The 144,179-nt window shown below is 43.5% G+C and overlaps 3 protein-coding genes across 3 annotated transcripts in view; all 3 read left to right on the top strand.

Annotated features, from left to right (window-relative positions):
• Window positions 1-5,569, top strand: part of LOC117509222 (extracellular calcium-sensing receptor-like) — a 7,026-nt gene extending 1,457 nt beyond the window's left edge. The window contains 6 exon segments of the mRNA XM_034168945.1: window positions 1-178; window positions 571-777; window positions 880-1,155; window positions 2,780-3,007; window positions 3,099-3,222; window positions 4,659-5,569. The exon segment at window positions 1-178 is cut by the window's left edge and continues 92 nt beyond it. Of these exon segments, the coding sequence (XP_034024836.1) occupies window positions 1-178; window positions 571-777; window positions 880-1,155; window positions 2,780-3,007; window positions 3,099-3,222; window positions 4,659-5,569 (1,924 nt within the window).
• Window positions 5,570-43,510: 37,941 nt separating this feature from the next.
• Window positions 43,511-103,553, top strand: LOC117509221 (extracellular calcium-sensing receptor-like). The gene is given in 11 exon segments (XM_034168943.1): window positions 43,511-43,743; window positions 44,009-44,303; window positions 44,482-44,568; window positions 44,768-45,037; window positions 47,444-47,635; window positions 47,718-47,993; window positions 87,132-87,253; window positions 87,255-87,357; window positions 87,446-87,469; window positions 87,471-87,570; window positions 102,658-103,553. Coding segments are annotated over 11 exon segments (2,598 nt in total).
• A 22,752-nt stretch (window positions 103,554-126,305) lies between these two features.
• On the top strand, window positions 126,306-127,662 carry LOC117508960 (extracellular calcium-sensing receptor-like). The gene is given in 3 exon segments (XM_034168792.1): window positions 126,306-126,378; window positions 126,753-127,271; window positions 127,274-127,662. Coding segments are annotated over 3 exon segments (981 nt in total).
• The last annotated feature ends 16,517 nt before the right edge of the window (window positions 127,663-144,179 follow it).

Here is a 144,179-nt window from a genome sequence, read left to right as displayed (position 1 = left end):
ATCTTTCCAGTCTGACTTGGTTGAATCTGGTGAAGGTTGTCTGGCTTACTTAGAAGTTTTGCCTTTAAACAAGAAGCCAACTGAATTTAAGAGGATTGTGAAAATAATGAAGCAATCTACAGCTCATGTGGTGATTGTATTTGCACATGAAAGTCATATGATTCAACTCACAGAAGAGGTTAGAATTAAAATACATGTCAATTTGGGAATCTGTATATACAGAAGTCAAAAAGTATGATTCACAGTAATAATTACATCTTTTGACCCAACACACACACACACACACACAAAAAGCTTTATGGAATAACGACAGAATGAGTGTTACTGAACTGTTGTATTTCTGCAGTTTGATGATTTTGAAGTTTGATGATTTTCTTTTTAACCTTACAAAGGGAGTTCACAGAATAAAGAGCCTTGCTAATATGTATTGTTTCTATCATAACAGAAAATGTTCTAATGAATTCTGCTCAAAACACGCACTTATTTTGTCAGTTGAGTACAGTTTTCACAACAACAGTGCATTATTGGCCCTGCAGTATGACATTTGTTCTGCTGTCACACAATGTACAGGTGGTAAAACAAAATGTGACAGGTGTGCAGTGGATGGCCAGTGAAGGGTGGACATCAGCTGCCATTCTCCACACCCCCGAACTCATGCCATACCTGGGTGGGACCCTGGGCATCGCCATCCGACGAGGAGAAATTCCAGGTCTAAAGGAGTTTCTGACAAAAATACATCCTGACCAACACCACAACAACAGCTATGGACGTAGCTTGGTGAAAAATTAACCTCATATTGAACAGAAATATACAGATGTTTTGTTGTTGTTATTTTCTCCCACTGCATTTCTGTTAACTGGGTTTTTCAATTTTTTTCAGGTAAAACAGTTTTGGGAATTCACATTTCAATGTAGATTTGCCCCACTTCCAGCAGGCTGGGTGGAATCTGGGGGAGCTCTATGCACTGGACAGGAAGATCTAAAAAACGTGAAGAGTGAGATTTTGGATGTTTCAAATCTGAGGTCAGAGTACAATGTCTACAAGGCTGTGTACGCACTGGCATATGCCCTTGATGACATGCTGCAGTGTGTGCCAGGGAGAGGACCTTTCAGAGGGAAAAGCTGTGCCAGTTTAAACAAGCTAGAGCTTTGGCAGGTGTGATGTCTGTTTGAATACATTACAGAATTTTGTGTGTAATTCAGACTGACATTGATTACGTCCAGAACAAGAAATTAAAATATGTAAATCAACCATTCTTAAATGGTATGGTGGGTCTCCATGTGCACATTATGTACACTGAATTAGGTGGAGACTTGGTAAGATCACGCTAATGTAATGCACCCATGCAGTGAAGCATTACGTTAGACATGAATCTGTCTCCAACACTGTTCCTGGAGTGTCCTGCCCTGCATGTTTCCATGTCCAGCTGCTCTGTTCACACCTGATTTGTTTTAAGTTGGTGTTTCCCAGCTCTTGTTTGGCTAAGCACACGTGAGTCAGTTCATTTACCTGTAAGTGTACCAGAGAGAGTTTGAAAATATGCATGGCAGGTGCTTTCTAAGGGTTAGAGATCCCTCATGTGATGTGTCTTCATGTACCAGGACGATGTAGCATGGGCTGACATTTTTTGATATGTGCAAACTTTGTCTGCCCTGTTGACCTATTAAAATATTTTATTATCCCCACATTTCTATATATTAGAGATATGGGGATGGACCGGTTGTTTGCCTGGCCAGTTGCCATCAAGGACCAAAGGCAATTCTGTGGTGTCTTGGATGTGGTGAAGTGCAGCACCATTATATTCTCCCAGACTTGACTTCACTGACATGTTGTGACATTGCATTGGTGCATTTGATGATACTCGTGGCAATTGATTGGTTTTGAGCCTGACCCAGAAGAGGAGGGCATGGTTCTCCATCTTTTGCATTCTGAGAAACCAGTATTTCTTGAGAATTCGTTTTGTTATGACTCACTGAATGCAATGTGGAGAAATGTTGGTTTCTCAGAATGCGATTTGAGGTTACAAATAAAAATGGTTGCTGTGGTGTGGTAATGGTGGTGAGGTAGTGTCATGACAGCGTGGTGGGAGATGCACTCCAGGGTAAATGGTCGTTATGATCTAGTTAGTTGAGGTTTGTCTTTTTTGTTTTTGTTGTTCCTGTTGTTTGCTTTCAACATGATGGATATGGTAGTGAACTGCATTGGGATTTGTCACAATTTTTACACTGGATGTGCTTCTTGACACAACTCCAGTTCGGCATGGAGAAATGTGTGCAGCTCCTGGTGTTCCTAAGTGATCATTCATCCAAATACTAATCAGGACTTACGTGGCTTTACTTCTGAGATCTAATAGGATCAGGTGTTTCCAGAGCAGCATAAATGCTTGGCATTCTGGGTTATATAGCTTGACATTTTGTGAAAGTGGAAACCCTGAAGTGTAATGATGAAAAGAGACACAGCAATGTATTGTATTTTTTATCAGTTTGGCTTCAGATCAGAGGATCCTCAGTTCAAAACACAGTCAGACCGGAATTCACTAAGGGCCTTTGGGCAAGGCCCTAAATCCCCTAGTTTCTCCCGGTGTGTAGTGAGTGCCTTGCATGGCAGCACTCTGACATTGGTGTGTGTGTGTGTCTGTGTGAATGGGAGGCATCACTGTAAAGTGCTTTGAGCTTCTGATGCAGATGGAAAAGTGCTATATGAATGCAGTCCATTTATCAATTGGCAGACTAACATTTTTAACCTCTTATTTTCTGTCCCTTAATTCTGATTTTGACAGCTTGTGCATTACTTGCAAAATGTCAATTTCAACACATCATCTGGTGACCAGGTGCTATTTGATGAGAATGGTGATGCCTTACCAATCTATGACATTGTTAACTGGCAGTGGCTCCCTGATGGAACAATAAAGATTGAGAATGTGGGTGTGTTTCAAAAGTCAGCCTGGAAAGGTGAAGAGGTTAAACTTGAAGAAAATAGAATCTTCTGGAATTTACAATTCAAAGAGGTCATGAGATATATTTACTGGCATTTATGAAACAGGCGATTGTAGCCATGTAAAATTATGTAGAATAAGATAATTACCTTTGTTTCTGCAGCCACCCCAATCAGTGTGTAGTGAAAGCTGTCCACCTGGCACCCGCAATGCAAGAAAGAAAGGGAAGCCTGTCTGTTGTTTTGAATGTGTGCCATGCTCTGAAGGAACGATCAGCAATAAAACCGGTTGGTGTTTTTAACACTTCAGCTTTCCTTTGAAAATATGCACTCAAAAAAACAAACAAACAAACAAACAAAAAACAGTCCAGCACTGTGGTTTCCACTCCCATTTTTCATGAGTTGACGACACACAGAAGTTTTATTTCTCTCCATCTTTGTTCACAAATTTGGAAAAAAAATCACTTTCTGCAGGATGAATACATATGGAACAGTTAATCATACACTCATCACACATAAGCCGATTGTGGCTGAATGGTGTCAGCATGACACATCCGGCCACAGTTGGGAAGTATTGAGGTGCGGTCTGAAGACTGACGGATGGCAGTCTCTGAGCAGTCTACATAGCTGGTACCATTCACTCGGCTGTCCCGAGTGTGTTGCACAGTTCAAAACACTCTTGGTGCTGTCGAGATGGGATGCATATGATGGTGTCATAACAGCACTTGAAATGATCTGATCACGGTTGATTTGAGTTCTGTGATGGATCGGTCACGGCAAAGCCTGCAGGCATGTTGTGCCATGTATGTCCACCTCCACTGGACCCTGGCCAGGGAGGGCAAAGGAAATGTTGATATGTAATAACACAAATGATGAATGTGTACCAACACATTCATCATGTCCAGTGAATGTGAATAGCATGCAATCAAACTGAAAACACTGTATGCCACTTCTGGTCAATGCGCCGCACAACGCGCACTGCAGCAGATGTGAACAGGCTGTTGTATCCATATTAGACCTTACAGTACAGATATATTTCCAGTCCTTCCCATGGGCGACATAAATAATGTAAAATATTGTACCCATCATATCTGTGATACTACAGGCAGGTCACCTCTCCATGATCTCATGTGCAGTAATGCATCATAGCACATGTCAGAGGCTCAGAGCTGAATGGATCTCACCGCTGTAATATACATATTATTACTTGATCACCATCAAAACTCTATAGGAGGTGTGATGTAGAAATGTATCGCCAGGCCCTGACAATATTATTAAACATTAATCTCACCTCCAGCACAGAACCAGGAGTGTTTCACAGTGCTGGGTGGACAGGACCCAGGACTACAGCCTGTGGTGAAAAGCCTCTCACCCAGCTGCTGTGTGCCGCAAACAAGCACATCATTAATAAATCCCATGTGATAATCCAACCATCACAGTGTACAGAGATCCACTGTGCTGAGTGATGCAGTGAGCAAAAAAAAAAAAAAAAAGAATAAAAAGAAATTAAAGTTCAGTGGAAAGGTTGTGTCTGACGACTGGTGGGAAAGCTTGGCCCACTGTCAGCAAACTTTCAGAAAGGTGTCCAGTGGCAAAAATGTTCTAGAGATGAGCATATTATGTGCACAAAATACATTTTAGATATTTTTTTTTACTTCAATTCATGAACAAAACAAAAGTGGCTGAGTGTAATTAAAATGCACATTCTCTGCTCTATTCATTAGACTCCATGGAATGCACCAGCTGCCCAGAAGACCTTTGGTCAAGTTCACGGCGTGACCAATGCATTCCTAAAGGAATAGAGTTCCTGTCCTATCATGAGCCTCTGGGTATCTGCTTGACAACTGCCTTGTTGCTGGGGACATTTATCTGTGCTGTTGTCCTCTGGATCTTCACATATTATCGCAGTACACCCATAGTGCGAGCCAACAATTCAGAACTGAGCTTCCAGCTCATACTTTCACTCAAACTGTGCTTCCTGTGCTCACTGCTGTTCATTGGCCGGCCTCTTCTATGGACATGTCAGCTGAGGCATGCAGTGTGTGGGATCAGCTTTGTGCTTTGTGTCTCATGTATCCTGGTAAAAACCATGGTGGTTCTGGCTGTGTTTAAGTCCTCCAAACCAGGAGATGGACCCAGGTTGAAATGGTTTGGTGTGAAGCAACAGAGAGGGACAGTTCTGGCTTTGGGTTCTGTCCAGGCAGTAATCTGCATTGCTTGGCTTACGTCTTCCTCTCCAGCTCCTCATAAAAACACTCAGTATCAGAATGACAAAATAGTTTATGAATGTGTTGTTGGTTCCACAGTTGGTTTTGCAGTGTTATTGGGTTATATTGGCTTTCTGGCTGTCCTCAGCTTCCTGCTTGCATTTCTGGCCAGGAATCTTCCTGATAGCTTTAATGAGGCTAAACACATCACTTTCAGCATGCTGATATTCTGTGCTGTGTGGGTGGCATTTGTTCCGACTTATATCAGCTCCCCTGGTAAATATGCAGATGCAGTGGAAGTATTCGCCATCCTGGCCTCCAGTTTTGGCCTCTTGGTTGCACTTTTTGGACCAAAATGTTACATTATCCTCCTAAGACCTGAGAGAAACACAAAGAAGGCAATCATGAGCCGAGGTATTGAAACTTAAAGGAGGGTTAGTCAGAATTATTATTATTTTTATTGTGTATCAAAATAAATAGCACAGTGTAGTTACAGTAAGTGAATGGGCTTTGCTAATAATGATAATTTTGGATTTTATATATATATTCATGCAATATCTATTACACTGTCTTAATAGAGTTAGTCAAGGGGACCTCAAACCTATGTGTTACGAGTTTTGGTGTTGACCTACTTTTGTGCAAAAATTCAAAACGGCCTCCACACCAACTGAAATGTATCTCCTTATTAACATGCATTGCAATTTACATATGAGAAATTATCATGTTTGACAAAATAATTTGAAAGATAATGAATTGCAAATGTGACAAAAATGAGAAACACTTCATTAAAGGCTGACAGTGCATTTAATTTCCAGTGAAACAATACTTTCATTGTTGTCGTTAAACTCACACATTAGCCTAGAAGGATGAACAAATACAATTTTACAATTTTAATACCAGTGGTGGGCACAGCTAATCAAAAATTTTGCTTCGATAACAGTTAAAACGCTAGCTGAAAAGTTATCTTTTATAAAAAACACCTAAAACATTTAGCAGAAGTTATAGATAAAAGCTAAATCGATAACTTTCAGTATTGACGTCAGTACACTAGCAACTACTGACACAACAACGAGCCAGTGCTTCTGTGTCAGATCAGCCTTCTCTCAACAAGAGACCTGGTGACCAGAGAGAAAGGGGAGGGGATGGGAGTCACACCATACAGACTTGCCAGCATATCACCCAAGTCATGCACACGCAGACAGTTTTAACTTATGGTTAAAATTTTAACCAAACTAATTCCAGACAAGTTATTTAAATTAACGTCATGTCTGTCGTTTTATAAAGTGAAAATATCAGCTATATGTTTTAGTTTTAAAGTAATGCACTAATTTTGAAGGTTTTAGCATTTTACACACATGCCCCACTGCATTATGAGTAAATTACTTTCCTGACAGACATGAGTGGTTGGTTGGTTGATATAACACACACAACTTACTGAAATGTGTGGTGCGTTTTAGAAATAAATCTGTATTTGTAAATATGTTTTTTTTTTTCATTTGTAAAAAAGGGCCATTTGAAAATTGAAAATTCTGTTTGTTAAGTGGATTGCAGATACAATGATTTATCTACAACCTTATTCTTTCTGTCATAATCCAGACTACATGACCATGAGTGTGGACAGGAGTGTAAATTGACTGATAAATTGAGAGCCTCATCTTCTGGCTCAGCTCTTTCTTTGCCATGACGGTTCAGTACAGCATCCATAAAACATCAGACACCACCCCAGTCTGTTTCTCAATCTCCCACTACAACTTACCCCCACTCATGAACAAGACCCCGAGATACTTAAACCCATCCACTTGGAGCAATAACTCAGATTTGGACATGGTGATTCTCATCCCAGTCACTTCACACTTGGCCTCAAACTTGCTCAGTGTGCATCAGAGGTCATTGCTTAATGAAGGCAACTGAATTACATTATCTGCAAAAAGCAGAGATATAAATCTGAGGTCAATAAACTGAATACTCAATAAACTGAATACTCTAATTGCACCTTTAAATCACATCTGTGAACATCATGAACAGGACTGCTGACAAGGCACAGCCCTGGCAGAGTCCAGCCCCCACTAGGAACAGGTCTGATGTCAAAAGTGCAATGACAGCTCCTACTTTGGTCATATAGAGACTAGATCACGCATTGCAGTGGTTCCAGTTCCCCATACTCCTGCAGTGCCCCCCACCATGGCACCTCAAGGGACCCAGGAATGTGCCTTTTCCAAGTCAGCAAAACACATATAGACGGGTTGGTTATACTCCCAAGACCATTCTAATATCCTTGATAGGGTAATTAGGTAATCCATCATTCCACAACCAGGACAGAACCAGCATTATTTGTCTTGAATCTGAGGTCTCCTCTCTAGTCACCTTGGGGTAGGTTTTTGCAGATAAGCTGAGCTGTGTGATTCCTCTATATGTGGAACATTCTCTCCAGTGCCCTTTAAAAATAATGGTGACCACGACCCCAGTTTTCTAATCCAGAGGTACTGTCCCTGGCCTCTATGCAACATTGTATACGCATGTCAGCCATAGAAGCAAACAAAATCCAGAGATTTCAGCATCTCGGGGCAAATCTCATCCACCCCTGGAGACGCCCACTTCCAGTTTAGGCCCCGCCCACTCCAAGTACAGATACAGATCATTTAGATGGTTGAACAGAAATAGAGAGATAGTGGTGTACTCGCTCATTCTTATTCTAGTCCATTATTTTCTTTTCCGCAGGGATACAGTTGCTATTTATTTTAATTTACTGAGATCTTATTGTTCTCTGTTCAATTTGTACTTATTTTATTTTACTGGTATCCCAGTGTAAATTGTGTGTGTGTGTGTGTGTGTGTGTGTTTATATATATATATATATATACAGATAGATAGATAGATAGATAGATAGATAGATAGATAGATAGATAGATAGATAGATAGATAGATAGATAGATAGATAGATAGATAGATAAACTATGCACTTATTTCTACTTACATTAATTGATGAGATTATAATGTCTTTGCAGTCTTTACTGCAAAGACATTATAATCTATTATAATCTATTATAATCATTAGAATCTTAATCTATTATTAGACTCTATTGGCTTTGCTCAAAAAGTAAATGAGTCCACCCACCACTTTAATCATATCTTAGATCTTGTTCTGACTTATGGTATGGAAATAGAAGACTTAACAGTATTCCCTGAAAACTCCCTTCTGTCTGATCATTTCTTAATAACATTTACATTTACTCTGATGGACTACCCAGCAGTGGGGAATAAGTTTCATTACACTAGAAGTCTTTCAGAAAGCGCTGTAACTAGGTTTAAGGATATGATTCCTTCTTTATGTTCTCTAATGCCATATACCAACACAGTGCAGAGTAGCTACCTAAACTCTGTAAGGGAGATAGAGTATCTCGTCAATAGTTTTACATCCTCATTGAAGACAACTTTGGATGCTGTAGCTCCTCTGAAAAAGAGAGCTTTAAATCAGAAGTGTCTGACTCCGTGGTATAACTCACAAACTCGTAGCTTAAAGCAGATAACCCGTAAGTTGGAGAGGAACTGGCGTCTCACTAATTTAGAAGATCTTCACTTAGCCTGGAAAAAGAGTCTGTTGCTCTATAAAAAAGCCCTCCGTAAAGCTAGGACATCTTTCTACTCATCACTAATTGAAGAAAATAAGAACAACCCCAGGTTTCTTTTCAGCACTGTAGCCAGGCTGACAAAGAGTCAGAGCTCTATTGAGCTGAGTATTCCATTAACTTTAACTAGTAATGACTTCATGACTTTCTTTGCTAACAAAATTTTAACTATTAGAGAAAAATACTCATAACCATCCCAAAGACGTATCGTTATCTTTGGCTGCTTTCAGTGATGCCGGTATTTGGTTAGACTCTTTCTCTCCGATTGTTCTGTCTGAGTTATTTTCATTAGTTACTTCATCCAAACCATCAACATGTTTATTAGACCCCATTCCTACCAGGCTGCTCAAGGAAGCCCTACCATTATTTAATGCTTCGATCTTAAATATGATCAATCTATCTTTGTTAGTTGGCTATGTACCACAGGCTTTTAAGGTGGCAGTAATTAAACCATTACTTAAAAAGCCATCACTTGACCCAGCTATCTTAGCTAATTATAGGCCAATCTCCAACCTTCCTTTTCTCTCAAAAATTCTTGAAAGGGTAGTTGTAAAACAGCTAACTGATCATCTGCAGAGGAATGGTCTATTTGAAGAGTTTCAGTCAGGTTTTAGAATTCATCATAGTACAGAAACAGCATTAGTGAAGGTTACAAATGATCTTCTTATGGCCTCAGACAGTGGACTCATCTCTGTGCTTGTTCTGTTAGACCTCAGTGCTGCTTTTGATACTGTTGACCATAAAATTTTATTACAGAGATTAGAGCATGCCATAGGTATTAAAGGCACTGCGCTGCGGTGGTTTGAATCATATTTGTCTAATAGATTACAATTTGTTCATGTAAATGGGGAATCTTCTTCACAGACTAAAGTTAATTATGGAGTTCCACAAGGTTCTGTGCTAGGACCAATTTTATTCACTTTATACATGCTTCCCTTAGGCAGTATTATTAGACGGTATTGCTTAAATTTTCATTGTTACGCAGATGATACCCAGCTTTATCTATCCATGAAGCCAGAGGACACACACCAATTAGCTAAACTGCAGGATTGTCTTACAGACATAAAGACATGGATGACCTCTAGTAATACTGTGAGAAATGTTGGAGTCATTTTTGATCAGGATATGTCATTCAAAGCGCATATTAAACAAATATGTAGGACTTCTTTTTTGCATTTATGCAATATCTCTAAAATCAGAAAGGTCTTGTCTCAGAGTGATGCTGAAAAACTAATTCATGCATTTATTTCCTCTAGGCTGGACTATTGTAATTCATTATTATCAGGTTGTCCTAAAAGTTCCCTAAAAAGCCTTCAGTTAATTCAAAATGCTGCAGCTAGAGTACTGACGGGGACTAGAAGAAGAGAGCATATCTCACCCATATTGGCCTCTCTTCATTGGCTTCCTGTTAATTCTAGAATAGAATTTAAAATTCTTCTTCTTACTTATAAGGTTTTGAATAATCAGGTCCCATCTTATCTTAGGGACCTCGTAGTACCATATCACCCCAATAGAGCGCTTCGCTCTCAGACTGCAGGCTTACTTGTAGTTCCTAGGGTTTGTAAGTGTAGAATGGGAGGCAGAGCCTTCAGCTTTCAGGCTCCTCTCCTGTGGAACCAGCTCCCAATTCAGATCAGGGAGACAGACACCCTCTCTACTTTTAAGATTAGGCTTAAAACTTTCCTTTTTGCTAAAGCTTATAGTTAGGGCTGGATCAGGTGACCCTGAACCATCCCTTAGTTATGCTGCTATAGACGTAGACTGCTGGGGGGTTCCCATGATGCACTGTTTCTTTCTCTTTTTGCTCTGTATGCACCACTCTGCATTTAATCATTAGTGATCGATCTCTGCTCCCCTCCACAGCATGTCTTTTTCCTGGTTCTCTCCCTCAGCCCCAACCAGTCCCAGCAGAAGACTGCCCCTCCCTGAGCCTGGTTCTGCTGGAGGTTTCTTCCTGTTAAAAGGGAGTTTTTCCTTCCCACTGTAGCCAAGTGCTTGCTCACAGGGGGTCGTTTTGACCGTTGGGGTTTTACATAATTATTGTATGGCCTTGCCTTACAATATAAAGCGCCTTGGGGCAACTGTTTGTTGTGATTTGGCGCTATATAAAAAAATTGATTGATTGATTGATTTACATGTTTAATCAAGCTCCTCAGTGTTGTCTGTTGTGCTGCTGCTTCACTCCCCCTCACTTCCTGTCTCTTTTCTGGCTGACTCATAGAGCTGATTGGACTCACCTGTCTGCAATCATCCACACCTGTATTTATACCTCTACTCTTCACTCACTCGGACGCCGGAAACTCAGTTACCTTTGGGATTTTGGACTCAATCAGCCTGGTCAGCCACCTGGTCCTGCTCTGGCTCAGCTCTTTTGGAAGTGAACCCTCTCTGCAGTACCCTGGCTCGTCTCTCCCTCCTTCAGTACTTGGTTCATCTGTGCATTTAATTTGGTTCTTTATTTACTCTCTAATAAATTGTTATATTTTTGCTCCTCCGGTCTTTTTCCTGCATCTTTTTCCCCATCTCCAGAACCATTTATCTGCCACCCCGAACCATATGCTGGAGCAGTAGACAAATGTGCTTCCTTTTTACTCCAGTGTTCTTTAGTATTTTCCCAGCGCCCGTCAATGTATTCATCTGATGCCGATAAAATAGCTTACCTGGTAAATCTGCTTAGGGGTGAAGCCCTGGATTGGGCCACAGCCTTATGGGAGCAGCAGTCTCCAGTTCTTGCCTCTTTTCAAACATTTAAACAGGAATTCCAGACGGTGTTCGATCACCCGATGCGGGAGCAAGCGACCTCCCAGCGGTTATTATCCATCAGACAGGATGCCCGTAGCGTGGCGACTTATTCCATTGAATTCCGTATTCTTGCTGTGGAGTCCAGCTGGAATGCTGCTGCGCTTCGGAGCGCGTTTGTAAACGGCCTGTCTGAGATGCTTAAGGATGAACTGGCGGTCCGTGATCCACCCACTTCCCTGGATCAACTTATTTCTCTAGCAATTAAGATCGACAATAGGTTGAGGGAAAGACAGCGGGAGAGAAGCCGAAGAAGCGAGCGTGCGTCTTCCTCTCGTTTCCTTCTGGGTGCGGACTCCATTCCTTCTTCTTCACGCCCCACTGGGAGCACACTCCCCGTGCCTGCAGCGCCCCCTGCCGAGGAGCCAATGCAGCTCGGCATGGTACCCGGGGGCACATAATTCATGAATGTCCGGTTCGGCCAAAAGACAATGCTCGCCAATAGACCCCGGGCTATTGGTGAGCCGTACTCAATTCATGGGTGAACGTTCCTCACGCCCTCAAGTCTCGGCCACTCTCTTTTCAGATAATATGTCCTTTCAACTCCAGGCTCTTGTTGATTCCGGCGCAGATGCTAATTTTTTAGATCCTAGTATTATAGCCCAGGCTCGCATTCCGGTGGTTGAACTTCACACTCTCATCCAGGTTTCCATGCTAGATGGCACTCCTCTTCCTTCGATCACTCACCAAACAGTACCTGTCATGCTCTTAGTTTCGGGGAATCACCAGGAGACTCTTCAGTTTTTTTGTTTACCGTTCCTCTCCTTCCGTGGTGTTAGGGCATCCTTAGCTAAACATTCACAACCCCGTGATAGACTGGCCGACCAGAACGATCTCCCGGTGGGGTGATGCTTGTTACCTCTGTTGTCTCCGTTCCTCCATTCCCCTCACCAAGGGGTCTAAGGACACCACTTCCACTACGATAGATCTCTCCAACGTTCCTGAGCAGTATCGTGATCTCAAAGACGCATTCAGTAAACATCATGCACTTTCCCTACCACCTCATCGACCGTATGACTGCTCCATCAATTTGCTTCCAGGCGCTTCTTTTCCCTCCAGCCGGCTTTATAATCTGTCACGCCCGGAGAGAGAATCAATGGAGCAGTATATTCAAGACTCCTTGGCAGCCAGTCTCATCCTTCCTTCCTTGTCGCCCTTAGGGGCAGGGGTTTTTTTCGTGGGGAAGAAGGATGGGTCTTTACGCCCCTGCATTGATTACCGCAGATTGAATGCCATTACTATCCGTAACAGGTATCCTCTTCCACTGCTTGATTCGTCATTTGATTCGCTGCAGGGGGTGTCCATTTTCACCAAACTAGACCTTAGAAATGCTTACCACCTCATCCGCATTAAGGAGGGAGACGAGTGGAAGACTGCGTTCAACACTCCCCTGGGCCATTTTGAATACCTTGTGATGCCGTTAGGTCTCACTAATGCTCCAGCCATCTTTCAAGCGCTCATTAATGATGTACTACATGACTTCCTCAGTCGGTTTGTATTCGTGTACTTAGATGATATCCTAATATTTTCCAGAAACTTCCAAGAACACACCCAACATGTCTGTTTGGTGCTTAATAGGCTACTTAAGAACCGTTTGTTTGTTAAGGTGGAGAAGTGCGCTTTCCACCAGCCCTCCGTCTCCTTCTTAAGTTTTGTTTTTGAACATAATCAAATCAAGCCCGACCCAGCTTGCGCTTTCCACCAGCCCTCCGTCTCCTTCTTAGGTTTTGTTTTTGAACATAATCAAATCAAGCCCGACCCAGCTAAGATCACCACAGTTTCCGAATGGCCCACTCCCTCCAATGTTAAACAGCTTCAGCAATTCCTTGGATTTGCCAATTTCTACCATAGATTTATCCATAATTTTAGTCAGATAGCTGCCCCCTCCATCAGCTCACATCCTCTAAAACTCATTTCCTCTGGTCCCCTGAAGCCAATCAGGCTTTTAACACTCTCAAACATCATTTTACCACCGCCCCCGTCCTGGTCCAGCCCTTCCGGATCGTCAGTTCATTGTGGAGGTCGATGCCTCCGACATCGGGATCGGGGCCGTCCTCTCCCAGCGGACTGAGGGCGATGGGTAGCTCCACCCTTGTGCCTTCTTTTCCTGGCGTCTGTCTCCCGCCGAGCGCAATTATGACGTGGGTAACCGGGAACTCCTGGCAATGAAGGAAGCACTGGAGGAGTGGAGACACTGGTTAGAAGGTACGTGCATTCCCTTCATTGTATGGACAGATCACAAGAACCTAGCTTACATACAAACTGCCAAAAGGTTAAATTCCAGGCAGGCCAGGTGGTCTTTGTTTTTTGGACGGTTTAATTTTTCTCTCACCTACAGACCCAGCTCTAAGAACACCAAACCTGATGTCCTCTCTTGGCAATACACCCCCATCGACAACAAAACCACCTTAGACCACATTCTCCCTGACCAGGTGGTAGTTGGGGCTCTGACGTGGGACATAGAAAGGGTTGTCAGGGAGGCACAGGTTCACCATCCGGATCCTGGGGGAGGTCCCCGTGGACGTCTTTTTGTTCCACCATCTGCACGTTCAGCTGTTCTCCAGTTCATTCACATGGCCAAATTTGCTTGCTACCTGGGCATCCAGCGGACCCTCCATCTCCTTCGGCAGCACTACTGGTGGCCCTCCATCCAGGCGGATGTGCGAGCGTATGTGAACGCCTGTCCCACCTGTGCCAGAAGCAAGGCTCTCCATTTGCCCCCCCTCAGGTCTCCTTTGTCCGCTCCCAATCCCTGGATGTCCTTGGTCACACATCTGCCTGGACTTTGTAACTGGCCTGCGGACCTCCCACAGACACACTGTCATCCTCACCATCCTTGACCGGTTTTCTAAGTCTGCTCATTTTGTGGCCCTGCCTAAGCTTCCCTCTGCCCAGGAGACTGCTGACCTCCTAGTCCACTATGTCTTCCAGCTGCATGGCATCCCTCAAGACATCATGTTGGACCGAGGTCCCCAGTTCACTTCAGAGGTGTAGAAGACCTTTTGTTCAACATTAGTGGCCTCGGTCAGCCTCTCATCTGGGTTCCATCCCCAGACCAATGGCCAAGCGGAACGGACCAACCAGGAGCTCGAGGCCACCCTCCGGTGCGTTACTTCCTCCCATCCATCCTCCTGGAGCACCCACCTACCCTGGATAGAATATGCTCATAACTCCCAAGTGAGCTCCGCCACTGGACTGTCCCCTTTTGAGTGTTCTCTGGGCTACCAGCCCCCATTGTTTCTGGACCAGGAATTGGATCTCGCTGTGCCATCTGTTCAGGCCCACCTCCAGCGCTGCCACCGGGTGTGGAGGACTGCCCGTTCCACTCTGCTCCGGATGAGAGGCAGGACTGTATGCCATGCAGATCGTCATCGAACCCCAGCTCCCCACTACAACCTGGACAGGTCTGACTCTCAGCGAAGGACGTGCCTCTCAGGGGTGAAGTCCGGAAGCTGGTGCCCCGGTTCCTGGGTCATTTCACGGTGGAACGGATTATTAATCCTGTGGCTGTCAGACTCAAGTTGCCACGGTCCCTCCGGATCCATCCGGTGTTTCATGTGTCTCGGCTCAAGCCCGTGCAGGTCAGTGCCTTGTGCCCTCCGGCCGATCCCCCTCCTCCCGCCCGGGTGGTGGGTGGTCTTCCAGCCTGGACCGTCCGTCGTATCCTGGATGTGCGTTGCCGGGGCCAGGGTTTCCAGTATCTGGTGGACTGGGAGGGCTATGGTCCTGAGGAGTGCTCCTGGGTGTTGCAGGACCTCATCCTGGACCCCTCCCTCATCCGTGCCTTCTATCGGGCCCACCCGGATCGGTCGCCGAGGGGCTCCCGTTGAGGGGGATGTACTGTTGTGCTGCTGCTTCACTCTCCCTCCCTTCCTGTCTCTTTTCTGGCTGACTCATAGAGCTGATTGGACTCACCTGTCTGCAATCATCCACACCTGTATTTATACCTCTACTCTTCACTCACTCGGACGCCAGAAACTCAGTGGCCTTTGGGATTTTGGACTCAATCAGCCTGGACAGCCACCTGGTCCTGCTCTGGCACAGCTCTTTTGGAAGTGAACCCTCTCTGGAATACCCTGGCTCGTCTCTCCCTCCTTCAGTGCTTGGTTCATCTGTGCATTTAATTCGGTTCTTTATTTACTCTCTAATAAATTGTTATATGTTTGCTACTCCGGTCTTTTTTCCTGCATACGAGTCCATCCTCTGCCTTTGGTGTTTTCACCATAACAGCTGTCAGTGATATATTCACCTTTCTGTGTTTATATTGAATTTACAAAATTAACTCAATCAGTTCTGTGAATACTGATGATTTCTGATTTACTCTAAATACTATTTTATCTGAGGGAACAAGGCTGTCCACATTGCCAGACTGAGAATTGCTCGACTCTGCATCCAAGAGTCAACTGGTGGTCTCCTGTCACCGGCATCATCCTGTCAGCTGCTGTCTGATAGAATACCGCCTGTGAGGCCTCATGGTTGAGCCAGGATATCTTGGATGTCTTCATGATGCAAGAACTCAGATGCTTATCCAGCAATGTGCACAGTTCTGAAAACTACAAAACTTTCATGTCAATTTAAAACATGTAATATCATACAAAACCACTGGGCTTGCTGGAGATTCTTCCACAGTTTTGGAAGCTTGACAGACAGTGAGTATTGTTATTCAGCAAAAGAACATGGTTCTTCTGGAACAATATCAGGATCTTCAACACTGATGTCAGCCAATATGTCTTTGAAATCCTGTGGAAAAACCAGAAATTGCTGCAGTGTGGCTGGCAACTGTCTGATATTGCACACATCTGTGCATGTTGCACTGACAAAAATCCACCCCATATATATATATATATATATATATATTAGGCCTTTTTTTTTACCAAAATATTTTATCTTTAGTTGTAGCTTTGTGGAAAAGCCTCCTTCATCATGTATTATTTTTACAGTGTTTGATTTATTTTTATGATTTTATTATGGTGTTTGATGACGTTTACTGTGTTATTTATGAGTTTTATATGGTTATATTTATATTTTATTTACATTTATATTTTTTATATGGTTTTACTATTATGCTATCAGACTGGATGGTCAGGAATGGTAGGACACAAATGCATGGTTCACACAGACAGCTCTGGTTTTCAGAAGACTTTATGATGGTGGTTAGCGGAAGTCGGTACAGAAGTAAGCAGTCCAGAAAAAACAACAGTACAAAAATCATCAGGCAAACAGGTATGGTCAAAGCAACAGGCTGGAGGTCAGGTACACACAAGGAGGCAGGCAGGAATATGGAACGCAGATACAGAGCCGGAATGAAGGCACAGAGTACGACAAACTGGCGAGAGACAAACAACCTCAGTGAGCTTATAAAACGCCAGGTGGCAATCAGCAAATCAGAAACAGGTGTACATGGAAAGGCCGTGGCCAGAGAGAGAGAGAGGAGTAACAGACAACCCTAAGCAGAAAAACCCAGCAAGAGAATAAACAAACCAGACCCAACGAAATACACAAAATAACAGAACAAAATATGCAGGCAACCAAAACCAAAAACTCAACTCCTGACAGATGCTTTTTTAAATGACAAATAATGTGTGCTTTTATTGTATACATTTATACGTTTTATGTTTTATGAATAATTAGTTATTATTGACCATGATTTTCCGCCACAGTTGCTGACAGTCTGCATGCTCTTATCAGTCTCTGCTCTAACACGGGCACTGAAATCACCAAGGATGAAGAGGTAGTCATCATCGGGGGTAAGGTCGATGGCTCATCACAGAATTTGGCTTTCTGGTCCATGTCCATGTTCAGGGTTGGAGCATAAGCACAGATGATGGTTGTGTTGTCATTGCATTGTGGGTGGTCAGCCTCATGGATATGACACATTCAGAGATGGCAGATGGGGTATTGGTCGAGTCTATTAGTTTGCTGTTCAGAGCAAAACCGACATCATAAAGGTGGGCTTCTTCAGAGCTCAGACTTTGCCAGAAGAAGGTGTAGTTTTCTTCTTTGACCTTGTCAGAGCCAGGCAGTTGTGTCTGTGTGTGGAGTATGTGGTCAACTATGGCAGTTGTTCTGATGTCAACAGGAGGGTCTTCTCCAAAGCCAGGCCATAGAGTCCTGACATTCCATGTTCCAAGTCGTAACTGGCTGGACTTCTTTTTGGCTTGGTTGTCTGTTGGGTACTTGGGTTGAGGCTGCTATTTGACTTTTAGTCTAGTTCTCTGCACCCAGGGTAACATACAGCCATGAAGGAAAGGCACCTTGCTGACTAGGGGTGCCTGGTTTGGTTCGGTAGCCAATCACTGCAACTGAATAGTCACTCCCACCGTCAAGGATGCCCCAGGCACTCTCTCTGACGCCAATTCAACAGCTTTTAACCGGTAACTGCATCCTCCACGTTTGTTCCTCATGGTCCTGGACCATGAGCAGGAAGTGTCCTCTCCCAACACCACACACACAACTTTGCCTGGGCCAAATTTGGCAGAGATACTGTGCACCCAGTTTCCATCTCCACCCTCTTGGTCATAACGGATGACTCAACAGAAGGTTGAAGTCAATACATGATGATGGCCAACACGACTGCAGGAGCTGCCATGGCCAGGATTTCAGGCTGGTCTGCCTATGGGGCTCCACTATGGATTTTCTGTCAAGGTGCTCTCCTTTAGACTTATGCTATCCCTAGCTAACCCACAAGACAGTGGGGCTATTCAAGCCATAGCTGGCACCATAAACAGGTACTATCCCTCCAGGTAAGAGGGAATCTGGGGGTAGTGGCGACTAAGGAGCAACCCCACATTCCCCAGAACCAGAGCTTTCCCAGGCAATGGCTTCGCCACTGGATGCAGTCATACCCAGGATGAGCAGCTTGTGCGATTACCACCACAATTCTCTGAATTCCACAAGCACAAATATAAGTGACATAAATGGCTAAAGTACACCAAAATCTCACAACCAGACCAACTGGTCCTCCTTCAGGGGACCATCACGGACACGCTGATCATGATCTTTCTTGCGGTGCTCTGCAGCAGCCTTCAGCTGATCCTAACCTCCATCAAATGCCATCTGCAAGCGGGTCTGGTGCTCCCAGACCCACTCATGAACAAAGCCACCCACAGGCTTCTTAAGAAAATTAAATGGGAGTCTCTGCTTCTGAGAAAACATCAGCAGCAAAGGAGACTCACCAGTTGCCTGATGCGGAGTAGTGTTTTAAGCATACAGAACCTGGGGCAAACAGGAACCCCAATTGTGCTCAAACTTCGGTGGTTGGTAAGGTTAGACCTTACTTGTGTGAAGCACCTTGAGGCAACTTTGTTGTGATTTGGTGCTATATAAATAACAATAAATTTAAATTTAATTGAAAAATTGCTTCTGAGACACAAGCAGCGTATGCAACAAATCATGAAGCATTCTATTAAAATGCTCACATTGCCCTTTCCCAGACAGATGGTATGGCGTAGTACGGGACTTCTCTATGCCATAAAAGCCACACAACTGCTGGATCAATACACCCTCAACACTCCGTCCCTGATCAGAATGTATCTGAGCTGGAACCCAAAACCTGAAGAACTACTCTGTAACCAAAACTTGGGCTACCGTAGCAGCTCACTAATCATGGGTAGGGACTGCCCACATGTACTTACTGAAGACATCATTCATCACAAGAAAGTCTTCTATTCCATCATGGCTATTGTAGCAGGAGGAAGAACATATGTGTTTTAGGATATTTGAAATTATCACTTGTGGATAATTTTACCTCGCATCCTGGGGGCACCACCTATGACTGAATGATATTATAACAAGGTTGTAATATCTATGATTTCGGGGTCAGTCAATAGGAAAGATTAAAATCAGTCTCTGAGCTTACATTCGCAAGTTCTACATGTCAAGTCTGACCCCTTCTGTAAAACCATACAAAATCACAGACAACTTCACACGTTTAAAATATTTATTTAACTCAGGCATTCATCGCTGTTTTATTCTTCAGAGGAGCGATTGGCAGAACCAGTGCCATGCGTGACTGCTGGTCAAAATGCTTCGGCATTATGGAAATCATGTCCACAATGTCCCGAGACCGATATGAAGAGTTGATGCACTATTTACGCTTCGATATCAAGGACACCTGCTTGGAACGCATGCAGACGGACAAATTTGCTGTCATTTCAGACATTTGGGGGCGGTTTGTTCAGAACTGTGTGCTGTCATTCAACCCAGGGCAACACATAACAGTTGATGAACAGTTATTTCCAACAAAGGTCCGATGTCCTTTTCTGCAATACATTGCATCTAAACCAGACAAGTTTGGAATAAAGTTTTGGATTGCAGCAGACTTGGACACTAAGTACATGTGCAATGCCATTCCTTACTTAGGAAAAGATCCCAGCCGTGCCATAGAAGAGCGACTTGCAGACAATGTTATGACAAGGCTCATGGAACCCTTTTTGGACAGAGGCAGAACTGTCACTATGGACAGTTTTTTAACATTGTCTCTGGCAAACAGGCTTCTACAATGCAACACAACTCTGCTTGGCACAATAAACAAAATTTGACGGGAAGTTCCAGAGCAGGTAAAAAACACCAGAGAATGTGAGGAGTTTTCAACACAGGTGTTCAGTTCTGGCAGTGCCCTGCTAACAGTTTATGCAGCTAAAAAGAAGAAAAATGTGTGTCTTCTCAGCACGCTGCATAAGAAAGTGGAGCTTGAAGAAGATTTGCGGTGAAAACCAAATGTAATCATAGACTTCAACCATTTGAAATGTGGTGTTGATGTGCTGGATCAAAAACTGCGTGCTTACACAGTGCGCACAGGAACATGGAGATGGCCTATAGCTGTCTTCTACAACATCCTGGACATTGCTGCTGCTAATGCACATGTACTGTACAAGGCATGTACAGGATCAAAGGAGTCGAGGTAAAAGTTCCAGCATAAGCTTGCAATTGAACTGAGAAATAGACACATGCAGGAACGCGCACTGGAAAGAGAGAGAGGAGGCACTAAGTGAAATGAGAAGAGTTTCTGAAGGGAAAACAACAACATGCCAAGTGCGTCAGAGTTGCAACAGAAATCGCAGTACAGAGAAATGTGCCTTTTGCCACAAGTACACCTGTCGGAAATGTAGGAAAGGATCTCCATTCGTGTGTAAAAATTGCTAAAAAAAAAACTAAACAAACAAACTAAACAAAAAACAGAACACTGTACATAGGAACTCACAATTTGTTGACTGTGCTCACAAATTGTTTATCAGTGCGATTTCTCTTGAATATTTTTATGTGTGAAATAAATGTTATTTTTTCACTGAAGTCCTTTGTTTGGTCTATCCTTCAATTTAGGCCAGGGATGCCCAACCCTGGTCCTCCAGACCTGTTTTCCTACATGTCTCCCTCTTTCAACACAGTCTGAGTGGTGCAAAGGCGTAGGTACTGATCTAATTTGCAACTCAAAGGAACCAGTCAATAGGGTGATCACCACAACATTAAATTGAGAGGGGGAGGAGGGCCTTGCAGCAGCAGCAGAAAGTTCCAGGCGATCTAGTGTTAAAGGGTTAAAAGCTCCACCCCCAAGAATTCTGGGTACTGTAGTTTTTTTCTGTTTCTTTGTCTAGTTTTATAATAAATCACTGTCCGCTCTTAGAGTCCCACTTTAAAACCAAACAAGTCCTGTAGGATAACTCTTGTAAAGGGTTTTCCATGGAAATACACACACAACACAATTATATGAAAAACACATTTGATAAACTTCCTACAATCTATAATCAGAACACAAGATACAATATATAAATCTCATGTGTGTTTGTTTCTTTCTTTTCTTTTCTGTTTTTTTTTTTTTTTTTTGCTACAACAGCAAAGTACACTTTTTAAAGGTGGTTGAACTTTATAATGCTGTACAAGTTAGTTACCTGCCCTTCTCCAATTTGTCCAACAGGGGTCACTCTTGGATCATGGACTGGAAGGGACTGGGTTTTGGATTTCATTGAAAAATATTACATTTGTCAATTCGGCATCGATTTGAACCAGACAAATTGAAGTGTGCTTCCCAAGTTGATGGTAGTTCATCTGTGGTATGACCTTTACTGGAATCTCGCGGTAAAACATAGTTCTGAAACTTTTGGGAGAAAGTATATTCTTCTGGTGTCTGTGTTTTTGATGAGAAAGGAGTGGTCAACATCTGGTCTGGGATCTGATAAAGGATTCACACTCTTGTGAGGAATGCCATCCTGTGTTGGCTCAGAGGGTCTCCCTTTGACACCTGGAGATACACCAGGCCTTGCTGTGTTGGGTTCTTCTTTTTGAAGAAATTTATGGCCTTTGCTTTATGCAAACTTAGGACGTTGAATGTTGGTACGTTTTCCGCTACACTATGTTCTAAAATGGTAAAGTCAATGGCAAGAATCTCATTAGGCTGGGATGCCAACAGGTGTCCCATAGGGCCAAGAGCTGCTGGTTGACCCCCCTTGGCCACCTGGCAACTCTCACATGCCTGACACCAATCTACCACCTCCACAGGCATCCTTGGCCAATAGCACAGCTAACGTAAGAGCTCTAAAGTCCTCTTAACCCCTTGATAACCATGCCCTTGATGAACCTCTGTCAACACATCAGCTTTTAAAGCTGCGGGCAACACCAACTGCAACACAGCCCCAGCAATATTAGGCCTAAACAGCTGACGATACAAAACACTGTCTCTCCACCAACTGGTCCCACTGCCAAAGCAACACCCAGGCTGACTGCGACACCTTTTTCCACTCCTCCTTAACAAGGCCCCTTTTACATTCTCAGAAGACCAAAGTCTCCTGAATAACTGGGTCAGCATGCTGACGTGAGCCCAAGTCAGATGCAAGACAGTGGGGAAGACCGCAACAACAGCTTGCGTTACATCCACCTTATCCACCTGGAAAACCTGCTGCAAAGACTCCGGAAGCTGTGCACCACCAACCATTGCCTGGAAGTCCTGCGCCTCAGGAGTGCGCTGACGGGAGAGGGCATTAGCATTCTTATTGCTGTGACCTGACCAATACTTAACCTCAAAATCATATGAGGCAAGCTGCACTGCCCAACGTTGCTCAGTGGCCCCCAGCTTTGCAGATGACAAATGACTCAATGGATTGTCATCAGTATACACACTGCACTTGTAGCCCAACAGATACTCGCTAAACTTCTCATCACTGCCCACCAGAGCACTAAAAACTCCAACTTCATGGAGCTGTAAATCATCATATTACACTCAGTGGGCCTTAACCCACAGCTCGCGTAAGTGATAGGCCAAACTTTACCATCCTGTTCCTGGGACCACACTGCTCTCAGCCCCCCATAGCGAGCATCCATCTGTTTCTGTGAAGGCTCTCAGTTGTCCAGGTAGTTTCCATAGTAGAGAAGCAGTCCAGTCGAGGATTCAAGCTTCTCTACTAGCATCCACCTCCAAAATAAATGGGAGAGTACAGTCAGTATATGCCAACATGGGTGCGGACATAAGTTTAGCTTTCAATGCCTCAAAGTTACAGTCACACTCCTCTGTCCAATGACCCAGAACTGGTTGATCTGCCCGACTGGGCTTCACCCCAGCCAACTCAGCTACCAACTTAATGCAGGGGTGCTGCCAACCTTGCAAAACCCTCTACAAACCAGCAGTAGTAGCTGTAAAAAAGCACAAAAAAGAGTGCAGTTCTGAAAGTGTGGCCGGAGCCGGCCAATGGGGAACTACATCCACTTTACCAGGGTCCGTGGTGACACCCTTATCGGAGATGACATGCCCCAAGTAACACACTTCCTGCTGGAAAAAGACACACTTTTTGAGTTTCACCTTTAACTCCTCATGCTGCAAACGCTCCAGCACCACCCTCAACCTGTCTAGATGTTGTTCAGTGGTATAGGAAAAAAATCACAACGTCATCCAAATACAACAATAAAGACAGACACTGCTGGTCACCAAAAATCCTCTGCATCAATCTCTGAGAGGTACCAGGAGCATTGCAAAGCCCAGAGGGCATACAATTCTACTCAAACAGACAAAGGCATGCAACAGGCCATCTTGGAATGATCAGCCTCCGCCACAGGAACCTGGTTATACATTCACCAGATCCATAGCAGAGAACCAAAGAGCCCCAGTGAGGGCATCCAAGAACTCGTCAATCCGAGGCAAAGGAAAGGCATCTTTCCTGTTTTGTTTTTTCCCATTCAGGAGCCTGTGGTCAACACACATATGGAAACTGCCATCCTTCTTCTTAACCAGCACAATAGGAGAGGCATAGGGACTGCTACTCTCCCTAATAACTTGTGCACCAAGCAACTAATTGATGTAATCTTAACCACCTCATACTTGGAGGTATTCTGTAGTACCGCTGTCGCACCAGAACATCATTCAGGAGCAGAATCGCATGCAATATTAGGTCAGTGCAACCCAGATCTCCATCTTGTGCTGAAAAGACAGAACAAAACTGACCGAACAATGCTCTCACCTTACCTCCAAAGGTAAGTGATCCAGCTCCAAGGATGCAATCTGATCCTGCACTGATGGAGAAACAGACTGTGAGGCTACTATAGAATGGGTTAAAGTTCTCCGCCACCACGATGGATTTTCATGATTTGGAAAATTTAACGACATACTCGTGCGCATGTGGTGTCATGCATGTTTTGGGGTCGAAATATGATACTCACATTGTCAAAGCAACATCCCATTCTGCGCTAATCAAAGTTAGCAGCAGTGTCGGCGTGGATGACGCCGCACTGCAGAGAAAGGGACTGTGTGAATTTTTTCTCTCGTCTCTACCCGGTTTATGGCTTGCCATGAGCCACGGTCCTTCTCCTCCCTGTCTTCGTAGAAACACTGGCAGACCTTATCCAAGTAGACCAGGTGACCCTTTTTACTGTTTGTGTTTTGGCGATGGTGAATCTGATTAAAACTAATCCACTAAGTCAGCGTGATGTCATTGTTTTATAATTGCCATGGCATGGACATTCGGAACCGAGCCGAAAGAACAGCAGGAGCGAGTCCAGTGGAGAGAGAGAGAGAGAGAGAGAGAGGTTTTTATTAGACCTGCAGCCTGGAGGACTGACTCCCAGCCGGTAACAGCCAGTGGCAGCAGCAGAGAATGAGTCACTTGGAAGAAAACCACATAATCAGTGAAGTTCTGCAAAAACCACACATGAAGGACATATTTTTTTCTTTCCTTTTTTAAATGAGGGGCCTTAACTTCAGGTTGTCAGTGAGCCGATGTGACACCGGTAACACCAGTAGCATTTGAAGGAATGAGTCACGTCGCACATAATATATACAATATATATTTACCTTTTTTATGTTAAACCGACCTGTTTTGGTCTTCTGAAACAGTTGATAGATGTATTGTATAACTTAAAAATGGGACAATGTTAACGCATTAGCATGTCTACGGCTTTTTCAATGTTAAAGTTAGCATTAAGCTGTTTGCATCTCAGCACGTTTGTGTGCATTTGTTTTTTTTTTTATGCCCAGAGCGGCAGGGCATATAGCATCCAGATTGTCCGTCCTTCCGTCAGTTTGTCTGTCCGTCCCTCTGTCCAGCTGCAATTCATTCACCACAACGTAGCTCGGCATCTATTGCTCGCAAAAACTTCATATTTGGTGGGTACATGCCTTGGAGGAGTACTTCGCATGGGTTCGAAGGCCGGTGACCTTGACCTACTTTTGAAGGTCACCAGTGGCATTTTGCATTAAGCAAAAGTAGGCCAGTGACCTTGACCTACTTTTCAAGGTCACCAATGTCACAACTGTCAAAACCTTCACCGCAACGTAGCTTTGCACCTATTGCTCACAGAAACTTCATATTTGGTGGATACATGCCTTGGAGGAGTACTTTGCATGGGTTCAAAGGCCAGTGACCTTGACCTACTTTTGAAGGTCACAACTGTCAAATCCTTCGCCGCAATGTAGCTTGGCACCTATTGCTGGCAGAAACTTCATATTTGGTGGGTACATGCCTTGGAGGAGTACTTCACATGGATTCGAAGACCGGTGTCCTTGACCTACTTTTCAAGGTCACAACTGTCAAAACCTTCGCCACAACGTAGCTACACACCTATTACTCGCAGAAACTTCATATTTGGTGGGTACATGCCTTGGAGGAGTACTTTGCATTGGTTTGAAGGCCAGTGACCTTGACCTGCTTTTCAAGTTCACCAATGGTCACAACTGTCAAATCCTTCGCTACAATGTAGCCCAGCACCTATTGCTCGCAGAAACGTCATATTTGGTGGGTACACGCCTTGGAGGAGTACTTCACATGTGTTTGAAGGCCAGTGACCTTGACCTACTTTTCAACGTCAGTAACGGTCACAACTGTCAAAACCTTTGCCGCACCGTAGCTTGGAACCTTTTGCTTGTAGAAACATCATACTTGGTGGGTACATGCCTTGGAGGAGTACTTCGCATGGGTTCAAAGGCCGGTGACCTTGACAGTGGTTGCATTTGTTTTGAAGGCTGGCGACCGTGACTGACTTTTTATGGTCGCTGTTTGTCACATCCTCAAAATAAATATTATGCCAATCTTCAATTTTTTTATTGTATATCCCAGTTTACATCAAACACATAAGGCTTCAACCAAATACCCACCCCATACAAGTACATATTACTGCACTTTGCATGCAAAATAACACTGTGCATGGGGCATTTCATGATGAATGTCTCTTGTTATAATAATTAATGGCTCAGCGTTTGTCATCGTAAAAGAGTCAAATGTATTACAAATTGTAATTTATTTTAAATTTATTTTTATTTATATATTAATAATAATAATAGCAACAACTATAATAGTAATAGGTAATAATACTACATACAATTTTAGAGAACAGACAAAAAGAACCTGATAAGTCAAAACACAACAGAAAAGATAAAACCAACTAACAATGAACATAAATCAATAAATATAAATAATTGTTTCCTGTGAACACCTAGTGACTCTTACACCTCCACTTCATCCCTATTTTATTTAAGTTTAATGACAATTTGTCAGGAATTTGGCCGGGTCAGGGCGCTGAGGCCTTGTTTTTCCCCTTTTTGTGGTTTTCCGTCTGCTTCGGCTTTGATTTATCAGTAATTATTTTCATCATGAGTTATTTTGTTATGTTTTTCTTATCACTTTGTTACTTTTCATACTTTAGCCATTGTTCTGTTCTAGTTCTGTTCAGCTGGTTTGTGTTTTCATTGTTCATCATTTATCTTTCATCTGTATATGTTGGCTGTTGTTTTCTGTTGTACTTTTATATTGGGTTTTGATTTCTGTTTATTAGTCTGTTCCTGTTTAATTTTGCTTTTGTATTGATTTCCTGATCAGTTCTAGTTGCTTTTGTACTCATGCTCATGTTTGATTTTGGTTCCCGTTGTTGTTGCATTATATTCTGACTATGATTTCCAGTTTAGCTCTGTTCTGTTTTTGCCATTTGTTTCCACTCCGCGCCTCCCATCATGTCTTCGTTCCTTGTCTCACGCCCAGTTACTTATGTTCACTCCACGCCCTGCACCTGCCATTATGTTTTTCCCCTCACTTTGATGCAGTCTGTTTTGTTTCCATTCACTCACGCTCTTGCACCTGTTCCAGTGTCTTTGTCTATTACATCATGCCACTTTGCTCACTCCCTTCCTCACACTCTTGCCCCTGTCTTATTCTTTAGCCAGAAGCCACACCCGTTCTAGATTGTTCCTCATGTGCACCTTGTTAACTCCTGCCTTATTTAAACACCTCCCAGCCACCACTTCCCTGCCAGTTTGTCGTTGTGTGTACACATCCTAGCTCTTGTTTTCAGTCCTGTTTTGCCTTGCCGTGTTTTTGAATTCTGGTCTGTTTTTTAACTACGCCTTCCACCTCATCCCTGATGTCAGTGTTTGCTTGTGCCTCTGAACCCTGCCTGAATATGACTGTGTTTTTGCCTGACCCTGTTTTTATCTCCGCTCCGCTGATTGATCACCTGTGTACCGAACCTCACCCTGAAATAAAGATGACTACTTCTTTTACACATAAACCTGACCTGGGAGTCTGCATTGCGGGTCCAGCTGCTTCGGGTGCCTGGCACCCACCTGTCATGACACAATTTGTTTTGGTCAAACCACATCTAAGGGTGATTCTTTAACTACGGGCACTATTGGACTTGTAAATGTAATTTCCACCACACCATTGCCTTACAATATAAAGCGCCTTGGGGCAACTGTTTGTTGTGATTTGGCGCTATATACATGTGCTCTGATGTCACTGTTTATCTCCATAGAAACTACCCAAACAATCTTTCATACAAACTGTTTAAAGGGACATTAGAGTGTTATGGTGGAAATTACGGCAATAGTGTGGGACAACTACATTTTGTTTAAAAAAATCACAACAGTTGTATGACATTGAATACCCCAATTACGTTTTGATTATTTTACTGATATTTTATAACATTAGAAAAAATGTTTTTTTACCATTCATTTTTATCATTGAAGATCAAAAGTCGGGGTGTGGGACAAGCACAAAACGGCAATATTTGCATATAATGATGCTGAAAAAAGGTGAAAAAGTCATCATAGACTACTAGAACAAATTTCTTAACACACTTTCATTGTAAAGATAACTATAAAAGTGTGAAATTTACCCTTTTTTCTGTTTTTCATACAATATGATCAAAGGACATAAGTGCCCATAGTCTAAGAATCACCCCTAAGCTGTGTGTTTACACAAGAAAAAACAAATGCAGTAAACTGCACATTTGTGTCTTTTTTCATGAAAATATCTTATTAAAGATTACATATTACACTTTAGTCAGGCCTTTAAAATACGTTTGTGAACTCTTGCTGTAATATGTTGTCAATCATTGAGATAGTTGCTGTAGGCAATGTTGGCATCTAAAAATGCTCATAATCGGATGAAACCTGATTGGAAGCTCTTTGTGGTGTGTAGGTAATGTATGTATGTGCAAAATAAAACAAAACACTCCTCCAGGTATTTTTGGGGCGAGAATATAACATCATAACTTTGTTACAAGCTCAAATGTTGATGTTGTGTGATAAAGGCCTTTTAATAATAATTCACTTAAAGAAATAATGGTAAAACTCAAATGTAAGTAAAAGCAAAAACAATTAATCGAAAAAATAATCGACCGATTAATCGATTACTATTCAATTGAATACACCACAAAGACAAGATATTTAATGTTTAAACTGATAAACTTTATTGTTTTTGTGCAAATATTTGAAATGAAATTTGAAATGGATGCCTGTAACACATTTCAAAAAAGCTGGGACAGTGCAATGTTTACCACTGTGTTACATCACCTTTCCTTCTAACAACACTCAATAGGCGTTTGGAAACTGAGGACACTAATTGTGAGTGTCATGATTGGGTATAAAAGGTGCATTCCGAAAAGGCTCAGCCATTCACAAGCAAAGATGGGGTGAGGATCACCACTTTCTGAATAACTGTAAAAAAAAAAAAGTCCAACAATTTAAGAACAATGTTTCTCAATGTTCAATTGCAAGGAATTTAGGGATTCCATCATCTACAGTCCATTAAATAATCAGATTCAGAGAATTTGGAAAACTTTGTACACGTAAGCTGCAAGGCAGAAAACCAACATTGAATGCCCGTGACCTTTGATCCCTCAGGCGGCACTGCATTAAAAACCAACATCATTGTGTAAAGGATCTTACCACATGGTCTCAGGAACACTTCAGAAAACCATTGTCAGTTAACACAGTTTGTTGCTACATCTACAAGTGCAAGTTAAACTCTACCATGCAAAGTGACAGCCATACATTAACAACATCCAGAAACGCCGCCGCCTTCTCTGGTCCTGAGCTCATTTGAAATGGACAGACGCAAAGTGGAAAAGTGTGCTGTGATCTGATGAGTCTACATTTCAAATTGTTTTTGGAAATCATGGAAGTCGTGTCCTCTGGACAAAAGAGGAAAAAGACCATCCTGACTGTTACCAGCGCAAAGTTCAAAAGCTGGCATGTGTGATGGTATGGGGTTGTGTTAGTGCCCATGGCATGGGCAACTTACACATCTGTGATGGCACGATCAATGCTGCATGCATCCCAGTTTTGGAACAACACATGCTGCCATCCAAGCAATGTCTTTTTCAGGGATGTCCCTGCTTATTTCAGGAAGACAATGCCAAGCCACATTCTGCACATGTTACAACAGCATGGCTTCGTAGTAAAAGAGTGCTGGTACAAGACTGGCCTGCCTGCAGTCCAGATCTGTCGCCCATTGAAAATGTGTGGCACATCATGAAGCACAAAATACGTCAACGGAGAACCCGGACTGTTGAACAACTGAAGTCACACATCAAGCAAGAATGGGAAAGAATTCCACCTACAAAGCTTCAACAATTAGTGTCCTCAGTTTCCAAACGCTTATTAAGTGTTGTTAGAAGGAAAGGTGATGGAACACAGTGGTAAACATACCACTGTCCCAGCTTTTTTGAAATGTGTTGCAGGCATCCATTTCAAAATGAGCAAATATTTGCACAAAAACAATAAAGTTTATCAGTTTGCACATGAAATATCTTGTCTTTGTGGTCTATGCAGTTGAATATAGATTGAAGAGGATTTATAAATCATCGTATTCTGTTTTTATTTACATTTTACACAATGTCCCTACTTCATTGGAATTGGCGTTGTAAAATAATCGCTAGTTGCAGCCCTAGTTTGTTTTACGAGTAAGAGCATTTTACTGATTAAATGTGAATAAGCCACTTTCAAGTTTCTCAGTGCACACGTGTTTTCAAAAAGGGTGACAGTGTTACTTTGTGCACAGCAGAACAATGCTGTCAATTGCTTTAGCCACTAATTTTGTATTTTATTGACTGTACAGCCAGCAACACACCACCCTTTTGGCGCATTGACTGGATTAGACTGATCAAAATATTACAGAAGGGAAATAATCTTTACTTGACAGTTTGAAGAGAGTTTTCTTTGTTTCAGAGGGTTGCTTCATACCCATTAAAATTCACCAGAATACACAAAATTTGACTTGCTCTTTTAAAAATGTTCTGGGGGAGCACCCCCAGACCCCCCAGAATCAAGACTACACCCCCCTACCCTTTTATGTACCTTTATGTTCAGTATTGCATTCTTTTTATGCTTTTTTTCCTCTCTCTCCTTAGAAGCTATTTAGAATAGATGTGTGTACTGTATAATGTGTTTATTGTATTTATTGAGGGAAAAAGAGTGTGTGGCCCCACTACGCCACATTTTAATGAATTGCTGGCATTGATTTTTGCCAGGAAAAAATTTCAGTCAGATGAAAATTTAACCCATGCACTACAGCCTCCACCGGGGGAACCTCAACAAACTCTGCAGGCAAACTCACAACCCGCACCTCCTCTAAAGTGCCAACAATAAACTGGGGACATAGCCACACATCCACGGACCCAACATTCACCACCAGAATGTAGACTACCCCGTTCCACCTACACCAAAGCAGGAGACGCCAACAGTCCAGCAGGCAAGCCAGACTCCACAGGCTCAAACAGGGCCGCCCCAGCAGAATACCGCTCTGAGCATGTGGCCTGAACAAACTTCATCACACCACCTGGGGAATCCTCCAATTAGAATAATTCCAACTCAAGACACAGGTTCATTGCAAAGAGAGAGACATAGTAGGTGATTCCAAAATCCAAAGAGTTTATTCACAATGAAATTATTTAAAATAATTTATTAATACTAATTTAAGAAGAGAAAGAAATAAGACCTCAGTGGACGGCACAAACATTCAGTTCCATAAAAGGTCCGCTTGGTGTTCAAGCACCGCACAGTCCATCCACGGGTAAACCTTCCCACTGAACATCAGGGCAAAGCAGCAGGGCTTCCTTCCGCAGCTTGGGCTATTACCGCAGCAATCCTATGAATTCCACAAGCACAAATATGAGATATGAGATGAGATAAATGGCTAAAGGAGGCAGCCAAGCCACCCCTCTACATACCAGTCCATCAGCCCCAAACGTCAAAGAAACCAGCCAAAGGATCACCACTGCAATGGAGCATTGCACAGTCTGCGGCTGCACGGCACCAAACACACACAGCAACGCATAACCAGTGATAATTCCCACAAAGGTATCTGTGCAGCAAAACCATTTACATAAGCACTTAGCAACACACACATCAACAAGTCCGCAGCTGTGGCCAGCACCTACCTGTCCTCACAGGAACATGGAACATGCCCAACAAATACTTGCAGTTGATCTCCAGTGAGTGAGAGAAAAAAAGAGCGCATTCCGCCTTCTTTTATGCAAGCATTCTCCTGCACCGATTGGCTGAACCCACCAGCTGAAGATCATTAATCTTGCTACACTGGCAAGGAATCTTAGCCTAAGAGTGAGCCAGCAGGTGTCTGAGAGCAAGTCTGAAGAAGGAGGGGACAGAAACTGCCATCTTTGTGAGGATGCAAGGTTGACCCTGTTGCTAGGTATGATGCTGTCCTCTAAGAGCTCTGATTGGTTGTCACAGAAAGGGGAGGAGAAATAAAAAACAAACGCACTCCACCGATCATATAACCTGAATTGCCTTAAGACATATAATCGTGAGGATAACTTTGTTATGATGATGAAACACAGCAAAATTAAATGAATTTTTACACAGCTTGGACATACCTCATTCACATGCCAAATATCTGAGTGAGTGCCTGCGTGAGTTTATTTAGTATGTTCATTGTGAGTACATAATATAATTGTCAGTACATTAAAAACACATGCATGACAAAAGAAAGTAAAAACACTTATTTCCATTGTGGTCCATTTAAAATCAAATGACAAAATAGATGTAATAATAAAAGAAAATAACAATATTAATATAATACTGATAATAATAATAATAATAATAATAATAATAATAATAATAATAATAATAATAGCAGTGTGTATATGATAACAAGAACATAAACAATTTATAAATACATTAAGACAGTAAATTAACATAAAATAATTACGTAGATCAAGCGGATAGTGTGTTGCTGACTCACTGTCATTCTACATATGGAGAATAGCTCTGCTTCCTCTGTCTTTTCTGCCATCTTCTCTGCTTAAGACACTCTTACATTTCATAAAATTCCTCTTCGCTACTCTTACAAGTTTGACACCTTATGAGCTCTTTAAGGCCTAAGGTGCTTTGCAGACAATTTTCATCTTACCAAGGGAAAATTCTATGAAATGTCTACAAATTTGAGGAATTCTAAAGGAATTCTTAACTATGTTGTCACACACATTGTTCTAAGATACTTTTGAATGAATATAACATAATATAATAATATAATTTAGACTCATTTCCCCTATAATGCATTTTGGTGCATGTGTCTGTTAATGCTCAAACCTTCAGAATTAGCACATTATTTTACCATACTATACCAACTTTATTTATAAAGCACCTTAAAACAGCCAACGCTGACACTTTGATTTTACTCAGAAGACTCGGCGGTGCCTAAACTCAAAACTGGCTTATCAGTAGCCAACAGTATACTGAGTATACTAAAAGCTCGTGGTTACCTGTAACTTCTGCTAATTTTTTTAGAGGTTTATCAGTTAAGCCAATTTTTTTAGTGGTTTATCGGTTTAGCATTATAAAAGCTAACTTTTCAGTTAGCAGATTAGCGGTTAGTGAAGCTAACTTTTTGGTTATCTGTGCCCACCACTAGTTACAGCCTTAATCCAAAATGGATGATATCCCCCCTCAAAATTCTACACACAACACCCCATAATAACAATATGAAAACGTTTTTTTTTTTATTTTTGCAAAATTATCGCAAAAATAATATATATATATATATATATATATATATATATATATATATATATATATATATATATATATATATATATATATGTGTGTGTGTGTGTGTGTAGAGAGAGAGAGATGTCAGAGTAGAGCCTGCGAATCCCAGTAGAGTCTCAGATGCTGTGATCACTTCAGCATGGTGTGGTACTGATGTAAAGTTGATTACACTTTTTTTATTTCACACTGAGCAAAGTGTCTGTGATGTAAAGTTGATTACAACTTTGATTACAATCACAATAGATTTGCCTCAAGGCGCTTCACACAGGTATGGTCTAAACATACCAACCCCCAGAGCAACAATGATAAGGAAATACTCCCTGTGAGGAAGAAACGTCAAGCAGACCAGACTCAAAGGGGTGACCTCTGCTTGGGCCATGCTATAAACATAAATTACAGAACAATTCACAGAACAATTCACAGATGAATATACAAGGAATGCTGTTGGTGCACAGGACAGGAGGGTCACCAACACAAATACAACTCCCATCTCTGGGTGGAGCTGTACCTTAAACAGAGAGAAGAAACAGAATCAGGCATCAGAAAGATAAAAAAAAATACTTTATAATTTGCCAGCATTAATCAACAAGAAAAACAGAAGAAATACTAAGGTGATCGCCAAACACTAGCCTTAAGCTTCACTAAAAGACCCAGAATTTAGGTAAAGTTGAGGCTTGACATGCTCTGTTTACTAATAAAATGAATTAAAAGAGTAAAAAGTGTAAAACAAAACTGTACCAGTATGCTAGCCATATGAAAGGGAAAAGAAGTGTGTCTTAAGTCTGGACTTGAAAGTCTCCACAGAATCTGACTGTTTTATTGACGCAGGAAGAACATTCCACAGAACAGGGGCACGATAAGAGAAAGCTCTGTGACAAGCAGACTTCTTATTCACCCTAGGGAAACAAAGTAGTCCTGCACCCTGAGAACATAAAGCCTGGGCCAGAATGTAAGGTTTAATTAGGTCAGCTAGGTAGGGAGGTGCCAGTCCATGAATAATTTTATAGGATAATAGCAGAACCTTAAAATCTGATCTCACTGGGACAGGAAGCCAGTGAAGGGATGCCAAAATGGGTGTAATGTGGTTGTACTTTCTGCTTCGTGTCAAAGCCTACACAGAAACTTCGTGTCAAAAGTCTGGCTGCAGCATTCTGAACCAATTGGAGAGCCCTAATGCTAGACTGTGGTAAACCAGGAAATAGAACATTGCAGTAGTCCAATCTAGAAGAGATAAACGCATGGATCAGGGTCTCAGCATCAGCCATAGACGGGATGGGACGAATCTTCACTATATTTCGCAGGTGGAAGAAAGCAGTCCTAGTAATATTTTTGTAATGTGGAGGCCAAAGGATCAAAAATTACCCCAAGGTTCTTCACTTTGTCAGTGTGATGTATGACACACGAGCCTAGGCTGAGCGTTAACTGGTCAAATTGATGCCGATGTCTCACTGGACCAAGAACCATCAATTCAGTTTTATCAGAGTTTAAAAGTAGGAAGTTTCTAACTTTCCAACTTTCCAGAACTTTCCAACTTCTCACTGCTGCAAGACAATCTTCGAAGGATTTTATATGAACGAGATTACCAGCAGTTATCGGCATGCATAACTGAGTATCATCTGCATAGCAGTGAAAGGTAATTCCAAAATGGCGCAATATATGCCCAAGGGGTGCTATATAAAGGGAGAAAAGCAGGGGCCCTAAGACAGACCCCTGTGGAACCCCAAATTTCATGTCACTAAGGTTAGAGGTAGTATTACTGTACAAAACACAGTGAGAACGACTGGTCAAGTATGACATCAGCCATGCAAGGGCACTCCCAGTAATCCCAAAATGATTTTCCAGCCTATCAAGTAGAATATGAAGATTACTGTATCAAATGCAGCACTGAGATTTAACAGCAACAGAACTATAGGCGGTGTCCGAATCCATTGTAAGCAGAAGATCATTCACCACTTTAGTGAGAACCGTCTCTGTGGAATGATATTTTCTAAAAGCAGACTGCAGTGGCTCAAAGAGATTATTCTCAGTAAGATAGTCCATGAGCTGCCGTGAAACCATTTTTCCAAAATTTTAGAGCAAAATGATAGATTTGATATCGGCCGATAGTTTTTCAATACACTAAAGTCAAGATTAGGTTTCTTAAGTAATGGTTTAATCACTGCAGATTTGGAACATTTAGGAACAGATCCAGAAGTTAAAGAAAGATTAATCATTTCCAGCACAGTCGGCCCAAGAGTGGGCCACAGGCCCTTAAACAGTTTTGTTGGCATAGGATTAAATAAACAGGTTGTGGTTTTTGTTGAAGTTACGAGTTTCGTCAGCATGCCTAGTGAGATACTATCAAATTCTGTAAATCTAGGTAATACCTCAGTAGTGGCACCCACCTCAATAGCAGGGTGTAGTGGCTGGGTTAAGGCATGCTGGGATATTTTTAACCTAATGTCTTCTGTTTTCTTCTCAAAGTAATCCAGGAAATCATGTGCTGTAAAAGGAGAGCGAACTACAGGTGCTTCTCCATGAATAAGTGTTGCCACCGTGTCGAACAAGAACTTTGAGTTATGCTTGTTTGTGTTGATCAAATCAGAGTAGTAGGTCCACTTTGTAGCCAATAATGCATGCTTATAGTCTAAGATAGCAACTGTGTGGTCCGAACTCTGTGACCCTCACAAGGAGGACATAAATGCCATGACAGAATGCATCATGGACTACATCAACTTTTGCTTTGAAAACACCATACCTACCTGAACAGCGCGGTGTTTTTCGAACAACAAACCATGGATTAACCCTGATATAAAGACTCTGCTGAAGGTGAAGAAGACAGCCTTTAAGTCAGGGAACCGAGAGGCCCTGAAGAATATACAGAGAGAACTGAGGAGGGAAATTTGCAAGGCTCAGACCGCCTACAAGAGGAAGGGGTGTGGAGTAGCTTGAAGACCATCTCTGGGTTCAAACCCCCTCCCAAACAGGCGGAAGGTGACCATCAATGGGCTAACGACCTCAACAAGCACTTCCTGAGGTTCGACACAACCCCTCCTCCTCCTCCCCCTGCTATGTCTTCTGTGCCTCTGCCCAGTACCCCCCGTCCCCCTCCTTACACTTCCGCTCACACTGCCGCCACAGACTGCTTCATTCCCAATATACATCCTGGCACCAGCCAGACCTCCTCCCCCTCCTCCACCCCTACCTCCCCCCACCTGCTCTCTACTCTTCATAGCAGATCAGGTCAGGGGTCAGCTGAAGAGAATAAAGAGCAAAAAGGCAGCAGGCCAAGACAAGATTAGCCCGAGGCTCCTCAAATCCTGTGCAGATGAGCTGTGTGGGGTCATGGAGCGGGTCTTCAACCTGAGACTGAATCTGAGGACGGTGCCACACATCTGGAAAATGTCATGTGTGGTCCCAGTGCCCAAAACACCGCATGCCAAGAATGTCAACAGCTTCAGGCCAGTGGCACTTACATCCCACCTGATGAACACCCTACAGCGCCTCGTCCTGTGTCACCTCCGCTCCACAGTGAGCTCTGCTATGGACCCACAGCAGTTTGCTTACCGGCCCAGCATCGGTGTGGAGGATGCCATCATCTCCCTGCTGCACCGCTCGCTGTCCCACCTGGAGAGGCCCGGCAGCGCTGTGAGGATTCTTTTCTTTGACTTCTCCAGCGCTTTCAACACCATCCAGCCATGGCTCCTGAGGGACAAGCTGGTGATTGCAGGAGTGGACAAGGATCTGGCTGAGTGGGTCCTGGACTACCTCACAAACCGGCCTCAGTTTGTGAGGACCAAGAACTGCGTGTCTGGCCTCCTGACCTGCAGTTTGGGGGGCCCCCCAGGGGATGGTCCTCGCGCCCTTCCTCTTCACTCTTTACACTGCAGACTTCAGACACAACATGGACAGCTGTGTCCTGCAGAAGTTCTCAGATGACTCCGCCCTCATTGGACTCATTATGGACGACGATGACGTGGAGTACAGAGGACTAACGCAGGACTTTGTGGACTGGTGTCAGAGGAACCACCTCCTCATCAACACGGGGAAGACCAAGGAGATGGTGGTGGACTTCAGACGCCGCCCCACTACACTCCCCACAGTGAACATCCAGGGAAGGGACATTGAGAGAGTGGACTCATATAAGTACCTGTGTGTTCATCTGAACAACAAACTGGACTGGACTCACAACATGGACACACTTTACAGGAAGGGTCAGAACTGCCTCTACCTCCTGAGGAGGCTGAGGTCTTTTGGAGTGAGGGGGCCACTCCTGAGGACCTTCTATGACTTTGTGGTGACTTCAGCCATCCTGTATGGTGTGGTCTGCTGGAGCAGCAGCATCACAGAGAGGGACAGGAAGAGACTGGATAAGATCATCAGGAAATCCTGCTCTGTCCTGGGCTGTCCTCTGGACTCTGTGCAGGAGGTGGGTGACAGGAGGGTCCTGGCTAAACTTACATCTATGCTGGACCACGAGTGTCACCCCCTGCAGGACATTCTGTCTGCTCTGGAGAGCAGTTTCAGTGACAGACTCATCCACCCTTGCTGTGTAAGGGAGAGATTCTGCAGATCGTTTCTCCCGGCTGCTGTCAGACTGTACAATGAACAATGCTAGTACTGTGGTAACCATAGCAACCAGGACAATAATCATGTCATTAACCTGTCCATATTGTAAATATCAGAGTAACTTATCATACATTTCATGCTGAAGTCACTTTATCTGATCACTTTTACATCCCGACAGTGCATATCATCCTGGCAGTGCAGCACTGAACTGAACAATGGTAGCCATAGCTTTACCCGGCACTCAGTGCTTTTTTAGTTCTTGTTTTTTAAGAGATACTTTTTTGTTTTATTGCATGCCCTTCTGTCTATTCCTACTGTTCTATGGTGTGATGTGACACTGAAATTTCCCCACTGAGGGATGAATAAAGGCTTTTCTTATCTTATCTTTCTGTTCTAGACCTCTTGCTTTATGCTTGAGGTCACACAGGTAATCATTGAACCAAGGTGACTGTGATTTGGGGGAGCGCGGTTTTAACACAGGTGGTGCAATCATGTCGCATGTAGTTTTGAGCACTGAGTTTAAACTATCCACAAGTCTGTCTACTGACTGGGTATTTGTCAAATGTGAAGCTAAGACATCAGGTAGTCTAGCTTCGAGTTCAGTCTGAGTTGAGGAGTTGATGCATCGCCGTAATGATATATAAGGTTGTTGTTCCACTAAACACGGCAGCGAAACTGTAAACTTAATAAGTGAGTGATCAGAGACCACTTATGTGAACAGGCATGATGTCAATATTCGTGACAGCAATACCACGTGCGAGAACCAGATCCAGGGTATTTCCACTAATGTGCGTCGAATCCCAAATGCATTGCCGAAATCCTAATGCATCCACAATTTCCATAAATGATTTGCAGAGGGGATCAGAAGGCTTATTTATATGAACGTTAAAGTTGCCAATAATCAGAATGTTATCTGCACTAGTTGGCAAGTTAGAGATGAACACACCAAATTCATCTAAGAATTCAGAATATGGGCCAGGAGGCCTATATACAGTGACAAAGTAATATGGCTGATTTTTAATCTGCTGACCTTGGCAATGCGTAATATCCTGAGCAGAGCAGAGAGTCAGATGCTCAAATGAGTTATATTTGTGACCCCCAACAGTTAATAAGCTAAACCTAGATTTATAAATAAGAGCAACTCCCCCACCTTGCTTTGCATCACGAGGGACGTGACTAAATGTATATGCTGGTGGGCAGGCCTCATTCAATGGGAGGACAGCTGCAGGTTTAAGCCAGTTTTCACATAACCCAATCATTTCTAAGTGATGATCAATAATTAGATCATTGATCAACAATGATTTTGAGGACAGTGATCTTATGATAATGAGACCCAAACTAAGGACCTCAGTGGGGTTGACAGTTGAACTGTTTGGGTTTAGGGGTGGTTCCAGAGTAGCATATATAACATGCCGAGAAGTAGGTTTAGGTTTGAGACATTCCATGCGCGTTGTAGGTAGCAGACACGAAATCTTTGCTATTGCTGGAACAACCACTGGGCCATCCTCAATTTCAACATCATCCAATATAGTAATGGGTATTAAGTTTGGAAAGTGGATTTTCTGCACTAATTTCCCTGCTAAGCTAATGGATTCCACATCCACATTTGTCATAAGCCTTGCAGGGTCTCTAATCACCTGCTCCGTGGCCTGCTGTCAATTCCTAATGTTACCCTCCCTGTAGAGCTCTATCTATGTTCGCAGACAAGATGACGGCGCCTTCCCCAGTAGGGTGGAGGCTATCCGGCATCAGCAAGCCACGCCGCCCCAGAACGAAGGCCAAGCCAGTTATCAATAAAGCTAAAGCCTTGCTGTGTACAAAACTGTGCCAGACACATTAGTAAATATAAATTCCTACCTGTTAGTTTCAGTGGGATTCATCTGAAGAAATTAAGTGTCCTTTTTAAAATCCAAAACAGTGTCTAAACGGTGAAGAAACCTGCCTCTGAACACACAGCTGCACCGTGAGAGCTCCTCTCCCCCATCGAGTCTTGGCGATTAAATTATCCCATCAGCCACAAAGAAATAAAATAAAATAATGTTAAAATTAGTCCATTTTGTTTGTGTAGAGCGGATGGTAACAGTGTAATGTACAAAGTGAACCTGAACTACACTGCCCACAATGCTCTCTGCGTTGACCGGCCAATCACGTCTTGTGCTTGATAATGACGTCATCAGCAAGTGACAGGCAGCCAGTCTGCCACAAATACACAACAGACAGACTAAAATTTTGATTTTAGGGTTTACAAACATTTTTAACTGTTAAACTTTGCTCACTTTACCAGCAAAAAAAAAAAAAAAAAAAAAAAAGGTGATCGGAGTGAAACTTATTGGAACTAAATTCATTGGAAGATAATTGGTTTGATGATGGTTTTAAATCTTATCTGAAAAGCTAATCCGCTAGCAAAAACATTAGCTTTGATAATTATCTGTCATCGAATTAGCTGATCTGTGCCCACCAATGTGCCAGTTTTATGAAGCATTTCCTTATTTTATTTTATTTAAAAAATAAAAATGAGGTGAAATAAAAATGAATCTCAATTCATAAATGTGATTTAACAAAGGTAAAAGGAACAAACCTAACTTATGTATTGTTTATATTACTTGCAATTGGATAAAGTAAACATCTGCTGAGTATTTTAACAAAATAAAGTGTGATTATGTTGAATTAAAAGCCCCAAAATTCAATGGGTCCACCACACCCAGCAGGACAACCTGTGTAACGAAAAAACCCTATAAAGGTTAATTGTCATGGGAGGCTGGAGCCCATCCCAGCAGTCATAGAGCGCAAGGTGGGGTACACCCTGAACAGGACGCCTGTCCGTCATTTTACAGTAGTGTTCAGAATAATAGTAATGCTATGTGAATAAAAAGATTAATCCAGGTTTTGAGTATATTTCTTATTGTTACATGGCAAACAAGGTACCAGTAAATTCAGTAGATTCTCACAAATCCAACAAGACCAAGCATTCATGATATGCACACTCTTAAGGCTATGAAATTGGGCTATTAGTAAAAAAAAGCAGAAAAGGGGGTGTTCACAATAATAGTAGCATCTGCTGTTGACGTTACAAACTCAAAACTATTATGTTCAAACTGCTTTTTTAACAATCCTGTGAATCACTAAACTAGTATTTAGTTGTATATCCACAGTTTTTCATGATTTCTTCACATCTTCAAGGCATTAATTTTGTTGGTTTGGAACCAAGATTTTGCTCTTTTACTAGTGTGCTTGGGGTCATTGTCTTGTTGAAACACCCATTTCAAGTGCATGTCCTCTTCAGCATAAGGCAACATGACCTCTTCAAGTATTCTGACATATCCAAACTGATCCATGATACCTGGTATGCAATATATAGGCCCAACACCATAGCAGGAGAAACATGCCCATATCATGATGCTTGCACCACCATGCTTCACTGTCTTCACTGTGAACTGTGGCTTGAATTCAGAGTTTTGGGGTCGTCTCACAAACTGTCTGCGGCCCTTGGACCCAAAAAGAACAATTTTACTCTCATCAGTCCACAAAATATTCCTCCATTTCTCTTTAGGCCAGTTGATATGTTCTTTGGCAAATTGTAACCTCTTCTGCACATGTCTTTTATTTAACAGAGGGACTTTGCGGGGGATTCTTGCAAATAAATTAGCTTCACACAGGCATCTTCTAACTGTCACAGCACTTACAGGTAACTCCAGACTGTCTTTGATCATCCTGGAGCTGATCAATGGGTGAACCTTTGCCATTCTGGTTATTCTTCTATCCATTTTGATGGGTGTTTTCCATTTTCTTCCATGCATCTCTGGTTTTTTTTTTTTTTTTTTTTGTCCATTTTAAAGCATCGGAGATCATTGTAGATGAACAGCCTATAATTTTTTGCACCTGCGTATACGTTTTCCCCTCCCCAATCAACTTTTTAATCAAACTACGCTGTTCTTCTGAACAATGTCTTGAATGTCCCATTTTCCTCAGGCTTTCAAAGAGAAAAGCATGTTCAACAGGTGCTGGCTTCATCCTTAAATAGGGGACACCTGATTCACACCTGTTTGTTCCACAAAATTGTCGAACTCACTGACTGAATTCCACACTACTATTATTGTGAACACCCCCTTTTCTACTTTTTTTTTTACTAATAGCCCAATTTCATAGCCTTAAGCATGTGCATATCATGAATGCTTGGTCTTGTTGGATTTGTGAGAATCTACTGAATCTACTGGTACCTTGTTTCCCATGTAACAATAATAAATATAATCAAAACCTGGATTAATATTTTAGTCACATAATACTACTATTATTCTGAACACTACTGTATATGCAGATAAAAATAAAAATGAATCCAAAGCTGTCTATTTTTGTATGTGTGGTCCTTGCATCACAGCTCTTCACAAGGACTACTTTCCAAATTTCACCCTGACAGTGTGTTGTATCTTTCTATCCTCCTCACAACCAGTGTAAGCAAGATCTCTGCACATCCTAGATAATGAAGACTGCATTGTCCTACTATACTTGTTGTGATGATTGGGTGGGTGGCGATTGGATGAGTTATATGTGGCAGTGGGTTCGGATAATGATAGAGCTGATCTGTGTATTGCTCATGGTATGGTTTATGATGGCTCACATTCTGACTGACTTGCAACTTGTGGGCAGTGTTGCTGCATTTATAAATTAGTGACTGTTTGCAAACTTCACTAGTCTGTCTGAGAGTGACTGCACTCAGTCCTAATTGGACTGTCCTTTGTGTACAGGGTGCCTCCCACCAGATGACCTGTGCAGTCACCTTACAGTCAAAAGTGGTCAGGCAGAGTTGAGGGTTCTGCATGCTGAACCAATGTGCAACCAGTTGGTTGTCACAATGCCTTCCAATTGATGGCTGGCAGCCATGTGATTCACTGCAATCATCAGACAACCATTATTTTTTCCTATTGTCAAGAACGTTGCCATCCTACTTTTACTTCACTGCAACTGAGGCATCAGGGAGATTCAGATGAGGGGTATCACTTGCATTGTGAAGGAACATCAGCTTCTATATTTTGGCAATATGGCAAATATCTTGATGCAAAATCAGACACATTGGTGCCTGAGTGTTTTTGGCCCCTGAGTGTTGAGGATCCACTGTCTGGAGAAGGCCATGGGAATGCCCACACCTGGCTGTGATGGATAGATGGTTACTTTTGAGAGGAGTAGATGGACTAGTTGTCAACCGGGGTGGTTGTCTTCCAGGACCCAAGGCGGTTGTGACACTAACACGACATGTGACATGTGGCACCAACACATGCTCCCAGACAATTGACTTGATGTGGGTATACTTATAAACCATACATTTATTTATTTATTTTTAAATTTGATCTTCCTCGACTTTGGTTACAAAAAGGTTTGGACTTGTAGCTTTCAGCACATCTCAAATATTTTGTATTATGATCTTGGTGAAATGTTATCTGATATGCATATATGACAACTGACTTACATGAATAGAAAATCAATGTGAAGTGAGCTGGATCTTAGGCCCTGCCCCTATTTCTGGTTCTGCCCATGTTGATGACGTACAAGATTTATCAATGATGCAAATCAATAAAACAGGGCGTGACACAGGAATAACACTTTGTCTCTTACTTGAGAAAAGCGGTAAAGAGAACTGAGGCGATGGTGTTTTTATCTGTCAGTGTGACATTGCTCATTAATGTTATGTTGTTCTCCAAGTTTTCCTCTGCTGGGTCTCCTTCTGTTTCCTCCTGTGGGTTCCAGGGACACTACCACCTGAATACAATGTACAAGTCTGGAGATGTAGTTTTAGGTGGATTGTTTCCATTTCACTTATTCTGGCATGTTCCTGATCTGTCGTACAAGTCAGAACCACAACAGCCAACCTGCTACAGGTGAGTGTGGAAAGGAAGTAAGCTGAGACACTAATATTTAAATAATATTATAATAGTTCAAAAATTTAAATGCATCGTGAATTATGTTTCAAATATGTTGTTTTTTAAATTATCTCAATGTCAGTGAGAGTTACATAAAAAGGAATAATTATAATGATAACACTGGATTAGATGAATGAACATTAAGGCTTTTGCTTTGTGGCTTTTGATTTTGATAAGTGTGGCTGTGTGACAGCAAAATTGATGATGATGTATTTTGTCTCAGTTTTAATGTTCAAGGATTCAGACAGGCTCAGACCATGGCTTTTGCTGTTGATGAGATCAACAGAAATTTCAACCTGCTTCCTAATGTGACTCTAGGATACAGTCTTTATGATACCTGTACCAAACTAGGAATTGGATTCCTTGCTGCCTTGTCTTTAGCTAATGGTCAGGAGAATGAGTTCAAATTTGATGAAACCTGTGTGGGAACCCCTCCTGTGTTGGGAATTGTGGGTGATTCTTCATCAACACGTTCTATTGCCATTTCATCTGTATTAGGTTTGTACAGAGTGCCAATGGTAAGTTTTCTGCATCAGCATCTAATCATCATTTTGCTGCATATATTATATATACATATACATATATATATTAACTCACAGTGTAAATACAGGAGGAAAGAAATTTAAAACTATTAATAGGTAGAATAATTTCTGAATGCTGTCAGCCTTTTTAGATTACAATCATAATCTTTTGCAGGTGAGTTACTTTTCAACATGTTCCTGCTTGAGTGACCGAAAAAAGTTTCCATCCTTCTTCCGGACTATCCCAAGTGATGCTTTCCAAGTAAATGTCAATCTAAAAGAGGAAAATGTTAAACATACAGTATGGCATGCTGATGAAATTAAACAGATCTCTCTGTGAATATAATGGAAACATTAATCCAAAACAAAATACATATACAGTACACCTTTATAGTAGATTTTTTTTTATTGAAAGAACACTGAGGTCTGCACACTAATCTGTAATTTCTCTGTGTAATTAGGTGCGTGCTATAATTAAGATTTTAAAACACTTTGGCTGGACCTGGGTTGGCCTGTTGGTCAGTGATGATGACTATGGACTCCATGCTGCCAGATCTTTCCAGTCTGACTTGGCTGAGTCTGGGGAAGGTTGTCTGGCTTACTTAGAAATTTTGCCTTCAAACAAGAAGCCAGTTGAATTTAAGAGGATCGTGGAAATTATAAAGAAATCAACAGCTCATGTGGTGATTGTATTTGCACATAGCACAGAAATGATTCAACTCATTGAAGAGGTTAGAATTAAACATTGGAGATATATATATATATATATATATATATATATATACACACACACACAGTGGTCCCTCGCTATAATGCGGTTCACCTTTCGCAGCCTCGCACTTTCACTGATTTTTTGTTGTGCAATTTTGCATGCTTTTTTTTAACAGCGCATTGTGTTCTGCGTCCTTATCAGGCGGGCCGGTCGGCATCACCGCGATTGCTCTCACTGCCTCCGATGCGCATACTGAGTCTGCGGGCTTGGTAAACGCAGCAGCGGGCCACTCATACCGCCCTCCTGTCTGCTGTGCGGAGCTGCGCCAAATCTGGCAACAGGTCCATAGACTATGCTCGCTGTTTTGATGCGGATGTTGACCGCAGCCACAGAGCTCCGTGGCTACTGAGAGAGGACTTGGATTCTTTGCGGGTCCCGCATCCATGCCTCCGGAGGCAGTGAGAGAAGGGAGAGTTCTGCGTGTGTCTGTTTATAATCTTCTCACCCAGAAGAAAAAGAGAGTGTTTACACAGGAGAGAAAAGTGAGAAAATGTTAATGCCTGTTTGAGGAAAGTGTATAAAGTGTGTAGTGAGGGGTTTTACAGCCTTAAAACATCTATAATAATTGCAAAAAATAGCGCTGACTACTTCGTGGATTTCGCTTATCGCGGGTTATTTTTAGAATGCAACTACCGCGATAAACAAGGGACCACTGTATATATATATATATATATATATATATATATATATATATATACACAAGGTCTATTAGAAAAGTATCCGACATTATATTTTTCAAAAACCATATGGATTTGAATCACGTGTGATTACATCAGACATGCTTGAACACTCGTGGGCATGCGAGAGTTTTTCACGCCTGTCGGTTACGTCATTCGCCTGTGGGCAGTCTTTGAGTGAGGAGTCGCCCACCCTCTCGTCGATTTTTTCATTGTTTAGGAATGGCTCAGAGACTGCTGCTTTATTTGATCAAATTTTTTTCAAAACTGTAAGGCACAACTGAGTGGACACCATTTGATAAATTCAGCTGGTTTTCGGTAAAAATTTTAACGGCTGATGAGAGATTTTAGTCTGGTAGTGTCGCTATAAGGACGGCGATCTGTGCTTCGAGACGGCAGCGTCTCGCCGTTTCAAGTTGAAAACTTCCACATTTCAGGCTCTGTTGACCCAGTAAGTCGTCAGAGAACAGAGAACTTTCAGAAGAAGTCGGCATGAGGAGTTTATTCGGACATTCCATTGTTAATGGACATTTTGTAATGAAAGAACGTGCGGGCAGAGTTGCATGTCGGGCCGGACCCGACCGCGTGGGGTCGCCACAGGAAAAACACCTCCGTTGGAAACCTTAACGGGCAAGTTGGAACATGCCCAAGCTGTTAAACAATTTCTCAGTTACTCACTTGTTGAAAGCCATCAAAAGCCGCCTGAATTTTACAAATGGTTTTCAACACGGAGGTGTTTTTCCTGTCGCGGCGAATTTGCACGCATGTCTTTCATTACAAAATGTCCTTAAACAGTGGAATGTCCGCATAAAGTCCTCATGCCGGCCTCTTCTGAATCTTCTCTGTTCTCTCACGACGTCCTGGGTGAATTAAGCCTTAAATTAGGATGTTTCCAGGTCGAAACAGGCCGACGACGGCGCCTGGAAGCGCTGCACGACGTCCCGCTGCATGGGAAGTCCTTACAGCAACAGAAACACCCCATAATCTCTCATCAGCCGTTAAACTTTTCACTGAAAACCAGCTTAATGTCTCGAATAGTGTCCACTCGGATATTCCTCACAGGTCCAGAAAAAATTTTGATACAGCAACGCGCGCCGTCTCGAGCAGCGTGTGAAACAATGGAATTCAGCCGAGAGGGCGGGACCACATCTCACTCAAGGCCTGCCCACAGGGAAATGACGTCACCGACGCGTGAAAAAACTCATGCATGCGCACGAGGGTTCAAGCATGATTGGTGTAATCGCACGTCATTCAAATCCATATAGTTAAAAAAAAAATAAAAGGGTCGGTTTATTATCTAATAGACCTCGTATATATATATATATATATATATATATATATATATATATATATATATATTTTTTTTTTTTTTTTTTTTTACAGAAGTGAAAAAAAATGTATGATTCACATTAAGAGTGATAGCTTAGTAAATTTTATGACATCAGTATAAGTTTTATTGAACTGTTCCCCAACAGGTTTGTTGTTAAATTTGATTTCTTAAGGGGTCAGTACAAAGTGTGTTCAGAGAACTAAATGTCATGCAGATATTGATTCTGTAACAACATCAAATGTTATTGTGAATTCTTTAGTGAACAAGCACTTATTGAGTCATGTTAGAACATATTCGACAGTGAATAGTTGACACTGTAGTGTGACCTTTTTTCATTTTTCATCAACACAATGTGCAGGTGATGAAACAGAATGTGACAGGTCTGCAGTGGATGGCCAGTGAGTCATGGGTTTCAGCTGCTGAGTTACAGACCCCCAATCTTATGCCATATCTGGGTGGAACTCTGGGCATCGCCATCCGACAAGGAGAAATTCCGGGTCTGAAGGAGTTCCTGTTAAAAATACATCCTGGCAGCTATGGACATAACATGGTGAGACATTAACCTCATAGATTAGAAATGAAAAAACATATACTTTCTGCATTTATTTTAACTGAGTTTTCAAACATTTCAGGTAAAGCGATTTTGGGAATTTGCATTTCAGTGTCGATTTGCTCCACTTCCAGCAGGTTGGGTGGAAACTGGTGGAGCACTATGCACTGGACAGGAAGATCTAAAGAAAGTGGAGAGTGAGATTTTGGATGTTTCAAATCTGAGGTCAGAGTACAATGTGTTCAAGGCTGTGTACGCACTGGCATATGCCCTTGATGACATGCTGCAGTGTGTTCCAGGGAAAGGACCTTTCACTGAGAAAAGCTGTGCCAATTTAAACAGCCTTGAGCCATGGCAGGTGTGATATTTACTTTGTTCATTTCTATTATTTTACTTATATGCACTATTGACAACAATTTTTCAGTTTGTCAATAAACAAAAATAAAATCCACAAATCAGCATTCTGCAATGCTGCAGGAGGGGTTTCCACCTTCAGGATGTATAAAGTTATTATTTAACCAGGTTAGTCCCATTGAGATCTTTTGCAAAGGAGACCTGGACAATTATAAAGTTTCCAGTCTGCCTAACCTGCATGTCTTTGGATGTGGGAGGAAACCGGAGCACCCGGAGTAAACCCACGCAAACAGACATGCGAACTCCACACAGAAAGGCACAGAAAGTGGACAAATGAGCTTTCATTTTTCCCATCACCAAATAGCCTGTGAATCAAGAGTGCAAAAGGACTGAAAGAGGAACAAAATGAAAACGAAGGTAACGTTGACCTTGATGCTTTAAACGAAACACACCTGAAGCCACTGCTGGAGCAGTGTGGACTGGCTATATACACCACTGTGGTGAGTATAAGGATGCAATGCAGCATTATTTACACCGCTGTGGTGTATATAAGGCCATAATGTGCAGTTATTTACACCCCTGTGGTGTAAATAAGAACACAGTAGGGCATTATTCACACCACCGTGGTGTATAGAGCCTTTACCGGAACAGTGTGTGTATGCATCCTGCTCTGCATTCCAGGACTCGGTGCTGGGATGTAGCCCTGTAGCACCTGAGTCCTGGAGAAGCTGTAAAGAGAAGCGCCCGATCCGGCAGACATCTTTATAAATCTCATTGGAACGGCACCAAACAAAAGTTCCAGCATCATCACCTTGCCCAATGCAGATTCGAGATTTATCGCTGAATATGACTTTCATCCAGTCATCCACAGTCCACGATTGCTTTTCCTTAGCCCATTGTAACCTTGTTTTTTTTTCTGTTTAGGTGTTAATGATGGCTTTCGTTTAGCTTTTCTGTATGTAAATCCCATTTCCTTTAGGCGGTTTCTTACAGTTCGGTCACAGACGTTGACTCCAGTTTCCTCCCATTCGTTCCTCATTTGTTTTGTTGTGCATTTTCGATTTTTGAGACATATTGCTTTAAGTTTTCTGTCTTGACGCTTTGATGTCTTCCTTGGTCTACCAGTATGTTTGCCTTTAACAACCTTCCCATGTTGTTTGTATTTGGTCCAGAGTTTAGACACAGCTGACTGTGAACAACCAACATATTTTGCAACATTGCGTGATGATTTACCCTCTTTTAAGAGTTTGATAATCCTCTCCTTTGTTTCAATTGACACCTCTCGTGTTGGAGCCATGATTCATATCAGTCCACTGGGTGCACCAGCTCTCCAAGGTGTGATCACTCCTTTTTAGATGCAGACTAACGAGCAGATCTGATTTGATGCAGGTGTTAGTTTTTGGGATGAAAATTTACAGGGTGATTCCATAATTTATTCCTCAGAATTGAGTGAGTCCATTTTTTTTTTTTTCCCTCTGCTTGGTCTAAAAAGTAACCGTTACTGACTGCCACAATTTTTTTTCCTGATTTCTTATAGTGTTTCTTAATGCCAGAAAGTTGCCATTTGAAATGACTTTAGTTTTATGTCATGTCTGTGATCTGCTTTTTTTCTACAAAATTAAACAACTGAATGAACATCCTCTGAGGCCGGTGATTCCATAATTATTGCCAGGGGTTGTAGTCATGAAATGACATGAATGAGAAGCAGGGTGCTCTTATGTCCACATCTGCTGGCGGCATGTCGAGCTGGCCCCGCGCGCATGTCCTGCATGATAGCCGTGTCTTGGTGATGGTGTGCCACAGGACAGATACTGCATCATGTGGAACAGAGCTCATGTGGGTGATGTGACATTCAGATTGGCCGCTGCATGTTATGATCTGATGGTCCATTTCACCTGGGGTAGCCTGTCAGTGCGCGCATGCTCGCTGCAGCCCATTGCAACAGCCATATATGTTTTTATGTATGTCCACGTGAGAACAGCAAGCAAACACATGCGCATGACAGTGGACAGTTGTTAGTTCATGTCCGTCCTAACACGGTATGTGTTCTCCAGCTGGGATGTCCAGAACCACAGATCTCCACAGTTGCTTCTGTCAGCGGACACACCCCGTCAGTTCAGCGCACACATTAACGTGTCACTATGTCTGTTTCCAAAGCCACACTTGTGCGGGCAAATTTCACATCCAGCTTGAAAGTGATTGTCTGCTGACTGTTGTCGTGCTAATAGTGCGAATGGCCACACATTTTCTAAGTGCCAAGTGAGTGGTGTTCGATATTCATGTGTGTCACCTGGAATTTGCCTGACACCTGCCGCGAGAGGGTTTGATGGGCTCTCACAGGGCACACTATGTCTTTTAGCCGCTGGTTGCGCAAGTAGTTGTTGCAAGAGGTCTTCAAGGCATTGGAGGCAGCTACGATTTTAGATGCATTGCATATGATTTCTGCTTCATGGGCACTTCTGCGCCATTTGAACACATTCGTACTATGTGTGAAGGCCCTGGGTTTTTACATAAAAATACAGCAATAAGTATCTTTTAACTTAAATAAAAGTAAAGATTTGCATGTACATGGTCTTAAAAGCAGACACACTGTTGATTTATGCCCTGGCAGTCTCTTCACTGTGCCTTCACTGCACATGCGTCATTTCGGTGCTTCAGCAGCAATTCACAGATTATTGTTTCTGCTTAAAACTGCACTCCAATAATCTATCTCAGCGATAGTTATCTGAAGCTTTTGAACAACAATCATTACCTCCACCAAGGAGGTTATGTTTTCGGTCATGTCCGTTTGTTTGTTGGTTGGTTGGATTGTTCACAGGATTAATCAAAAAATCCTCAATGGATTTCAATGAAATTTTTTACCGGGGTGTATCTTGGCCTAACTTAGAAGTCATTAAATTTTAGTAATGATCCGGAATACGTTCCAGATCCTGTAATTTTTTTATGGATTCTTTATCATTGCAGGATAGGGTCAATTTCAACATTTTTGCATCTAATTTCATGAAGATGGGTCACAAAGGCTGAACAAAAATTAAGTTACGATTACGACACAACAATAATTTAGCATTTGTTTCTCCTCATTGAATAAACTTGTCATTAGAAAAAATCTTGTGGAGTTCATGCAGTTTCTCTTAATAAATACATTTGCTGAAGATCTAAGGGTTTAACCCTCTGCGGCCGACGCCGTCCTATACGATGGCTGAGACCTTTACTAAATTCTAAATAACTTTTTAATATGAGATAGAAACTTACTTCTTTTGCTGAAAAGTTAACTCCGCAGACTATCAAGCCACCATCCACCATCTTTGTAGCTCATAGAAGCTGTGTGATGACATGAGCAATGTGAGTGTCCAATCAGAATTGGTTCACCATCACATAGTTTTCCAAAATCCAATTGTAGGGCAGATTTACCTCACGTGACACACCAAATATTGTTTTTAGGAGTGATGTGTTACGAGTTGGCCTGTTTGAATAGCCCCCTGGCTGCTCCAATGCGCCCTGCACCATTACGCACAGTGAAAGTGAAAGTGAGCAGACGGAGCAGATGGAGGGCCTCTCATACAATCTCATGTGCTCAAACAGTGTGTGAGTGTCAGGATTGCTCGACTAGTTTTCCTGTGAATGTTACTGGATAAGCCTATGGCAAGCTCTCTCACTCCAGTGTAAAGCACTGTTTACCATATCAAATTGAACGAGGGGGGAGGGGCCGCTCCTCAAACTGAATGAGCCTCTAAGTGTGAATGTTGCTTTCAGAGCAGGAGAGAACAAACACACATTCAGCTTCATAGTAGAAGTTTGTGATGTGACCTTTGTGTAATAGCAGACAGAAATTGCTTTGAGATGAAGACAAACAAAACGCATAGATCATTTTGTATATATTGTTCAAAATGTGCATTTGTGTTTATTGTTTGAACATATTTGTTGTACAGTCTTTTACACAAGGGCCAAAATTCAAAACAGTTGTTTATTATAGTTTGCTGTGTGTTTTGAATAAATGTCTGTAGAAAATTATATTCCGCTTTAGTTTTTCTTTTCTTATTTCTAATTGTAAACCTTTATTACACTTCTAAAACACAACTATAGCATATATATTTTGAAAGTACAGGTTGTCCTGAAGAAAAGAGATAGAATAAAAAAAAAATTTGATTGTGGGATGCAGCGAGAGCTGTTAACAGCAATAAAACATTTATGCCAGGCAAGTCAACTGTCCAAAAAATGCCCTCGGACCCCAGAGGGTTAACCACTGAATCTGAAACATGATGGTAGATGCGTGAAAAGACGTGGAATAAGTGTCTTTGCCAAAGGGTATTCAATCAATTAATCAATCAATTTTTTTATATAGCGCCAAATCACAACAAACAGTTGCCCCAAGGCGCAAGGCCATACAATAATTATGTAAAACCCCAACGGTCAAAACGACCCCCTGTGAGCAAGCACTTGGCTACAGTGGGAAGGAAAAACTCCCTTTTAACAGGAAGAAACCTCCAGCAGAACCAGGCTCAGGGAGGGGCAGTCTTCTGCTGGGACTGGTTGGGGCTGAGGGAGAGAACCAGGAAAAAGACATGCTGTGGAGGGGAGCAGAGATCGATCACTAATGATTAAATGCAGAGTGGTGCATACAGAGCAAAAAGAGAAAGAAACAGTGCATCATGGGAACCCCCCAGCAGTCTACGTCTATAGCAGCATAACTAAGGGATGGTTCAGGGTCACCTGATCCAGCCCTAACTATAAGCTTTAGCAAAAAGGAAGGTTTTAAGCCTAATCTTAAAAGTAGAGAGGGTGTCTGTCTCCCTGATCTGAATTGGGAGCTGGTTCCACAGGAGAGGAGCCTGAAAGCTGAAGGCTCTGCCTCCCATTCTACTCTTACAAACCCTAGGAACTACAAGTAAGCCTGCAGTCTGAGAGCGAAGTGCTCTATTGGGGTGATATGGTACTACGAGGTCCCTAAGATAAGATGGGACCTGATTATTCAAAACCTTATAAGTAAGAAGAAGAATTTTAAATTCTATTCTAGAATTAACAGGAAGCCAATGAAGAGAGGCCAATATGGGTGAGATATGCTCTCTCCTTCTAGTCCCCGTCAGTACTCTAGCTGCAGCATTTTGAATTAACTGAAGGCTTTTTAGGGAACTTTTAGGACAACCTGATAATAATGAATTACAATAGTCCAGCCTAGAGGAAATAAATGCATGAATTAGTTTTTCAGCATCACTCTGAGACAAGACCTTTCTGATTTTAGAGATATTGCGTAAATGCAAAAAAGCAGTCCTACATATTTGTTTAATATGCGCTTTGAATGACATATCCTGATCAAAAATGACTCCAAGATTTCTCACAGTATTACTAGAGGTCAGGGTAATGCCATCCAGAGTAAGGATCTGGTTACACACCATGTTTCTAAAATTTGTGGGGCCAAGTACAATAACTTCAGTTTTATCTGAGTTTAAAAGCAGGAAATTAGAGGTCATCCATGTCTTTATGTCTGTAAGACAATCCTGCAGTTTAGCTAATTGGTGTGTGTCCTCTGGCTTCATGGATAGATAAAGCTGGGTATCATCTGCGTAACAATGAAAATTTAAGCAATACCGTCTAATAATACTGCCTAAGGGAAGCATGTATAAAGTGAATAAAATTGGTCCTAGCACAGAACCTTGTGGAACTCCATAATTAACTTTAGTCTGTGAAGAAGATTCCCCATTTACATGAACAAATTGTAATCTATTAGACAAATATGATTCAAACCACCGCAGCGCAGTGCCTTTAATACCTACGGCATGCTCTAATCTCTGTAATAAAATGTTATGGTCAACAGTATCAAAAGCAGCACTGAGGTCTAACAGAACAAGCACAGAGATGAGTCCACTGTCCGAGGCCATAAGAAGATCATTTGTAACCTTCACTAATGCTGTTTCTGTACTATGATGAATTCTAAAACCTGACTGAAACTCTTCAAATAGACCATTCCTCTGCAGATGATCAGTTAGCTGTTTTACAACTACCCTTTCAAGAATTTTTGAGAGAAAAGGAAGGTTGGAGATTGGCCTATAATTAGCTAAGATAGCTGGGTCAAGTGATGGCTTTTTAAGTAATGGTTTAATTACTGCCACCTTAAGAGCCTGTGGTACATAGCCAACTAACAAAGATAGATTGATCATATTTAAGATCGAAGCATTAAATAATGGTAGGGCTTCCTTGAGCAGCCTGGTAGGAATGGGGTCTAATAAACATGTTGATGGTTTGGATGAAGTAACTAATGAAAATAACTCAGACAGAACAATCAGAGAGAAAGAGTCTAACCAAATACCGGCATCACTGAAAGCAGCCAAAGATAACGATACGTCTTTGGGATGGTTATGAGTAATTTTTTCTCTAATAGTTAAAATTTTGTTAGCAAAGAAAGTCATGAAGTCATTACTAGTTAAAGTTAATGGAATACTCAGCTCAATAGAGCTCTGACTCTTTGTCAGCCTGGCTACAGTGCTGAAAAGAAACCTGGGGTTGTTCTTATTTTCTTCAATTAGTGATGAGTAGAAAGATGTCCTAGCTTTATGGAGGGCTTTTTTATAGAGCAACAGACTCTTTTTCCAGGCTAAGTGAAGATCTTCTAAATTAGTGAGACGCCATTTCCTCTCCAACTTACGGGTTATCTGCTTTAAGCTACGAGTTTGTGAGTTATACCACGGAGTCAGACACTTCTGATTTAAAGCTCTCTTTTTCAGAGGAGCTACAGCATCCAAAGTTGTCTTCAATGAGGATGTAAAACTATTGACGAGATACTCTATCTCCCTTACAGAGTTTAGGTAGCTACTCTGCACTGTGTTGGTATATGGCATTAGAGAACATAAAGAAGGAATCATATCCTTAAACCTAGTTACAGCGCTTTCTGAAAGACTTCTAGTGTAATGAAACTTATTCCCCACTGCTGGGTAGTCCATCAGAGTAAATGTAAATGTTATTAAGAAATGATCAGACAGAAGGGAGTTTTCAGGGAATACTGTTAAGTCTTCTATTTCCATACCATAAGTCAGAACAAGATCTAAGATATGATTAAAGTGGTGGGTGGACTCATTTACTTTTTGAGCAAAGCCAATAGAGTCTAATAATAGATTAAATGCAGTGTTGAGGCTGTCATTCTCAGCATCTGTGTGGATGTTAAAATCGCCCACTATAATTATCTTATCTGAGCTAAGCACTAAGTCAGACAAAAGGTCTGAAAATTCACAGAGAAACTCACAGTAACGACCAGGTGGACGATAGATAATAACAAATAAAACTGGTTTTTGGGACTTCCAATTTGGATGGACAAGACTAAGAGACAAGCTTTCAAATGAATTAAAGCTCTGTCTGGGTTTTTGATTAATTAATAAGCTGGGATGGAAGATTGCTGCTAATCCTCCGCCCCGGCCCGTGCTACGAGCATTCTGACAGTTAGTGTGACTCGGGGGTGTTGACTCATTTAAACTAACATATTCATCCTGCTGTAACCAGGTTTCTGTTAGGCAGAATAAATCAATATGTTGATCAATTATTATATCATTTACCAACAGGGACTTAGAAGAGAGAGACCTAATGTTTAATAGACCACATTTAACTGTTTTAGTCTGTGGTGCAGTTGAAGGTGCTATATTATTTTTTCTTTTTGAATTTTTATGCTTAAATAGATTTTTGCTGGTTATTGGTAGTCTGGGAGCAGGCACCGTCTCTACGGGGATGGGGTAATGAGGGGATGGCAGGGGGAGAGAAGCTGCAGAGAGGTGTGTAAGACTACAACTCTGCTTCCTGGTCCCAACCCTGGATAGTCACGGTTTGGAGGATTTAAGAAAATTGGCCAGATTTCTAGAAATGAGAGCTGCTCCATCCAAAGTGGGATGGATGCCGTCTCTCCTAACAAGACCAGGTTTTCCCCAGAAGCTTTGCCAATTATCTATGAAGCCCACCTCATTTTTGGACACCACTCAGACAGCCAGCAATTCAAGGAGAACATGCGGCTAAACATGTCACTCCCGGTCCGATTGGGGAGGGGCCCAGAGAAAACTACAGAGTCCGACATTGTTTTTGCAAAGTTACACACCGATTTAATGTTAATTTTAGTGACCTCCGATTGGCGTAACCGGGTGTCATTACTGCCGACGTGAATTACAATCTTACCAAATTTACACTTAGCCTTAGCCAGCAGTTTCAAATTTCCTTCAATGTCGCCTGCTCTGGCCCCCGGAAGACAACTGACTATGGTTGCTGGTGTCGCTAACTTCACATTTCTCAAAACAGAGTCGCCAATAACCAGAGTTTGATCCTCGGCGGGTGTGTCGTCGAGTGGGGAAAAACGGTTAGAGATGTGAACGGGTTGGCGGTGTACATGTACAATACAGGGTATTCCATGTGACGTCAGTGACCCTATGGCCTTGGCGGAGGTTTGCGCTCTCCGAGTGCTTCTAGCTGTTGTGGTTCCTGTTGTTTTATCATTGTTGTGAGTGTTATAGATTTGTTGTGTTTTTCTAGTTCAATTAGTGTCATCCGTTTGATGAAGAATTATGCTGTCACCATGAGTGACAACATAATGCCTTGCTTTTGATGTCTTCTGCCACCATCTGTCACTGTTGCCAACTTTCTTGCTAAAAACTGGTTACTTTCCAAACCCTCTTGATGACGTACTGTCTCAAAAGCAACGAGTGACAAATCTAGCTACTTTTCCTGGTATCGCTGGAGACTTTTCTGGTGTTTGGTGACTCAAAAGTGAAAGCACATATTGATCTGGTATCTGGACTCACCGAGCTGCAGCGGGTCTCCCCACCTCTGCTGCAAAGCACTGAATGGAGGGATATCTACAGTCCTCAGTGTTCAAACACACACGGGATGCATCCTCATCTCAGACTCAGTCAGCCTATACCTTGTTTGCTGCACTGTGACTAATTAGTCACACAATTAGTCACAATAAATAGACATAGAAAGACATAGAAAAAAACTTAAATTGTACAATAACAAAAGTAAAGGTAGACTTTAACATTAATTCTCTTTTTAAAAAATTCTTTATAGAACATGGCAGTTTTATGACATTTGGGGAGTCTATAAACTTAATACTGCTTATATACTGTATTGTTCAAATTCACCCAGACGTCTGTGTAAATTCCTTTTCAGTACTCTGCATTTATTTACCAAACAATATTAAAAGATGTATTCAGTGGGCTCGGCCACAGTTTTTTTTTTCCCTACAGCATCTTTTACGATATCATACTATGCAAATAATATGCAAATTAGACTATGACATTATTTTGCAACTTTTAATGACTTTTAGGATAGCCAATAGCTCCAACCCCAATTCCAATGAAGTTAGGACGTTGTGTAAAATGTAAATAAAAACAGAATACAATGATTTGCAAATCCTCTTCAACCTATATTCAATTGAATACACCACAAAGACAAGATATTTAATGTTCAAACTGATAAACGTGATTGTTTTTGTGCAAATATTTGCTCATTTTGAAATGGATGCCTACAACACGTTTCAAAAAAGTTGGGACAGTGGTGACATCACCTTTCCTTCTAACAACACTCAGAAAGCATTTGTGAACTAAGGACACTAATTGTTTTAGCTTTGTGGGTGGAATTCTTTCCCATTCTTGCTTGATGTTCGACTTCAGTTCTTCCTCAGTCCGGGGTCTCCGTTGTCGTATTTTGCGCTTCATAATGCGCCACACACATTTTCAATGGGTGACAGGTCTGGACTGCAGGCAGGCCACTCTTGTACCTGCACTCTTTTACGACAAAGCCATGCTGGTGTAACACATGTAGAATGTGGCTTGGCATTGTCTTGCTGAAATAAGCAGGGACATCCCTGAAAAAGACATTGCTTGGATGGCAGCATGTGTTGCTCCAAAACCTGGATGTACCTTTCAACATTGATGGTGCCATCACAGATGTATAAGTTGCCCATGGGTACTAACACACCCCCATACAGATGCTGGCTTTTGAACTTAGCGTTGGTAACAATCTGGATGGTCTTTTTCCTCTTTTGATTTCCAAAAACAATTTAAAATGTGTACTCATCAGACAACACCACACTTTTCCACTTTGCATCTGTCCATTTCAAATGAGCTCAGGCCCAGAGAAGGAGGCGGCGCTTCTGGATGTTGTTGATGTATGCTTTCACTTTGCATGGTTTTAACCTGCACTTGTAGATGTAGCAACAAACTGTTAACTGACAGTGGTTTTCTGAAGTGTTCCTGATCCCATGCAGTAAAATCCTTTACACAATGATGTTAGTTTTTAATGCAGTGACGCCTGAGGGATCACGGCAGTCAATGTTGGTTTTCGGCCTTGCCGCTGACGTGTAGAAAGGTCATCAGATTCTCTGAATCTTCTGATAATATTATGGACTGTAGATGATGGAATCCCTAAATTCCTTGCAATTGAACACTGAGAAACATTGTTCTTAAACTGTTGGAGTATTTTTTCGTGCAGTTGTTCACAAAGTGGTGATCCTCACCCCATCTTTGCTTGTGAATGGCTGAGCCTTTTGGGGATGCTCCTTTTATACCTTCACCTGTTTCCAATTAGGTGTTCTTTGAGCATTCATCAACTTTCCCAGTCTTTTGTTGCCCCGTCCCAACTTTTTTGAAATGTTTTGCAGGCATCCATTTCAAAATGAGCAAATATTTGTACAAAAACAACATCAATCAATTTGAACATTAAATATCTTATCTTTGTGGTGTATTCAATTGAATACAGGATGAAGAGGATTTGCAAATCATCGTATTCTGTTTTTATTTACATTTTGCACCACATCCCAACTTCATTAGAATTGGGGTTGTACTTTTTTTACTGAGGAGTTGGCAACACTGATACAGTGGGGGAAAATAAGTATTTGACCCCCTGTCAGTTTTGCAGGTTTTCCCACTACAAAGATTGGAGAGGTCTGTAATTTTTATCATAGGTACACTTCAACTGTGAGAGACAGAATCTAAAAAAAAAAAAAAAACTGTTGTGAAAGTGTAGTGACACGGACCCACAACAGGGGGCGCAAATGAACGGTCAATAGATGAGCCAAAAATTAACAATTTAATGTTGTGAAGGAGCACAACGAACATACAGACAATCTCAGAATATGATTACAGTCAATCCACAAAGGTGACGTGTGGGCAGGCTCGAGGATAGAAGACGTCTGTCCTGAGAAGAGCCGGAACCACACGATTTCCGCCGCCACCGAACCTGGTGAATACTGAAGCCGCCAAGTCCCGAATTCCCAGGTGATCACCGTCCCCGACTGTCGGATCTGGTACTGCTGGCGAGAACAAAGACAGTCAAGTGTGGGTGTGTGTACACCCCGTAACAACAACGGTGGGAATGCCACCTCCACCTCTCACTCAATATGTAGCAGAGTACCGCAGTGATTCCTCAGGGGAAAAGAGTGCAGTCCAGCACTCAATCAGCTCCCGCAGACAGAGGATAACAGGTACTCCTGCAAAGACTCACAATATACAGATTGATGTGTAAAACACAAACGGCTGAGTATATTACCTCCAATGAAGTACGATATCTTGGCAACGAGGTGGAGATGACGTCTGGTCTTTATGGAGTGAGATGATGTTGAGTAGATGGGTGACAGCTGTCAAGAGATAATGAGTGACAGCTGTCACCCCCGGCTGTGTCCGTGGCGGCAGCGCCCTCTCGTGCCTGAAGCCCGCACTTCAGGCAGGGCGCCCACTGGTGGTGGGCCAGCAGTACCTCCTCTTCTGGCGACCATAAAACACAACAGGACCCCCCCCCCTCAACGGGCGCCTCCTGGCGCCCGACCAGGCTTGTTCGGGTGACGGTGGTAGAAGTCGGCCAGGAGGGCCGGATCCAGGATGAAGCTCCTCTTCACCCAGGAGCGTTCTTCGGGTCCATACCCCTCCCAGTCCACCAAGTACTGGAACCCCCGGCCCATCCGACGGACGTCCAGGAGCCGGCGCACTGTCCAAGCTGGCTCCCCGTCGATGATCTGAGCAGGAGGCAGCGCCGGTCCGGGAGCACATAGGGGTGAGGTGTGGTGAGGTTTGATTCGAGACACGTGAAAAACTGGATGGATCCGCAGTGAAGCCGGGAGTTGGAGCTTCACTGCGGCAGGACTGAGGACTTTGAGGATCTTGAATGGTCCGATATATCTGTCCTGAAGTTTCGGGGAGTCCACCTGGAGGGGGATGTCCTTCATGGAAAGCCACACCTCCTGCCCGGGCTGGTAAGCAGGGGCCGGGGATCGCCGGCGGTCTGCATGGGTCTTCGCCCTCGTCCGGGCCTTCAACAAGGCAGAACGGGCGGAGCGCCACACCCGACGGCACTTCCGCAGGTGGGCCTGGACCGAGGGCACACCGACCTCTCCCTCCACCACGGGAAACAACGGGGGCTGATACCCCAAACACACCTCAAATGGGGAGAGGCTGGTGGCAGAGGACACCTGGCTGTTATGTGCATACTCGATCCAGGCCAGATGTTTACTCCAGGCCGTCGGGTGCGCGGACATCACACAGCGTAGAGCTTGCTCCAGTTCCTGATTGGCCCGTTCTGCCTGTCCATTGGTCTGCGGATGATACCTGGACGAGAGGCTCACAGTAGCCCCCAGTTCCCGGCAGAAGCTCCTCCAGATGTGTGAGGAGAACTGGGGACCATGATCTGAGACGATGTCGGTGGGTATCCCATGCAGACGGACGACGTGGTGGACCAGGAGGTCTGCTGTCTCCTGGGCTGTTGGGAGCTTCGGGAGGGCCACGAAGTGGGCCGCCTTGGAGAATCGGTCCACTATCGTGAAGATGGTGGTGTTGCCCTGGGACGGCGGGAGGCCCGTGACGAAATCCAGGCCGATGTGGGACCAGGGGCGATGAGGCACAGGTAACGGCTGGAGAAGTCCTTGGGACCTTTTATGGTCTGCCTTGCCCCTGGCACAGGTGGTGCAGGCCTGGATGTACTCCCGGACGTCGGCCTCCATAGACGCCCACCAGAAGCGCTGCTGGACAACTGCCACGGTCCTTCGCACCCCTGGATGACAGGAGAGCTTGGAACCGTGACAGAAGTCCAAGACTGCAGCTCTGGCCTCTGGTGGGATGTACAACCGGTTTTTCGGACCTGTTCCTGGGTCCGGGCTCCCTGCCAGGGCCTCCCGGACGATCTTCTCCACGTCCCAGGTGAGGGTGGCCACGATAGTGGACTCAGGCAGGATGGGCTCCGGTGGATCCGACAGTGCAGTTTTGACCTCCTCTTCGTGTTCCCGGGACAAGGCATCCGACCTCTGGTTCTTGGTCCCGGGGCGATAGGTGATCCGGAAGTCAAAACGCCCAAAGAACAGTGACCAGCAGGCTTGCCTGGGGTTCAGCCGCTTGGCGGTCCTGATATACTCCAGGTTCCGATGGTCAGTGAAAACCGTGAACGGCACAGACGCTCCCTCCAACAGGTGTCTCCACTCCTCAAGAGCCTCTTTCACCGCAAGGAGTTCTTGATTGCCGACGTCATAGTTCCGTTCAGCCGGGGTCAACCTGCGTGAAAAGTAGGCACACGGGTGAAGAACCTTATCAGTCTCTCCGCTCTGGGATAGCACGGCTCCTATCCCTGAGTCAGAGGCGTCTACTTCAACCACGAACTGGCGGCTAGGGTTGGGCTGCACCAAAACTGGCGCAGTAGAAAACCGTCGTTTCAACTCCTTGAACGCGGCTTCGCACCGATCCGACCAGGTGAAGGGGACTTTTGGAGAGGTCAGGGCTGTCAGGGGGCTAACTACCTGACTGTAGCCCTTGATGAACCGCCTATAGAAATTAGCGAAGCCGAGGAACTGTTGCAGCTTCCTACGGCTTGTTGGTTGGGACCAATCTCTCACCGCCGTAACCTTGGCCGGATCAGGGGCGACGGAGTTAGAGGAGATGATAAACCCCAGGAAGGACAAAGACGTGCAGTGAAACTCGCACTTCTCGCCCTTCACAAACAGTCGGTTCTCTAACAACCGCTGCAGGACCTGACGTACATGCTGGACATGGGTCTCAGGATCCGGAGAAAAGATGAGAATATCGTCCAGATATACGAAGACGAATTGGTGCAGGAAGTCCCGCAAGATGTCATTAACCAAGGCTTGGAACGTCGCGGGGGCATTGGTGAGGCCGAACGGCATGACCAGGTACTCAAAGTGACCTAACGGGGTGTTAAATGCCGTCTTCCATTCGTCTCCCTTCCGGATCCGAACCAGGTGATACGCATTTCTAAGATCCAGCTTAGTAAAGATTTTGGCTCCATGCAGGGGGGTGAACACGGAATCCAACAATGGCAACGGGTATCGGTTGCGAACCGTAATCTCATTCAGCCCCCTGTAATCAATGCATGGACGGAGTCCGCCATCTTTCTTGCCCACAAAAAAGAAACCTGCCCCCATCGGGGAGGTGGAGTTCCGGATCAGCCCGGCAGCTAATGAGTCTCGGATGTAGGTCTCCATTGATTCGCGCTCAGGTCGTGAGAGGTTGTACAGCCTGCTGGATGGGAACTCAGCGCCTGGAACCAAATCAATGGCACAATCATACGGACGGTGCGGGGGAAGGGTGAGTGCCAGATCCTTGCTGAAGACGTCAGCAAGATCGTGGTACTCAACCGGCACTGCCGTCAGATTGGGAGGGACTTTGACCTCCTCCTTAGCCTGTAAACCGGGAGGAACCGAGGATCCTAAACACACCCGATGGCAGGTTTCGCTCCACTGAACCACCACCCCAGACGGCCAATCAATCTGGGGATTGTGCTTCAACATCCATGGGAAGCCCAAAATCACACGGGAGGTAGAAGGAGTTACAAAAAACTCAATCTCCTCCCGATGGTTTCCAGACACCACCAGAGTTACTGGTTGTGTCTTGTGTGTGATTAAAGGGAGGAGGGTGCCATCTAGTGCCTGCACCTGCAATGGCGAAGGAAGCGCCACCAGAGGGAGCCCTACCTCCCTTGCCCATCTGCTGTCTAGCAAATTCCCTTCTGACCCCGTGTCCACCAGTGCTGGGGCTTGAAGGGTTAAATCCCTGCTCAGGATTGTAACTGGGAGTCGTGTGGCAATCTGTGTGTGTCTCACGTGAATGTTTTGACCCCCCCTTAACCCAGTCTCTGAGGGCGGTTGTTGTTGTGGCCGTTTGGGGCAGTTTTTCTGTGTGTGCTCCTTTGAGCTGCAGAGAAAACACTCCCCGCGGATCAGCCTCCTCATTTTGGCCCTGTGCGTTTCCCTAACAACGCCAGCAGGGGGAGCTGTTGCCCCATGGAGCGCTGCGGCTGTGGAGCGTGGAAAGGGCGGCCCCTTTTCGAACCCGGAAGGGAGAGGGACGGCGCATATCCGGCCACGTCCTTTGCCTCGCTCCCGACGGCGTTCCTCCAACCGATTGTCTAACCGTATAACGAGATCGATAAGCCCATCTAAATCCAGCGGTTCCTCCTTAGCTACCAGATGCTCCTTCAGGACCATTGACAGTCCGTTTATGAAGGCGGCGCGGAGCGCAACGTTATTCCAGCCGGACCTCGCAGCCGCGATGTGGAAGTCGACTGCATATTCGGCTGCACACCGGCGCCCCTGTCGCATTGACAGCAGCATTGTTGAAGCGGCCTCTCCTCTGTTAGGGTGATCAAACACTGTTCTGAACTCCCCCACAAACCCAGTGTATACTGATAACAACCGTGAGTTCTGTTCCCAGAGCGCTGTAGCCCAGGCGCGTGCCTTACCCCGAAGCAGAGCAATCACATAAGCTATTTTACTAGCATCTGACGCGTGTCGCGGCTCGTCTTTAGTCTTCTCAGGATGTCGTCTTTTAGATAACACAAACTAATTGCAAGTGATATGCTAGAAAATGACACAACACTTTAGAATAATTCAGCCTTAAGCAAGATAAAATGCACAGAGTTTTTAAGTTTATTTAAGCCTTCGACACAAAGCTTAGACAAACTGAGTCCTCTAGAGAGACTGAATATGACAACCGCGCTCGTCTATTTATTGGAGACCCGCGGGCATCGCTCCTCCTTCGACTTTTTTATTTATTTCATTCCCAAGACATGGTTTTCTATTGGAAGCGTCCTCTAGTGAACCCTAAGCAGGTGTTAGGCCATTATTTCAATGCGACAAATGCTCCCATTAAAACATGAAGGATTTACAACTGATTTTTTTAAAAGACCTTCAGCCACAGGTGCAGCTGGCCTGAGGCCCCCTCCGCACGTGGCCTCAGCCACACGTGCAGCTGGCCTGAGGCCCCCGCACGTGGCCTGCGGGAAAGCACCTAAAAGGCCTTGGAAAGCCCCTGACAGACTAAATGACTAATAGAGCCCTTTTTTTGGGTTGAACACCTGCTAGTTCAACCAGAGGACATACAGTTCGGATCAGGACACTTGATAGTTCATCACAGTTCAAATATGGACCTAAAAATTCTTCTACACGCGTACATGACGGGACGTTGTGCGAAGACGAGCGAACACTGCATGAGAAAGTCCGCGCACGTCTCCACACAACCTCCGTACGGCTCAGGAGGGCTTATGTATGCTTCAGGGGATGGTGGGAGGGGTTGTTGAACCACCACTGGAACGTTCATATCCTGCACAGGGTCAGCAGGAGGAGGAGCTGCAGCAGCGCCCTGAGCGCTCGCCGCCACCTGCGCGGAGAGAACCTCCATCCTGCGGTTCAGGAGGATGTTTTGCTCGGTCATTTGATCCAACCGAGCCGTAAAGGTGGTGAGAATGTGCTGCAGCTCACCAATCACGCCTCCTGCAGACGCCTGCGCTCCCTGCTCTCCCATTGGTCATTCAACAACCGGGTGATGCCCCTCGGAGTCCATGACGCTGGCCGAGATATCCTGTTGTGAAAGTGTAGTGACACGGACCCACAACAGGGGGCGCAAATGAACGGTCAATAGATGAGCCAAAAATTAACAATTTAATGTTGTGAAGGAGCACAACGAACATACAGACAATCTCAGAATATGATTACAGTCAATCCACAAAGGTGACGTGTGGGCAGGCTCGAGGATAGAAGACGTCTGTCCTGAGAAGAGCCGGAACCACACGATTTCCGCCGCCACCGAACCTGGTGAATACTGGAGCCGCCAAGTCCCGAATTCCCAGGTGATCACCGTCCCCGACTGTCGGATCTGGTACTGCTGGCGAGAACAAAGACAGTCAAGTGTGAGTGTGTGTACACCCCGTAACAACAATGGTGGGAATGCCACCTCCACCTCTCAATATGTAGCAGAGTACCGCAGTGATTCCTCAGGGGAAAAGAGTGCAGTCCAGCACTCAATCAGCTCCCGCAGACAGAGGATAACAGGTACTCCTGCAAAGACTCACAATATACAGATTGATGTGTAAAACACAAACGGCTGAGTATATTACCTCCAATGAAGTACGATATCTCGGCAACGAGGTGGAGATGACGTCTGGTCTTTATGGAGTGAGATGATGTTGAGTAGATGGGTGACAGCTGTCAAGAGATAATGAGTGACAGCTGTCACCCCCGGCTGTGTCCGTGGCGGCAGCGCCCTCTTGTGCCTGAAGCCCGCACTTCAGGCAGGGCGCCCACTGGTGGTGGGCCAGCAGTACCTCCTCTTCTGGCGGCCCACACACAACAAAAACAGTAAATCACATTGTATGATTTTTAAATAATTAATTTGTATTTTATTGCATAAAATAAGTATTTGACCCCCTAGAAAAACAGAGCTTAACAATTGGTACAGAAACATCTGTCTGCCATTACAGAGGTCAGACGTTTCCTGTAGTCCTTGACCAAGTTTTTACACACTGCAACAGGGATTTTGGTCCACTCCTCCATACAGATCTTTTCCAAATCTTTCAGGTTTGGAGTTTCAGCTCCCTCCAAAGAATTTCTATTGAGTTCAGGTCTGGAGACTGGCCAGACCACTCCAGGACCTTGAAATGGTTCTTATGGAGCCCCTCCTTAGTTGCACTGGCTGTGTGTTTGTGGTCATTGTCATGCTGGAAGACCCAGCCATGACCCATCTTCAATGCTCTTACTGAGGGAAGGAGGTTGTTTGCCAAAATCTCGCAATACATGACCCCATTCATCCTCCCTTCAATACAGTGCAGTCATCCTGTCCCCTTTGCAGAAGAGCACCCCCAGAGTATGATGTTTCCACCCCCATGCTTCATGGTTGGGATGGTTTTCTTTGCGTTTTTCTCATCCTCTAAACATTGTAAGTGGAGTTAATTCCAACAAGCTCTATTTTGGTCTCATCTGACCATATGACCTTCTCCCATGCCTCCTCTGGATCATCCAGATGTTCACTGGTGAACTTCAAACGGGCCTGGACATGTGCTGGCTTGAGCAGGGGGACCTTGCTGCCCTGCAGGATTTTAAACCATGACAGCATCATGTGTTACTAATGTAATCTTTGTGACTGTGGTCTCAGCTCTCTTCAGGTCATTGACCAGGTTCTTCTGTGTAGTTCTGAGCTTTCTCAGAATCATCCTTACCCCTCAAAGTGAGATCTTGCATGGAATCCCAGACCGAGGGAGATTGCCAGTCATCTTGTGTTTCTTCCACTTTCTAATAAATAATCATAACAGTTGTGTTCTACCAAGCTGCTTGCCTGTTGTCCTGTAGTCCATCCCAGCCTTGTGCAGGTCTACAGTTTTGTCCCTGGTGTCCTTAGACAGCTCTTTGGTCTTAGCTATGGTGGACAGGTTGGAGTGTGATTGATTGAGTGTGTGAACAGGTGTCTTTTATACAGGTAACAAGTACAAACAGGTGCAATTAATACAGGTAAAGAGTGCAGAAAAAGAGGGCTTCTTAAAGAAAAATTAACAGGTCTGTGAGAGACAGAATTCTTGCTGGTTGGTAGGGGGTCAAATACTTATTTTATGCAATAAAATGCAAATTAATTATTTAAAAATCATACAATGTGATTTTCTGGATTATTTTTTTTTCGATTCTGTGTCTCACAGTTGAAGTGTACCTACGATAAAAAAAATTACAGACCTCTCCATTCTTTGTAGATGGGAAAACCTGCAAAACTGACAGGGGGTCAAATACTTATTTTCCCCACTATATCTGTGTTGTGTGTGAAAAGCAAATAACACTTCTTTGCAGCAACCAGTAGGGTGCATAAAGACAAAAGCTCTGGCTTTTTCTTCCATGCAGCTTGCCACAATGTATAATTTAGAGATAAATCGTGTCTTCTTTTGAGAGAGATCAATCAATCAATCAATCAACTTTTTTCTTGTATAGCGCCAAATCACAACAAACAGTTGCCCCAAGGCGCTCCACATTGCAAGGCAAGGCCATACAATAATTATGAAACACAGTCTACGTCTAAAGCAACATAACCAAGGGATGGTCCAGGGTCACCCGATCCAGCCCTAACTATAAGCCTTAGCGAAAAGGAAAGTTTTAAGCCTAATCTTAAAAGTAGAGAGGGTATCTGTCTCCCTGATCTGAATTGGGAGCTGGTTCCACAGGAGAGGAGCCTGAAAGCTGAAGGCTCTGCCTCCCATTCTACTCTTACAAACCCTAGGAACTACAAGTAAGCCCGCAGTCTGAGAGCGAAGCGCTCTAATGGGGTAATATGGTACTATGAGGTCCCTAAGATGGGACCTGATTATTCAAAACCTTATAAGTAAGAAGAAGAATTTTAAATTCTATTCTAGCATTAACAGGAAGCCAATGAAGGGAGGCCAACACGGGTGAGATATGCTCTCTCCTGCTAGTCCCCGTCAGTACTCTAGCTGCAGCATTCTGAACCAACTGAAGGCTTTTTAGGGAACTTTTAGGACAACCTGATAATAATGAATTACAATAGTCCAGCCTAGAGGAAACAAATGCATGAATTAGTTTTTCAGCATCACTCTGAGACAAGACCTTTCTGATTTTAGAGATATTGCGTAAATGCAAAAAGGCAGTCCTACATATTTGTTTAATATGCGCTTTGAATGACATATCCTGATCAAAAATAACTCCAAGATTTCTCACAGTATTACCAGAGATCAGGGAAATGCCATCCAGAGTAACGATCTGGTTAGACACCATGCTTCTAAGATTTGTGGGGCCAAGTACAATAACTTCAGTTTTATCTGAGTTTAAAAGCAGGAAATTAGAGGTCATCCATGTCTTTATGTCTGTAAGACAATCCTGCAGTTTAGCTAATTGGTGCGTATCCTCTGGCTTCATGGATAGATAAAGCTGGGTATCATCTGCGTAACAATGAAAATTTAAGCAATACCGTCTAATAATACTGCCCAAGGGAAGCATGTATAAAGTGAATAAAATTGGTCCTAGCACAGAACCTTGTGGAACTCCATAATTAACTTTAGTCTGTGAAGAAGATTCCCCATTTACATGAACAAACTGTAATCTATTAGACAAATATGATTCAAACCACCGCAGCGCAATGCCTTTAATACCTATGACATGCTCTAATCTCTGTAATAAAATTTTATGGTCAACAGTATCAAAAGCAGCACTGAGGTCCAACAGAACAAGCACAGAGATAAGTCCACTGTCCGAAGCCATAAGAAGATCATTTGTAACCTTCACTAATGCTGTTTCTGTACTATGATGAATTCTAAAACCTGACTGAAACTCTTCAAATAGACCATTCCTCTGCAGGTGATCAGTTAGCTGTTTTACAACTACCCTCTCAAGAATCTTTGAGAGAAAAGGAAGGTTGGAGATTGGCCTATAATTAGCTAAGATAGCTGGGTCAAGTGATGGCTTTTTAAGTAATGGTTTAATTACTGCCACCTTAAAGGCCTGTGGTACATAACCAACTAACAAAGATAGATTGATCATATTTAAGATTGAAGCATTAAATAATGGTAGAACTTCCTTGAGCAGCCTGGCAGGAATGGGGTCTAATAAGCATGTTGATGGTTTGGATGAAGTAACTAATGAAAATAACTCAGACAGAACAATCGGAGAGAAAGAGTCTAACCAAATACCGGCATCACTGAAAGCAGCCAAAGATAACGATACATCTTTGGGATGGTTATGAGTAATTTTTTCTCTAATAGTCAAAATTTTGTTAGCAAAGAAAGTCATGAAGTCATTACTAGTTAAAGTTAATGGAATACTCAGCTCAATAGAGCTCTGACTCTTTGTCAGCCTGGCTACAGTGCTGAAAAGAAACCTGGGGTTGTTCTTATTTTCTTCAATTAGTGATGAGTAGAAAGATGTCCTAGCTTCACGAAGGGCTTTCTTATAGAGCAACAAACTCTTTTTCCAGGCTAAGTGAAGATCTTCTAAATTAGTGAGACGCCATTTCCTCTCCAACTTACGGGTTATCTGCTTTAAGCTACGAGTTTGTGAGTTATACCACAGAGTCAGACACTTCTGATTTAAAGCTCTCTTTTTCAGAGGAGCTACAGCATCCAAAGTTGTCTTCAATGAGGATGTAAAACTATTGACAAGATACTCTAACTCCCTTACAGAGTTTAGGTAGCTACTCTGCTCTGTGTTGGTATATGACATTAGAGAACATAAAGAAGGAATCATATCCTTAAACCTAGTTACAGCGCTTTCTGAAAGACTTCTAGTGTAATGAAACTTATTCCCCACTGCAGGGTAGTCCATCAGGGTAAATGTAAATGTTATTAAAAATGATCAGACAAAAGGGAGTTTTCAGGGAATACTGTTAAGTCTTCTATTTCCATACCATAAGTCAGAACAAGATCTAAAATATGATTAAAGTGGTGGGTGGACTCATTTACTTTTTGAGCAAAGCCGATAGAGTCTAATAATAGATTAAATGCAGTGTTGAGGCTGTCATTCTCAGCATCTGTGTGGATGTTAAAGTCGCCCACTATAATTATCTTATCTGAGCTAAGCACTAAGTCAGACAAAAGGTCTGAAAATTCACAGAGAAACTCACAGTAACGACCAGGTGGACGATAGATAATAACAAATAAAACTGGTTTTTGGGACTTCCAATTTGGATGGACAAGACTAAGATACAAGCTTTCAAATGAATTAAAGCTCTGTCTAGGTTTTTGATTAATTAATAAGCTGGAATGGAAGATTGCTGCTAATCCTCCGCCCCGGCCCGTGCTACGAGCATTCTGACAGTTAGTGTGACTCGGGGGTGTTGACTCATTTAAACTAACATATTCATCCTGCTGTAACCAAGTTTCTGTTAGGCAGAATAAATCAATACGTTGATCAATTATTATATCATTTACCAACAGGGACTTAGAAGAAAGAGACCTAATGTTTAATAGACCACATTTAACTGTTTTAGTCTGTGGTGCAATTGAAGGTGCTATATTATTTTTTCTTTTTGAATTTTTATGCTTAAATAGATTTTTGCTAGTTATTGGTGGTCTGGGAGCAGGCACCGTCTCTATGGGGATGGGGCAACGAGGGGATGGCAGGGGGAGAGAAGCTGCAGAGAGGTGTATAAGACCACAGCTCTGCCTCCTGGTCCCAACGCTAGACAGTCACAGTTTGGAGGATCCCAAAAAATTGGCCAGATTTCTAGAAATGAGAGCTGCTCCCTCTAAAGTGGGATGGATGCCGTCTCTCCTAACAAGACCAGGTTTTCCCCAGAAGCTTTGCCAATTATCAATGAAGCCCACCTCATTTTTTGGACACCACTCAGACAGCCAGCAATTCAAGGAGAACATGCGGCTAAACATGTCACTCCCGGTCTGATTGGGGAGGGGCCCAGAGAAAACAACAGAGTCCGACATTGTTTTTGCAAAGTTACACACCGATTCAATGTTAATTTTAGTGACCTCCGATTGGCGTAACCGAGTGTCATTACTGCCGACGTGAATTACAATTTTACCAAATTTACGCTTAGCCTTAGCCAGCAATTTCAAATGTCCTTCGATGTCGCCTGCTCTGGCCCCCGGAAGACAATTGACAATGGTTGCTGGTGTCGCTAACTTCACATTTCTCAAAACAGAGTCGCCAATAACCAGAGTTTGATCCTCGGCGAGTGTATCGTCGAGTGGGGAAAAACGGTTTAGAGATGTGAACGGGTTGACGGTGTACACGGGGCTTCTGTTTAGGGCTACGCTTCCTCCTCACAGTCACCCAGTCAGCCTGCCTTCCCGACTGCACGGGGTCTGCCAGGGGGGAACTAACGGCGGCTAAGCTACCTTGGTCCGCACCGACTACAGGGGCCTGGCTAGCTGTAGAATTTTCCACGGTGCGGAGCCGAGCCTCCAATTCGCCCAGCCTGGCCTCCAAAGCTACGAATAAGCTGCACTTATTACAAGTACCGTTACTGCTAAAAGAGGCCGAGGAATAACTAAACATTTCACACCCAGAGCAGAAAAGTGCAGGAGAGACAGGAGAAGCCGCCATGCTAAAACGGCTAAGAGCTAGTAGCTATGCTAAGCTAGCGGATTCCCAAACAGGGAATCCGACACTAGACAGGCTGTGGAGCAGCACAGGTAACGCACAACAACAGTGCTAAAAATAAAATAAAAATAAAAATCCACTGGACAGGCTGTGGAGCAGCACAGGCAACGCACGACAACAGTGCTAAAACAAAATAAAAATCCACTAGACAGGCTGTGGAGCAGCACAGGTAACGCACGACAACAGTGCTAAAATAAAATAAAAATCCACTAGACAGGCTGTGGAGCAGCACAGGTAACGCACGACAACAGTGCTAAAATAAAATAAAAATCCACTAGACAGGCTGTGGAGCAGCACAGGTAACGCACAACAACAGTGCTAAAATAAAATAAAAATCAACTAGACAGGCTGTGGAGCAGCACAGGTAACGCACGACAACAGTGCTAAAATAAATAAAAATCCACTAGACAGGCTGTGGAGCAGCACAGGTAACGCACAACAACAGTGCTAAAAATAAAATAAAATAAAAATAAAAATCCACTGGACAGGCTGTGGAGCAGCACAGGTAACGCACAACAACAGTGCTAAAAAATAAAATAAAAATAAAAATCCACTAGACAGGCTGTGGATGAGATGATGACAGTGTTTGGGGTTGAATTAATTTTTTGTGTGTGTGTGTGTGTGTGTGTGTTTGTGTGTGTGTGTGTTCGTTTTGGGTTTGTTAACGTCTTTGAATTTACTCAGAAGCCCATGCGGTGCTTAAACTTGAGACAGGCTTATCAGTAGTCGACAGTGTACCGAGTCAATACTAATACAATAACATGCTTTTGTAGGGCGGTATGCATTTTCAGAGGCCCGACGTTCACGCCCAGCCGCCCAAAATGACAGCTATTCGCCCGAGTTAGATGAGGGCGAATAGCTGTCATTGCGGGCGACTGGCGCAGAAAATGCATGCCGCATGACAAAAGCATGTTATTTGCATTATTTTCACTTTTTACTGAGATACACAACACGTAACGCGTACATAAAAAGTTGGCTCACTTAACTTCTGCCGCCTGGCGCGCGCGCTGCTGTTGAAATTCAGCAGAAAATTCATGAGAAAATCATCCGGAATATCCATATTGGGACCAAAACACACTTCTCGCCTTTTAATCTTTTCCTCTGCAGACAGTTTTTTTTTTTCCCCTCTGCAGACACTTCTGGGCTGCGCGCGCGCTTTGACGTCATTTGTTTACGCACAGCGGGTGGGTATAGCCAGATACCGTCGACGTAAATCTACGATACTGGCCTAGCAACGCCCGAGTAAAGTGATAATAATAATACCATACCAGTTTGCTTACAGGGCCAGGCGGGGAACGAGGATGCTGTGGCATGCCTCCTCCACCCCTTGTTGCAACATCTTGAGTCACCTGGTACCTTTGCATCCATACTATTCATTGATTTTAGTTCAGCATTTAATACAATACAACGGCCCCAAATGATTAAGAAGCTCCAAACTCTATCTGTCTCCACTCTTCATTCATTGGATCCATAACTTCCTCAGCAACAGACTACAGTCTGTTAGATTTGGCTCAGTCACTTCACCAACCATTATCACCAATACCGGTGCCCCCCAGGGGTGTGTACTCAGTCCTTTCTTGTACAACCTCTACACCAACGACTACACCAGCCCCTCACCCATAACTACATATTTTAGATACTCTGATGATACAGCCATTCTCGCTCTTCTCAAGGACAGTAACTCCATAACCGCCTTCCATCAGTCTGTGACCCACTTCAATAAGTGGTGCTCAGATAATTTCTTGGAGCTCAATGTGGACAAGACTAAGGAGCTACTGATTCACACTCAGTCACACATTCCGGACTTGGTCTTCATTAACATTCACAACAAAACAGTTGAGCGTGTCAGTCATTTCAAATATCTTGGACTCATATTGGACAATAAGCTCACCTTTAATCAACATGTCATTGACATTCATAAACGCTCCAGGCAAAGACTCCATATCCTCCGTAAGCTCCGTGCCCTTTCTGTCACCCCAAAACTCCTGTTATTGCTATACTCCAGTATCATCCAACCCATCCTTCTGTACTGCTCACCCTGTTACTTCAATATGCTCTCCATCACTAATAGAAATAAACTTATTATGGTCACTCACACAGCATCCAGAATCATCAGCTTGCCCACCATGGACCTCTCACAACTCAACAATAAGGCAGTCATATGCATGGCCCGGACAACCAGCACAGACTCTGATCATCCTCTCCACTATCACTTCTGCCTGCTGCCCTCTGGTCGCAGGTTTAGAACTTTGAAGTGGAAGTCGGCGCGCTTTAGTAAAAGCTTTGTCCATTCTGCCATAGCAGCTCTAAACAGTTTATAACATGTCCTGATCACTTGTCATTTGCATGTGTGTCCTGTGTCTATATGTGTTTTTATGTGACAGTTGCTGTGAAAACAAATTTCCCCCTGGGGACAATAAAGGTCTATCTATCTATCTGTCTGTCGATCTATACTTAGCGGTTAGCTGTAACATCTGCTAAATGTTTTAGGGTTTTATCAAATTAGTGTTATAAAAGTTAACTTTTCAGGTAGCGGATTAACGGTTATCAAAGCTATCTTTTCAATTATTTGTGCCCACCACTGTACATGAGAAACATATTGGAACAGTATGCCACAAATGCAACACAATGTTCAGCAGAAACCACCCAAAAACATTAAGACCCGGCCAGGATCAAGTAACAGCAGCATAACTCCAGTGCACCCTTCATATAACCAACACTTCTGCATGCTTTTTCCAGTTTCAAACAAGCTGTGGATGCATGGTAATGATGTCCTGTCAATGTCTAGACTTTGTCACATGTCATACTGACACTGAAACATATTTGTGATGTTTCAAATTAATTTGACAGTATGCATGGTGATGGCTGGTCACATTTGTTCAGGTTAAGATGAGGTCGATCAACACTGCTGTATTGTGAGATGCAGGGTGTGATGGGGTATGAGATGCAATTTTCTAAGACCATGTGATTGCAGATCATTATGAAGTAGTTTTGTGGAGTTTTGCTTCATTTATTCAGAGTTACTACAATGGATGATTGTCAAATGATTGTCATGGTAACCGGTCGGATATGGGAAAATATCGGACCGGAAATCAACCAATCAGAATGTGTGTAGCGTTGCAGGTATATCTTCACAGTTACTAAGGGCCCCTTCACACATCTGTTGGGTATTTTCTCCTCCAAACATTTTTAAACCTTTAACAAGACAAACAGAGTCAAGAAACACCAGTGAGACAGAAAGTCAAATATTACGCGCGGAGTGCGGCCAGGCTGTACACCAAGGCTACACTAAAGTCTGGCCTGCTTTTCCGCTCTTTTTATTAAGAGACGCCCTCATCACATAAACAAGAAACTTGTCCTAAGGGTGGGGGTAATGACGCAAGACAAGTTTCTTCCCATAACATAAACGCATACGTCAAGTGCAGCTGTAAGGAAGAACACTTCAGGTCAGCACATCTCGTTCGTCTGTTGCAGTTATCAGCTGTTTTGCATCTGCCTGGAACACTAAGCATCACAATCAGTCAAAATTCAACCTTCAGTTCTTTTACTCCCAGTCGTTAGCGGCTACGAAAACAAAGTTATGTTATAACAATAAGTACATCCAGTCCTTCATTCCCAGTTCAGATTGACCCCAGAGTGCTAAAACAAAATTGAATTCTCAGGATTGCATTAAGACAGGTGCAAAACAGCACATCTCCGTTCTCATGAGAAAGAAGACAAAGCTAAAACAAGGTTGAATAACACGTACGTTCTCAGGGTGAAGTGCAAAACAGCACAACACCGTTCTCATGAGAAAGAAGACAAAGCTACAAATGTTTAACAGTGATAACATATATATATATATATATATAAAATCCTTAACATTTCCCACCTGTTTATCACCTGTTAAACGTATAGCAGGCATCACCCAGCTTAGTTAGTTAGTTTATTAACTTAGTTTATTCTGTCCACGTTTTTATTAATTGAACACCACCAACAGATGGAAGATTTGAATCCAGCTGCTATTTGATCAACCAGTTTATACTCGTCAGGCACTCCTCTGGGGACTCCTATTGCGTCAATATATGTTGGATTTCCTACTCCTTTCCAATCTCTTTTTACTCTATGTCTGGCTATGCCTTTCTGCCAATCCTCAGGAATAAGAGGCTGCATATGTCGTAACGTCTTCAGGGGTCATGGGTAACAATAATGATATTAATGCACAATAACCTGACACATTTCGTGGCAGTCTATCAAAGATTCTGTTATCACCACACCACCACCATACATCACTCCTACCGACTGGTATAAATGAACCGTTTTTCTGTATTATTCGACTACACCACTTGTCTTATTACTTTTTCAGCTAAAGCTTCATAGGCTAAGAGTGTGTTAACTCATCACGTCAACAGTTCAAGCTTGAACTGGAGTTGTGAGCTTTTCAATATCATCATAATTCTCAGTACAGTCATTACAGTTTTCTCCACTAAGGTCTGACTGTTTCAATGCTTGATATTTTGGCATAGTTTGTTGGAAGGCCAGATTACGCTGTACAAATGTATTTGACACCATTTTCAATAGTAACTGCCAACATGGTCCTGAAGTCAACCAGGACCAGGGATTCCACCGGTTCACGGCTAGGGTGTCTTTATGCATTGCATCACGAAGTTCATTCAGCTCCTCCAATGCGTCCTGCATATCCACTGAATGAATGGAGTCTGGGATGAAAGTACAGCATGTTGTGTTCAGCAGAACACAAACTCCTCCCTGTGAACCAGTAAGCAAGTCTAAAACCATGCGATTTTGCATCACCATGGTACGTAAAGCATCTATTTCAGTGTTTTGAGCTGCTACTATTTTTTTTGTTACATTCATGAACAGACCCAATCAATAATTCAGAGTTTCAATCATTAATGAATTTTTTCCCACTCCTATCCAGGGGAACAATGAATGTGCTATTTTATCTCCTACAGACCACAATTTTTTGGTCCTTTAGTACATCCGAGCCCCACATGTGATTATGTGGTAACACATCTGGGTATATCAATCTCCTCCGTCTGGTGCTGCCATTCTTCTCTGTGGAGGTCTTACCACATATGTATGGTCAGTCACCTGGGTAGGTGCACACACACCACCCCAATTTGGTGGGAGACTCATGTACAGTCTGGAACCATAAAGCCAATAGATGTCATCATACACCGGAGTACCATTTACAGGTGGTAGCAAAACTTACTAACATAAGCACATGATTCATCCGTTCCCCATGGACAGGAGCCTGTATAATTACATCCCCGTCCAATGTGATGAAGATAAGTACCATCCACATATTATGTTTTGGTTAGGCTTAAATTATTTGATAAAACATACGTTTGGGTACACAGACGTTTCTTAATTTTACCTACATTTTTATTCCCTGTCCCGTAAAAGCAAATTGGGAATGGCCGTTGTGATGACAATTTAACGTGATGATATTTTTGCGTTTCCCTTCAGTCTAGTCAATGGAGCAGCACTTGGGCACGCTTGTACGTCCTCTGTTGAAATCCCTATCATATAAGTGGTTGCACTGAGGCAAGTGGTGTTACATCTTATCAGATTTGCTGAGAACTGCTGCCCCCGAAATACAGTTTGATTATGCATCCGTATGATAAGACATTCTGTCACCCTAGCAGGGTACGGTTTAGCCGTCAGAGCTGGGTGTGTTGAGGATATAGGTATTGCGAACAAACATAATAATTAGTAACGTAATTCCATAGCCAATAAATGAACATATCTGTACCACATATTAGTATGGTATATATGAGGGTGTCCATCTGTCTCGTTCACATTATGAATAAACCTCTTCTGATGTTGCTTGCGTTGTTCTCTGGCTCGGTCCACAGTGAGCTGCAATTCTTGGGTCAACCACCAGGCCAGGAATCCGAGGAGCACGAAACACACTAAGATCACAACACAACCGGCTGCCCTACCAACAGTCCGGCAGCGGCGGCGCTGAGCACGCCGCTCCGGGGTCTGCTGTAGTTCAGTCATGATTGCTAGGATACAGTGTTGTTAACCACCTCACCTAATAGTGCAAGGATCTCCCTGCTTCACTGGCATTGAGACAATCTATTGCTAATTAAATAGACTCCCTTTGTAGCCAGACTTCCCCTTACACTGTGGAGGCCGCCAACACACGCTGTATCTTACAGTGATGTATCCACGTTGATCTCTCCGCTATCTTTACTGCAGTTGGTGTTGTTAACAGCACTCGGTATAGACCTTCCAACGAGGACTGGACCAGTTCTTCCTCTTAATCACTCTGATGAACACCCAGTCTCCTGGCTAGACTACTGGAAGGCCGTCCTGTGGAAGATCAAAATTATTCGGCAGTAAATGTGTTTAAGTTATCTCTTTCTGTGTTAATGTCTTTTTCATAAAATTTGCTAATGTTTGTTCCTCATCTGCTGTTTTAGTATCCATGTCAAAATTGGTAGACGATATGGTCGTCCATAAAGTATCTCAAATGGTGTTAACCCTGATGGTGTTGGTGTTATTCTCATATACAATTTTACTAGGTCCAACATTCAATCCAGGTTCGTTTTGTCTCTTCTATACATTTCCTTAATCTTATTTTTATTGTGCCCTTTGTCCTTTCCACTAATCCGGCACTGTGTGGATGATAAGCGCAATGAGTTTTGAGATTGACCTGTAGCGCTTCTCCTACGTATTGCACTATTGTATTAACAAAATGCGCTCCATTATCTGAATAGACTGTTTCTGGTATTCCAAATCATGGAATGATGTCTTTGCACAATGCCTTAGCCACTGTAAGTGCATCTGCATGTTTTGTAGGGAACAATTCTACCCATTTTGAGAAGGCATCAATTATGACTAAACAAAATTCCTTCCCTTCATGTTTACTCAGCTGTATATAATCCATATGAATCACTTGAAAGGGATATTGTGGTGTTGGAAATTTACCTCTTTGGGGTCTCAAATTGCCTTGTGAGTTGTGTTTTTGCACATGTCATGCATGCTCTACAATGCTGTTTTGCATATGCATCGAACCCATAAAGACAAAAATAGATTGCAATTGCGATATCATACCCCCTGATGAGACATGCGTCACGCCATGGCTCATAATAGCTGCCCATTTAAACATATTTTTTTTTGGCAATATGGGTTTCTTTTGTGGTCATATCCGGAGGGGTGTCATATAGGAGAAAAATAGAAAGAGCTGTTGCCGCCTTTGCGGTTTTGTCAGCAACGTCATTTCCTTTTGAAACACTGTCAGAGCCTTTGGTGTGAGCCGCACATTTGCATATAGCAATTGGTTAGGCAATTTCACAGCGTACTGAAAGCGTACTGGCTGTCTGTATAAATTGATACAGCCGTACCTTTAAACAGATAGCAAGCTGCAGTTAAAGCAACTAATTCAGCTGCTTGTGCTGAAAATGAGGATGGCAATGAAGCAGAATCCAATACTTCTGAATTTGTGACAACAGCATATCCAGATTGTGTTTGTCCATAAGCGTTTTTAGTGGAAGACCATCCACATACACAATTGTACTGTTTGGGATGGGTGTGTCCTGGAGGTCTGGACGTGCTTTCGTACAGACCGTAGCTACATCAAGACAATTGTGCGGCTCACCATACTCAGGTAAGGGTATCAATGTGGATGGATTCAATGTTGTACATCGCTCTACCGTAAGATGTGGTTGTGATAATAGCAAGGACATACACGAAAGATGTCTTGCTGGGGACAAAAGGCTCATGTTTGTCTGCAACAGAAGTGCAGAGACTGCATGTGGAACTTTCAGTGTCAACTGATGGAATAGAACAACATTACTGCTACTTTGAACAGCCATAGAGGCTGCAACAACAGCCTGTACACATGGTGGTAGAGCACTTGCTACTGCATCCAATTTAGATGAGTAGTAGGCAACTGGCCTCAATTTTGAGCCATACACTTGAACCAAAACACTAGTCATGAACTTATTCTTACAATCAACTGTTTGAATGAATGGTTTACTATAATCTGGTAGTGCCAAAACTGTGGATGACACTGTTTGTTTTACTTTTACAAAAGCTTCCTCAGCATCTTTGTTCCATTCCAACACGGTTGACATTGAAATATCATCCTTGTACATCAAATCAGAAAGTGGACTAGTCAATTCTGCATAGCAGGGAATCCATGCCCTGCAGTAATTAGTCAGTCCAAAAAATGACATCATCTGCTTTTTGGTTTGTGGTTTTGGAGCGTGCAAAATTGCTTCCTTCCTGTCAGACAGGATTGTGCGCCCTGTGGCTGATAATTCATGTCCTAAATATTTTACTTTATCCCTACACAACTGAACTTTGTTTTTACTCACTTTGTGGCCATTATCAAATAAGAAACATAATAATGCTACTGTGTCAGTTATGCAGTTTTCTCGTGTGTCAGAGGCAATCAAATGTCATCAACATACACTAATAGTTGGCTATCTGCCGGTGGAACGAAATTAGCTAAACATGCTGACATGACTTGAGAATAAATAGTTGGGCTCTCTGCGTAACCCCGCGGTAATCTGGTGAATGTATATCGCCAGATTAATTTAGTATTAGTATAAATTAGTATAATTTATCTTTGGTCCTAACACTCCTTTTGCACGTGTAATCGTAGCTTCCACTCTTGTTTTCAAGACTAGATCATCATGTGTCAGTGGTACGCCTTGTTGATCTGCAGGATTCCAGTCTCCACGTACCTGACTCCATTTAGGGCCACATGCTTTCATCCACACCTGTTGGACTTCAGGTCCATTAAGGTGGTAAGATGTTCTAATGTTTTCTATATCCTGCATAAATCCCTCAATGTCGACATGTGGCGATGGTATCATGTCGACTGCTGCTTTGATATCATCAGCATTCCATGTCCGATAAACGAGCATGGTTGGTAGCTGTCCTGCTGTTTCTGCATGAGGATTTGGTACTTCTATCATAGGATAGGCACCTCCCTGATCACTATGTTCCACCATGGGAGGGGCTGTAGGCACTTTTGCTTGACTGCGTGTTTGTGGTTTTTCTGGTTTTTCTCTTTTTACCTTAGGTTTTACTGCCAAATCATACTGTGGTGGCAATACATCGTCATCCTCTGGTAGAGGAGATAAAGGTCTCTTTGCCACCGACGGTCCAGCCGGCGGTGGTTGTTGAGGCTGTTCTGGTTCTCTGTGCTGAATTATCACATCTTCTTCTGCCTTACCTACAGCTTTCTTTTTTCTTGCTTTCTCTAATCGTCGCTTCTCTGCTCCCTTCTGTCTGTTCTCTGCTTCTTCCTCCCAAAATGCCACTAAATCTGCCCCTACTTTCTGCATCTTTTTCTCATCACCTTTATGTTGCTGTTCTAACTCCTTCTTCAGCTTCTGTATACTGATCAGGTTCAGTCGTCCGTCAAAGTCATGTTTATTAATCCAGGTCTCCAATTTTTTGTTGTTTTTGGATTTTTTGCTTCCATAAATTTCCAGTCGTCAGTTGATAAATTTTCCTTATTTATAGACGTCTTACCCCCCATTTTTATTATCCCTTGTTATAATTTGGACTTCAGACGGGGGCACACCTAGGGTGTTCTAAATCTGAAGTTTTCACACTTTCTTTGGACGTGACAATTAATTTGCCGTCGTGTGGTTGATTCCTTTCACCTCCCCGTAGGAAGCGGAATCACTTGCCTCTGCTTCCACACGCACGGTTGTCACTAACGTTGTCCAAAGTATTACACACACACAGTTTTCACACAGTTATTTACACTTGCGCAAAACACTATTTACACATAGAAACACTCCTAATAATCGTACGCGTATTCTTATGCCAGGGGAGCTCACCCTCCTGTGAAATTTAACTAATGTCCTGCATTAGGGGACTCCGCCGTCCCTGCCAAATTTAACTACTTTTTACAGTGCACGTATTTCTACCCGGGATTTCCTTTACGTATTAAAACAGAGGAGTCCGTATCCTCCTTCCGGAATTTAACTACTTGCGTCCCTCGCAACCGTAGAGGAGTCCGCCCTCCTTACAGAGTTTAACTGCTTTGCATTAACAGACGATTCTGTATCATCGCTTACAGAGTTTAACTGTTTTATGTGATCACTTTTATCCCCTACCGGTACGCGTATATAAACAGAGGAGTCCGCACCCTCCTTACAGAGTTTAACTGCTTTGCATTAACAGACGATTCTGTATCATCGCTTGCGGAATTTAACTGTTTATGTGATCTGATCACCACTCACTCAGTACTATTTACAAAGAAATTCTACTCACTGACTCGACTTCCTGTCTGTCTTCTTCGGGAAAATCTCGTCAACCAGACGATGCCAACGGTGGTCGACAATTGCAGACACGATCAATCGATCGGACCTTGGCCAAGGATTTACGTCTGGACTTGACGACCTCCGCTGGACACCTCCGGTATTGTTGAGCTCCCGGACGAGCCCCCAGTCAATGTTGGGTATTTTCTCCTCCAAACATTTTTAAACCTTTAACAAGACAAACAGAGTCAAGAAACACCAGTGAGACAGAAAGTCAAATATTACGCGCGGAGTGCGGCCAGGCTGTACACCAAGGCTACACTAAAGTCTGGCCTGCTTTTCCGCTCTTTTTATTAAGAGACGCCCTCATCACATAAACAAGAAACTTGTCCTAAGGGTGGGGGTAATGACGCAAGACAAGTTTCTTCCCATAACATAAACGCATACGTCAAGTGCAGCTGTAAGGAAGAACACTTCAGGTCAGCACATCTCGTTCGTCTGTTGCAGTTATCAGCTGTTTTGCATCTGCCTGGAACACTAAGCATCACAATCAGTCAAAATTCAACCTTCAGTTCTTTTACTCCCAGTCGTTAGCGGCTACGAAAACAAAGTTATGTTATAACAATAAGTACATCCAGTCCTTCATTCCCAGTTCAGATTGACCCCAGAGTGCTAAAACAAAATTGAATTCTCAGGATTGCATTAAGACAGGTGCAAAACAGCACATCTCCGTTCTCATGAGAAAGAAGACAAAGCTAAAACAAGGTTGAATAACACGTACGTTCTCAGGGTGAAGTGCAAAACAGCACAACACCGTTCTCATGAGAAAGAAGACAAAGCTACAAATGTTTAACAGTGATAACATATATATATATATATATATATAAAATCCTTAACAACATCATGCGAAGTATGGACGGCGTTTGGATGAAAATGGTGAAATAGTTTTAAATTAGCACACAAAACATTGCACTGACGGGCAGGCGTGCACGAACCCGGTGCGAGAGTTCATGCAGGTGCTGGTGTCTGTTGAGCAGGAACTTGCCAGGTGCACTACATGGCACCGCTTATGTGGAAGAAATAAAAACCAGTTGGTACATGTGGAAACACATCGCACCGCTTATGTGGTATAAATAAAAAAAGAAAAAAACACACCACCTGGAACTCGCACCTTTCAAAACCAGAGACATTACCACTGAGGTACAGAGCTGTTCTTTGAAAGCTGCAGGACGCTGCCTCATATCAGGAGGGACATGGAAGTATTACCAAAATAAATAAATAAATAAATAAATAAATAAAATCCCACACTGTACAAAAACACCGCATTTATCAAGCGAGCTGTTGTGTGGGCCACCGAAGAGGAGGTACTGCTGGCTCACCACCAGAGGATGCCCTGCTTGCTGGCAGGTTGTAGGCACCAGAGGGTGCACTGGCCAGGTGGATCTGCCAGGTGCACCATTTTGGCTGTCACCTGTCTGTCATCATTCATCACTTCACATCCATAAAAGCCGTTTGGCCTCACTAACGCCCCCGCGACATTCCAAGCTTTGGTTAATGATGTTCTGCGGGATTTCCTGCACCGATTCGTCTTCCTAGATCTAGACAATATCCTCATCTTCTCCCCGGACTCTGAGACCCATGTTAAGCATGTCCGTCAGGTCTTGCAGCGGTTGTTGGAGAACCGGCTGTTTGTGAAGGGCGACAAGTGTGAGTTCCACCGTACTTCTTTGTCCTTCCTGGGGTTTATCATCTCCTCCAACTCCGTCAAACCCGATCCGGCTAAGGTAGCGGCGGTGAGAGATTGGCCCCAACTGGTAAATCGTAGGTAGCTGCAACAGTTCCTAGGGTTCGCCAATTTTTACAGGAGGTTCATTAGCAGCTATAGTCAGGTTGTTGGTCCCCTTACAGCCATGACCTCCACAAAAGTCCCCTTCACCTGGTCGGATCGGTGCAAAGCCGCGTTTAGGGAGTTGAAACACCGGTTTTCGACTGCACCAGTTCTGGTGCAGCCCGATCCTAACCACCAGTTTATTGTTGAAGTGGATGCCTCTGACTCAGGGATAGGAGCCGTGCTGTCCCAGAGCAGGGAGTCCGATAGTGTTCTCCACCCTTGTGCCTATTTCTCCCACAGGTTAACCCCTGCTGAGTGGAACTATGACGTTGGCAATCAGGAACTCCTGGCAGTGAAAGAGGCCCTTGAGGAGTGGAGACATCTGTTGGAGGGAGCTGTGGTCCCATTTGTGGTTCTCACTGACCATCAGAACCTGGAATACATCCAGACCGCTAAGCGTCTGAACCCCAGACAAGCCCGATGGTCACTGTTCTTCGGACGCTTCAATTTCAAGATAACATACCGCCCCGGGACCAAAAACCTTAGGTCTGATGCCCTGTCCTGGGTGCATGAAGAAGAGATTGGAGCGAAGCTGTTGTACCCACCAGACACCATCTTGCCGGAGTCCACTGTCGTCGCCGCCCTCACGTGGGATGTGGAGGAAGTGGTCAGGGAGGCCCTGATGCGACACCCTGATCACGGAGGTGGACCACCCAATAGGCTGTACATCCCACCAGACACTCGGACTGCTGTATTGGACTTCTGTCACGGTTCCAAGCTCTCCTGCCATCCGGGAGTGCAAAGAACCGTGGCAGTGGTCCGGCAGCAGTTCTGGTGGGCGTCGGTCGAAGCCGATACCCGGGATTATGTCCGGGCCTGTACTATCTGTGCCAGGGGCAAGGCAGTTCATCAGCCAGAAAAGGGACTCCTCCAGCCGCTACCCGTGCCTCGTCGCCCCTGGTCCCACATTGGCCTGGACTTCGTCACAGGCCTCCCTGCGTCCCAGGGAATGACTACCATCTTGACGATAGTGGACCGGTTTTCCAAGGCGGCCCACTTCGTGGCCCTCCCGAAGCTCCCGACGGCCCAGGAGACTGCAGACCTCCTGGTCTACCACATCGTGCGTCTGCATGGTATCCCAACTGACATCGTATCGGACCATGGTCCTCAGTTCTCCTCGCAAGTCTGGAGGAGTTTCTGTAGGGAGCTGGTGGCCACGGCGAGCCTGTCGTCCAGGTACCACCCCCAGTCCAACGGCCAAGCAGAGCGTGCCAACCAGGATTTGGAACAGGCCTTGAGGTGTGTTACCTCCGTGCACCCGATGGCCTGGAGTCAACATCTGGCCTGGATCGAGTACGCTCACAACAGCCAAATCATGTCTGCTACCGGCCTCTTTTGTTTGGAGTACCAGCCCCATTGTTTCCTGCCGTAGAGGGAGAGGTCGAGGTCCTCTCAGTCCAGGCCCACCTCAGGAGATGCTGTCGGGTGTGGAAGACAGCCCGCTCTGCTCTCTTGAGAGCCCGGACGAGGGCTAAGGACCATGCAGATCAGCGACGAGCCCCGGCCCCAGCTTACCTGGAGGTTTGGCTGTCTACGAAGAACATCCCTCTGCATACGGACTCCCCGAAACTCACTGACCGGTTCATCGGACCCTTTAAGATCCTGAAAGTCATCAGTCCCGCCGCAGTGAAGCTCCAACTCCCAGCTTCACTACGGATACATCCGGTGTTCCATGTGTCTAAGTTAAAATCATACCATACCACACTTCGGGCCTCTGCACCCCCGGACCCGCGCCGCCTCCTGCCTGCATCATCGACGGCGAGCCAGCCTGGACAGTCAGAAAGCTCCTCGATATATGTCAGAGGGGTCGGGGGTACCAGTATCTGGTAGACTGGGAGGGATACGGCCCAGAAGAACGCTCCTGGGTGAAGAAGAGCTTCATCTTGGATCCCGCCCTCCAGCGACACCCCGACAAGCTGGGTCGGGCACCAGGAGGCGCCCATTGAGGGGGGGTCCTGTTGTGTGGGACGCCGAAGAGGAGATACTGCTGGCTCAACACCAGAGGATGCCGGCACTGGCCAGGTGGATCTGCCAGGTGCACTGTTTTGGCTGTCAGCTGTCTGTCATCATTCATCACTTCACGTCCATAAAAGCCTTTGAGAGACACCATAACTCTGCCGAGTTATCTGCTTACCTTACAGGTAAACCTACTCAGCCGTTTTGTGCCATACGCACATTAATTGTTACTGAAGTCTTTGCAGTTGTGACTTATACTTGCAGCTTGTAGCCGAGTTTGTGGAAGTTGGAGGAGTTGGCGTCTCCGCTCCTAACTTCTTACTTACTAAGTATAACCATTGACACTGCACGTTCTCCAGTTTTCCTCTGCACTCTGGGAGTATCTGGATTTATTCCTTCAGGAGGATTTCTGTGAGTTACTGACTGTTTGCTGGGTGTACACACACCCACCTTAACCTGTTTTGTTCCTGCCAGCAGTACCGGGTCTGACAGCTGGAGCGGTGGCCACCTGGGGATTCGGGACTTGGCGGCTCTGGGGTGTTGCAGGTCTCCGTTGGCGGTGGAACTTCATGGGTCCCGGCTCTTCTCTGGATAGGCGTCTCCTACCCTCGGGCCTGCCCACGCATCACGGTTTTGAATTGACTGTCTAAAAGCATATTTGAGTGTTGTGCACATTTGCAGAATAAATTGTGATTTATTTGGAATTCCTATTGACCATTCATTTACACCCTCTGGCGTGGGTCTGTGCATTCACTTTCTCAACACGAGCAATACAAATATGATCCATGTGTTCCTCTGGTGATGACCCATGGTCACAGACATATCGTCATGAAATGACATGAATGAGAAGCAGTGTGCTCTGATCAGGACCTCAACTACTGGTTAGGTGCGTCCGGTCGGCCGCACGCGTGTTCTGCCCGAAATGCATGTCTTGTGGGTAACGCGCCACAACACAGATACCACGTCGTGCAACAGAGCTCATGTGGGTGACGTGATGGTCAGATGACCTGCTGCATGTTCTGATCTGATGGTCCGTTTCATCCTGGGGGCTGTCAGTGTCTGCTCTGTGTGCGCTCGCTTGCTGCAGCTTGTCACTATCACAGTGATATGTTTTTATTTATGTCCACATAAATACAGCAATGTCCATAACTATCCAAACACAGTAGGTGTTGTCCAGCTGGAATGTCCAGAATGACAGATCACCACAGCTGCTTCTGTTGGAAGCCATGCTTCCCGTGAGTGGTGCGCACAGTGTCAGTGTGTGTATGTTTACAAAGTCACACTCGTGGGGAATTTAAACAAATTTCACAGCAGTACGACAGTGATTGTCTACAGTCTCTTGTCGTGCCAAGAGTGCGATTGGCCACACATTTTCAAAGTGCCATGCGTGCGGTTACAGGTGTTCGTGCGTGTCACCTGGAATTTGGCCAGCACCTGCCGCAAGAGGATATGACGGGTTCGCACAGCGCACGCTTGTGTGCGCAAACACTTGTAGCAATATGTGTACGAGGTGTTGGCGATAGGGACGGCATTACCCGGTTTGCACACGATTCCTGAATCATGCGTACACATTGAATGAAGTGTGCACTTCATCCAAACATCACACTATGTGTGAAGGGGCCCTAAAAGTGCAAATCCTTAAGTGTAAAGATGTTAGCAGTTGGGAAATTGACCTTTTTAACCTGAGTTATTTTCTATCACTTTCTCTAATCTGTACAGCTTGTGCATTACTTGCAAAATCTCAATTTCACCACATCATCTGGTGACCAGGTGATATTTGATGAGAATGGCGATTCCTTACCAATCTATGACATTGTTAACTGGCAGGGCTTCCTGATGGAACATAAAGGTTGAGAATGTGGGTGTGGTTCAGAAAGTCAGCCAGAATGGTGAAGTGCTCAAACTTGAAGAAGATAGAATCTTCTGGAACTTACATTTCAAAGAGGTTATCAGTTATATTCATATGCTGTTTTGAAAAACTAATTTCAACAGTGTGATATTGTGTAGAATAAGATCATTTCTGTTTTCTGCAGCCACCCCGATCAGTGTGTAGTGAAAAACTGTCCACCTGGCACCCGCATGGCAAGAAAGAAAGGCCAGCCTGTCTGCTGTTTTGAATGTGTGCCATGTTCTGAGGGAAAGATCAGCAATGAGACTGGTTGTGCTGTTTTAACCTTTATGTTTCCATGGAAAATATTCGCTCAGAATATAAATGCAGAGCTTTTTGTTTCACTCCATTATTCAAGCTGGAGTTGAAGTAAAAGATCACAGGAAACTCTTTACACAAAAGGTTATTTCCTTTGATTTTGTTCATATATTTGTTAAAATCTGTATTTGTGAGCAAATTATCTCTGCAAAGATAACTGTTTCACCTAACAAGTGTGGCACATCAAAAGATCCTGATTAAACTGTGTGATTATTGCATAGAGCTGCTGGGACTGATCACAATAAAAGGCCACTATACAATGGAGAAAAAAGACCATCAGCATCTGGTGTGATCACCATTTGCCACACGCAGTGTGAAGCATATCCTTCCTTAGAGTCAATCTGATTGTTTAATGTGGAATATTGGTCCAGTCCTCTTCAGTTCTTCAATGCTGGTCAAAGTTGCTGGATGTTGGCATGAGTTGGAACACACTGTTGTACACATTGATCCAAAGCATTTCATACATCCTCAAATGGTGATATGAGTCATAATTGGATTATGGATGCCGTGCAAGAAGTGGGATGATTTCACCTTGCAGAAATTGTGTAAAAATCCTTGCAACATGGAGCCAAGCATCATCATGTTACAACATGTGGTAATGGTGGGAGAATGTCATGACTGGACTCCAGTGCCTTACCTTCATATCTCTATGTACTCAGTCAATCAATCAATCAATCAGTCAATCAGTCAATCAATATAATGTGCCTGCAGTCATTATTGGTAGCTTATGCCCAGTGGTGTAGTCTACGTGGAACGCAGGTAGACGCCGTCTACTCACCTAACATGACCGGGAATTTCCGTCTACCCAATTCAAATTGCCCCGGGGAACATGACGGTGTAAATAAAATAAGCGCTTATTGACTGTAATTTTATTTTCTCCCTTTAAAAGACAGCGATCAGGCGTCCATCACTGCAGAGTGCACCGTATGTCCCACCCCCGCTCGCTCTGCTAGATAAGAGTTTTAATTGGCTCATAGAGAGATGGGGCGGGGCTACCAGCTAATCAGCGCGAAAGCCGCACACAAACAAGAAGAATGCTGGAAGTATCGATGGTGATTATTACCCGAAAAAATGAAAAGAAAACAGGCCTCGGTTTTAGATTTTTTTTTTTTTGAAAACGTCCACCTGCTGCTTCAGGGCCGATTGATGAAGTTTGCACCCTGAGTGGAGGAGATAAACCTGGCACTGTCTGCATTTCTGGTAAGTGGGCTAGCCTACGACAGCTAGTTTTTTATTTGTTCACTAAGCTAATGGGCCTTACTGTTATGTGTCGGACGCAGCTCGGAGAACCGACCAGCGTTTGAAGGACCCAGTATGAAATAAGCAGAGCACGGTTCAAAGGCTAACTGAATTTAATACATAACAGTGATAATACAAAAAGGTGCGGTCTGGCGTGGTGCGCTCCCAGCAGCGCTAACGGTCCGGAGCCAGAAGCTGTTTCGGACCCAAGGACCCCGCCGACACCCCCCAGGTGGCCGCAACAACCGAGTCTGTGAAAGAAGGAACCATTATGTGAGTCCACACTCTACACACAGAACACTTAAAGGTGTACAAACAGCAAACACTTCCTGGCTTGATTGCTGATCAGCTTCCAACCTGCAGGCATGGAACATCCAGTTCACAAAACTCCACCGCAGTGGAAGCTGATACATGACTAACAAACAGCTCAATACAATAAGGTGTGAGGGACACCACATTTACTGACTGTATAACTGTTAGTCACAAAATCTAACGTACCTCAGGAAGTGTGCTGACGAGCGTGAGACCTCACCCCCTCCTCTTTCACAGACTGTGCATCAAACCTGGACGTTTCTCAGCATCCGCTGCTGATGAGATGGCTCCCGAGACGACGATCTCACCTGTCTGGTCACAAGGTCGAGTCTCTGGCAAATACACACTGTGCACTCCAGTCTTAAATGCCAACATGCTCCAATCCATCCAGATGCACCTCAGCTGTGAGTCCTGACGAGTCGCAGGTGATCAGGGTGAGGTCCTGACAGCCTCAGCAACACAGCCACTCAGTCCCAAATGCACGCCACCTGGGAGGAAAACAAACAGACAAACAAACCGGCAGCCAGGCCCCCCCCAGCCATATAACAGTACCCCACCCTCACGGGAAGCCTCCCGGCGACCACACACACCTGGCCCAGGAGAAACACCCCCCCCCAGGACCATGGCTGGAAACCGCGTCTGCGTTCGTCCTCCAACAGACTGGTTGAACTGGCTGCATCTTTGCCCTTGTTTGACAGTCTCAGCACAGGTGTGGCCAGGAGTTCCTACACCTGTGCTGTCAGCCTTTAACCAAACATGTGATTAGTCATAACACAAAACAACCAAAACACCCCCCCCCCCCCCCCGCCCCAGGGGACCGTCCCATCAAACCCCAGGGAAGGGGAGAAAAGAAAAACCCACATGTAAACTCACAAACAAAAATGCCAAATACCCCCCCTCCTCCCCCCAAACGACACGCAGGGACCAACACCCCCCAGAGGGCCACCCGCCAGCTCCAGGAGTAATAACCACGGCCGAGGTCCCTCTGGGATCCACCGTCACCCACGGGACTACCAGCGCCCCCCAGAGGACCACTCGTCAACCCCAGGAGACGCCTCCCCTCACGACCAATGGACCCAGCCCCGGCCGTCCACGGCTAGATGGACCCAACGCCTTTTCCCCCCCAGAGGACACCACAGTCAAACCCTGAGGGCGGAAACTGGGGGAGGGAAAACAAAAAAAAACCCCAAACCCCCCCCCCTCCCCTCCCGGGTGCAGAGGCCACCTGGGAAACGCCCAGCACAACCTAACTGCACCCCTCCAGCAATGCCGACACTACGGCACACCCGGCTGGAGTCAGAGGAGAAGAGAGGGCACAACAAAAAACAAAGAGAAAAAACAACCCAAATACCACCCCATCACCCCCCAGGGGACCGCTCCATCTAACCCTGGGGATGTGAAACAAAAAGAAACAAAAGAAAAAAAAACAGACCAACACACAGTTGTTTGGGTCCCCGTTTTTCTTTTTTTTTTTTTTTTGTTTTTGTTCTTGGGTTAGCAAAGGCTACAGGGTCACACCCCCAGACAAATAGTGGACAACAGAAAAAAAAAAACCACACAAAAACCAACTCAAAAAACACCCACACAAAATGAACTAACACAAAACAAATCAGTGAGTTATACCGTCAAGCTCAACCAAATGGAACACACCTGTTCCTACTCCAGAGCTTGACGGTACCGTGATTCAGTCACCACAAGGGGGAACCAGAGTGCTAAAAATGAAAAAAACCCCTTGGGCGACAGAAAAAAAACAAACGAGCTGCTTTTGTGTGCGCAGCTGAGTGCAACACACAACCAAAATGTGCTCAACTAAATAATGCCGGAGCTGATACAACAGATGCAGTAGTTACCTTTATCCGGGGAAACGGGGCTACGACTGTAACACAGGAAGCCCAGCGACCCGTGCTAACAGAGCTCCGCCGTGCACGTGAACCCATTACAAACGCACTCTTGCAGCTCCCGTTTACACCTCCCATCCGGTCGGAGTGTGACGCGAAGCCGTCGCCAGTCACACTCCACCACGATCCACGGATGAGGCACAACACAGGAACACGGCTGCAAGAGAGCACAAATTAGTATCCAGTAATGGGTCTCACACACGCACCTTCCGGGCGGAGAGCCCCGCAACTGATCCGGATAACCACTGAACGTCTGCTGCCGCCTTCCCGGCGCGTTACCGTCTCTGCTACCGCTGGGTCCGTGATGTTTGGCCAGAGACTACTGTTATGTGTCGGACGCAGCTCGGAGAACCGACCAGCGTTTCAAGGACCCAGTATGAAATAAGCAGAGCACGGTTCAAAGGCTAACTGAATTTAATACATAACAGTGATAATACAAAAAAGGTGCGGTCTGGCGTGGTGCGCTCCCAGCAGCGCTAACGGTCCGGAGCCAGAAGCTGTTTCGGACCCAAGGACCCCGCCGACACCCCCCAGGTGGCCGCAACAACCGAGTCTGTGAAAGAAGGAACCATTATGTGAGTCCACACTCTACACACAGAACACTTAAAGGTGTACAAACAGCAAACACTTCCTGGCTTGATTGCTGATCAGCTTCCAACCTGCAGTATGGAACATCCAGTTCACAAAACTCCACCGCAGTGGAAGCTGATACATGACTAACAAACAGCTCAATACAATAAGGTGTGAGGGACACCACATTTACTGACTGTATAACTGTTAGTCACAAAATCTAACGTACCTCAGGAAGTGTGCTGACGAGCGTGAGACCTCACCCCCTCCTCTTTCACAGACTGTGCATCAAACCTGGACGTTTCTCAGCATCCGCTGCTGATGAGATGGCTCCCGAGACGACGATCTCACCCGTCTGGTCACAAGGTCGAGTCTCTGGCAAATACACACTGTGCACTCCAGTCTTAAATGCCAACATGCTCCAATCCATCCAGATGCACCTCAGCTGTGAGTCCTGACGAGTCGCAGGTGATCAGGGTGAGGTCCTGACAGCCTCAGCAACACAGCCACTCAGTCCCAAATGCACGCCACCTGGGAGGAAAACAAACAGACAAACAAACCGGCAGCCAGGCCCCCCCCAGCCATATAACACTTTCACACTGAATACGTCAGACGCGTCAAAAAACGGTCTAAAAAGCATTATTTTCAATGAGATGCGTTTCTTTTTAGATGCTGATGGGAGCACGCATTGCCGCTTGTCGGCAGGCTGACATAGACAAAGTTCAAGCCAATCCAACTTTCTGAGCCGTGACGTACCTTTGCGTTGTCCAATAGGAACGACACGTCGGGCCAAAACACGGAAGACTAGTGGCAGAAACAGAAACCACTGATCTGTACAAAATGGATCGGTGTAGAAATAAACCACTGATCTGTACAAAACAAACGTGTTGTTGTTTGTTACCTCAGAATTTCTGATTACTGTTAAAAAAGTTTAAAACACTTGTAATTAAAATAGCTAAATAGATCAATAAATGGTTCTTTAGAAACCTTTCATCTGTAAATTAAAACCACCTGTTATTTCAGATTAGATAATGTCTTGTTTAACATAAGGAACCTCGGACATTTATTTTTAGACGAAATAACATGGAAATTCTGGTAGATTATTTATATCTCATTTCAACCAGCAAAACAGACACTGTAAATAAATACAAATGTTTATTATAAATGCAACAGGAAATAATTTAACAATGACTGCAGTGATTGTAAAGTAGGATTTCTGTGACATAAACCTCTTGATGAATTTTTTTAATGCTCATTTCAACTTGTATTTTGACAAAATTTGTAATTGCCTTTAATGTTGTTATCAGGACCGAGTCATTTCTAAAATATGAATTTGAGCACAATAAGTGGAGAGCTTCTACTTGTGCAAATGTCTTTTGACTTTGATTCGTGGACATTTTTAATGATCCATTCATTTATTGTTAAATATAAAATGAAACAGCTTTTTAAAAAATATAGAGTTTTGCCGGTAATCTACAGATGTCTCTTGAGCTTGAGTCCCGTTGGCTGTTGGATAGTGTAGTTTTAAAATGACTGGAATTGGTAAGTGGCATACTCCCAGTAGTGCATGGTTGTCTTAGTTAGTTAGTTGGTTGTCTTCATACTATACTTTTGTGCCACTGATTGTTTTTGTCATGGGTTGAAAGGTTTCTGCAAAGTAAAGCATCTACTATATTTTCATTGTATAGTGAATTTTCTGGGAGCTAGCTTCTGTCCCGGCTTCTGTCCTTCAGCCTAGCTGCTGTTTTAAATGGAACTTAACGTATACTAATACTAGCTTGTTTATACTGGGTAGGTTTCCTTATGGACCACAAAGTCTACAGGTTCCAGTCCCCCGTCTGACCTGATGATGGACTGTCCAATTTCAACAGAGATTGTGGTAGGAGGCGTGAGGCTCTGCAGCCAGTGCATGCTCATGTAGACCGGTGTGGTTCTGCTTTTTTTTTGGTTATGCGTCTAAACTGTCCCACAGACAACGTGGGGCCATGCGGATTATATGAAGGGTGAATCTTGCAGCTGCTGAATTTGACCAGTACAGGCTCATATCCAATACTAAATAGAGGGAGGAAAAGTGAACTCTTGCAATATACTAGTTGGGAGGCATAATCTGCTTATTATTGTTAAGAGAACTTTTCTTTCTTAATAACAGGAGTCACAGTCATTTTTTTTTTTTTTTTTGGAGTGACTGTGACTTAAAGTTGTCTTATTTACTGTTAAACAATGCACAGTAGCTTGCATATGATACTTTTGTCTGGATTTAAACATTGTTTATTCCTGGTTTATGACCTGATTAAATTTCTTTGTTAAATTAGGTTTTCAGATGCCAAAAAATAAATGTATTTGATCTTTGTATTTTTAATCACTCTTTTAGATTTACTGCTGTATACTGTATTTTGCAATTGGGTGCAAATTACTTACTTACATTCTGACACATTTCTCACATTTATAGTGGCAAATATAGAATATAAATGATCAGATGGAAAGTATAGATCTATTTGTTGTTATGGTGTTAAAAATGTTAATAACTGGGGCGCAATGCAGGGGTTTGATGACGGGCAAAAAACACAGTCTACCCACTTCAAAAAATGGTAGACTACACCAACTGCTTATGCCTGTCTAAACGCATAAGCCATCACCTCGCCACCATGGGACACTTTGTTCACACGCAGATAGTCAGCAAATGATTCACAGGCATCCACCCACTTGGTACAGTGTAAACCCATATTAGCTGTCAGGAGATATGAGAGGTGAAGAATGCTGTAGCATCCTGGATGACATGATTACCCAAAGCCTGCAGTTGTGAGGTCAGCTGGATGACCTGCAAAATTAGACTGTATGTTGGATGGACTGTGAATTAAGAAATTTTGTTTGGGAAGTGTAAAGATATCTCATTTGGATTCCTCTAAAATGAATTTAATGTGGCTTATGCGGGCGACAGGAATGTTCAATTCAAGGGCAAACACTCGAGTGTACATTCCTACATTTAGCATGGCAATTGCGGCTGACTTAAGTAATGTTAAAACATGCCATTGATTGCATAATGTGCAATAAAACGACATTTTGAAAGTGGGTCTTTTAATTGGAAACCAGTCCATGCACACCTTCACAGTAAACCATGGTGCTGATCAGAACATTAATATTGTTTTGCACAGGTACAGGCAAGTCTGGGTTATTTCATTACAGTGGTTCCTCGCTATAATGCGGTTCACCTTTCATGGGCCGTCAGTTTCGTGGATTTTTTAGTGCAATTTTGCATGCTTTTTTTTTAACAGCGCATTGTGTTCTGCGTCCTTATCAGGCAGACCGGTCATGGCACCGGTCGGCATCACCGCGTTTGCTCTCACTGCCACCGATGCGCTTACTGAGTCTGCGGGCTTGGTAAACGCTGCAGCGGGCCACTCACACCGCCCTCCTGTCTGCTGTGCAGAGCTGCGCCAAATCTGGCAACAGGTCCAGAGACTACACTCGCTGTTTTGATGCGGATGTTGACCGCAGCCGCAGAGCTCCATGACCACTGAGAGAGGACTTGGATTCTTTGTGGGTCCCGCATCCATACCTCCGGAGGTAATAAGCGAAGGGAGAGTTCTGCGTGTGTCTGTCCCAGAAGAAAAAAGAGAGTGTTTACACAGGAGAGAAAAGTGAGAAAATGTTAATGCCTGTTTGAAAAAGTGTATAAAGTGTAGTGAGGGGTTTTACAGCCTTAAACATCTATAATAGCAAAAAATAGCGCTGACTACTTCGTGGATTTCGCTTATTGCGGGTTATTTTAGAATGTAACTCCCGCGATAAATGAGGGACCACTGTATATTATTCCAAATTGTCAATGGTACTGTTAACAGTGAGGCATAGAAGTGCACAGTCTCACACCCCTCTCTTCAACCGCTTACTCCATTTAAGCATCACAGGGGGCTGGAGCCTATCTCAGCAGTCATAGGACATGAGGTGGGGTACACCCTGGACAGGACACCAGACTGTTGCAGGGCCACATATAGACAAACACACACACTCACAACCACACACACACCTACGGACAATTTAAAGTTTCCAATCCACCTAACCTTCATGTCTTTTGATGTGGAAGGAAGCCGGAGCACCCAGGGAACCCAAGCAAACACGGGAGAACATGCAAACTCCACACAGAAAGGCCACAGGTGAGGACTGAACCCAAGATTCTTGCTGTGAGACAACAGGGCTAACCACTGATCCACCGGAGTGCACAGTTTGTGAAGTTATTGTCAACTGAAGTCATTTCAAAACCCTTTCTGGATAAATGCATTCATCCTACCTACTAATCAGAATACATTCAGGTTCATGATCCTGATCAACACATGCGCAAACTTCCACCAACAATAGTGTCCAATTCCGCAAATTTTTACATTGGAAAAAAAAAAATAATAAGGTCAAAGTCCTGTTAGAAGTGACTTTTCATAACCTAAAATATAATATTATGAGCGAAGCGTCGCGAAGCTCACTCATGGTACAAGGTGTCCTACACAGGAAATGCCAATTTTCAAATCCACAGTAAAACAGGAAATGTTCAAATGTCATACACTTCCTGGATTGACAGACAAGATCCCATGGAATCTCGGGGAACTCAGTGGCAAGCTCACACTCAAACAGGAAGTGCCAGTTTATCAGTCAGAGTGAAACAGGAAATGTTCAAATGTCAAACACTTCCTGGCATCGGTGGAGGTAGAGAGGAAGCTGGGGTTTCACTGGACTCTCCTGAAATCTGACTGGACACAGATAATTGACATGTCACAGCACCACACATCTGGTTGATAGACCTGCATTTTCAAATCAGTGAGTCACAGTGACTTAACAGAAGAAGAAAAATGTTTGCTCCAGATTTGAACTGAACACGTCGTTTGAACTATGGACTTCTAATCACACCAAACTTATGTTGGTGAGTGAACCAGTGTATTTTATGCCAGAAATGAGGTCCAGGTTGTTAAAAGCAGCATTGCTCCTTTAATTCGGGTGGCTTATTGTTGTTGGCTTATTAGTGCAGCAGATAACTGAAACAGTCCTTCAAATGGTGATACAAGCATCAAATTCAGCACAAATACAGCTGGAGCAAATTAATGGAGCAACTTTAACTTTGACCCCTGTACAAACTGAAACTGACCTTTCTCACCATTCTTCCTGCTTTTACCTCATAATTCCAGAACATTCAGTCACAGATTGTCCAAACTGTACCTTTTTTGGAATCTATATGATCAGGCAAATATGTGGTATAGTTTTCTATGTGATTGGAGCATCTTTTTAGACCCCTGTGTAATTCTTCAATTGACCCCTACCTGGCTTCCTCTTGAAAATTCAAGTGGCCAATCAGTTTTTTTTTTTTTTTTTTAAGAGTTAATGTCTATGGATTATTTGCTAAATTTGATGCTTATCACCATTTGCAGGATTCCACTCTAAATATTCTCTTATCTGCTGCACTATATATGAGATGTAAGATGCTGCTCCTCAGTGTTTCTCAGTTGCCCTCAGAAGTATTGCAACACTTGGTATTTCACACATTTTAATTTGTTTATTCCATTTCAAATACTTTTTTTTTTTCTAAAATTATCTTCCTTAACTCAAACTGAAAGCAAACCTCTACAACTTGATATAAATTAATTAAAAATCTAAAATCCAGCTTCCTGGTGAAGTTGTGTAGAGGAGGATTTTCTTAAAAAGACAACCTGATAGTTCCGTTACAATTTGACAGAAAGTACATTTGAGATGAAAGCCTAGATTTGATGTTTTGGTGAAAGAAACTTTTGTATTTCTTCATAACTGATGTAAATTGTTGTGAAAGTGTAGTGACACGGACCCACAACAGGGGGCGGTAATGAACGGACAATGGATAAAGCCAAAAGTAACAATTTAATGTTGTGAATTGCACAACGGAATACAGACAATTGCAGTTGAGGAGTACAGTCAATCATACACAAGGTGACGTGTGGGCAGGCTCGAGGATAGAAGACATCTGTCCAGAGAAGAGCCGGATCCCACACGGCTTCCACCGCCAACGGATCTGAAGAACACCGGAGCCGCCAAGTCCTGGGTCCCAGGTGGCCACCGTCTCCAGCTGTCAGACCTGGTACTGCTGGCAGAAACAGAAACAGTTAATGGTGGGTGCGTGGATACACACCCAGTAATCTCTCTGTACTCAGTTCCTCCGGGAGGGAATACCTCCACCTCCAGAAACGGAATCACCCATGCAGCTCCTGTCAGTCACTTCCCTGGAAGGAGTGAGAGGCGAAGACGTCGCACTCACATTATCCGCCAATCCAGTTTCAGACTGTAGCCACAGGAAACGGCTGCACACAGAACAATGTTTAATCACTGAAAATTACAGCAGAGAAGGTTACTTAAGTGGTAGCTGATTTGTTGGCGAGGAGGTGGAGTTGCAGTCCGGCCTTTGTAGTGATGGTGATAAGTGACAGCTGGTGCTGATAAGTGACAGCTGTCACTCCAGCGGCTCCGACGCCCTCTCGTGCTTGGAGCCCACACTCCAAGCAGGGCGCCATCTGGTGGTGGTGGGCCAGCAGTACCTCCTCTTCAGCGGCCCACACAACAGTAAATAAAGTCCAAGACATATTCAGTGACTTGGAAATGTTCATGTTTCCATCCCCTGACTTGTCTAAAGAAAACTGGCAATAAAACTGATTATTATTTACAGGTTTTATCAAGTATTAGAGATTTGATTTCAGTTTGAGCTTGAGGAAGATAATTTTAGACATTTTTATTCTTTAATTTTGTATTTCTTGTATTTAAAATGGCATAAACAAATTAAAATGTGTGAAATTCCAAGCGTTCCAATACTTTGGAGGACACAGTATCCTAACCTTATGAGGTGCAAAATGAGTGTGGTATTATTACTGTTTTGTTTAAGAATGTTTAATTTTCACTTTTGCTGCACTTTGTGTCAAATCATAGTCAGACCATATATCATATTGATATGAAAATTCAGTGGGGTATATCTTCTATTATACATTCCAAATCTAAGGTGGAACTCTACCAGTGTTTACTAAGGTACACTTAATATCTTTAAAAAAAAGAAAAAAAAGAGAGTAGAGCCACTTAAGTGCCTGGTCTTGAGAACCAGGGATGGTAGGTTGAAAAGCTTTTTTATCCCATGGGAACTCTCCCTACCCACCTAAACAGCTCAAGAATATGGACAGCATGTATATAATTGACATTTACATGACAATTTAGATGACAATATTGAAATACGATAATTTGGCCATATTGTACAGCCCTACTGTCAACTTGCTGAAAACTTTGAAGATTAATTTACATCACAAAAAAGGTGCTTGAAGTGGCAGGGGGTTAAAAGGGCTGTAATTGCAGGGGGTGTCAGCTGAAAAGAAAAAAAAAAAATACTTTAAAAAAAGGTGGGGAGTATGGGGGGGCAGACCCCCTTTAGAAGCCCCCCCAGAAGCTGAAAGTTTTTTTTTTTTTTTTTGCCATGCCAAAGCTCCCCTGAAGCATTTACTCAAAATAAAGTCTGAAGGACCTAAATGACATGGTGAGATGCTGACAAGCTGCACTCATTCATGTCCGCGACATATGCATATTACAAAATCTTGATGACATGGGCTTTTCAATGTTAAAATCAAATATCTGCTAAATCCACAGTATGGATCAGATGCAGATCAAAGTTAGTGTATTCATGAGTGAGACAGTTTGCACCTCATTGTCACAAATGACAGTGATTAAAGCACTTTCAATATTATTAAATGTCCAGAAAATCCACAATCCACATCAGATCCGGATCAACCTTTGTCAGGCTGTAGTGAGTGCCAGTCTGCACCCCACTTTAAAATATGAGAGGTATTGGTTAGGGTGACCAAATGTCCTGTTTTCCCAGGACATGTCCTGTTTTCACATCCTGGGTTATTTTTTTGGAAAGTGATGACATTTCATTTCATTGTTTTTCATTGGGTCATTAAATTGACCGCCATTCAAGTATCATTTGAGTATGTCATTGCAGGGCCGAGTGTCCTGGTTTTTGGTAATTAAAATATGGTCACCCTAGTATTGGTGCATATTTGATTAACATATATAAAAGATACATTAAATGGGGTTTTCAAAGTTAAATTTAAATGGCCACAAAATTTGGCATCTGACTTTGACCTTTGACCTTGAATGTTGAATCACTTCTTGCCTATGAGGATATGAATCTTCAGTAAAAATGTCATAATGATATATGAAAAATTGTGGGCTCCAGGTTGTTCACAAATGAACAAACAAACAGACAAGAAGGGTGAAATATAACCTCCCCCAACTTCATTGGTAATAACTCATTGTGTTCTGATTCTTGGCTTGAAGCATGATGATGGGTTCACTGGACTCACGGCTGCACAGGGAAGACACGACGTGCACTCCGTCCTTAACATTAACAGGCTTGTATGTGACTATAACAAGGTTGTAACAGGTTGTGTGTGTGCACTACAGCAGGAGCTCCTCCTCTCCCTGAGGCTGTGTTTTTGTTGTTCTTGATTTTTAACAGGCTGTGTGAGCATGGCGCTGAAGAATTTCTTCCAATCAAACTATGATATTTACCACAACTGCATCAAAATTAACACAGTCGATACTTTAAACTTAAGTCACAATGACACAAACTCAAAGTTATGTAAACTTTGCAGTTAATCTACAATTCACACCTCAGAAAAACTGTACTTGTGTGTTTCTGTGAGTCCCATCGTTAGGAGGGACAGCTACCCTGTCATTAGGAGGGTGCTAACTTGAGCACAATAGGTGTTAAATAAAGCAATTGTTTAGTCACTAGCCAATAGCAGTCTGCCTCTCGGTAGGAGGGGTCTGGTTAGGTTTAAAACTCCAGCTTTTGTGGCTTCTGTTTCTTCTCTACAAGGGTCAAGACAGACGTCAGACAACCAGACCAAGAATTTTAGCTGAGGAAGCTTCTGCGATTTGAAGCGAAACGTCCTCGTGTCAAGCAACCCAGTCCAGTTGAAGATTCAAGCTTCTCTACTATGTACTATTGTGATTTGGGCAATGTTATCAGGGATCTGTGTTGTCCATTCACATTTTAAACTTGTCTTGGACAATCGGACAACCAATAATATCGGAGGCTGTATGTACCTTTGTGACAACTGGATGTCTTTGGTACTTTTCAGAGGAGTCTTGTGTACCTCTGGAATGACTTGGTGTGAAACAGCAGTTATTTAGGAAGACTATGTTGAGGAATATTACTTGCATTTTGAGAAAGCAATAACTTCCACATTCTGGCCATTTATCACGCTTTTCTATGCCTCATCCGGTGTCCCAACGAGATGATCGACCCATCAAGAGAATCTCCACTGTGCAACTGTGCATGCACACACATGCAGTTCTCTCCACTTTAACACCCCGCCCTTTCATCTGTGCATGCACATTTCCCTGTCACGATGAGCTCCCCATCATCTAATGACAGTATTCGGCTTTAAAGACAGCATGTGTACATTCAAGTCTTTACTCTTTTAAAATTGAAAAGACACATTACTGTATTTTTATGTAAAGACAAATCTTACCTCATTTTTTTACTTTTCTTTGGTGGGTGAACTCAACTTGACAGGTGAGGTGCACATGCGCAGTTGTGCGGTGGAACTCATCTCGAAGGGACAGTCACCGGTTGAGATGAGCGGCACAACTGAAGAAAATCCACCTAAGCTTTGATGGGGAGCTCAACTCGACACACATAACTATCGATTTATGCTGTGGGGATATCAATCAATCAATCATCAATCAATTTTATTTATATAGCGCCAAATCACAACAAACAGTTGCCCCAAGGCACTTTATATTGTAAGGCAAGGCCATACAATAATTACGTAAAAATCCCAATGGTCAAAACGACCCCTGTGAGCAAGCACTTGGCGACAGTGGGAAGGAAAAACTCCCTTTTAACAGGAAGAAACCTCCAGCAGAACCAGGCTCAGGGAGGGGCAGTCTTCTGCTGGGACTGGTTGGGGCTGAGGGAGAGAACCAGGAAAAGACATGCTGTGGAGGGGAGCAGAGATCAATCACTAATGATTAAATGCAGAGTGGTGCATACAGAGCAAAAAGAGAAAGAAACAGTGCATCATGGGAACCCCCCCAGCAGTCTAAGTCTATAGCAGCATAACTAAGGGATGGTTCAGGGTCACCTGATCCAGCCCTAACTATAAGCTTTAGCAAAAAGGAAAGTTTTAAGCCTAATCTTAAAAGTAGAGAGGGTGTCTGTCTCCCTGATCTGAATTGGGAGCTGGTTCCACAGGAGAGGAGCCTGAAAGCTGAAGGCTCTGCCTCCCATTCTACTCTTACAAACCCTAGGAACTACAAGTAAGCCTGCAGTCTGAGAGCGGTGCTGTGTGGAATATCAATTCAACAGAGCACCTCATCTCAAAAGAACACTGGCACATAGTTACTTGGTTGTTGGGGATCCTAATTTCACCTGCCTGTGACAGATAAATGGTAAATTTGGACAGGTAGGGATGGACCAGTTGTCGGACTTGGTGGACCCAAAGTGGCAACATGGTGTCATGGATGCATAGTCTTTTAAAACACATCTATAATTCACTTCATGAATAAATTCTCGAATGGATGTCAGACCCCAGGAATGCTCACTGCAGTATCTAGACCTCATCCACATCACCACCCACAGCAGTGTGGGTCAGTTCCAGTACAATGATGACACAGAAGCACCCCTGAAGGAGGGGCCTTGCCTCAGCCACACAACAACACAGTGCTGCCTAAATTTGTGAGCTAAGTCTACCAACCTGAATTTATTCCACATGGCATGATGATAAACCAAACTTGACAATAGATTCAGCAGCCAGAAGACAGCAGTGACAAGCTTCAAGACACAAACACCAGTATAAAGAATGGAGCAAGGCTCCCAGTCCTGATCTGTGAACATAGCTTGAGGGAAATAAGCCTTTCATGTGCAAAAAGGACTGTAATCTTTTGCTTCAATTCATATGAACAAAATCCTTCTTATATGGGTGGCTGAATGTAATGAAAATGTATTTTCTCCCCTCTTTGTTAGATTCCAAGGATTGCATCAGTTGTCCAGAGGACTTTTGGTCTAGTTCCAAGCATGATAAATGCATTACCAAAGGAACTGAGTTCCTGTCCTATCAGGAGCCTCTGGGAATCTGCTTGACAGCTGCCTCATTGCTGGGGACATTTATTTGTGCTGTTGTTCTTGGAATCTTCACATATTATCGCAGTACACCAATAGTACGAGCCAACAATTCAGAATTGAGCTTCCTGATCATAATTTCTCTAAAGCTGTGCTTTCTGTGCTCCCTGCTGTTCATTGGCCGGCCTCAGCTGTGGACATGTCAGCTGAGGCATGCAGCGTTTGGGATCAGCTTTGTGCTTTGTATCTCATGTATCCTGGTAAAAACCATGGTGGTTCTGGCTGTGTTTAAGTCCTCCAAACCAGGAGCTGGAACCAGACTGAAATGGTTTGGTGTCAGACAACAGAGAGGGACAGTTCTGGCTTTGAGTTCTGTCCAGGCAGTAATCTGCACTGTTTGGCTTGTCTCTTCCTCTCCAGCTCCTCACAAAAACACAAAATATCACAATGACAAAATAGTTTATGAATGTGTTGTTGGCTCCACAGTTGGTTTTGCAGTGTTACTGGGTTATATTGGCTTTCTGGCTGTCCTCAGCTTCCTGCTAGCCTTTCTAGCCAGGGATCTTCCTGACAGTTTTAATGAGGCTAAACTCATCACTTTCAGCATGCTGATATTCTGTGCTGTGTGGGTGGCATTTGTCCCAACTTATATCAGCTCCCCTGGTAAATATGCAGATGCAGTGGAAGTATTTGCCATCCTGGCCTCCAGTTTTGGCCTCTTGGCTGCACTGTTTGGACCCAAATGTTACATTATCCTCATAAGGCCCGAAAGAAACACAAAGAAGGCAATCATGAGCTGAGATATTGACACTTAAGCCAGCAAATTTTGTTTTTCACCAGAAGAACTTTCCTTTGTTGTACACCCCATTACACAAATACATAAATTAATTAAAAATTAATAAATTAATAATTGTAAGATTATCACAGCGCAGTCAAAGTTTGTTGGATTTTTAAAATGAAACTGTAACTATTTTTCTTTTCTCTGACATGATCTTTGCCTTGCTTTTGTTTCAATCTTGATCACTAGTTGTAATACCCTTGTCACATGAGAGGCCGAATGAGGCCAAATGGCGTCCGAATGAAAGTTCGGCCCACATTCCGGAAGTGTTGAGGTGCATTCGTGGAATGGCATGAAAACAGCATTTGAAGCATTCTGGTCATGTTCGAAATGAACCGCCATTTTGGGTGCTGGCCGAATGTCCCGACTGTCCCAAACACACCACGAGTGCACCTCGAGTGCTGCTGGATTAGATTTCCTCCACCTGCAATCATACCTCACTCATACAACAATGGAAGTAAATTTGTCATCTTCTCACTGCATTCTGACAGCTGTCTGGGTAATCCTAATGTGGTCCACCAACATTTTGTACTGCGTTCGGGGGCTTAATGTGCGGGTTGCAGTAGTCTGAGTAGTCAGACGGCTGTATGCTGTATTCATATTCCTCCCACGTGACATGAATTATGGATTTTTTTACTTTTGGCATGGTTGGCTTGATTCTTGCTAGGTGTGATGGGGCCCTAACAGGGAACAAGAAGCACAACACGGTGGCAGCCTGTGCATTAGGCTATTATTCTGAAAGCAAAGGATTTTAGCCGAGTATCCACTGCAGGATATTGACCTATGCCCAAGATATCACAAATATTTAAAGGTGTAGACAGCTGTTGTGCTTCTGGAAGTAGTCGAATGAGTTTAGCAGCCCCGGGTCTGGTCCCGGCCTGGCCATGCATGCAGTGTTAGCAGTGGTGGTCAGTTTGTTAATGCATCATGTGGAATAAAATTCATGTGGTGGACGTGACATTTGCCTCACCAGCTGGGCGTTCACATGATCAGCTGCATATTTCCACATGGGGCAGGCTGGCTGCAGGGCGCATTGAGGCGCAGATGAACACATTGCAAAGATGATATGTGTTCTCATTTTTCTCCATGCCATGAGAGCCTGCCGACACGTGTATTGCGGTGGCTTGCAGAGGGCTGTATGTTGGAACGATATGTGTACTCCAGCTGTGAGTTGCAATGACACAGCGATCAGGTGTGACATGATGATCGCCTCTCGGGCTGCTTTCTGCACTGACATGATCTGAGTGACATGCACCCTTGTCCAGAGCAGTAAAGTACTCACATGAATGGGCTCATGGCTTTCCCCTCTGCAGGGTATGGGTCAAATGAGCGGTTCACATTGGTACACACATAGGCTGTCAGTCAGGCTGTCACATGATGGACGAACTGTTTGTATGTTGCGATCGCGTGTCACTTGAGGCACAGTGGGCCAGTGAGCTGTTTTTATTTTTCACCGTGTCATAAGAGCCTGCCGACACGTGCATCGCGATGGCGTGTTGAGAGGTGATGTTCTTCATTGCACGATATGTGTTCTCCAGCTTTGAGTTGCGATGACACATGATGATCATCTTGGTGAATGCACATGTGATCATCGGATGACTTCGGTTCTCCTATGCACACTGACATCATCTGATTGGCTCGGTGGGCACGCCTGGGCTGTGATCTGATGGCTTTGGTGCTCCCACGTGTGGTGGCATCATCCGATTGCCTCAGTGGGTGTGCCTGGTCCATGATCTGACGGCTTCAGTGCCCCCTCATGCGCTGGCATCATCTGATCATCTCGGTGGGCACTCCTGGGCCGTGATCATCGGCAATCGTGTGTCACGTAACGTGGCTGTCTGGTCGGATGGCACACAGATGTTTTTCTGAGCTGACGGTGGGAGCTGTCAAGGGGATGTACAGCACATGCTGCTGCATGGTTGGTGTCTGTGACGCCCACTGTTGTGACATGCAGCTGGAGCAGCTGGGTTTTTATTTTTATCTGTGTTGTGGTGGGGTGGGCACACTGCTGCCCGTTGATTCCACCTCATGCATGACATGCTGGATATGCCATTATGGGTGTTTCACAGCAGTCAGCTGTTCCATCATGGACATGACAGCTGTCCAGATGTGCACACTGCACTGGATAGCAATCGCACTGCACTCCAGCTACCATTCAAGATTTCGCCACCTCAGCCACACCTTAACAATGTTGAATCATGGATTGGGGTGGTGGGGGACACACTCTCATGTCATTCGTGTAGCTGGGGGAAGGGGGGGGATGACACACTCGCATGCCATTTGGGTTGCTGGGGGGGGGGCACGACACACTGAATGCTCTTTGATCTTTCGCCACCCCGAACGCACCTCGACAGTGATGTCCTGGGCACAACATTGGGGAGGTGATGGTCTAGTGGTTAAGCTGTTGGGCTTAACCACTCAAATCCCTTTTTCTTACTGTCTCAGTGACTTCTGCTAGGGTGATGGACCCAGCACTGCCTCCTCAGCAAAGGGCATGTCAGTAGGGTTGACTAGATCCTAAAAGTGTTATTTCCACCACTTGACAATATCCTCAGTCCAGTTTAGCAGCTCTCCTCCCTTGCTGAACACAGCCTGGGCTAAGAACTGCCTGAGTTGCCTGACAGTTTTACAAACCGCCTGGAAGGCTGAGCAAAGGTTGATCTCATTTTTTCCTCAGCCACCAATAAGACTACAGTCCTGGCCTGATGATACCTGTCTGCTGTTTCCATGGAACTCTGTGCCAACAAGACATGAAAGGCCTTCTTCTTCAGCCTACTGCAGTTGTCCATGAGCGGGTTCTTGGGTTGCTGCCATGACAAACATCAACAAGTATTTACAGTTTTTATGGTCACTGTTTTCAAGTAAAGTTGACGTACTGGCTCTTTTGTGTTGGATTCTCCTCGCTCATTCAGCTTCAGTCTGAAATGTTCCCATACTGGAGCTGTGGAATTAGGCTTTGAAGCCAAGTCCATGCCCTAGTCCAAACTTTCTGGATATAATTGTACAGTCAACCCGGCTGGTTGTTTACTGTGGCACCCTGTTCACTCCATGTGTGCATGGGTGGAGCACCTCACTCGCACACAGAGAAGGCTGAGCCCACAGCCCCGCCCCCCTCCTGCAGATGGCAGGCTATGAGGGAGAAAAGACACAGCACAACTCATTGGACTGTTGGCAGCAACAAATGTGCATGTAAAGGGCGATAAAGCAAGGACAGCAAAATGATTTATGTTCATCTTTTTATATCAATTAGTTGATACACATGACAGGGTTACTTGAACATGGACCACTCCACTTCCATGTTTCCAGCCTCCCTTGGGATGTAAGAGAAGTTTCATTGGAGTTGTGAGTTGAAGGCCATTTGGACAAGCAGTCCAAACAGTTCCAGAAAACCCTCACTATGCATTTAGGCCTTCTAAGTCAGTTCATTGGCTTATCTTGCCATCTGACCCTACTCACCACCAGGTCTTGGATCAGCTTCCATCTCCAGCTCTCTGTTTACCCGAGGTTCCAAGACACACCTGGTTGCATTTCTGATGACACGATTACAAAATCGATCATTGACCTTTCACCGTGGGTGCTCTGGCAATGAGTGTACTTATGAACATATTTGTGCTTGAACAACGTATTTGTTGTGGACAATCCATGAAAAGCACAGACGTCCAACTTGGGATGAGTGAGTACACCACTAGCTGTATCTGTTCAACCATCTAAATTATCTGTACTTGTAGTGGATGGGGTCTAAACCTGATGTGGGTGTGGTTTGACCAAAAATGGGTGTGGCTTAAATCAGTACATTATTTTAAGCCTGAAATTGATATAGATTGATCAGAAGTTGCTATATTTATTGTTTATTTGAAAACTATTTACAGAACAGCCTCAAATTTGAGATTCAAATCAATGATTTTCACAAAAGTAAGAGAGCTATTTACAGAACAAGTTTTTAATGAACTCAGAACATGAATATTCTTAAGTGTATTCTTAAGCCTCAGAATTTACATTCAACATAGTAAGAAATTATGAACTACTAAGTATGTGTAACCAGCATGAAAAATCAGGTCATTAACCCTATTTATGTAATTTAGATAGTTTCAGTGTACTTCCAGTAGGGGTCAGTGTCCCCAAGCACCTAAATCAGGTATCACGTGAAGTCCACACCTGTGTGAGACTCATTTTCCTCTCAGACATGGAGCAGACAGCAGCTGACCCGAGGGAGACGGTAGAAATCCAGAACCAGACTGCAGCAGGCAGACCCTGGGTTCATTTCAAACGGCTGTGAGCCGAGGAGGATACCCCAACCACGTTTACTACACTGAACAAAAATATAAATGCAACACTTTTGTTTTTGCTCCCATTTTTCATGAGCTGAACTCAAAGACTTAAAACATTTTCTATATACACAAAAGACCTATTTCTCATAACTATTGTTCACATATCTGTCTAAACCTGTGTTAGTGAGCACTTCTCCCTTATCCATCCCACCTCATAGGTGTGGCATATAAAGATGCTGATTAGACAGCATGATTATTGCACAGGTGTGCCTTAGGCTGGCCACAATAAAAGGCCACTCTGAAATGTGCAGTCTTGCTTTAATGGGGGAGTCTGGAGGGGTCAGAAAACCAGTCAGTATCTGGTGTGACAACCATTTGCCTCATGCAGTGCAACACATCTCCTTCGCATAGAGTTGATCAGCAGCCAGATACCATCGAATGTGAGCATTTGCCCACTGAAGTCAGTTAAGATGAAGTCAGTCGAGATCCTGATGAGGATGATGAGCATGCAGATGAGCTTCCTTGATATGGTTTCTGACAGTTTGTGCAGAAATTCTTTGGTTCTGCAAACCGATTGTTGCAGCAGTTGTCCGGGAGGCTGGTCTCAGATGATCTTGGAGGTGAACATGCTGGATTTGGAGGTCATGGGCTGGTGTAGTTACACAGGGTCTGTGGTTGTGAGGCCAGTTGGATGTAATGCTAAATTCTTTGAAACACCTTTGGAAATGGCTTATGGTAGAGAAATGAACATTCAATTCATGGACAACAGCTCTGGTAGACATTCCTGCAGTCAGCATGCCAATTGCACGCTCCCTCAAAACCTGTGACATCTGTGGCATTGTGCTGTGTGATAAAACTGAACATTTCAGAGTGGCCTTTTATTGTAGCCAGCCTAAGGCACATCTGTACAATAATTATGCTGTCTAATCAGCAACCTGATATGCTACACCTGTGAGGTGGGATGGATTATCTTGGCGAAGGAGAAGTGCTCGCTAACACAAATTTAGACAGATTTGTGAACAATATGGGAGAAAAATAATTATTTGGCATATATAGAAGATGTCTTAGATCTTTGAGGTCAGCTTGTGAAAAAATCGGGGCAAAAGCAAAAGTGTTGCATTTATATTTTTGTTCAGTGTAGTTTGTGGTTGATGAAACTCCGGTGAGTTAGCCAGCTAGTTGCTAGCTGTTTGGAAAATGCATATATTGTGCTTTTAACTTGGTTTAAGTTAGTCCACATTGTATAATAGATGCAGTAGGATGTATGCCAGTGTATTTCCATGACGTTCTTGCACTTATATTGTTGTTTATTACTCTGAAAAGAATAACTAGCTTACATGCTAATGCTAAGTGTGACCATGCATGCTAACTGCTAGCCAAGTTGATAACTGCTTTAATGTTAATTGCTAAGCTAAAGCTAAGGTTACACATGGTTTGCAGTTTGCAGGTGTGGTATATTTGATTCTTTGATCACAAAATTGTGCTGTTTTGTATAAAAGTTGTAATTCATTTTATGTTAAAAAGTTAAATGTTAAAAATGGATTAAGATAGCTAAAATTGGTTATATCAATCAAATAGAGGTTAAAAAAGGATGCATAAATTATGTGTTGGAAAAAGAAATAGTGTTGCTGTGTATGGTAATTCATTATCAACTGATTACATTTATGGTTAAAACTAAATGTTTTAATTCAATTTTCCAATTTATTTTCATTTGTACAGCGTCAAATCACAACAGAGTTGCGTCAAGGCGCTTCACCTAAGTAAGGTCTAACCTTACTAACCCCCAGAGCAGCAGTGGTATGGAAAAACTCCCTATGAGGAAGAAACCTGAAGCAGACCAGACTCAAAGGGGTGACCCTCTGCTTGGGCCATGCTACGGACATAAATTACAGAACAATTCACAAAATGAATATATAGGAAATGCTGTTGGTGTACAGGACAGCAGAGTCTCCAGCGCAAATACCACACCCATCTCTGGATGGAGCCACACCTTAAACACAGAGAAAAAACAGAATCAGGCATCAGAAAGACAAGAAATACAGTATAATTTGCCAGCATTAAACAACAAGCAAAACAGAAAGTACTAATGTGATCGCCAGCCACTAACCCTAAGCTTCACTTAAAGACCCAGAATTTACGAGGGCTGTCCGTAAAGTATAGGTCCTTTTTATTTTTTTCAAAAACTATATGGATTTCATTCATATGTTTTTACGTCAGACATGCTTGAACCCTCGTGCGCATGCGTGAGTTTTTCCACGCCTGTCGGTGACGTCATTCGCCTGTGAGCACTCCTTGTGGGAGGAGTCGTCCAGCCCCTCGGAATTCCTTTGTCTGAGAAGTTGCTGAGAGACTGGCGCTTTGTTTGATCAAAATTTTTTCTAAACCTGTGAGACACATCGAAGTGGACATGGTCCGAAAAATTAAGCTGGTTTTCAGTGAAAATTTTAACAGCTGATGAGAGATTTTGAGGTGATTCTGTCGCTTTAAGGACTTTTCACGGTGCGAGACATCACATCATCCGGATATTCCACTGTTAAAGGAGATTTTTTTAATGAAAGACGTGCGGACGTGCCGCGCGGTGCGGCGGCACAGGAAAAACACCTCCGTGTTGATAACCATTTGTTAAAATCCAGTTGGCTTTTGATGGCTTTCAGTGGAGTGAGTATATGAGAAATTGTTTATCAGCTGGAGATGTTCCAACTTGTCCTTAAGGCTTCCAGCAGAGGTGTTTTTCCTGTGACGGAGCGTCGCGGCGGCTGCGAGCCGACGCTGCAATCCGCCCGCACGTCTTTCATTAAAAAAATCTCCTTTAACAGTGGAATATCCGGATAAAATGCTGAAACCGACTTCTTCTGAAACTTCTCTGTTCTCTCACGACGTCCTGGATCAACAGAGCCTGAAATGTGGAGGTTTTAAGCTTGAAACAGGCTGATGACGCTGCCTGAGAGTGCTGCGCGACGTCTCGCACCGTGTAAAGTCCTTAAAGCGACAGAATCACCTCAAAATCTCTCATCAGCTGTTAAAATTTTCACTGAAAACCAGCTTAATTTTTCGAACCATGTCCACTTCGATGTGTCTCACAGGTTTAGAAAAAATTTTGATCAAACAAAGCGCCAGTCTCTCAGCAACTTCTCAGACAAAGGAATTCCGACGAGGGGCTGGACGACTCCTCCCACAAGGAGTGCTCACAGGCGAATGACGTCACCGACAGGCGTGGAAAAACTCACGCATGCGCACGAGGGTTCAAGCATGTCTGACGTAAAACATATGAATGAAATCCATATAGTTTTTGAAAAAATATAAAGGACCTATACTTTACGGACAGCCCTCGTAGGTAAAGTTGAGGCCGTGGCATGCTCTGTTTCCTAATAAAATGAATTAAAAGACTAAAAAGTGTAACACTATACTATGCCAGTATGCTAGCCATACGAAAGGGAAAATAAGTGCGTCTTAAGTCTGGACTTCAATCACAGAATCTGACTGTTTTATTGATGCAGGGAGATCATTCCACAGAGTAGGGGCACGATAAGAGAAAGCTCTATGACCCGCAGACTTCTTATTCACCCTAGGGGCACAAATTAGTCCTGCACCCTGAGAACGCAAAGCCCGGGCCAGTATGTAGTGTTTAATGAGGACAGCTAAGTAGGGTGGTGCCAGTCCATGAAGAATTTTATAGATTAGTAGCAGAACCCTAAAATCTGATCTCACTGGGACGAGAAGCCAGTGAAGGGATGCCAAAATGGGTGTAATGTGGTCAAACTTTCTGCTTCGAGTCAAAAGTCTGGCTGCAGCATTTTGAACCAATTGGAGAGCCCTCATGCTGGACTGCGGTAAACCAGAAAATAGAACATTGCAGTAGTACAATCTAGGAGAGATAAACGCATGGATCAGGGTCTCAGCATCAGCCATAGACAGGCTGGGACAAATCTTCGCTATATTTCGCAGATGGAAGAAAGCAGTCCTCATAATATTTGTAATGTGGAGGTCAAAGGACAATGTAGGATCAAAAATTACCCAATGGTTCCTCACTTTGTCAGTGTGATGTATGACACATGAGCCTAGGCTCAGCATTAACTGGTCAAATTGATGCCAATGTCTCACTGGATCAAGAGCCATCATGTCAGTCTTATCAGAGTTCAAAAGCAGGATGGTTCTCACCATCCATCTTCTCACTGATGCAAAGCAATCCTCTAAGGATTTTATGTGAATGAGATGACTAGCAGTTATCGGCATGTATAACTATCATCAGCATAGCAGTGAAAGGTAATCCCAAAATGCTGCAATATGTGCCCAAGGGGTGCTATATCAAGGGAGAAAAGCAGCGGGCTTAAGATGGACCCCTGTGGAACCCCAAATTTCATGTCACTAAGGTTAGAGCTAGTGTTACTGTACAAAACACGACTGGTCAAGTATGACGTCAACCATGCAAGGGCACTCCCAGTAATCCCAAAATGATTTTCCAGCCTATCAAGCAGAATATGATGATCCACAGTATCGAATGCAGCACTGAGATCTAACAACACCAGAACCATAGTCATGTGCAAATCCATTGTAAGCAGAAGATTATTCACCACTTTAGTGAGAGCCATCTCTGTGGAATATTTTCTGAAAGCAGACTGCAGTTGCTCAAAGAGATTGTTCTCAGTAAGATAGTCCACGAGCTGCCATGACACCACTTTTTCCAGAATTTTAGAGCAAAATGATAGATTTGATATTGATTTGATATATATATTTGATATAGTTTTTCAATACACTAGGGTCAAGATTAGGTTTCTTAAGTAATGGTTTAATCACTGCAGATTTGAAACATTTAGGAACATATCCAGAAGGTAAAGCAGGATTAATCATTTCCAGCACAGTTGGCCCAAGAGTGGACCACAGGTCCTTAAACAGTTTTGTCGGTATAGGATCAAATAAACAGGTTGTGCTTTTTGTTGATGCTACGAGTTTCATCAGCATGCCTAGTGAGATACTATCAAATTCTGTAAATCTAGGTAATACCTCTGTAATGGTGCCCACCTCAATAGCAGGGTGTAGTGGCTGGGTTAAGGCATGCTGGGATATGTTTAACCTAATGTCTTCTATTTTCTTCTCAGAGTAAGCCAGGAAATCTTGTGCGTAAAAGATAGCGAACTACGAGGTTGGGCCTTACTGTTATGTGTCGGACGCAGCTCGGAGAACCGACCAGCGTTTGAAGGACCCAGTATGAATAAGCAGAGCACGGTTCAAAGGCTAACTGAATTTAATACATAACAGTGATAATACAAAAAGGTGCGGTCTGGCGTGGTGCGCTCCCAGCAGCGCTAACGGTCCGGAGCCAAAGCTGTTTCGGACCCAGGACCCGCCGACACCCCCCAGGTGGCCGCAACAACCGAGTCTGTGAAAGAAGGAACCATTATGTGAGTCCACACTCTACACACAGAACACTTAAAGGTGTACAAACAGCAAACACTTCCTGGCTTGATTGCTGATCAGCTTCCAACCTGCAGGCATGGAACATCCGTTCACAAAACTCCACCGCAGTGGAAGCTGATACATGACTAACAAACAGCTCAATACAATAAGGTGTGAGGGACACCACATTTCTGACTGTATAACTGTTAGTCACAAAATCTAACGTACCTCAGGAAGTGTGCGACGCGTGAGACCTCACCCCCTCCTCTTTCACAGACTGTGGCATCAAACCTGGACGTTTCTCAGCATCCGCTGCTGATGAGATGGCTCCCGAGACGACGATCTCACCCGTCTGGTCACAAGGTCGAGTCTCTGGCAAATACACACTGTGCACTCCAGTCTTAAATGCCAACATGCTCCAATCCATCCAGATGCACCTCAGCTGTGAGTCCTGACGAGTCGCAGGTGATCAGGGTGAGGTCCTGACAGCCTCAGCAACACAGCCACTCAGTCCCAAATGCACGCCACCTGGGAGGAAAACAAACAGACAAACAAACCGGCAGCCAGGCCCCCCCCCCATATAACAGTACCCCACCCTCACGGGAAGCCTCCCGGCGACCACACACACCTGGCCCAGGAGAAACACCCCCCTCCAGGGACCATGGCTGGAAACCGCGTCTGCGTTCGTCCTCCACAGACTGGTTGAACTGGCTGCATCTTTGCCCTTGTTTGACAGTCTCAGCACAGGTGTGGCCAGGAGTTCCTACACCTGTGCGGTCAGCCTTTAACCAAACATGTGATTAGTCATAACACAAAACAACCAAACACCCCCCCCCCCCCAGGGACCGTCCCATCAAACCCCAGGGAAGGGGAGAAAAGAAAACCCACATGTAAACTCACAAACAAAAATGCCAAATACCCCCCCTCCTCCCCCCCAAACACGCAGGACCAACACCCCCCAGAGGGCCACCGCCCAGCTCCAGGAGTAATAACCACGACCGAGGTCCCTCTGGGATCCACCGTCACCCACGGGGACTACCAGCGCCCCCCAGAGGACCACTCGTCAACCCCAGGACGCCTCCCCTCACGACCAATGGACCCAGCCCCGGCCGTCCACGGCTAGATGGACCCCGCCTTTTCCCCCCCAGACACCACAGTCAAACCCTGAGGGCGGAAACTGGGGGAGGGAAAACAAAAAAAAACCCCAAACCCCCCCCCCTCCCCTCCCGGGTGCAGAGGCCACCTGGGAAACGCCCAGCACAACCTAACTGCACCCCTCCAGCAATGCCGACACTACGGCACACCCGGCTGGAGTCAGAGGAGAAGAGGGCACAACAAAAACAAAGAGAAAAAACACCCAAATACCACCCCATCACCCCCCAGGGGACCGCTCCATCTAACCCTGGGGATGTGAAACAAAAAGAAACAAAAGAAAAAAAAAACAGACCAACACAGTTGTTTGGGTCCCCGTTTTCTTTTTTTTTTTTTTTTTTTTTTGTTCTTGGTTAGCAAAGGCTACAGGGTCACACCCCCAGACAAATAGTGGACAACAGAAAAAAAAAAACCACACAAAAACCAACTCAAAAAACACCCACACAAAATGAACTAACACAAAACAAATCAGTGAGTTATACCGTCAAGCTCACCAAATGGAACACACCTGTTCCTACTCCAGAGCTTGACGGTACCGTGATTCAGTCACCACAAGGGGGAACCAGAGTGCTAAAAATGAAAAAAACCCCTTGGGCGACAGAAAAAAAACAAACGAGCTGCTTTTGTGTGCGCAGCTGAGTGCAACACACAACCAAAATGTGCTCAACTAAATAATGCCGGAGCTGATACAACAGACGCAGTAGTTACCTTTATCCGGGGAAACGGGGCTACGACTGTAACACAGGAAGCCCAGCGACCCGTGCTAACAGAGCTCCGCCGTGCACGTGAACCCATTACAAACGCACTCTTGCAGCTCCCGTTTACACCTCCCATCCGGTGGAGTGTGACGCGAAGCCGTCGCCAGTCACACTCCACCACTCCACGGATGAGGCACAACACAGGAACACGGCTGCAAGAGAGCACAAATTAGTATCCAGTAATGGGTCTCACACACGCACCTTCCGGGCGGAGAGCCCCGCAACTGATCCGGATAACCACTGAACGTCTGCTGCCGCCTTCCCGGCGCGTTACCGTCTCTGCTACCGCTGGGTCCGTGATGTTTGGCCAGAGACTACTGTTTGTGTCGGACGCAGCTCGAGAACCGACCAGCGTTTGAAGGACCCAGTATGAAATAGCAGAGCACGGTTCAAAGGCTAACTGAATTTAATACATAACAGTGATAATACAAAAGGTGCGGTCTGCGTGGTGCGCTCCCAGCAGCGCTAACGGTCCGGAGCCAGAAGCTGTTTCGGACCCAAGGACCCCGCCGACACCCCCCAGGTGGCCGCAACAACCGAGTCTGTGAAAGAAGGAACCATTATGTGAGTCCACACTCTACACACAGAACACTTAAAGGTGTACAAACAGCAAACACTTCCTGGCTTGATTGCTGATCAGCTTCCAACCTGCAGGCATGGAACATCCAGTTCACAAAACTCCACCGCAGTGGAAGCTGATACATGACTAACAAACAGCTCAATACAATAAGGTGTGAGGACACCACATTTACTGACTGTATAACTGTTAGTCACAAAATCTAACGTACCTCAGGAAGTGTGCTGACGAGCGTGAGACCTCACCCCCTCCTCTTTCACAGACTGTGCATCAAACCTGGACGTTTCTCAGCATCCGCTGCTGATGAGATGGCTCCCGAGACGACGATCTCACCCGTCTGGTCACAAGGTCGAGTCTCTGGCAAATACACACTGTGCACTCCAGTCTTAAATGCCAACATGCTCCAATCCATCCAGATGCACCTCAGCTGTGAGTCCTGACGAGTCGCAGGTGATCAGGGTGAGGTCCTGACAGCCTCAGCAACACAGCCACTCAGTCCCAAATGCACGCCACCTGGGAGGAAAACAAACAGACAAACAAACCGGCAGCCAGGCCCCCCCCAGCCATATAACACTTTCACACTGAATACGTCAGACGCGTCAAAAAACGGTCTAAAAAGCATTTTCAATGAGATGCGTTTCTTTTAGATGCTGATGGGAGCACGCATTGCCGCTTGCGGCAGGCTGACATAGACAAAGTTCAAGCCAATCCAACTTTCTGAGCCGTGACGTACCTTTGCGTTGTCCAATAGGAACGACACGTCGGGCCAAAACACGGAAGACTAGTGGCAGAAACAGAAACCACTGATCTGTACAAAATGGATCGGTGTAGAAATAAACCACTGATCTGTACAAAACAAACGTGTTGTTGTTGTTACCTCAGAATTCTGATTACTGTTAAAAAAGTTTAAAACCTTGTAATTAAAATAGCTAAATAGATCAATAAATGGTTCTTTAGAAACCTTTCATCTGTAAATTAAAACCACCTGTTATTTCAGATTAGATAATGTCTTTTTAACATAAGGAACCTCGGACATTTATTTTTAGACGAATAACATGGAAATTCTGGTAGATTATTATATATCATTTCAACCAGCAAAACAGACACTGTAAATAAATACAAATGTTTATTATAAATGCAACAGGAAATAATTTAACAATGACTGCAGTGATTGTAAAGTAGGATTTCTGTGACATAAACCTCTTGATGAATTTTTTTAATGCTCATTTCAACTTGTAATTTTGACAAAATTTGTAATTGCCTTTAATGTTGTTATCAGGACCGAGTCATTTCTAAAATATGAATTTGAGCACAATAAGTGGAGAGCTTCTACTTGTGCAAATGTCTTTTGACTTTGATTCGTGGACATTTTTAATGATCCATTCATTTATTGTTAAAATATAAAATGAAACAGCTTTTTAAAAAATAATAGAGTTTTGCCGGTAATCTACAGATGTCTCTTGAGCTTGAGTCCCGTTGGCTGTTGGATAGTGTAGTTTTAAAATGACTGGAATTGGTAAGTGGCATACTCCCAGTAGTTGCATGGTTGTCTTAGTTAGTTAGTTGGTTGTCTTCATACTATACTTTTGTGCCACTGATTGTTTTTGTCATGGGTTGAAAAGGTTTCTGCAAAGTAAAGCATCTACTATATTTTCATTGTATGTGAATTTTCTGGGAGCTAGCTTCTGTCCCGGCTTCTGTCCTTCAGCCTAGCTGCTGTTTTAATGGAACTTAACGTATACTAATACTAGCTTGTTTATACTGGGTAGGTTTCCTTATGGACCACAAAGTCTACAGGTTCCAGTCCCCCGTCTGGACCTGATGATGGACTGTCAATTTCAACAGAGATTGTGGTAGGAGGCGTGAGGCTCTGCAGCCAGTGCATGCTCATGTAGACCGGTGTGTTCTGCTTTTTTTTTTGGTTATGCGTCTAAACTGTCCACAGACAACGTGGGGCCATGCGGATTATATGAAGGGTGAATCTTGCAGCTGCTGAATTTGACAGTACAGGCTCATATCCAATACTAAATAGAGGGAGGAAAAGTGAACTCTTGCAATATACTTAGTTGGGAGGCAATAATCTGCTTATTATTGTTAAGAGAACTTTTCTTTCTTAATAACAAGGAGTCACAGTCATTTTTTTTTTTTTTTGAGTGACTGTGACTTAAAGTTGTCTTATTTACTGTTAAACAATGCACAGTAGCTTGCATATGATACTTTTGTCTGGATTTAAACATTGTTTATTCCTGGTTTATGACCTGATTAAATTTCTTTGTTAAATTAGGTTTTCAGATGCCAAAAAATAAATGTATTTGATCTTTGTATTTTTTAATCACTCTTTTAGATTTACTGCTGTATACTGTATTTTGCAATTGGTGCAAATTACTTACTTACATTCTGACACATTTCTCACATTTATAGTGGCAAATATAGAATATAAATGATCAGATGGAAAGTATAGATCTATTTGTTGTTATGGTGTTAAAAATGTTAATAACTGGGGCGCAATGCAGGGGTTTGATGACGGGCAAAAAACACAGTCTACCCACTTCAAAAATGTAGACTACACCACTGCTTATGCCTGTCTAACGCATAAAGCCATCAGCCATCGCCACCATGGGACACTTTGTTCACAACGCAGATATCAGCAAATGATTCACGCATCCACCCACTTGGTACAGTGTAAACCCAGATTAGCTGTCAGGAGATATGAGAGGTGAAGAATGCTGTAGCAGTCCTGGGATGACATGATTACCCAAAGCCTGCAGTTGTGAGGTCAGCTGGATGACCTGCAAAATTAGACTGTATGTTGGATGGACTGTGAAATTAAGAAATTTTGTTTGGGATTTAAAGATATCTCATTTGGATTCTCTAAAATGAAATTTAATGTGGCTTATGCGGGCGACATGAATGTTCAATTCAAGGGCAAACACTCGAGTGTACATTCCTACATTTAGCATGGCAATTGCAGGCTGACTTCAGTAATGTTAAAACATGCCATTGATTGCATAATGTGCAATAAAACGACATTTTGAAAGTGGTCTTTTATTGGAACCAGTCCAATGCACACCTGCACAGTAACCATGGTGCTGAATCAGAACATTAATATTGTTTTGCACAGGTACAGGCAAGTCTGGTTATTTACATTACAGTGGTTCCTCGCTATAATGCGGTTCACCTTTCATGGCCTCAGTTTCGTGGATTTTTTTAGTGCAATTTTGCATGCTTTTTTTTTAACAGCGCATTGTGTTCTGCGTCCTTATCAGGCAGACCGGTCATGGCACCGGTCGGCATCACCGCGTTTGCTCTCACTGCCACCGATGCGCTTACTGAGTCTGCGGGCTTGGTAAACGCTGCAGCGGGCCACTCACACCGCCCTCCTGTCTGCTGTGCAGAGCTGCGCCAAATCTGGCAACAGGTCCAGAGACTACACTCGCTGTTTTGATGCGGATGTTGACCGCAGCCGCAGAGCTCCATGACCACTGAGAGAGGACTTGGATTCTTTGTGGGTCCCGCATCCATACCTCCGGAGGTAATAAGCGAAGGGAGAGTTCTGCGTGTGTCTGTCCCAGAAGAAAAAAGAGAGTGTTTACACAGGAGAGAAAAGTGAGAAAATGTTAATGCCTGTTTGAAAAAAGTGTATAAAGTGTGTAGTGAGGGGTTTTACAGCCTTAAAACATCTATAATAATTGCAAAAAATAGCGCTGACTACTTCGTGGATTTCGCTTATTGCGGGTTATTTTTAGAATGTAACTCCCGCGATAAATGAGGGACCACTGTATATTATTCCAAATTGTCAATGGTACTGTTAACAGTGAGGCATAGAAGTGCACAGTCTCACACCCACTCATCTTCAACCGCTTACTCCATTTAAGCATCACAGGGGGCTGGAGCCTATCTCAGCAGTCATAGGACATGAGGTGGGGTACACCCTGGACAGGACACCAGACTGTTGCAGGGCCACATATAGACAAACACACACACTCACAACCACACACACACCTACGGACAATTTAAAGTTTCCAATCCACCTAACCTTCATGTCTTTTGATGTGGAAGGAAGCCGGAGCACCCACAGGGAACCCAAGCAAACACGGGGAGAACATGCAAACTCCACACAGAAAGGCCACAGGTGAGGACTGAACCCAAGATATTCTTGCTGTGAGACAACAGGGCTAACCACTGATCCACCGGAGTGCACAGTTTGTGAAGTTATTGTCAACTGAAGTCATTTCAAAACCCTTTCTGGATAAATGCATTCATCCTACCTACTAATCAGAATACATTCAGGTTCATGATCCTGATCAACACATGCGCAAACTTCCACCAACAATAGTGTCCAATTCCGCAAATTTTTACATTGGAAAAAAAAAATAATAAGGTCAAAGTCCTGTTAGAAGTGACTTTTCATAACCTAAAATATAATATTATGAGCGAAGCGTCGCGAAGCTCACTCATGGTACAAGGTGTCCTACACAGGAAATGCCAATTTTCAAATCCACAGTAAAACAGGAAATGTTCAAATGTCATACACTTCCTGGATTGACAGACAAGATCCCATGGAATCTCGGGGAACTCAGTGGCAAGCTCACACTCAAACAGGAAGTGCCAGTTTATCAGTCAGAGTGAAACAGGAAATGTTCAAATGTCAAACACTTCCTGGCATCGGTGGAGGTAGAGAGGAAGCTGGGGTTTCACTGGACTCTCCTGAAATCTGACTGGACACAGATAATTGACATGTCACAGCACCACACATCTGGTTGATAGACCTGCATTTTCAAATCAGTGAGTCACAGTGACTTAACAGAAGAAGAAAATGTTTGCTCCAGATTGAACTGAACACGTCGTTTGAACTATGGACTTCTAATCACACCAAACTTATGTTGGTGAGTGAACCAGTGTATTTTATGCCAGAAATGAGGTCCAGGTTGTTAAAAGCAGCATTGCTCCTTTAATTCGGGTGGCTTAGTTGTTGGCTTATTAGTGCAGCAGATAACTGAAACAGTCCTTCAAATGGTGATACAAGCATCAAATTCAGCACAAATACAGCTGGAGCAAAATTAATGGAGCAACTTTAACTTTTGACCCCTGTACAAACTGAAACTGACCTTTCTCACCATTCTTCCTGCTTTTACCTCATAATTCCAGAACATTCAGTCACAGATTGTCCAAACTGTACCTTTTTTGGAATCTATATGATCAGGCAAATAATGTGGTATAGTTTTCTATGTGATTGGAGCATCTTTTTAGACCCCTGTGTAATTCTTCAATTGACCCCTACCTGGCTTCCTCTTGAAAATTCAAGTGGCCAATCAGTTTTTTTTTTTTTTTTTTAAGAGTTAATGTCTATGGATTATTTGTGCTAAATTTGATGCTTGTATCACCATTTGCAGGATTCCACTCTAAATATTCTCTTATCTGCTGCACTATATATGAGATGTAAGATGCTGCTCCTCAGTGTTTCTCAGTTGCCCTCAGAAGTATTGCAGCACTTGGTATTTCACACATTTTAATTTGTTTATTCCATTTCAAATACTTTTTTTTTTTTCTAAAATTATCTTCCTTAACTCAAACTGAAAGCAAACCTCTACAACTTGATATAAATTAATTAAAAATCTAAAATCCAGCTTCCTGGTGAAGTTGTGTAGAGGAGGATTTTCTTAAAAAGACAACCTGATAGTTCCGTTACAATTTGACAGAAAGTACATTTGAGATGAAAGCCTAGATTTGATGTTTTGGTGAAAGAAACTTTTGTATTTCTTCATAACTGATGTAAATTGTTGTGAAAGTGTAGTGACACGGACCCACAACAGGGGGCGGTAATGAACGGACAATGGATAAAGCCAAAAGTAACAATTTAATGTTGTGAATTGCACAACGGAATACAGACAATTGCAGTTGAGGAGTACAGTCAATCATACACAAGGTGACGTGTGGGCAGGCTCGAGGATAGAAGACATCTGTCCAGAGAAGAGCCGGATCCCACACGGCTTCCACCGCCAACGGATCTGAAGAACACCGGAGCCGCCAAGTCCTGGGTCCCAGGTGGCCACCGTCTCCAGCTGTCAGACCTGGTACTGCTGGCAGAAACAGAAACAGTTAATGGTGGGTGCGTGGATACACACCCAGTAATCTCTCTGTACTCAGTTCCTCCGGGAGGGAATACCTCCACCTCCAGAAACGGAATCACCCATGCAGCTCCTGTCAGTCACTTCCCTGGAAGGAGTGAGAGGCGAAGACGTCGCACTCACATTATCCGCCAATCCAGTTTCAGACTGTAGCCACAGGAAACGGCTGCACACAGAACAATGTTTAATCACTGAAAATTACAGCAGAGAAGGTTACTTAAGTGGTAGCTGATTTGTTGGCGAGGAGGTGGAGTTGCAGTCCGGCCTTTGTAGTGATGGTGATAAGTGACAGCTGGTGCTGATAAGTGACAGCTGTCACTCCAGCGGCTCCGACGCCCTCTCGTGCTTGGAGCCCACACTCCAAGCAGGGCGCCATCTGGTGGTGGTGGGCCAGCAGTACCTCCTCTTCAGCGGCCCACACAACAGTAAATAAAGTCCAAGACATATTCAGTGACTTGGAAATGTTCATGTTTCCATCCCCTGACTTGTCTAAAGAAAACTGGCAATAAAACTGATTATTATTTACAGGTTTTATCAAGTATTAGAGATTTGATTTCAGTTTGAGCTTGAGGAAGATAATTTTAGACATTTTTATTCTTTAATTTTGTATTTCTTGTATTTAAAATGGCATAAACAAATTAAAATGTGTGAAATTCCAAGCGTTCCAATACTTTTGGAGGACACAGTATCCTAACCTTATGATGAGTGCAAAATGAGTGTGGTATTATTACTGTTTTGTTTAAGAATGTTTAATTTTCACTTTTGCTGCACTTTGTGTCAAATCATAGTCAGACCATATATCATATTGATATGAAAATTCAGTGGGGTATATCTTCTATTATACATTCCAAATCTAAGGTGGAACTCTACCAGTGTTTACTAAGGTACACTTAAATATCTTTAAAAAAAAAGAAAAAAAAGAGAGTAGAGCCACTTAAGTGCCTGGTCTTGAGAACCAGGGATGGTAGGTTGAAAAGCTTTTTTATCCCATGGGAACTCTCCCTACCCACCTAAACAGCTCAAGAATATGGACAGCATGTATATAATTGACATTTACATGACAATTTAGATGACAATATTGAAATACGATAATTTGGCCATATTGTACAGCCCTACTGTCAACTTGCTGAAAACTTTGAAGATTAATTTACATCACAAAAAAAGGTGCTTGAAGTGGCAGGGGGTTAAAAGGGCTGTAATTGCAGGGGGTGTCAGCTGAAAAGCAAAAAAGAAAAATACTTTAAAAAAAGGTGGGGAGTATGGGGGGGCAGACCCCCTTTAGAAGCCCCCCCAGAAGCTGAAAGTTTTTTTTTTTTTTTTGCCATGCCAAAGCTCCCCTGAAGCATTTACTCAAAATAAAGTCTGAAGGACCTAAATGACATGGTGAGATGCTGACAAGCTGCACTCATTCATGTCCGCGACATATGCATATTACAAAATCTTGATGACATGGGCTTTTCAATGTTAAAATCAAATATCTGCTAAATCCACAGTATGGATCAGATGCAGATCAAAGTTAGTGTATTCACTGAGTGAGACAGTTTGCACCTCATTGTCACAAATGACAGTGATTAAAGCACTTTCAATATTATATTCAAATGTCCAGAAAATCCACAATCCACATCAGATCCGGATCAACCTTTGTCAGGCTGTAGTGAGTGCCAGTCTGCACCCCACTTTAAAATATGAGAGGTATTGGTTAGGGTGACCAAATGTCCTGTTTTCCCAGGACATGTCCTGTTTTCACATCCTGGGTTATTTTTTTGGAAAGTGATGACATTTCATTTCATTGTTTTTCATTGGGTCATTAAATTGACCGCCATTCAAGTATCATTTGAGTATGTCATTGCAGGGCCGAGTGTCCTGGTTTTTGGTAATTAAAATATGGTCACCCTAGTATTGGTGCATATTTGATTAACATATAATATAAAAGATACATTAAATGGGGTTTTCAAAGTTAAATTTAAATGGCCACAAAATTTGGCATCTGACTTTGACCTTTGACCTTGAATGTTGAATCACTTCTTGCCTATGAGGATATGAATCTTCAGTAAAAATGTCATAATGATATATGAAAAATTGTGGGCTCCAGGTTGTTCACAAATGAACAAACAAACAGACAAAGAAGGGTGAAAATATAACCTCCCCCAACTTCATTGGTAATAACTCATTGTGTTCTGATTCTTGGCTTGAAGCATGATGATGGGTTCACTGGACTCACGGCTGCACAGGGAAGACACGACGTGCACTCCGTCCTTAACATTAACAGGCTTGTATGTGACTATAACAAGGTTGTAACAGGTTGTGTGTGTGCACTACAGCAGGAGCTCCTCTCCCCTGAGGCTGTGTTTTTGTTGTTCTTGATTTTTAACAGGCTGTGTGAGCATGGCGCTGAAGAATTTCTTCCAATCAAACTATGATATTTACCACAACTGCATCAAAATTAACACAGTCGATACTTTAAACTTAAGTCACAATGACACAAACTCAAAGTTATGTAAACTTTGCAGTTAATCTACAATTCACACCTCAGAAAAACTGTACTTGTGTGTTTCTGTGAGTCCCATCGTTAGGAGGGACAGCTACCCTGTCATTAGGAGGGTGCTAACTTGAGCACAATAGGTGTTAAATAAAGCAATTGTTTAGTCACTAGCCAATAGCAGTCTGCCTCTCGGTAGGAGGGTCTGGTTAGGTTTAAAACTCCAGCTTTTGTGGCTTCTGTTTCTTCTCTACAAGGGTCAAGACAGACGTCAGACAACCAGACCAAGAATTTTAGCTGAGGAAGCTTCTGCGATTTGAAGCGAAACGTCCTCGTGTCAAGCAACCCAGTCCAGTTGAAGATTCAAGCTTCTCTACTATGTACTATTGTGATTTGGGCAATGTTATCAGGGATCTGTGTTGTCCATTCACATTTTAAACTTGTCTTGGACAATCGGACAACCAATTATCGGAGGCTGTATGTACCTTTGTGACAACTGGATGTCTTTGGTACTTTTCAGAGGAGTCTTGTGTACCTCTGGAATGACTTGGTGTGAAACAGCAGTTATTTAGGAAGACTATGTTGAGGAATATTACTTGCATTTTGAGAAAGCAATAACTTCCACATTCTGGCCATTTATCACGCTTTTCTATGCCTCATCCGGTGTCCCAACGAGATGATCGACCCATCAAGAGAATCTCCACTGTGCAACTGTGCATGCACACACATGCAGTTCTCTCCACTTTAACACCCCGCCCTTTCATCTGTGCATGCACATTTCCCTGTCACGATGAGCTCCCCATCATCTAATGACAGTATTCGGCTTTAAAGACAGCATGTGTACATTCAAGTCTTTACTCTTTTAAAATTGAAAAGACACATTACTGTATTTTTATGTAAAGACAAATCTTACCTCATTTTTTTACTTTTCTTTGGTGGGTGAACTCAACTTGACAGGTGAGGTGCACATGCGCAGTTGTGCGGTGGAACTCATCTCGAAGGGACAGTCACCGGTTGAGATGAGCGGCACAACTGAAGAAAATCCACCTAAGCTTTGATGGGGAGCTCAACTCGACACACATAACTATCGATTTATGCTGTGGGGATATCAATCAATCAATCAATCAATTTTATTTATATAGCGCCAAATCACAACAAACAGTTGCCCCAAGGCACTTTATATTGTAAGGCAAGGCCATACAATAATTACGTAAAAATCCCAATGGTCAAAACGACCCCTGTGAGCAAGCACTTGGCGACAGTGGGAAGGAAAAACTCCCTTTTAACAGGAAGAAACCTCCAGCAGAACCAGGCTCAGGGAGGGGCAGTCTTCTGCTGGGACTGGTTGGGGCTGAGGGAGAGAACCAGGAAAAAGACATGCTGTGGAGGGGAGCAGAGATCAATCACTAATGATTAAATGCAGAGTGGTGCATACAGAGCAAAAAGAGAAAGAAACAGTGCATCATGGGAACCCCCCCAGCAGTCTAAGTCTATAGCAGCATAACTAAGGGATGGTTCAGGGTCACCTGATCCAGCCCTAACTATAAGCTTTAGCAAAAAGGAAAGTTTTAAGCCTAATCTTAAAAGTAGAGAGGGTGTCTGTCTCCCTGATCTGAATTGGGAGCTGGTTCCACAGGAGAGGAGCCTGAAAGCTGAAGGCTCTGCCTCCCATTCTACTCTTACAAACCCTAGGAACTACAAGTAAGCCTGCAGTCTGAGAGCGGTGCTGTGTGGAATATCAATTCAACAGAGCACCTCATCTCAAAAGAACACTGGCACATAGTTACTTGGTTGTTGGGGATCCTAATTTCACCTGCCTGTGACAGATAAATGGTAAATTTGGACAGGTAGGGATGGACCAGTTGTCGGACTTGGTGGACCCAAAGTGGCAACATGGTGTCATGGATGCATAGTCTTTTAAAACACATCTATAATTCACTTCATGAATAAATTCTCGAATGGATGTCAGACCCCAGGAATGCTCACTGCAGTATCTAGACCTCATCCACATCACCACCCACAGCAGTGTGGGTCAGTTCCAGTACAATGATGACACAGAAGCACCCCTGAAGGAGGGGCCTTGCCTCAGCCACACAACACACAGTGCTGCCCTAAATTTGTGAGCTAAGTCTACCAAACCTGAATTTATTCCACATGGCATGATGATAAACCAAACTTGACAATAGATTCAGCAGCCAGAAGACAGCAGTGACAAGCTTCAAGACACAAACACCAGTATAAAGAATGGAGCAAGGCTCCCAGTCCTGATCTGTGAACATAGCTTGAGGGAAATAAGCCTTTCATGTGCAAAAAGGACTGTAATCTTTTGCTTCAATTCATATGAACAAAATCCTTCTATATGGGTGGCTGAATGTAATGAAAATGTATTTTCTCCCCTTTGTTAGATTCCAAGGATTGCATCAGTTGTCCAGAGGACTTTTGGTCTAGTTCCAAGCATGATAAATGCATTACCAAAGGAACTGAGTTCCTGTCCTATCAGGAGCCTCTGGGAATCTGCTTGACAGCTGCCTCATTGCTGGGGACATTTATTTGTGCTGTTGTTCTTGGAATCTTCACATATTATCGCAGTACACCAATAGTACGAGCCAACAATTCAGAATTGAGCTTCCTGATCATAATTTCTCTAAAGCTGTGCTTTCTGTGCTCCCTGCTGTTCATTGGCCGGCCTCAGCTGTGGACATGTCAGCTGAGGCATGCAGCGTTTGGGATCAGCTTTGTGCTTTGTATCTCATGTATCCTGGTAAAAACCATGGTGGTTGTGGCTGTGTTTAAGTCCTCCAAACCAGGAGCTGGAACCAGACTGAAATGGTTTGGTGTCAGACAACAGAGAGGGACAGTTCTGGCTTTGAGTTCTGTCCAGGCAGTAATCTGCACTGTTTGGCTTGTCTCTTCCTCTCCAGCTCCTCACAAAACACAAAATATCACAATGACAAAATAGTTTATGAATGTGTTGTTGGCTCCACAGTTGGTTTTGCAGTGTTACTGGGTTATATTGGCTTTCTGGCTGTCCTCAGCTTCCTGCTAGCCTTTCTAGCCAGGGATCTTCCTGACAGTTTTAATGAGGCTAAACTCATCACTTTCAGCATGCTGATATTCTGTGCTGTGTGGGTGGCATTTGTCCCAACTTATATCAGCTCCCCTGGTAAATATGCAGATGCAGTGGAAGTATTTGCCATCCTGGCCTCCAGTTTTGGCCTCTTGGCTGCACTGTTTGGACCCAAATGTTACATTATCCTCATAAGGCCCGAAAGAAACACAAAGAAGGCAATCATGAGCCGAGATATTGACACTTAAGCCAGCAAATTTTGTTTTTCACCAGAAGAACTTTCCTTTGTTGTACACCCCATTACACAAATACATAAATTAATTAAAAATTAATAAATTAATAATTGTAAGAATTATCACAGCGCAGTCAAAGTTTGTTGGATTTTTAAAATGAAACTGTAACTATTTTTCTTTTCTCTGACATGATCTTTGCCTTGCTTTTGTTTCAATCTTGATCACTAGTTGTAATACCCTTGTCACATGAGAGGCCGAATGAGGCCAAATGGCGTCCGAATGAAAGTTCGGCCCACATTCCGGAAGTGTTGAGGTGCATTCGTGGAATGGCATGAAAACAGCATTTGAAGCATTCTGGTCATGTTCGAAATGAACCGCCATTTTGGGTGCTGGCCGAATGTCCCGACTGTCCCAAACACACCACGAGTGCACCTCGAGTGCTGCTGGATTAGATTTCCTCCACCTGCAATCATACCTCACTCATACAACAATGGAAGTAAATTTGTCATCTTCTCACTGCATTCTGACAGCTGTCTGGGTAATCCTAATGTGGTCCACCAACATTTTGTACTGCGTTCGGGGGCTTAATGTGCGGGTTGCAGTAGTCTGAGTAGTCAGACGGCTGTATGCTGTATTCATATTCCTCCCACGTGACATGAATTATGGATTTTTTTACTTTTGGCATGGGTTGGCTTGATTCTTGCTAGGTGTGATGGGGCCCTAACAGGGAACAAAGAAGCAAACAACACGGTGGCAGCCTGTGCATTAGGCTATTATTCTGAAAAGCAAAGGATTTTAGCCGAGTATCCACTGCAGGATATTGACCTATGCCCAAGATATCACAAATATTTAAAGGTGTAGACAGCTGTTGTGCTTCTGGAAGTAGTCGAATGAGTTTAGCAGCCCCGGGTCTGGTCCCGGCCTGGCCATGCATGCAGTGTTAGCAGTGGTGGTCAGTTTGTTAATGCATCATGTGGGAATAAAATTCCATGTGGTGGACGTGACATTTGCCTCACCAGCTGGGCGTTCACATGATCAGCTGCATATTTCCACATGGGGCAGGCTGGCTGCAGGGCGCATTGAGGCGCAGATGAACACATTGCAAAGATGATATGTGTTCTCATTTTTCTCCATGCCATGAGAGCCTGCCGACACGTGTATTGCGGTGGCTTGCAGAGGGCTGTATGTTGGAACGATATGTGTACTCCAGCTGTGAGTTGCAATGACACAGCGATCAGGTGTGACATGATGATCGCCTCTCGGGCTGCTTTCTGCACTGACATGATCTGAGTGACATGCACCCTTGTCCAGAGCAGTAAAGTACTCACATGAATGGGCTCATGGCTTTCCCCTCTGCAGGGTATGGGTCAAATGAGCGGTTCACATTGGTACACACATAGGCTGTCAGTCAGGCTGTCACATGATGGACGAACTGTTTGTATGTTGCGATCGCGTGTCACTTGAGGCACAGTGGGCCAGTGAGCTGTTTTTATTTTTCACCGTGTCATAAGAGCCTGCCGACACGTGCATCGCGATGGCGTGTTGAGAGGTGATGTTCTTCATTGCACGATATGTGTTCTCCAGCTTTGAGTTGCGATGACACATGATGATCATCTTGGTTGAATGCACATGTGATCATCGGATGACTTCGGTTCTCCTATGCACACTGACATCATCTGATTGGCTCGGTGGGCACGCTGGGCTGTGATCTGATGCTTTGGTGCTCCACGTGTGGTGGCATCATCCGATTGCCTCAGTGGGTGTGCCTGGTCCATGATCTGACGGCTTCAGTGCCCCCTCAATGCGCTGGCATCATCTGATCATCTCGGTGGGCACTCCTGGGCCGTGATCATCGGCAATCGTGTGTCACGTAACGTGGCTGTCTGGTCGGATGGCACACAGATGTTTTTCTGAGCTGACGGTGGGAGCTGTCAAGGGGTATGTACAGCACATGCTGCTGCATGGTTGGTGTCTGTGCCGCCCACTGTTGTGACATGCAGCTGGAGCAGCTGGGTTTTATTTTTATCTGTGTTGTGGTGGGGTGGGCACACTGCTGCCCGTTGATTCCACCTCATGCGTGACATGCTGGATATGCCATTATGGGTGTTTCACAGCAGTCAGCTGTTCCATCATGGACATGACAGCTGTCCAGATGTGCACACTGCACTGGATAGCAATCGCACTGCACTCCAGCTACCATTCAAGATTTCGCCACCTCAGCCACACCTTAACAATGTTGAATCATGGATTGGGGTGGTGGGGGACACACTCTCATGTCATCGGTAGCTGGGGGAAGGGGGGGGATGACACACTCGCATGCCATTTGGGTTGCTGGGGGGGGGGCACGACACACTGAATGCTCTTTGATCTTTCGCACCCCGAACGCACCTCGACAGTGATGTCCTGGGCACAACATTGGGAGGTGATGGTCTAGTGGTTAAGCTGTTGGGCTTAACCACTCAAATCCCTTTTTCTTACTGTCTCAGTGACTTTCTGCTAGGGTGATGGACCCAGCACTGCCTCCTCAGCAAAGGGCATGTCAGTAGGGTTGACTAGATCCTAAAAGTGGTTATTTCCACCACTTGACATATCCTCAGTCCAGTTTAGCAGCTCTCCTCCCTTGCTGAACACAGCCTGGGCTAAGAACTGCCTGAGTTGCCTGACAGTTTTTACAAACCGCCTGGAAGGCTGAGCAAAGGTTGATCTCATTTTTTTCCTCAGCCACCAATAAGACTACAGTCCTGGCCTGATGATACCTGTCTGCTGTTTCCATGGAACTCTGTGCCAACAAGACATGAAAGGCCTTCTTCTTCAGCCTACTGCAGTTGTCCATGAGGCGGTTCTTGGGTTGCTGCCATGACAAACATCAACAAGTATTTACAGTTTTATGGTCACTGTTTTCAAGTAAAGTTGACGTACTGGCTCTTTTTGTGTTGGAATTCTCCCGCTCATTCAGCTTCCAGTCTGAAATGTTCCCATACTGGAGCTGTGGAATTAGGCTTTGAAGCCAAGTCCATGCCTAGTCCAAACTTCTGGATATAATTGTACAGTCAACCCGGCTGGTTGTTTACTGTGGCACCCTGTTCACTCCATGTGTGCATGGGTGGAGCACCTCACTCGCACACAGAGAAGGCTGAGCCACAGCCCCGCCCCCCTCCTGCAGATGGCAGGCTATGAGGGAGAAAAGACACAGCACAACTCAGGGACTGTGGCAGCAACAAATGTGCATGTAAAGGGCGATAAGCAGGACAGCAAAATGATTTATGTTCATCTTTTTATCTAATTAGTTTGATACACATGACAGGGTTACTTGAACATGGACCACTCCACTTCCATGTTTCCAGCCTCCCTTGGGATGTAAGAGAAGTTTCATTGGAGTTGTGAGTTGAAGGCCATTTGGACAAGCAGTCCAAACAGTTCCAGAAAACCCTCACTATGCATTTAGGCCCTTCTAAGTCAGTTCATTGGCTTATCTTGCCATCTGACCCTACTCACCACCAGGTCTTGGATCAGCTTCCATCTCCAGCTCTCTGTTTACCCGAGGTTCCAAGACACACTGGTTGCATTTCTGATGACACGATTACAAAAATCGATCATTGACCTTTCACCGTGGGTGCTCTGGAATGAGTGTACTTATGAATATTTGTGCTTGAACAACGTATTTGTTGTGGACAATCCATGAAAAGCACAGACGTCCAACTTGGGATGAGTGAGTACACCACTAGCTGTATCTGTTCAACCATCTAAATTATCTGTACTTGTAGTGGATGGGGTCTCAACCTGATGGTGGTTGTGGTTTGACCAAAAAATGGGTTGTGGCTTAAATCAGTACAGTTATTTTAAGCCTGAAATTGATATAGATGATCAGAAGTTGCTATATTTATTGTTTATTTGAAAACTATTTACAGAACAGCCTCAAATTTGAGATTCAAATCAATGATTTTCACAAAAGTAAGAAGCTATTTACAGAACAAGTTTTTAATGAACTCAGAACATGAATATTCTAAGTGTATTCTTAAGCCTCAGAATTACATTCAACATAGTAAGAAATTATGAACTACTAAGTATGTGTAACCAGCATGAAAAATCAGGTCATTAACCCTATTTATGTAATTTAGATAGTTTCAGTGTACTTCCAGTAGGGGTCAGTGTCCCAAGCACCTAAATCAGGTATCACGTGAAAGTCCACACCTGTGTGAGACTCATTTTCCTCTCAGACATGGAGCAGACAGCAGCTGACCCGAGGGAGACGGTAGAAATCCAGAACCAGACTGCAGCAGGCAGACCCTGGGTTCATTTCAAACGGCTGTGAGCCGAGGAGGATACCCCAACCACGTTTACTACACTGAACAAAAATATAAATGCAACACTTTTGTTTTGCTCCCATTTTTTCATGAGCTGAACTCAAAGACTTAAAACATTTTCCTATATACACAAAAGACCTATTTCTCATAACTATTGTTCACATATCTGTCCTAAAAAACCTGTGTTAGTGAGCACTTCTCCCTTATCCATCCCACCTCATAGGTGTGGCATATAAGATGCTGATTAGACAGCATGATTATGCACAGGTGTGCCTTAGGCTGGCCACAATAAAAGGCCACTCTGAAATGTGCAGTCTTGCTTAATGGGGGAGTCTGGAGGGGTCAGAAAACCAGTCAGTATCTGGTGTGACAACCATTTGCCATCATGCAGTGCAACACATCTCCTTCGCATAGAGTTGATCAGCAGCCAGATACCATCGAATGTGAGCATTTGCCCCTGAAGTCAGTTAAGATGAAGTCAGTCGAGATCCTGATGAGGATGATGAGCATGCGATGAGCTTCCTTGATATGGTTTCTGACAGTTTTGTGCAGAAATTCTTTGGTTCTGCAAAACCGATTGTTGCAGCAGTTGTCCGGGAGGCTGTCTCAGATGATCTTGGAGGTGAACATGCTGGATTTGGAGGTCATGGGCTGGTGTAGTTACACAGGGTCTGTGGTTGTGAGGCCAGTTGGATGTAATGCTAAATTCTTTGAAACACCTTTGGAAATGGCTTATGGTAGAGAAATGAACATTCAATTCATGGACAACAGCTCTGGTAGACATTCCTGCAGTCAGCATGCCAATTGCACGCCCCTCAAAACCTGTGACATCTGTGGCATTGTGCTGTGTGATAAAACTGAACATTTCAGAGTGGCCTTTTATTGTAGCCAGCCTAAGGCACATCTGTACAATAATTATGCTGTCTAATCAGCAACCTGATATGCTACCCTGTGAGGTGGGATGGATTATCTTGGCGAAGGAGAAGTGCTCGCTAACACAAATTTAGACAGATTTGTGAACAATATGGAGAAAAATAATTATTTGGCATATATAGAAGATGTCTTAGATCTTTGAGGTCAGCTTGTGAAAAAATCGGGGCAAAAGCAAAAGTGTTGCATTTATATTTTGTTCAGTGTAGTTTGTGGTTGATGAAACTCCGGTGAGTTAGCCAGCTAGTTGCTAGCTGTTTGGAAAATGCATATATTGTGCTTTTAACTTGGTTTAAGTTAGTCCACATTGTATAATAGATGCAGTAGGATGTATGCCAGTGTATTTCCATGACGTTCTTGCACTTATATTGTTGTTTATTACTCTGAAAAGAATAACTAGCTTACATGCTAATGCTAAGTGTGACCATGCATGCTAACTGCTAGCCAAGTTGATAACTGCTTTAATGTTAATTGCTAAGCTAAAGCTAAGGTTACACATGGTTTGCAGTTTGCAGGTGTGGTATATTTGATTCTTTGATCACAAAATTGTGCTGTTTTGTATAAAAGTTGTAATTCATTTTATGTTAAAAAGTTAAATGTTAAAATGGATTAAGATAGCTAAAATTGGTTATATCAATCAAATAGAGGTTAAAAAAGGATGCATAAATTATGTGTTGGAAAAAGAAATAGTGTTGCTGTGTATGGTAATTCATTATCAACTGATTACATTTATGGTTAAAACTAAATGTTTTAATTCAATTTTCCAATTTATTTCATTTGTACAGCGTCAAATCACAACAGAGTTGCGTCAAGGCGCTTCACCTAAGTAAGGTCTAACCTTACTAACCCCCAGAGCAGCAGTGGTATGGAAAAACTCCCTATGAGGAAGAAACCTGAAGCAGACCAGACTCAAAGGGGTGACCCTCTGCTTGGGCCATGCTACGGACATAAATTACAGAACAATTCACAAAATGAATATATAGGAAATGCTGTTGGTGTACAGGACAGCAGAGTCTCCAGCGCAAATACCACACCCATCTCTGGATGGAGCCACACCTTAAACACAGAGAAAAAACAGAATCAGGCATCAGAAAGACAAGAATACAGTATAATTTGCCAGCATTAAACAACAAGCAAAACAGAAAGTACTAATGTGATCGCCAGCCACTAACCCTAAGCTTCACTTAAAGACCCAGAATTTACGAGGGCTGTCCGTAAAGTATAGGTCCTTTTTATTTTTTTCAAAAACTATATGGATTTCATTCATATGTTTTTACGTCAGACATGCTTGAACCCTCGTGCGCATGCGTGAGTTTTTCCACGCCTGTCGGTGACGTCATTCGCCTGTGAGCACTCCTTGTGGGAGGAGTCGTCCAGCCCCTCGTTGGAATTCCTTTGTCTGAGAAGTTGCTGAGAGACTGGCGCTTTGTTTGATCAAAATTTTTCTAAACCTGTGAGACACATCGAAGTGGACATGGTCCGAAAAATTAAGCTGGTTTTCAGTGAAAATTTTAACAGCTGATGAGAGATTTTGAGGTGATTCTGTCGCTTTAAGGACTTTTCACGGTGCGAGACATCACATCATCCGGATATTCCACTGTTAAAGGAGATTTTTTTAATGAAAGACGTGCGGACGTGCCGACGCGGTGCGGCGGCACAGGAAAAACACCTCCGTGTTGATAACCATTTGTTAAAATCCAGTTGGCTTTTGATGGCTTTCAGTGGAGTGAGTATATGAGAAATTGTTTATCAGCTGGAGATGTTCCAACTTGTCCTTAAGGCTTCCAGCAGAGGTGTTTTTCCTGTGACGGAGCGTCGCGGCGGCTGCGAGCCGACGCTGCAATCCGCCCGCACGTCTTTCATTAAAAAAATCTCCTTTAACAGTGGAATATCCGGATAAAATGCTGAAACCGACTTCTTCTGAAACTTCTCTGTTCTCTCATGACGTCCTGGATCAACAGAGCCTGAAATGTGGAGGTTTTAAGCTTGAAACAGGCTGATGACGCTGCCTGAGAGTGCTGCGCGACGTCTCGCACCGTGTAAAGTCCTTAAAGCGACAGAATCACCTCAAAATCTTTCATCAGCTGTTAAAATTTTCACTGAAAACCAGCTTAATTTTTCGAACCATGTCCACTTCGATGTGTCTCACAGGTTTAGAAAAAAATTTTGATCAAACAAAGCGCCAGTCTCTCAGCAACTCTCAGACAAAGGAATTCCGACGAGGGGCTGGACGACTCCTCCCACAGGAGTGCTCACAGGCGAATGACGTCACCGACAGGCGTGGAAAAACCTCACGCATGCGCACGAGGGGTTCAAGCATGTCTGACGTAAAAACATATGAATGAAATCCATATAGTTTTTGAAAAAAAATATAAAGGACCTATACTTTACGGACAGCCCTCGTAGGTAAGTTGAGGCCGTGGCATGCTCTGTTTCCTAATAAAATGAATTAAAAGACTAAAAAGTGTAACACTATACTATGCCAGTATGCTAGCCATACGAAAGGGAAAAATAAGTGCGTCTTAAGTCTGGACTTCAATCACAGAATCTGACTGTTTTATTGATGCAGGGAGATCATTCCACAGAGTAGGGGCACGATAAGAGAAAGCTCTATACCCGCAGACTTCTTATTCACCCTAGGGGCACAAATTAGTCCTGCACCCTGAGAACGCAAAGCCCGGGCCAGTATGTAGTGTTTAATGAGGACAGCTAAGTAGGGTGGTGCCAGTCCATGAAGAATTTTATAGATTAGTAGCAGAAACCCTAAAATCTGATCTCACTGGGACGAGAAGCCAGTGAAGGGATGCCAAATGGGTGTAATGTGGTCAAACTTTCTGCTTCGAGTCAAAAGTCTGGCTGCAGCATTTTGAACCAATTGGAGAGCCCTCATGCTGGACTGCGGTAAACCAGAAAATAGAACATTGCAGTAGTACAATCTAGGAGAGATAAACGCATGGATCAGGGGTCTCAGCATCAGCCATAGACAGGCTGGGACAAATCTTCGCTATATTTCGCAGATGGAAGAAAGCAGTCCTCATAATATTTGTAATGTGGAGGTCAAAGGACAATGTAGGATCAAAAATTACCCAATGGTTCCTCACTTTGTCAGTGTGATGTATGACACATGAGCCTAGGCTCAGCATTAACTGGTCAAATTGATGCCAATGTCTCACTGGATCAAGAGCCATCATGTCAGTCTTATCAGAGTTCAAAAGCAGGATGGTTTCTCACCATCCATCTTCTCACTGATGCAAAGCAATCCTCTAAGGATTTATGTGAATGAGATGACTAGCAGTTATCGGCATGTATAACTATCATCAGCATAGCAGTGAAAGGTAATCCCAAAATGCTGCAATATGTGCCCAAGGGGTGCTATATCAAGGGAGAAAAGCAGCGGGCTTAAGATGGACCCCTGTGGAACCCCAAATTTCATGTCACTAAGGTTAGAGCTAGTGTTACTGTACAAAACACGACTGGTCAAGTATGACGTCAACCATGCAAGGGCACTCCCAGTAATCCCAAAATGATTTTCCAGCCTATCAAGCAGAATATGATGATCCACAGTATCGAATGCAGCACTGAGATCTAACAACACCAGAACCATAGTCATGTGCAAATCCATTGTAAGCAGAAGATTATTCACCACTTTAGTGAGAGCCATCTCTGTGGAATATTTTTCTGAAAGCAGACTGCAGTTGCTCAAAGAGATTGTTCTCAGTAAGATAGTCCACGAGCTGCCATGACACCACTTTTTCCAGAATTTTAGAGCAAAATGATAGATTTGATATTGATTTGATATATATATTTGATATAGTTTTTCAATACACTAGGGTCAAGATTAGGTTTCTTAAGTAATGGTTTAATCACTGCAGATTTGAAACATTTAGGAACATATCCAGAAGGTAAAGCAGGATTAATCATTTCCAGCACAGTTGGCCCAAGAGTGGACCACAGGTCCTTAAACAGTTTTGTCGGTATAGGATCAAATAAACAGGTTGTGCTTTTTGTTGATGCTACGAGTTTCATCAGCATGCCTAGTGAGATACTATCAAATTCTGTAAATCTAGGTAATACCTCTGTAATGGTGCCCACCTCAATAGCAGGGTGTAGTGGCTGGGTTAAGGCATGCTGGGATATGTTTAACCTAATGTCTTCTATTTTCTTCTCAGAGTAAGCCAGGAAATCTTGTGCTGTAAAAGGAGAGCGAACTACAGGTGGTTGTCCATGAATAAGTGTTGCCACCATGTGAACAAGAACTTTGAGTTATGCTTGTTTTTGTTGATCAATTCAGAGTAATAGGTCTGCTTTGTAGCCAGTATTGCATGTTTATAGTCTAAGATAGCATCACGCCACGCAAGGTAGAATACTTCTGATTTTGAACTACGCCATTTCCGTTCTAGACCTCTTGCCTTATGCTTGAGGTCACGCAGGTAGTCATTGAACCAAGGTGATTATGTTTTGGGGGACGTGGTTTTAACACAGGTGGCGCAATCATGAGGAGTGTCATTCTGAGCACTGAGTTTAAACTATCCACAAGACTGTCTACTGATTGGGTATTTGCCAAATGTGACACGAAGACATCAGGCAGTCTAGCTTAGAGTTCAGTCTTAGTTGAGGAGTTGATGCATCGCCGTAGTGATATACAAGGTTGTTGTTCCACTAAACACAGCAGCAAAACTGTAAACCTAATACGTGAGTGATCAGAGACCACTGATCTAAGAGGCATGATGTCAATATTCGTGACAGCAATACCACGTGCGAGAACCAAATCCAGGGAATTTCCACGAATGTGCATCCAGTCCCGAATGCATTTCTGAAATCCTAATGCATTCACAATTTCCATAAATCATTTGCAGAGGGGATCAGAAGGCTTATTTATATGAACATTAAAGTCACCAATGATCACAATGTTATTTGCACTAGTTGACAAGTTAGAGATGAATGCACCAAATTCATCTAAGAATTCAGAATATAGGCCAGGAGGCCTATATTCAGTGACAGAGTAATATGGCTGATTTTTACTCTTCTGACCTTGGCAATGCATAATATCCTGAGCAGAGCGGAGAATCAGATGCTCAAACGAGTTATATTTTTGGCCCCCAACAGCTAAAAAGCTAAACCTAGATTGATAAATAAGAGCAACACCCCCGCCTTGCTTTGCATCATGAGGGACATGACTAAATCTATATGCTGGTGGGCAGGCCTCATTTAAGGGGAGGACAGCTGTAGGTTTAAGCCCGGTTTCACATAACCCAATCATATCTATGTGATGATCAATAATTAGATCATTAATCATCATTGGTGCCATCATGAATAACTATATCTCATGTCATGTTCCTTAGTCTGTCTTCCCTTCTGCAGCATCAACACCCTAAGGTGGGATGCAATGTCGGGAGCTCTGGCCCCACGAATACATTTAATGTCAGCCGGCATCTGTAACCTGACTTTGCGGGTGATAGAATGCCCTATCACTAAAGTCCGGCATTTCGGCCTGGATACAGGAGTGGAAGTCACTCGTGGGCTCAGAGAATTCACATCAGGCAAATCCAAGGGGGAGAACCAATTCACAGTTCGCAGTGGTGAGTGTGATCGGGGTACCACAACCGGGCACCAAGCCCTACAGGGCTTCCTCTGCCTAGCCACAGTCTGAAAGCCATCCACCACAGCCAGCGTTTCTAGGCTGATGGTAATGGGCACATTAGCCTTCCCATCACTAACCTCATCTGGAGTGCCTGTAACATCTGACTCCACTGAGCTAAGAAGCTGCTCTAACGTATGGGCAAAACCAACCTCCTAAGCTTGCATGAAGCAAAAGTTATAAAAAAAACCTTCTTCAAAGCAAACCCATCACAGCCCAAGATCTGGTATATATCAAGTTGTCAAAAGGAGGCTTTCCTGAGGATAACACAGGATGGCCAGGTGTCATAAAACTGCCCCCTGCAGGATTTAAGACTCCCTAAAGTGCATTCCTTACTGAGGAGTTGAGTTGTTATCAGATTCCAAAGCCAGATGGCTCCAACTCCTTTCTCATCGAAACACAGACTACAGAAAGACATATCTGTCCCCAAAAGTCCTAGAACTATGTCTATACAGCACATTTCCTATAAAAACCTACAACAGAAGGATTACTCTCAATGTTGCGATCACAATGAAGTTCCTCTGGTAAAAATTGGCTGCAGATTAACAGATTTAATGTTTTATGATGAAATCCAAAAAACAGCCTTCCCAAGTCTGTGAAGCAAGAGTGACCCCTTGTGGACAAATTGGGGAAGGGCATATAACTAACGTACAGTATTATAAAGTTGTAATCACCTTTAAAAAATGATATTTTGTGGTTGTAACAAGAAAAAAAATGGAAAGAAAGGACTCAGATGTGGTCAGTTAATCTTACACATGGAATGTATATGTCTTGTGCCTTTTTGCTCTGATCATAGATTATAGAAAGTTTATCAAATGTGCTTTTTCATAATTTCATAATTGTGTTGTGTGGTAGTTCTAAGGAAATTGTTTACTAGAGTTTTATAATACAGTACTTGCTTGGTTTTTGAGCAGGAAGTTAAGATAGCAGATACTGATTTATTAGAAAACTAGACAAAGAAACGTAGAGAAAAACTACAGTACCCAGAATTCTTGGGGTGGAGCTTTTAACCCTTTAAAAGCATGCACCCCCGGGGAATGCGCTCTCTTACTCTTATGCTCTCTTCCCTTTTTGTTCTCTTATGCTCTTCACACTGGGTCTCGAGATGCCGCCTCAGCCGTCCAAATTTTTATGATCCTTTGTCTGTCTCATCCACATGTTGCCTAAACTTATTTCTTGGTTGTGCGAGCCAAACAAGAAATTACCTTTTTCATTTTTTCTACAGATAACTTTTGCTCAGCTTTTGTAAAGTTAAACACGCTGGCACATTTAACTTCCTTTGACGATTTTTCAAATTAAAACCTTTTTCTTCTTAAACTCCAAATCCCTCTCGTGAAAGTTTTTCTTACAAAGTCAAGTATTTTTTCATTGAATTTTGATTTGATCTGGCTTCCAAAGACAACGACAAACACGAATTTTGGATTTTTGTCAAATAGAGAATAAAGACACTCAAACCTTTATTCTGACAATACCAGACGACAAGCGCTGCAGAGATAAAAACATCCAGGTCAGCCGAGTCGTGCCGCAATTTGAACCACCGCTGCAAGTCACAGCTAACAATGGAAAGCGTTCCCGGTAACCAACGAAACTGGATGTGGTGACTGGCAGGTCCGTGAAGCAGCTCTGGCAACGGACGGATCATCGACTGAAAACGAGACAATTCCCAGCATCTGAACACACGGAGACTGATCTGCACAGTGCATCCACGTAAGACCGGGCTATGGTGTCAGATAAAAACTGAGTGGCTTTATTTAACTCTATTCGATGTCATTAACAATATCTCACATTAATAAATACCAAAGTAAATTCCCTGCTGATTAGGACAAAATTCATTCTTAAATTCCCGCAACTAAACCAAACTACATAAATGTCATATAATCATTGCTCACTGAACTTTTTCATCATCAAATTGCTTACTTGCTCTCATATGTCCTGTTACTTAACTCCTGACTGAGTTAAATAAATGTTTTAAACGCATGAAGTTGTCTGTGATTTTGTATGGTTTTACAGAGGGGGTCGGACTTGACCTGTAGAACTTACTACTGTTAGAGACTGATTTTAATATTTCCTATTGACTGACCCTAAAATCAGTGATATTATAACCTTGTTATAATATCATTCAGTCATAGGTGGTGCCCCATTATTTGAGGTAAAATTATCCACAAGTGATAATTTCAAAATATCCTAAAACACACAAACTTCCCGCTACACAGGATTCACACAGACGTAAAAAAAATGAATTAAAATTCTGAGCAGTTAAACTGAAAAAAGCAGCAGAAGTATGAGACTTGTGGGAACAGTAAAAAAATCCTCCTACGGGTAAGCCACTCCTAAGATTAACACAAGAGTAAAGTACTAAGCTAAAATTCAGAACAGTTACACTAACGAACAAACAGAAGTATTAAGGAAATGGGGGGGAGGGTCGAACTAGCTAACGCAAGCTAACTGCTTGTGAAAATGCTAGCCACTCCTAAGATTTACATAGGAGTAAAATAATGACCTAAAATTCACAGCAGTTACACTGAAAAACAAAAGTATTAAACAAGTAAAAAAGAAACAGCTATAAAAGTAATGGCGGGGGGAGTCGACCTAGCTAGCAAAAGATAACTGCCAGCGATTTATAAATGCTAGCGAATGCTAACCGCTAGCGAGTCACAACAGGACTGTAGTTAAATAAGATTCAGAGTAGATACACTTAACAACCAGAAGAGTGTGTAACAGTTTTAATAATAATCTTTACTGAATCGCACTCACACGGGGCTTCATTAATATGTAATGTTTTTATTTAAAAACATTACATGTTTTTATGTTATGTTTTTATGTTTTTATTTAAAAACATTACATCTTTATGCCTCCACACGGGAGTACCATAAGATGTAACATTTATTTATGGAATAAAATGTGATCAGCTCACACCGGGCAACCATTAATATGTAGCATTTTATTGTGAATGAGCAGTTAAACTCTCAAATGGAATTTGATTGGACTAGGCCCAATGTAACGGGTCACCAAAATAATTAATTTAGGGTTTAATACTTATCTCGGGGCACCACCTATTATTATTTTTATAGCATAGGTACTATACTTTAAACATTAATTCATCAGTCTCAAATGAATTAATCCGTGTCGACTTAATTTAATCAATCTCTGATCTGAAGTCTGAATTCTCACGATACGGTTTACCAAGACTTTCCTTCTGAGCACAAAATTAGCACAGCAGAAATAGTTACAATTTATTTACAATTTATACAAGAACAATTTACTGGCATTTTATGGACAGTGATCGAAAATAAGTTCATTCGTGGAAACAGTTTTCTTACTCATGAGACATTGGAAGGAACAGAGATAAAGCTTAAAACTTTAACTAACTAAATCTGATTGGAATTTAGTGTTGAATTTTGAAGCCAGTTATGAAGAACAATGTTAAACACGCATGAATATGTTAAAAAAAAAGGAGCCAAAGGATTACAATTAACCACTTCCACAGACAACAAACCCTTTTTGTGGAACCGTTGACTGGGTCCGTTTGATGATATGGTTCGGATGATCGATCCGTTTGTCGTGGCTGTCCTTGCTCCAGGCAGTGTGAGCTCACCTGGGTTGGAGGAGTTAACTCAGAGGTGGCCCAGAGTGATCCCAGGACTTGTGTCAGCTGGCTTTGCCAATGGTTGGCTGCTTCCAGTCAGGTTTGAAATCAGCTCCGTTGTCAGCTTGCAGGAACCCAAAGGTAGAAGGTGTTTGTTGAAAATGGGGTAAAATGAAAATGGTAGCTTTAGAAAGTGTTAGAGCCAAATTAAAGTCTTTGTGAATTTAGAAAAAGTAAAACTTTAAAAGTGTTGAAAATTATGAAAAGGAGAAGTCACTTTTCTGTAAATTCACTCTTAACTCATTGAGTGCCAGCCATTTTCAAAGTTCAGAACATCCCAGTGCCAGGATTTCTTCAGCATTTGAGTGTTTTTTCAAGACCCATAGAAAATTGAGTTCTATGTCCATGTCAACAACAAACATACCACAAGAAAAGAAAAGAAATTGGCTCGATGACGTGTCTTTGGCGTGGGGCGTTACTATTGGAAAAGACCCGTTTTAGAGTCAATGGCATCGAGTGAGTTAATTTGAAAAGCTCAGCTTGGAAGTTCTCTTAAGAATTCAAAAAGACTTGATGCACCTTAAAGGGTCAGGTTAAAACTTTGTCAAAAGGAAAGAATGACTGAATGAAACATGGTAGCTTAGCTTAGCTTAGCAATGGGGCCTGGGCCCAAAAATAAAAATTAAGCGTTTACAAAGAAGAAAGCAGAGAGAGAAGGGGGCAGAAGCGAGCAGAAGAAGGGTAGAGCAAGGCTCTGTCCTAACTTCGTAAAGGGGGACAGACGTCACCAAACTCTGCCCATTTAGGGTGTGTAACTTTACAGAAAGCTTTATGTCTTCAAAAGAGGGCAGACAGAAATGATTCAACTATTTAAACGCATTAGTTAATTTGAAATACTATTTGTTCTCAGACACTCAAATGGACACCCATTATTAATAGACACTTAAACACTCCATTTGGTTAAAACAGAATACTTCATCAACATGACACTGCAAAAAGATCACTTAAACACACATCAGTTAAAAAGGACACAGGTCAATAAAATGGAATACATGCACAGCATTTGCTTGATTAATCAAAACAAACATTATAAGTCTAGATATAAATGAAAGAAATACTGATCTAAATTTTTATTTCAAACCAAAGGTCTTTTCCTTTGCTTTAAACCTCAAGATAAAAGCTGATTGTCAGGACAAAGTTAATGACCACATGTTATCATGGAGAAACGGTCCCCCCACGGATGAGGAGAGGTCCTGTCTTTGCTTGATCATAAATGTTTGGGTTCTCCTGGCCTGGAGAAGCTCAGATTCTGACGTGAAGCCATTATAATGTCATGTAATTCATAATGACCGGAGTTTAACCGATAAAAGGCGATGGCTTCCCTTTGAAGAACTTTGAATTACAGCTTTGTTTTTCCTCTGCGAAGCAGTGTTGGACCATTGAGGGACATCTCCAAAACTTATCTGAAGTTCTCCAGAGGACTTTGGGATTTCTCAACTGGGGGTGCAAATGCAGTCTCTGTTGCCAGTGTTTTTTTGTGGGTGAGACAGGATTAATAGATTTTATTTAATCAGGGCAAATCCAGGCCATGGAGCTACAAGTGCTAAACAGAAATAAAAGAAACATATACGAGGGTAGGCTGAAAAGTTCTAAGGCTCATCAAGAAGGAGAAATGCCATTTCAATAAAACTTGGCATGCATTAAGTTAAACTCTTCTGATGACTAACTGTGTTATTTTCTTCCAGGTTGTGAGGTAGTTTGTGGTTCATAGCCAAGTTTGAAAGTTCGTGGTACAGGGAAATGGCAAACATGGACAAAATCTGGCATCACGGTGTGATTAAGTACCTGTATAAGAAGGGATTAAAGCCCAAGGACATTCATGCTGATATGGTTGCTACATTAAGGGATGAAGCTCCCTCCATATCTACAGTGCAGAAGTGGGCAGCTGAATTTACGAGGTCTATTAGAAAAGTATCCGACCTCATTATTTTTTTCAAAAACCATATGGATTTGAATCACATGTGATTGTGTCAGACAAGCTTGAACCCTCGTACGCATGCGTGAGTTTTTCCAC

The sequence above is a fragment of the Thalassophryne amazonica genome, chromosome 4 (genome assembly GCF_902500255.1).
Source record: "Thalassophryne amazonica chromosome 4, fThaAma1.1, whole genome shotgun sequence".
Classification (NCBI taxonomy): Eukaryota; Metazoa; Chordata; class Actinopteri; order Batrachoidiformes; family Batrachoididae; genus Thalassophryne; species Thalassophryne amazonica.
Note: the sequence above shows the minus strand (reverse complement) of the source record. Positions and strands in the feature narration are given on the sequence as shown.